Source organism: Aotus nancymaae, unplaced genomic scaffold (genome assembly GCF_030222135.1).
Source record: "Aotus nancymaae isolate 86718 unplaced genomic scaffold, 86718_ANA_hifiasm-v0.15.2.pri h1tg000006l, whole genome shotgun sequence".
In the NCBI taxonomy this organism is placed as follows: domain Eukaryota; kingdom Metazoa; phylum Chordata; class Mammalia; order Primates; family Aotidae; genus Aotus; species Aotus nancymaae.
The window spans coordinates 12,645,988-12,790,166 of NW_026988417.1; the positions used below are offsets into that span (position 1 = coordinate 12,645,988).

General features: G+C 36.5%; 1 protein-coding gene across 2 annotated transcripts; it reads right to left on the reverse strand.

Moving 5' to 3' along the window:
- Positions 1 to 7,944: 7,944 nt before the first annotated feature.
- Positions 7,945 to 115,756, reverse strand: RAB28 (RAB28, member RAS oncogene family). 2 transcript variants are annotated; one of them, XM_012464845.2, is made up of 8 exons: positions 115,490 to 115,756; positions 110,893 to 110,989; positions 105,780 to 105,868; positions 93,580 to 93,709; positions 21,363 to 21,466; positions 16,740 to 16,817; positions 10,083 to 10,177; positions 7,945 to 8,878 (listed from the first exon to the last, which is right to left on the reverse strand). In XM_012464845.2, exons 1-7 carry the CDS (start codon positions 115,562 to 115,564, stop codon positions 10,088 to 10,090), a joined length of 663 nt encoding a protein of 220 aa, XP_012320268.1. In that variant the 5' UTR covers positions 115,565 to 115,756; the 3' UTR covers positions 7,945 to 8,878; positions 10,083 to 10,087. The 2 variants fall into 2 exon arrangements, with proteins under 2 accessions (XP_012320268.1, XP_012320267.1); XM_012464844.2 differs by lacking the exon at positions 10,083 to 10,177.
- Between the last annotated feature and the right edge of the window lie 28,423 nt (positions 115,757 to 144,179).

Sequence of the window (144,179 nt, forward strand, 5' to 3'; positions counted from 1 at the left end):
ATCAACCAGGTTTGGGGACCACTGATATCACTCAACAAACTCACTGCAGAGAAAGAAACAGAGCCTGACAAAGGTGGAGGACTCTGCCCAAGATCACTCCAATTATGAGTGGCTGAGACAAGTTTAGTCCTTCAGCTTACTGTCTCCATGGCAGAGCTCTTGCCAGCTCACTCCATGGGCTGTGGGCTTAGTTACTCATTACAACCTACAATATAGATAGATTTTATTTATTCAATAAACCTTTATTGGGGACATCTTTGGTGCCAGACACCAGATTCTTGGCCTTAGAGAGTTCACAGTCTAAAAGAGAATGGGACAAGTAGCCTCATGGCTGCAGGATGTGGCATAGCGGTGCTACCAGAGGAGGTATGATATACAAGCCAGGCGGTGTACTAGGAGTCAGTAACTTCTGCCCGGCAGGCTTCAGAGGAAGGGAGAAAAAAAACAGGAAAACAAAGGCTCCTTATATGGAAGGTTGGTTACCTTTGTTTTAATAAGCCACTTGTGTGCTGTGACTTTATACAACTCAAGTTAGAATAAACGATTTTGAGTGAAAGGTTTCCAAGGATATTTACTGGGTGTAAAAGAAACAATCTGACACTACTAAAATATGTTCAGACCAAAATAGAGGCACCAGGAAAACGTCCCTCTAGGCATGGATCTTCACTACTGTGTGGAGATCATGTCTGCCTCTGCTCACAATTATTGATGAAAGTCAGTTCTCATCAATGCTGTGTAGGAGATTAGACAGGCCAGCGCACTCACTAAACTTACATGCGGGATTTACTGTTTCCAGTGTTGCCAAGGTCACAGGGAAGTGGACACTATCATGTGCAATTAGCAATATAAGTTAGGACAATATTTCTGAAAGGCAGTTTGGCAAAAATTATGAAGATGTAAGAAATTTTCAAAATACTCTTTGAACCATCCATTCTACTTCTAGGAATTTATCCTCAGGGTGAATAAATAAAAGCAAATATGGAAAGATATACATAGGGTATTCAACAAGCATAGTTTATAATAATAGTGAAAGCTTGGGGAAAAGATAGGAGAATGATGAACTAAATCATCATAAAACTTTATACTTGAAAATCATTAAGTCAATAATAATGATGGACATGTATACTTAGGGATGTAGAAAAATGCTTGCATCACTCAGTGAAAAAAGCAAATTTCCCAATTATTTATTTAATATAATGTAACTTGTATGTAAGTATAGCTTCCAGATATGTGTATTTACATAGAGAGAGAAACCTGGCAGATGGCTTTTAACCAAAATGTCAATAATATTGACCAGGAGATGGGGTGATTCTAATTTATTTTTCTGTATATTATTGTACAATATTTATATAATCAGAACAAATAATAGGATTACTTTCATTGGAGACTAAAATTTTTTTGTTCTTTATTTTATTCTTGAGCATAAAGTTTCCATTTTAGGAGACTAAAATTTTTGAAGAAATTAGTCCTAAGCAATAGGAAAATCCAACCTGATTTAATGAGATTGAATATATTCATTCTTTATTTTTATGGGCTCCTTTTCTAAATATAGACTTGTGTCATTGATTTACATATTCAGTCACGAAAACAGTTTGTTGGTTCACTTGAAACTATGTAATAAGCATCTACTCTGAACCTGGCAGGGGGACGCTGCAACATGAGGCATATAACACGATGGGTGAGAAGTCAGGCAGACCTGAATTTGCATCCCTAACCTGTAACTGATGGGTTTACAACCTCAGATGGGCTATTAAACTGCTCTGAGCCTCACTTTTCTCATCTGTCAGAGATAATACAAATACCCATGGTATTAGGGCTATTAAACTGCTCTGAGCCTCACTTTTCTCATCTGTCAGAGATAATACAAATACCCATGGTATTAGTTATCTATTGCTGTGAAGCAAATTACTCCAAGACTTAGGGACCTACAACAACAATGATAACTTATTATCCCATAATTTCTTTGGATCTGAAATTTGGGGGCAGTTCAGCTAGGTGTTTCTAGCTCTGGGTCTTTGGTGAGGCTGTAGTTACATGAAGGCCTAACTAGGGCTGGAGGATTTGCTTCCAAGCTGGCTGTTAACAAAGGGCTGGCAAGTTGGTGCTGCCTGTTGGTGAAAGGTCTTCTCTCCATAGCCGTCTCCACATTGCTGCTTGAGTGTCCTCACAGCATGGTGTCTGGCTTCTACCAGAAGGGGCAATTCAAGGGGCCAAGGAGGAAGCTGACAATGCCTTTTATGACCTTGCCTCAAAAATCACACACCACATCTATAAGTACTCTATGGGTCACGGGTTATCTCTGATTTAACGTGAGAGGGGATTCACAAAGGTGAATACCAGGAGGCAAGGATCATTGGAACCATCTTGAAAGCTGACTACCACATATGTGAAATGAAAAAATGCTTACAAAGAGCTCAGTGTACCTATACTGCACCCATAATAAATAAGCCACGGTGATGAGATATAGTGCATATAACTGCATTCAACAAATAGGCCCCAGATTCCTGCTCTTGTCCAAAGTCCTGTTTTTCTCAGATGAGGAAACTGAGCCCAGAGAGGTTAAGTGGTTTGACTAGTCATACATGGAGTTAGTTTTTGAGCTAGGAGAAAAAGCAGGTTTTCCACCTTGCCCCATTCAGGGTCTTTCTTCCCCTAGAGGAAATCTCCACAAAGATGCAGACTGAGGAATCACTTGCTACAACGAAGTGCTCACTAGAGTTGAAGATGAACAGATGTTTTAGAAAGAAGGGTAGGGCAGCTGTTAGAGCTGATTCTGAATGTCAGGCTCAGGAATTTGTCTTCCTTTGATGGGAAAGACAATAGGGAGTCATTGAGGGGGTTTAAATGAAAAAGGGACTTAAACACAGCTGTGCATTCAGCAGATTGTGGAGGTCTCTAAAGAGAAAGCCTGTTGGAGCAGTCCAGGCATCTGAGGACACAAACAGCAGTAGTGGGAAAGGAGAAGGGGCTGGAGAGTCACAGCATCTAGGAATCATATCCCTGTGCAACCTGTGGATTCCAGATTAAATAAGGATTAGGGGACTAAGTCAAAAGGCTTAGGTGAGGGCAGCTAAAGAGGTGGTGTACAGGCTGCACCAGGGATGTCTGCTCCCCTCTGCCCAGCCTATAGCCCTGAGTCAGCCTTAATCTACCATGTAGGAGGCCTAAGGACATTCAATATGACTTGGAAAAGGGGCACTAAAACAAATAGTCTGCACTTCTCTTGTTTCCAGCTCTCCAGCATGGAAAACTGATGCTACAAAGAGCTAGGCAAAATGGAATGTATGTAGCTCTGAGCTCAGTTCAAAGGGCCCTCCTCTACTGAAAGGCTCACTTCCCATAGGAGAGGATGCTATGATGTGAGGGTTGTCACACTCAAGGTTTTCCGTCCAAGCCTCACCTCCTCTATTAAATCTGCCCCCCAACTCCCCTTTAGGTAGAACAGACCTGCTGTCTGCCCTGCATACACGTACTGCAGATGGATTCTCTCTTGAAACCTGGAGTGCCACAATGCCCTGCTAACTAACCTGCTTCCTTCTCCATCCCCAAACCTCCCCAAGAGTAGTAGATGCTGTGGCTCCCATGTTCCTAGGGCCTTCCTAGCCTGAACACTATGATTTTACTCTCTGAAAATGTTAGACAAATACTTTTCTCACCTAATTCATCTGCTTTACATCCAGAAACAGGTTTACGGTCACAAAGGATGTAACCTGGGTTCCAGAGGGCTGAATCCAGTCCATCCATAGGGCCCTACTATCCATGGGGCCACCAGTGCTGTGGATTTATCACCCATTTTACAGGACAGCAAAATGCCTTGTTTTAAAAAGAAAGAGTAAGACAATTTTCTAAAAGAAGGAAATAAAGTGACTTGAGAAAGAAACATATTTTTTCTAACTGGCACAAAAGCTCTGTATAGGCTGTCCTGGTCCTATCCATATATAGTTTTTAGTTGGTCAAAGTAACTTTAAAAACTGAATCAAAGTGGCTTTAGGCAGGGCACATGCTCTCCAGCTTGTCAATCCCCACCACTCGCTATGGTCTTACACTTTTAACCTCTGTTACATTTATTTATTTACCACCTAGCCCCTGAAGGCTTGTAAGTTTGCAACACTGCAACATGATACGAAACTCATAAAGCAATTCCTTCCATCTTTGGGAAGCAAATGTTTTCAAGGTTATTAGGCTGAATGAAAATCTTCCCATAGCCTCTCTCTACCCCTCCTATTTCTGGGGTACTATAGGTCCTATAGTACAAATAGAACCTTTTTCTAAAGCACATTCTCTCACTTATTTGAAGTCTATCAGCAGAGTCTGTGTGAGGCCTTCTCTTTTCCATATTAAACATACTGTCTTCCTTCAACTACTTCCTATGACATTGAAGCCCTTTACTATAATCTGAATGTGACTTATTATCCTCTTTAAAGAGAGGCATCCATACAGGCATGGTCTAATCCTTTGCAATTCAAAGTGTAATGCAAAAGCCAGTAGCATTTGCATCACTTGGGAGCCTGTTATAAATGCATAACCTCAGACCCACCCCACACCTACTGAATCAAGATCCACAATTGATTCATATGCACACACCTAATTAATGTAGGCTAAGATTATGCTAGCTTGTGAGAGCAATTGTGTTACACTGTCAACCCTGCTTCCTATTATTTGAAATTCCTGTTTTTTTTCCCCACACTATTAGTTTGATTGAAGCATGTAACAATCTGATTACATTTTGATGAATTACCCACATGCTTAGACTATGAATTTGTGGGCAAGACATAGATCATATTCATCTCTGTTTTTGGTGCCAAGCAAAGGCCCTAGTACATAATAGGTGCTAATATAAGAAGTAACCAAAAAACAAAATAACACCAAATGATAAAAAGAAAAAAATAACTCTCTGCTAAACAGTTCAAGGCATGGCTGGATCCAGGGCTCAAAGATGGTGACAGGGACTTGGATCATTGCCACTTTCCACCTCTGCTTTCTTGGCATCAGCACCATCCTTGGTCGAGCTCTCCTTCTGTGGCCTCAAGATGGCTGCCAGTGTCACTCAGAGCCACATCCTTTCTCATTCCAGTTCAGCTGGCAAAGAGTCTTCTGAAAACTTTTAGGGGAAAACATTTCTTCTTTCCTTTTTCAGAAAGCTTAGCAAATGTTCCTTCCAGTTTCATTAGCTATGATGGCATTATCAGTTCATTTCAGAGCCAACTACTGAGGCGAGGGGGTTTAATATCCTAATGTGTTTAAGCCAGTGAGAACCCACTCATGAGGAGGTAGAAGCAGTTGAAAATGGAGGGAGGCGCTCTATCAGGAAATTAGGAAACTGTTGGGAGAGGCGACGTGTGTGCTGGGGAGGCGACCCATGGATGTCTACAGTAGTGTTAAACAGGTCTGCATTTCAGTTTCCTTTGAATCTTGCAACTGTTGTTCAGGATATCCAAGATTACAGCAACCACTAGCACAGGTTATGGCCAGAAAACTTTGCTATTTTTAAATGACACACAAACTGTTATGCTCCATCACATTGTTTCAGTGACCAACATTAAAGGACCCTGGTTTACCTCCTCCTGGAATACTAAAGCAGTCACAGGAGTTCTTTGGGCCACTCCAAAAACCACTCCAGAGTGGTTGGCCACACATAATGGATGGTGCACTTGAAAGGCAGCATCCAATGACCAGTTCTGGTTGAAGACTTTTGTGTTTTTCAAAAGCTCAATAAGCAGCAGAAGTGACCACAATGTGTTTGAAACTTTATAGCCTGTGTCTTCAGGAGACAAAGTGCCTAAAACTAGATGGAAAGACTTGTAATTTTTTAAATTAAAAACTGTACACAGGAGAGATAACAAAGTAAAATAAGCATGAATCCTACATTTTTGTTTCAAAAATAAAACCCGAGGTATGGGGAAAATTGTAATATGGAATTCAGAAATCCACTTTGGCCATATGCTGTACTGCATCTGCTTTCCTTGAGCCAAAAGGCTCTCGACAACCAGTCATGCTTAGCTGAGAGAGACATAAAGCCAGAGAGAGTGAAGGCTGGCAGGAGAGTATAGAGGGGCAATTCCTGTTTTATCTGAGGGATCCGAGGGCAAACTTACCACCACCAGCCCCTGTGGACACATGCTACTGCTCAAGGTAGTCACTGTGCGAGGGAAGATGGACCACAGAGGCCCACTGCCACTTCTCAAAAGATCAGCTTACACTAAGATCTATTTAACTCTCAGAAAGGGCATCAGTTATGTGATCTTCACAAATGAAAGGGAGCCTAAAACCAGTACCAGCCTAGTCCATTCTGTCATAGAAATACTTTGTGGAGGCCCTGGCTCTACCCCTTACTGAAGGAAGGCCTTTTGTATAATCACTTAGTCTCAGCTTCAGTTTCCTCTATGAGAGGAGGCAATAATTCTCCTGTCATAGATGGGTGTGAAAATAAACAGTCCATGTAACAAAGGCCTAGAAATGTCCAGGACAAAGAATGCCTACCAATGTCATTTTCTTCCCTGACTCCCTGCGCAGTACCATTCAGTGCTCTAAGTTTAAAAACACACCACTAAAAAAATTTGGTCTCATAGAACTTCTGCAATTTCTCTCTGAAATTGCAACTAAAATTTGTATGTATGTGTTAAGTCATACTTTATTGTACTGTAGTAATTGTATTGGGAGGAAAAAATTTTTTTGAAAACCCTTCAGTTTTCACATAGATGGTGGTAAAATCAACACAAACGGACCAAAAGGAGCATGGCCTCACCTTTTACTAAATGTAAAGCCTTGGGCAAGTTTAGTTTAGTAGAAGTCTTCACTCAATCACAGCTTTTAAAACAGCAGAAACAACAACAAACATCTCTCCCACTAGACTGTAAACTCCTCGAGGGCTGAGACCTCATTTATTCAACTTTGTATTCTATTAACATCCCTAGTCAGCTGGCCTTCACATATCAGGAAGATAAGCTTCAATAGCTTGAAGGGCTTATCAACAGAAGGGCTGACAAGTCTGCTAAATTGTCATAAAATGAAAAACATAAAAATCAAAGGAGAAAGAGGTTGGACCCACTAACAAATAGAGTCACAATTTTGAAAATATTTTAATTTTTTTTTTTAACTTATTGGCCTAGAGACAGATCTAACAAGTCTAGCTCTGTAATTCCATGATCTCTGTCAAGTTACTTTTTCTTTCTACACTTCAGTTTCCTTAGCCACATAAGGATGTGAGAAGTTTTCCAAAACCCCTTACAGCTCTAAAATTAGGTGTCCAAATTTCTACACACACCTGTGCCAAATCTAACACAAAGACACACTGCTAGGCACTGTAAGAGACATGAGAGAGAAGAAACCAGAGCTGCCCTTCAATGAGCTCATGGATTATTAATCAATAAAAACAGGGGCACAAACAGCAGTGATTCAAGGCGGAAAGTTGCAGAGACAAGGACTGGCTTTTGGAGGGGTAATGGTGACTTTTGTTACCGCTTCAATGTAGCAAATATGGAGCACCCGTCATGCCAGTCACTGTGTCTTCGCACAAAAAAAAAAAAACAACTATGACCAAGACAAACAGAGTCCTGCCCTAACAGCGCCCAAAGGTTGGGTAGCAGGTGGTAGATATTTGGAGAAGGGGAAGGAATTCCCAGCAGAGGACCTATTGAGGAAAAACAGGAAAGCAGAGCATCACAAAGCAAATAGGAATGGGTCCATAGCTCTGTTTGCAGATAAGTAATGATGGTACAGTGGAGTGGGATGAGAAAAGGTAGGAAGGTAAGAGGCAGCTGATATGAAGCCCCTGAAATGCCAAGCTATGGAGTCCGGATTTTAATTGTTCCAACAAAATAACCTCACAACTCTTAAGTGACTGACTATACGTTAAACTTAACAGTCACCTATTTTGTATCCAAATTATACACTGCCTTTCTGTAACGAAAAGGAAGATGTTTGAAAGAAAAGTGCCAAAAGAAGTAATTTAAATAAATTTATTTGTGAAAGAGAAACTTCTGAACATCAGGTACAGTCTGATTCACAATGTTATAATTCACTCTTGGGAGTACTCTTACGCAGTTTGGAAGAGAAATTCCATGTGGAGCATCAGCGGAACATTTATCAAACTTCATAAAGCCATGAAACCTGAGTATTACACAATACATAATGACAAGGATACAGTAATAAAAATACAATATCAAATACTACTTTGTGAGTTACAAACTACAATATAAACAATTTAGGCCCCTTTTTAAAAAATGAAAAAATATTTCTATTACAGCCTCATTTCAAGCATTTTCCATTAGATACAGCTTTATATATTTTTACTCACAATAGATAGCAAAAGAATGTTTTCATAAGCATCTGTAGGTAAAATATATTACTTGCTTAGTGTTTGCACTCTGAAGTATACTTTGACACATATGAGTTCAGATAAGAGAACGAAACTGTGCTGTGGCAAAATCCTGGCTGATGATCAAGATTTGGATAGTTTTCCTATTAGGTTAAAAAAATTTACATCACTGAAAAAAAGAAGCAAGGACATATAAAGAAGCAACATCATTCTTTCTCAACAAAGCAGTCTAATTCCAGGGAATGGGTCTTCCATTTTGAATTCAAAGTGTGTGGTCCCAAAGTTGAATTCTTTCAAATTCAAGGAGCTGCCTGCCACTGTGAGGCAACAGCAATGATGAAGCAAGTTGGGAGGAAAGTGTTAACTGAACTACAGAGATGGTCACTGATAAAACAAGTTCCTAGAAATCCTCCGGCCCACCCAGAGGTGAAGGGCAGCCAGAACTATCAACAGAAAAGAAAAATGTGCTCACTGAACTGCACACATAGAGCTTCTAGGAGGGTTAACAGTTCTTGACATAGGTTCCTGGTTGTAGTTTACAATATCTGCCTTCACCACTCTCTGTCATAAAAGAAAACAGAGTTATTATCAGGACATCAGAACATTTAGAAAGAGCTCCTTAAAGTATATTTTTATTTTCTGAACTTTGCTGAACTTCTGATGATGGACACCATAAATGAAGCAGGAGTTGATATAAAATAAACCAGACAAACAAATGAAGAGTGGATTTTTTTTTTCCAAGGAGAGAATGGCAACTCAGCTATTGAGTTGTCCCTGGTTTTATGACATTAACTTGAGGTTATCACAAGTCTGATGAAAACTTGACAAATCAATAATGAAAAATTAAACCCTGATAATAATTTAAAGCAAAAGAATTTAAATGAATCATTAACACATATTTTAAATCATAGAAAAGAACTTGTCATTTCAAAGTAAAAAATATCATTATTGATTAATATTTCCATAAGCCATTATATTTAGCCGTAACTTTTCTTTGTTTACAGCAGTTTGTGAATTTGTAAGAAAACATTTAAATGTTAAAGAGGATTCACATATAAAGCAGAAATGCTCTCAGCAACCCATTTTTAAATCTTTTCCAATTTCTAAAACTTTCCTCCAAAATCCCTAACTTATTTCCAAATGGCTCACTAATGGTTATGAATACAACTTTAAACAAAATACGGTATAATGAAAAATTTAGAAAATTACTTCATGTTTTTAAAATAATTTAAACCAAAAGATACTTTCTTCCCTCCTTCCAATACTTCAAGGAATATCTAAAATGATACATTTAGCAATATGCTTATTATTCATCTCTAAGTAATACTTTAAAACAAATCCTTTACTGTTTTCAACTCTTTTACCAAGTCTGCACACACAAGCAGACAAAGAAGGGCAATTCAAGGCAAATTTTAAAAATATTCTTTCAATTACCAAGCTATTTCAGGAAAAATGGTAAGGAATGAATAATGAAATAACTGCCTCAATTCTCCACTTCACTGCACATGTAATAAACACAACCATAAAGACAAATATGTTTAAAAGTAACTGAAATGTTATTTTAATTTGTTCTCAATTTGTTAATTCACGTCTCTTGGCAGGGGACCAATTTTTTAGTTCTAAATCAAGACTTATGCAATATTAATTTCCAATAATGTACAATAATCATCTGAACTTCCCTATTCATAAGGAATAAAGAACAAGATAGCATTCACTGGTTCTCCCATCCCACCTCCCTTAATTATAATAATTTATCCCTTAATACCTGCACTACTGTACTGAACAGATTCTACTCTGAGCAGAGCTGGTATGTTGATTATCTTCTTCCGGGTACTTCACTATTTCTGCCCTGACAATACGCTGTCAATTCCATACAACATAAATGAGACAAAGAAGAAAGAATTAAAAAAAAAAAAAAAGACAAAATGGAAAGTATGTTCAATGACCGAATAGAGAAGGAAACACCAAAGTAGAAAAATAAAATTAACATATAAATATAAACATGTCACACAGACACACACACACACACACACACAAACAGCAGGATGTACACATACAAAAGGAAAGAAAAGGAAGACCTAAGAAACACTATTCTTAATAACTCTATAATTACTGAAATAGATATGACCACTGAATTTCCCAAACTGTGAGTTCCATTTTTGATAATACAATTATATATAACATATATAATGCCCAGTATTTCAGAGGACTATGAAGAATTATGAGGTTTTTCTATGTTAAAGTACAATAAAAAGATTAATTCCATTTCCATTAACAAGCTTTACCCAAGATCTATGTGCCAGTCACTCTACACAGTGAATATGTGGGCGACTTACACAGAATCTATTCACAAGTTGCTGAGGACCTAATGGACAGAGAAACACAAATACAACTAATTTCCATACAAGTTAAACACTTAACTAGTAGACTTATAATACGCTATGGGAACACAGAGGAAGGAGTAATTAATTATCTTTGAAGGTGGGGAGAGAAATGAAGACATCAGAGGAAGTAATATGCCATTTATAGTGTTTACATTTAATACTATTTATTACTTGTCCAAGACTTCCTTGTGATGCTCACTCCCCCATTCCTCCCAATCCTAACCCCCATACTTCCAAATTCCATACAGAAACAAACAAGTTCAAAATGCAGCTGTAGGTCATGTAAAAAAAAAAAATACATGAGGTACAACATTTAAGTACAACAGCTGTTGCTTTCAAATATCTAATAGTTTTACTAAATACAAAATTATTTGTTATTACATTGTTATATTCTTAATTGCTATTACCCTTAGGATCAAAAAGACCACATGAGACAAATACGTATGATAAAGATAACATGCTACCCAAATTTTTAGATTTAAAACTATCCTCACTATCCATGTGATTGCAAATATCTTATTTCAGGACACTCATCCTTCATAATAGCATCTATTAATTTATTAAGATAGACCGAAAAGCATCTTAATATGAGCTGCTGTCTGTGATTACATTTATAAATAAAGATTCTACAAGAACTGAGAGTAAATGAATAGGATGCTGAAGCATACGATCATATTAGCCTTGAGTGGCTTCTGCTTAAGTTCTCTAGGAACAAGCAGCATTAACATCTGGACAAGACTCATGATTTACTAGGCACTCAGCCTGATGCTATCAACAGAAGCATTACCAACTAACAAATGAGGTATGAGTTTGGGGGGTACATCTGTGAAATATTGTATACCATTATCCAACCTCCCCAAACCTAATTGTTTCATGCCAAACTACGGGTTACAATGAAGAGATGAGGTTTGCTGAATCAGTAAGCAACTCGTTAATCCAACCAAATGTTGGTTTAAGTCTTACCCTATAAATACAACCAGGTTACTATCCTGTGCTTGAGACATTTTGATCCAAGTACTGACTAACGTAAATGACTTGGATTTCATTATTAATTTTAATCAAATTAATGAAGAATTAACAAGACAGCATCTCTCTCAGGGGCTTTGTCTATTTGACATAACGCTTTGTCAAACGTTTCCTAAAAGTAACCCGTAACCAAAGCTCTGCAGATTCCAAATTTCGCTTTCTATGATTAGAAAAACATAATTTCCATGTCATAAACTTCACGGTAGGTGATTTCACTGTAGTCAGCTTATTTAAAAGTCATTTATTGATGTTTTCAGAGAAAATGTTACCTGCAAAACACCAACCTTTATTTTAAGAGCCACAGTGTAAACTCAATTATTCTCTGCTATTAGTTGATGAAATGAAAATAACAAACTGACCCTAAGAGGAAAGGAGTCACATGGGTGAACACAAGTTTAAGCCTGATATTTTCAAAGAGCATTTGCCAAGTGGATACTGGAAATGGAAGTGGTAGCTATGGAGGGCATAAGAAAGAAAGCAACCTATGAGTTGGGGCAAAAAGGTGTAAGGTGTATAGATGGGCTCTTGCAGAGATGCTAAAGATAAATTTGGTCAACTGTGCACCTATACCTTACTCCAGATAATAGTAACATATTTACCACTGCAAAAGTCATAGTTTGTCATGCCCAGGATATGGAGTAAACACACCCTGAAGGCTAAAACATCTGTCACTATCATTCATTCGAAGCCAATCACTATCCCAGGTATTGCAAATATTTAGGTAAATAATGCATAATCTCTGTTTTTTGAGATACATAAGAGTCTATCATAGAAAATAGATGTGTAAACTATTGCAGAATATTCTGAGTGATGTACATTCAAAGTACAACAAGATTATAGAATACAATTTAAAGCATGGCTATAGGATATAATATGTTAAAAAGCATAGTACTTTCCACACAGGAGTTTTAAAAAAGCTACTCTTCTTCTATATAACGAAGGGGCCATTATATGTTGCCAGTAAGAAAACATTGTGCAAGTTATTTACTTCTGTCTTCACAATTTTCTAATCTATAAAAACAAGGTTTACCTACATTATCTCTAAAGTCCCATCTGGTTTTGAAATTTTATATTAAAAAATTAATTTAAAAGATGAATAGGAAAAAGAAAAATGAGATGTGACATGAGAGTCCATTAAGCAATGTTCAACACCTGAGAATTAGAGTAGTATGTACAAAATAAGAAAATATGCTCCTCAAGAAAACAAGTGGTGTTTAGGATAAGAAAGAAATCCCAGTACAGTTTTAATAAACATACTGGGGAAAATGAACATAAAAAATTAACATCTGGGTAAAAAAAAATCTGAGGCAGATCAATACTCAGGTAAAGTTAAAAAGCAGAAAGGGCTCTTAAGACCAAAGGTTAAATGGGTACTTGCACTGTACAATTATATGTCAATTAAGACATCAAAATCTTGAGCATGTCTATCAGATGCCAAGTCCTACGTGAGATACTTTCATATACAGTCTGAAAATAGTTTGAGGTGACAATAAGGAATATATATTTTTAGCCAGTTTAATGAATATCTCAGACATGATATAAATTTTTGTTATTTTAAAAGCTAATACATACCTAGTTCAAACCAGGCAGAAATTCATAGTTTATTAATTGGCAAGTAAAAATGTTGACGCTTAAAAATGTAACTCTTAACACCAAGTACGTATGGCAAAACTTCCTTGCAATTCAGACTGAAGGATGCAAGACAGGACTCAACGGACTAAGCTTTTTCTTTATCAATTATCTAATGCATTCTTAAAGAGCTGATTGCTGGATTTCCTAAATAATAGCAGTTGTAAATTTATATTTTCTCCTAAAGTTCTAAGTACTCTGCAAATAGAAAATCTGAATAACCTGGGAAACTAGAACACTTGTTAACAACAGTATCAATTCTTACACTATCTTAGAGGATTAACGATTGGTCGGGGAGAAAGGGGAAGACTACATAAATGATGCAAATGAAACTATTAATCAAATTGGGAATGGTGAAAATGGATCTATAGTGTTTAAATGTTTGGTTGCCCCACTTATTCTGGGAGCTCCTTGAGGATAGGGACCTTCTCTTATTCATCTCTGTATCCCCAGATTCTAGTGTTGTCCCTGGCATTAAATAGACCCTCAAAGTATGTTTACTGTGCATTCACTTTCTTTTCTCTCTCTTCCTCTTCCTTGCAAACCTTGTAAAATGTGTTGATATCTAATTTTATATATAATTCCCAAATAGGAGCAATCTAGGTTAGAAATAAACTAGTAGAATCTCTTTAAATAATCAGTGAATGGAACTAGGACTAAAATCTCAAAATATTTATGTCACAAACTAAGTTATTGTGGTAGAGCATCAATATCAATGTGACAGCTGAGTCTGCCATTTAACTTCTTCTCTATAAAATAATACAAAGTGCTTTCAAACATTCCCTTGAATCCCTCCAGTAATCTTTCAAATGTTGCAAAAACCACATGCAGTGTGTGTGTGCACGTGCGCATGCGTGTGCTATCTGCACTTCCTTGTCTTTCAGATGAACTTTCAAAAATGTTTCCACTGAGAAATATCAATTGTAAAATCAATAATTTAATTGGCAAAAACACCAAATTCATCAGGATCAAGAAAGGCTAATGAGGCTTCCTGATATACACAAAGAATTTTGACAAACATATAGAAGGCTGCAGTAGCTTGAATTCACCTTCAAATGAATGCATTAAGAGTAGATGTCACTGACAAACCGAAGATAGAATTAAACCTCAAAGCATAATAAACAAGGTAGATGTGCAGGGAGGGTAGAGTGTTAACACATCTAATAGCTCTTTATTTAAAATATACCAGAATGTTAAGCCCATATCTAAAGTCAAAATAGCAACTCTGTTGATCTTACAACAAGAAGGAGCTAATATTAATAAAGCTTTCCAAATTTTGCCTTTCAAAAGTATCCAGTTGTTTCATCTCTCCAGAGGTCTCCTTGTATCTGAGCACCACTGCACAGCTCAGGCAGTACAAGGAATTCTTCAGTGCAGCCTCTCACCTGTAAAGCACCAGCCCATCATTCCCCGTCTCAGAAAGACCACCAATCATTGGGTTTCCCCTTTCTTCATTCCTCCAGGCAAGAAATCTCAGGGTTATCTTGGACTTCTACTACCTCTTATCCAATCATTCCACAAGTCCTATTGGTTCTTCTTTAAAATCTCCCTTATATCCATCCAGCTCTTCCTTTCCACCTTGACTCTGGTCCTTATCACATGGTAGCAGTAACTCAGTCTCCTTACCCCAATCTCCCTCCCATCCAACGACATACAAAAATATCCCATTAGATTACTTCTATCTAAAAACTGCTTTCATTTATTGCCCTACCTCAAAATGATTATGGGTCAAATAAAATTAATCAACTTGGCATTCATAAATCCCCAAAATCTGTTCTCAAACTCTTTATAGTCTGATACAAATGGTCATTTATTTTAAACAAACTGTTCTGTTTGCAAAATACAACCTAAGCTTTTGTACCCAGGTATATTGTTCATACCAGCTCCTCTTTCAGCCATTTTTTTCCTTTCACTCCAAACTGCCCAGTATACTTTCCCCCAGTATGGTACAGCGAAAACAGCAAGGGCACTGGTGTCAGAGAGACCTGGGTGTAAATCGTGGCTCCACCATTGCTCAACTAAGAGTTAGTGATCAAGTTACTTAATCTCTCCATAGTCTCAGCTTCCTGATCATAAAATGATAAAATTTCACCTGATCCAAAGTTATTACGAGGATTAACTGAGATAACGCAATCCCCCTGGCACATAACATATTAATTTTCTTTACTGAAAACAGGGACATTTTAAAGTCTTTTAATTCTTTTTTAGACCCACCACTAAACTGAGTATATAAGGTCTGATCAATAAATCACTTATGATAATCACAGACTCTCTAATTAAGCAGAGACAAACATTATTCAGACAGAGAAACTAAAAAGGAAAGGAATCACTTGACCTCTGGGATCCAAGTTCTGTGTGATCAAGCAAATCATGGTGACTTCTCTTTCTTATATTCTCCTAGGCCCAAACCAAGTAACCACTTTTCATGTGTCTGGGAGCTAAACAGCACAAAGTATCTTAGTACCATATCTGGCCACAGAAAGTGCTAAAACAAATGTCTTTGAATGATGGGAATTAAAAGGAGCAAATGTTTAAAGCCTCAAATATTTTAATCAAGTCCTAGAAACAGCCACATCAGTCTAACAATTTTCAATATTTGCTTTGTTTTGAAACACACACACACACACACACACACACACGCATGGAGGGACTGTGAGAATAAGATACAAACTAACTCGAAAAGAATTAAAGAAAAATTTAAGGATGGGAAAAAGTAATTACACTTTTTAGTTGCACAGGGTGGAAATGGGGTGGAAGAAATTGAGGAAAATTGTAATTAGTTTTTTATTTCTAACCAAACCACTTCTGAAGTGTAACTTTATAGACTCTTGCTCTGATTTTTCATTCTATCAAACATATAAATTAGTGGGATATTACAGTGGTATTTTAAAGTTCTTGGCTGCTGGCTGCATGTCTTTTTCTTAGTGTAAGAGAACTATCTAGGAATAGTGAAAAAATTTAGAGATCCTTACTAATTAATAACACTATTAAACTGACAACAAAATAACATTAAAAACTAATATAATTACAGTCAAGAATGTTTTAAAAATGAATAGAAGCTCTGAAAAGGATTTAAATAAAAAGGTACAAACAATATTGTCAGCACCTTAACTCATTTGTTAACCACTAATAAAATTTTCATTATACTAAGTATCTTTTTCCCAACAAAAGAGACACAATGAGGTTTGAAGGGTATCATAATTTGGCAAAAAGTTAACATTCTCCATCTTCTGCAATCAACACTGACTCATGCATACAATCTATGTCCAAAGCTTTTAGAGATACATACACAGAAAGCATAAATGGGAAATAATTTATGGGTCATAATTAATGCTTTGTAAGAAATTCATTAATTTTTTAAATATAAAGTTCAAGGTAATCACCTGTGACTGCTCTATTTCTGCTTTGTTTAATTTGATCCCAAGGATTTCAGCAGCAACTTTTTGAAAGCACAGGAAGACCTACGTAAAAAAATGGGTTTAAATGATGTCAAAGAGGCATGCTTAAGTTACCTTCAAATAAACAGAATTTTCTTAAAAATGATAAGCAGTAATAATTGTAAAAATATGATGTAGCAAGTGATTCCAAAAATAGCTTTGTCAGATGTAGCAACATTTTAAATATAATAATTTTAAATTATTAATCCATAATTTAAAACTCCATGCAATTCAATGAATTGAAATGATCATTTTCTCTAAACACATACATTAAAGATTTAGCATGATGATTACAGCTACCACTTTAAAAAACAACAAAACAACATACTCACTAGTATAAAAACTCCATAATTCCTGGAGAAAATAAAATAATCTATACTTTACTACCCTAGTTTTTCACTGTCGATTTTATGTTGGTCGTTTTAGCCACCTTTAGCCTATCTTAAAGGGTCTTCTTTTCCAACACTTTAATAATCTCTGTGCCTTTCATATCATTCCAACAAATTCTCCATATATCTTGAATAAAGTAACTTGGTACTCTTTACTATATTTTGTCAGTTCAGAGTAAAGAAAAATTATATTCCATTATGATTAAACAAAAATTGACATATATTTTTCTATATGCCTTTCCACACATAGTTAGCTTACGCCAGGTCTACTATGATTACTAGAGTTCCAACCCTGACATTTACTGTAGTATAACTTATCTTTTCTTTATAAATGACTTACCATATTCTTAACCCTATTCATGACATGATTATTTACAAAATATTTATCAAAACTTTATTAATATTTATTTCTAACAAAAAAAGGGATAAATATTCCTGGTAGCTTTATGCCATTTATGCCCTAAGAAGCATAATATATTTTAGTTCACTGACGGTAAATGTTCAAGGAACAACAGGAAAGGTACTGTGTTGGAGTGGAGAAAAAGTGTGGTTATAAAAGAAGATAAGCAAAGAGATGAAGGCAGTACAAAGTATGTAGAACCTGGTAGGCTACTGGAAGGACTTTGGCATTTAGTCCAAATGAAATGGAAGGCACGGGAGGGTGGCCTAATGTGACTTTTATTTTAACAGCATTAGTCTGGTTGTTTGTATTGAGCATTCACTATAGGAGACTAAGTATACAAAAAAAAGAAATCAATCAAGTAAACTAATGTAAAAGATTATGAAGTCTGAACCAAAATGGTAGAAGTGGACACAGTAAGAAACAGTCAGCAGGTTCTGGATATATTTTCAAAGTACAGCCAAAGGGACTTGTTGACAGATGTGGGGTGTGAGAGAAACAGAGGAGTCAAAATTGGCTCCAAAACTTTTTGGCCTGAGCAACTGGTAGAATAGATCTGCTATTTATAAAAGTGAGGAAGACTGTGAGAGATTTGAGGAGAGAATATCAAAATCTCAGTTCTAAACATGTTAAATTGGGCAGCCTGTTAGACATCTAAGTGGAGATGTTGAGCAGGCAGTTAGATATAAGAGTCTAGAGTTCGGGGGAAAAGTATGGGCAAAACCAGAAGACTAAATAAAGCCACTAAGGGAATAAGTGTAGAAAAAGAGAAATCTAAGGACTGAACCTGAGCTGAGTGGAGAGATGAGAAAATTAGCGAAGGAGACTGACAGAGTAGTGAGTGAGTAGGAAGGAAAATAGGAGGCGTTGTATCCCGGAAGCTAAACGCAGAGAGTATTTCAAAGAGGAGAGAGTGATCAGCAATTATGTATGTTGCTACTTAATCAAATAAGATGAGGGCTGAGTACTGACCACTGGATTCTTCAAAAAGGAGGCCACTGACAACCTGGATAATAGTAGTTTGAATAAAATATTGAGGCAAAAGTCTGCTGGAACTGTTAAAGAGAAATTTGGAAAAGAAGAACTAGAGACAACTTCTTCAAAACATCCCACTGGAAAGTGAAGGAAGGAAATAAGGCAACAGCTAGAAAAAAAATGAGGGATCAAGAGTTCTCTTGTTTTTATGATAAAAGAAGTCATAATATTTTGTATGGTGAAAGAATAAGCCAGTAGATGGGAAAAATAATACACATGAAAGAGAGAGGTGATAAAGCAATATCCTTGATTCAGCAAATTATCTCCTTGCCCTAGCTGGGAGAATAAATCCCATAGTAACCACAGAGAAGACAGAAGGTGTGAGAACACACGGGGTAAGTAGGATGAGGTTAGACCTGGTAGCAGCAGCATGTAGTTGTCTCCTGTTTCTTTCAAATTTCTTATAGGAAACAAGGTTATCAGCTGAGAGAAGAGAAGAGGATGGTTTGAACATTTGAAGAAGAGAAGCTATGAAATAGTCATCTAGGTGAGGGAAGAGGTAACAGAATAGGGATATAGGGCATAATTACTGAGCAGCATTAAGGGCCCACTTGAGATTAGTCATTGTGAACTTAAAGTGAAACCTCCAGCATCCCTCTGTGTTTTTTTCTGGTCATCTTCATGGGTACAGCCATGAAAAGTGGAGGCTTGATTTAAACCAGAATTAACATTTAGCCAAGTGAGTCTGACAAAGTGAAAGAGAAAAAAGGGAATTGAGAGTATACGCATAGCAATGATTTGGACTGGCCATAAGATTTAAGTTCAGAAGAGAGAAAAATGAAGACATGAAAGGAGGTTAAGATTTTGCAAAAGTGTTACGATCAATGTTTGTAGGTCTTGCTAGGGTTGAGAATGGTTGTCTTTGGGCAGTCAAGGGTGTGAAACAGAAGATGGTTGGTGGTGATTAGGATGCCTGATATTGAGATAATAGAAGAGGCACAGTAATTTGTAATGACAAGATCTGTAGTACGCGAGAGTGACTAAGGTGGAGTCAGGGAGAAACAAGGATACTGAAATCACTAAGAATTATGACAGAGGTAATATCAGAGAAAGTGTAGTAAAGCAGGACTCAACTAACTCCTCAAGCAATGAGAGGAAGTTACCTGGAGCTGGAAATGATTACAAGTCTAAAGTATTGTCATACAAACAAACCATTTCAAAGTACTACTTGAAAAAAATAAAGGGGCTTTTTAATAGTGGTTCAACAGAAGTACACAAAAAACACTAAGTGGCCAAAAAATACTAGGTGGTTGAAAACAAGCTAAAATACTACAAGTTAAAATAATTCTGAAATGGCAAAAAGACCCCAGGAAGATTAAGTAAGGGTAGAAGCTCAATGAATCCATGGATGAGTTTATCTAGGGTTATTGATATTATATATTTTTCAAAAGGCATGGGTGGGTGAGTGTGTGCCCATGTTCACATTGTCTGGGAGGAAAGGGTTCTAGGAGGCCAAAATTTTTAATGAGACTGAACAAAAGAAAGATTAAACCCCCGTTATATTATTCAGTATTTATTTTAGGTGTAAAATTATAAATGATATTACAGAGGAAAACATCAAAAAGATTAAGTGACAGAAAAACTTCAAACTTCTTTTAGTTGAAAAATGTCAACTAGAAAATATTCAAATGGGGGTCAGTGAGGATTATTTGAAAAAATTATGACACATGACTATTAGCGCTAATATAAAAATGGTCATAGAAAATTTCTAAATGCAACAGAAAATTATAACAAGTAAAAAGCAGAAAGTGAGTAACTAATAAAACTTTTAAAATTTCAACCTCAATTGCAATCAAAGAAACTCAAATTTAAATAATGAAGTATCTTTTTTCTTTTTTGGGGTCTACTAATTTGACAAATACATAAATAAATACTGAATGTTAAAAGGATGTAGTTATGGCAAACGTACAATGCTGGTGATAGTATGAATTTAGTCTTTCTGGTGGTGATTTGGCAATGTTTCAATCCCTTATCAATGAATCTATCTAAAGAAAATAATCAAAACATCAAAGCTTATGGACAAAGTTTTACATTAGAACATTATGTTCAAAACTTGGAAATGACCTGTATGTTACACAACAGGAATATGATTTAATACATTTCTGAACATTTATTAAATGAACTATTAAATCTATTATTATTAAATGACTTGGGAATGACAAAAATATTAAGTAAAAAGTAAAATATAAAATTATTTCTATATTATAATCTTAATTTTAAAAATAGAGTTGAGGTTAAGACTGTGAGCCCCAGGGTGTCACTATTTGCCTTCACAAATCCTATCTTCTCCACTTATTAACTGTGTAATCTGGACCCTATTACATATTTCTTTGAGACTCATCTATAAAATAGAGATAATCAGAGTAGAACAATGTCTGTAATAAAGTAAATACTCAATAAATACTATCTCCTAGCTGCAAGCAGCAGCACTAGCATTTGTGAGCATCAGGAAGAGAGACTAGATGGAATCATATGAGGTTATGAGTGGCTGTCTCTAGATACTGAGATTATGGGGGGTTTATATTCATTTTAATTCCCTTTTTAAAAATAACCATAAAATTATGTTAAATGAATTATAAAATATAACCAGAATAAACATGGTATAGTTAATCTAAGGAATTTCATATCTTCTATAGGAATTAATTTTCTCCAAAGGTTAAATAATAGAAATATACTTCCTAGGAATGTTAGTAGATAAAAGTAAAACCATCAATTATAATATACAGTATTCATTATTTTACTTACAGAGTCTCCTGTCTTGGCTGAGACAAAGTGGCTACTAAAACCATTTTCCTGGCAAAATCGTAAGTGTTTTTCAGGTTTTATTGTTCGCATATGCTCCAAATCAACTAGAAAGGTGTTAAAGAGAGAAAAGAATTCAATATTAGAGTCTATAAAAACATTTTTAACATGTTTAAATTTGACTTGCTTTCCAGTATTATATTCCAGCTTAGACACTAACTGTGTAATCTTGGGCAATTTATTAAACCTCTTTATGCCTCAGTTTCCACATCTATAAACTGGGAATAATAAATATGCTTATTTTGTACAGAGTGATTTGATAATTAATCTATGTATAATGCACAATGACCAGCATGTAAGTGCTACAAAAAACTGTGAGCTATCATCATGCTCTGTATAAGTTCAGGCACACTGATGATGCTCAACAAAGATCTACTTAATATAGTACATTTAAACATAGTGATTAATTGAAGGCAAGGTGTACTTACCCAACCATATTCAGTTTGAAACAGTTTAATTGCTTCAATAATAATTAGCTCTATAATCTCTATAGGCTTGAATGCTAACACAAATATATAATTTTCTGCTTAACAGATCAATATTACATTGTGTGTTTACATTAATTTATAGCCATAGTCTAATTTCACAAAGACATAGATCAGTTGGTTTTCATCTAGAATATCCATTTTGAGAGTAAGGGACAAGGATATATTTCCTTGAATAGTTGTAGGTGCTTTAAAGCAAAGCACAGAACTCATATCCAATACTGGTTTTATCTGGCACAGTCTATTTTTCCAAATGTGATCTTTTATTTAACAGTTTCTTACAACACTACAGACCCTATAAGGGTGTTGATTCAATGCCATCAAATTATAAGGCAAATATATGCACAGGATTTAAGGACAACTAGGCTCTTTGAGTCAATATAGGAAAAAAAACTTAAACTGATTTCCTGAGGAAGGACCCAAATGACTTGTAAAAACTTGTAAATTTGCAAATCTAGAAGGCCTACATAATAGTGCCAATTGATTATCAACTAAAAAATGCACTCATACTACATAAAAGCCTTTATTTAAAATTATGTTGAAAGTTTAGTTTGTAGGCTCAAGGGTTCTCTCTCTGGGAGATTTTTTTTATCTAATGGGGTATTCCTAAGCCCCATTTATATTGCTCACCTTGGAAAATATGAAGTTTTTATTTATTTTATATTTTTGAGATGGAGTCTCACACTGTTGCCCAGGCTGGAGTGCAATGGTGTGATCTTGGCTCACTGCAACCTCTGCTTCCCAGGTTCAAGCAATTCTCCTGCCTCAGCCTCCTGAGTAGCTGGGATTACAGGCATCCGCCACCAAGCTCCGCTAGTTTTTTTGTATTTTTAGTAGAGATGGGGTTTCACTATGTTGGCCAGGCTGGTCTCAAACTCCTGACCTCGTGATCCTCTCACCTTGGCCTCCCAAAGTGCTGGGATTACAGGTGAGCCACTGTGCTGGCCTTTTTGTTTTCCTTTTCTGGCCACAGTTACTGTTCCTTAAACATCACTGACTCCTTATTTACCAGAACAGGCCATGAAATGTCCAGATACCACAGGCATCAAGTTGTGGAAGACTAAAATACTAAGCAATTAGCACTGACACTTACATATCCCGTTTATCATAATATTGAAGTTAAAATATGTTTCTATTTCAACAAGAGTTAAGAATGAATCATGTCACCAGGAAAAATTCCCATTGAAATCACTATCCATTTAAAAAAACAAATAAAAGTTGTGTCATTTAATATGTGTGTGCATTTGTTTTTTCTAATGGTTTATTGTTTTTTCTTTCTCTTTCTCTCTCTTTCCTTCCAAATCCCCATCTACCATTTATTACTCAAACAAAAGTTTTTCCTAACAAATATAACCATGAAAAAACTAGTAGTACCATTGGTCAATTTTAAAAAAATAAAAGATTTATTCTACAAACATTTATTGAGCATCTATTATATGCCAGGTATTGTGGTAGGTAGTGATATGCTTTGACTGTGTCCCCACTCAAATCGCATCTTGAAATGTAGCTCCCATAATCACTATGGGTCATGGGAGGGACCTGGTGGGAGGTAATTGAATTATGGGGACAGGTTTTCCTGTGCTATTCTCATGATAGTAAATCAGTTTTCATGAAATCTAACAGTTTTATAAAGGGCAGTTCGCCTGCACACACCCTCTTGACTGTTGCCATGTAAGACGTGCCTGTGCTCCCATAGATTTTAGCCCTAAGGGAACTGTCAGAACTGAATGCTGCAGAGCAGTCTTGCCTATCACACAGGGCTAGTCCAACCTGAGTACCTCTTCGTCTGCTGGCCTCTCCTGGAGCCCCAGCCTGGCCACACTTGCTTGCAGTACAGTTTTGGATGTGCTGGAGCCTCACATTATACTCCCACACTGGGGGACTGTACCTGACTGGTGGAGAGTAGTGTCACAGCCACGCACCAGCCTGCCTGCTCCTCACCCCACTGCAGCCTGACAGCCCTGCCACCTCCAGAGCCCCACTCCTGCACCAACACTGCCACAAGAGTGAAACTAGGCAGGGAGAACAATGGACCTCCCCAACCTAAGCAGCCATCCCAGCCTGAGTGATCATGCACAGAGGGTACACATAGACCTGTACCTGGCAGCACTCCACCCCATGCTAACACCACCACCAGCACCACCATGGGCACAGTCACCAGCAGGGGCCCTGTGCCCTTCAAAAGCCATACTACCTCTGCTGCTGCTGTAAATACCTGGAGGGAGGCAGGCACCTGCTGGCACCCTGCTGCAGGTGATGAGTGTGCACTCCACCATGCTGCTGCTGCTGCTGCTAACACATGCAAAGGAGGACAAATCCCACTGCTGCTGCCATAAGAAACACTTTGGCTACTACCACCCATTGAAGTATAGTGACCAGTGGTCCAGGAATACCTTGGTCCCACCAAAGCTGTGGGTTCCTAACCTTGAGGAGTCAGAGAACAAAGTTGAGACTGGATACAACTCCCCCAGATTTAGAGCATGCAGTCCACGAGTTGGGAGCTGAGGCTTGGCCCCCTAAAATATTCCAGAAATTAAGCCAGTTGACAGAACTCACCTTATACCACAATCAAACCCTCAAGGTCATCAAACAGGATAAAAGAAAAAAAAAAAAAACAGAAAGATCCAAGATGGCTGATTAGGAGCAGCTCAGGACTGCACCTCCCAGTGAAAGCGCAGAGGGTGAGTGGACACCGCATTTCCAGACAGATTTTTATTGCCCACAGACCAGGAGATTCTCAGGTGGAGGAGCCCCACGGGTTGCCAGCGCAGCTGTTTTGGCCGGCGTGGCTGTTTTGCCGGCGCCCCGGCGCAGTGGTTCTCCATACAAAATACTCTGGTCTGGGTGCCATTTTAGCTGGCCAGAGGAGCTCTGGGAAGGCACAGTAGCCCATTCAGCTGGTTAAAAAAGGGGACTGAAACAGGGAGCCAGGCCAGGAAATTCCTGGCAAAAAAGCATGAATCTCAGCATTGCTGTTTCAGCCGGTGCAGTGGGTCGCCACATAGGAAATCACACAGATCCCGGCGCCTTTTCAACAGGCAACTGGAACAACTGGGAGAGAGTCAACCATTCAACTAAAAAAAAAAAAAAGGCTCTGAGGCAGGGAGCCAGGTGATCAGGCTTGGCTGGGCCCACCCCAACAACAACAACAAAAAAAAAACAGCAATTGGAAGCGCTCTGGGTTGAGAGTTTCACAGCAAACACAGCTGAACCTGGAACGGTCCAGCTCTGTGGGGGAGGGGCGTTCGCCATTACCGAGGCACTCCACCACTACGGAGGTAGTCCGCCATTGGTGAGGCAGCCTGCTGTTGCCAAGGTAACCCGCCATTACAGAGAGAGTCCGCCATTACAGAGGTGGTCCACCATTGCCAAAGCAGTTCTAACTACACCCATATAAACAGGACTGCAGGGAAGGTCACACGGCAGCTGGGCGGAGCCCACAATAGCTCAGCAAAGCCTCCGCAGGCAGACAGTGACTAGGCTGCCTCCTTGCTGGGCAGGGCAGCCCTGAAAAAAAAAGGTAGCAGCACAATGGAAACTCATAAATAAAGCCCTAACTCCCTGGGACAGAAGACCTGGAAAAAAAAGGGGTTTATGAGTTCTGCTGTAGCAGACATAAACGTACCTGCCCAGCAGTTCTGAATGAACAACAGAGCTCAGAGCTCAGCACTCAAGCTCCTATAAAGGACAGACTGCCTCCTCAAGCAGCTCCCTGACCCCCGTATATCCAAAGAGTCACCTCATAAAGGAGAAATCAGACTGACATCTGGCGAGTATCCTTCTGGGACAAAGATAGCAGAAGAAGAAACTGGTAGCAACCCTTACTGTTCTGCAGCTGCTGCAGGTGATCCCCAGTCAAGCAAAGCCTGGAGTGAACCTCACAGGTCCTACAGCAGAGGGGCCAGACTGTTAGAAGGAAAACTAAGAAACAGAAACAACTTCATGATCAACAAACCAGATGTCCACTCAGAGACCCAATCTGAAAGTCAGCAACTACAAAGACGACAGGTGGATAAATCCACAAAGATGGGAAGAAACCAGTGCAAAAAGGATGAAAACACCCAAAACCAGAACGCCTCTCCTCCTACAAGGGATCACAACCCCTCAGCAGCAAGGGAACAAGGCTGGATGGAGAATGAATGTGATGAAATGACAGAATCAGGCTTCAGAAGGTGGGTAATAAAAAAACTTCCGTGAGCTAAAAGAACACATTCTAACCCAATGCAAAGAAACTAAGAACCTTGAAAAAAGATTTGACGAAATGCTAATGAGAATGGACAACTTAGAGAGGAATATAAGTGAATTGATGGAGCTAAAAAACACAACACGAGAACTTCGTGAAGCATGCACAAGTTTCAACAGCGGAATTGACCAAGCAGAAGAAACGATATCAGAGGTCGAAGATCAACTCAATGAAATAAAACAAGAAGGCAAGATTAGAGAAAAAAGGGTAAAAAGGAATGAACAAAGATTCGAAGATATATGGGACTATGTGAAAAGAACTAATCTACATTTGATAGGTGTACCTGAATGTGACAGAGAGAACAAATCCAAGCTGGAAAACACTCTTCAGGATATTATCCAGGAAAACTTCCCCAACCTAGCAAGGCAGGCCAATATTCAAGTCCAGGAAATACAGAGAACACCACAAAGATAGTCCTCAAGAACAGCAACCCCAAAGCACATAATCGTCAGATTCACCAGAGTTCAAATGAAGGAGAAAATGCTAAGGGCAGCCAGAGAGAAAGGTCGGGTTACCCACAAAGGGAAGCCCGTCAGACTCACAGCAGATCTCTCAGCAGAAATCCTACAAGCCAGAAGAGAGTGGGGACCAATATTCAACATCCTTAAAGAAAAGAACTTTCAACTCAGAATTTCATATCCAGCCAAACTAAGCTTCATAAGTGAAGGAAAAATAAAATCCTTTGTGAACAAGCAAGTACTCAGATGTTTCATCACCACCAGGCCCACTTTACAAGAGCTCCTGAAAGAGGCACTACACATAGAAAGGAACAACCAGTACCAGGCACTCCCAAAACATACCAAAGGGTAAAGAGCATCAACACAATGACGAAACTGCATGAACTAATGGACAAAACAGCCAGCTAGCATCAAAATGGCATGATCAAATTCACACATAACAATAATAACCCTAAATGTAAATGGACTAAATGCCCCAATCAAAAGACACAGACTGGCAATTGGATAAAAAGCCAAAAGCCATCGGTGTGCTGTATCCAGGAAATTCATCTCACATGCAAGGATACACAAAGGCTCAAAATAAAGGGATGGAGAAGAAGATTTACCAAGCAAATGAAGAGGAAACAAAAGCAGGAGTTGCAATTCTCATCTCTGACAAAATAGACTTTAAAGCAACAAAGATCAAAAGAGACAAAGAAGGACATTACATAATGGTAAAAGGATCAATGCAACAAGAAGAGCTAACGATCCTAAATATATACGCACCCAATACAGGCACACCCAGATACATAGGGCAAGTTCTTAATGACTTACAAAGAGACTTAGACTCCCACACAATAATACTGGGAGACTTTAACATCCCATTGTCAATATTAGACAGATCAACCAGACAGAAAATTAACAAGGATATCCAGGACTTGAACTCAGATCTGGAACAAGCAAACCTAATAGACATTTACAGAACTCTCCACCCTAAAAACACAGAATAAACATTCTTCTCAGCACCACATCACACCTACTCTAAAATTGACCACATAATTGGAAGTAAATCACACCTCAGCAAATGCAAAAGAACGGAAATCATAACAAACAGTCTCTCAGACCACAGTGCAATCAAGTTAGAACTCAGAATTGAGAAGCTAACTCAACCACACAGCTTCATGGAAACTGAACAACTTTCTCTTCAATGTTGACTGGATAAACAATGAAATGAAGGCAGAAATAAAGATGTTCTTTGAAACCAACGAGAATAAAGACACAACATACCAGAATCTCTGGGACACATTTAAAGCAGTGTCTAGAGGAAAATATATAGCAATAAATGCCCACATGACAAGCAAGGAAAGATCTCAAATCAAGACCCTATTGTCAAAATGGAAAGAGCTAGAGGAGCAAGATCAAAAAAACTCAAAACCTAGCAGAAGACAAGAAATAACTAAGATCAGAGCAGAATTGAAGGAGATAGGGACACAAAAAATCCTTCAAAAAATCAATAAATCCAGGAGCTGGTTTTTTGAAAAGGTCAACAAAATAGACAGACCATTAGCCAGATTAATAAAAAAGAAAAGAGAGAATAACCAAAAAGATGCAATAAAAAACAATAAAGGGGATATCACTGCAGATTCCACCGAAATTCAAACCATCATCGGAGATTATTACAAACAACTCTATCCACATAAACTAGGAAACCTGGAAGAAATGGATAAATTCCTGGACACTTGCCTCCTCCCAAGCCTAAACCAGGAAGAAGTCAAAACCCTGAATAGACCAATAACAAGGTCGGAAGTCGAGGCAGCAATTAAGAGCCTACCACCCAAAAAAAGCCCAGGTCCAGATGGGTTCACAGCTGAATTCTACCAGACATACAAAGAGGAACTGGTACCACTCCTTCTAAAACTATTCCAAATAATCCAAAAAGAGGGAATCCTTCCCAAATCATTTTATGAGACCAACATCATCCTGATACCAAAAACCCGGTAGAGACTCAACAAGAAAAGAAAACTTCAGGCCAATATCCATGATGAACATAGATGCAAAAATCTTCAATAAAATATTGGTAAGCCGATTGCAACAGCACATAAAAAAGCTTATCCACCATGATCAAGTAGGATTCATCCTGGGCATGCAAGGCTGGTTCAACATATGCAAGTCTATAAGCATAATTCACCACATAAACAGAACCAAAGACAAAACCCACATGATTATCACAATTGATGCAGAGAAGGCCTTTGACAAAATTCAACAGCCCTTTATGCTAAAAACCCTCAATAAACTAGGTATTGACAGAACATAACTCAAAATAATAAAAGCTATTTACAACAAACCAACAGCCAATATCATACTGAATGGACAAAAACTGGAAGCATTCCCTTTGAAATCTGGCACTAGACAAGGATGGCCTCTCTCACCACTCCTATTCAATATAGTACTGGAAGTTCTAGCCAGAGCAATCAGGCAAGGAAAAGAAATAAGGGGTAATCAAATAGGAAAGGAGGAAGTCAAATTGTCTCTATTTGCAGACAACATGGTTGTATATCTAGAAGACCCCATCGTCTCAGCCCAAAATCTCCTGAAACTGATAAGCAACTTCAGCAAAGTCTCAGGATACAAAATCAATGTGCAAAAATCACAAGCATTCCTATACACCAATAACAGACTTAAAGAGAGCCAAATCAAGAACGAAAAGCCATTCACAATTGCTACAAAGAGAATAAAATACCTAGGAATACAACTAACAAGGAATGTCAAGGACCTCTTCAAGGAGAACTACAAACCACTGCTCAAGGAAATAAGAGAGGACACAAACAGATGGAGAAACATTCCATGTTCATGGTTAGGAAGAATCAATATCGTGAAAATGGCCATACTGCCCAAAGTAATTTACAGATTCAACGCTATCCCCATCAAGCTACCAATGAACTTCTTCACAGAACTGGAAAAACACGCCTTAAACTTCATATGGAACCAAAAGAGAGCCTGCATAGCCAAGTCAATTCTAAGCAAAAAGAACAAAGTGGGAGGCTTCACACTACTGGACTTCAACCTATACTACAAGGCTACAGTAATCAAAACAGCATGGTACTGGTATCAAAACAGAGATATAGACCAATGGAACAGAACAGAGGCCTCGGAGGCAACACAACATATCTACAACCATCCGATCTTTGACAAACCTGAAAAAAACAAGCAATGGGGAAAGGATTCCCTGTTTAATAAATGGTATTGGGAAAACTGGCTAGCCATGTGCAGAAAGCAGAAACTGGACCCCTTCCTGACACCTTACACTAAAATTAACTCCAGATGGATTAAAGACTTAAACATAAGACCTAACGCCTTAAAAACCCTAGAAGAAAATCTAGGCAAAACCATTCAGTACATAGGTGCAGGCAAGGACTTCATGACCAAAACACCAAAAGCATTGGCAACAAAAGCCAAAATAGACAAATGGGACCTAATCAAACTCCATAGCTTCTGCACGGCAAAAGAAACAGTCATTAGAGTGAATCGGCAACCAACAGAATGGGAAAAAATTTTTGCAGTTTACCCATCTGACAAAGGGCTGATATCCAGAATTAACAAAGAACTAAAACAGATTTACAAGAAAAAAACAAACAAGCCCATTCAAAAGTGGGTGAAGGATATGAACAGACACTTCACAAAAGAAGACATACTTGAGGCCAACAAACATATGAATAAATGCTCATCATCACTGGTCATTAGAGAAATGCAAATCAAAACCACATTGAGATACCATCTCACGCCAGTCAGAATGGCGATCATTAAAAAATCTGGAGACAACAGATGCTGGAGAGGATGTGGAGAAATAGGAACACTTTTACACTGTTGGTGGGAGTATAAACTAGTTCAACGATTGTGGAAGACAGTGTGGCGATTCCTCAAGGACCTAGAAATAGAAATTCCGTTTGACCCAGCAATCCCATTACTGGGTATATATCCAAAGGATTATAAATCTTTCTACTATAAGGACACATGCACACGAATGTTCATTGAAGCACAGTTTACAATAGCAAAGACCTGGAACCAACCCAAATGCCCATCAATGATAGACTGGACAGGGAATATGTGGCATATATACACCATGGAATATTATGCAGCCATCAAAAACGATGAGTTTGTGTTTTTTGTAGGGACATGGATGAACCTGGAAACCATCATTCTCAGCAAACTGACACAAGAACACAAAATCAAATACCGCATGTTCTCACTCATAGATAGGTGTTGAACAATGAGAACACACGGACACAGGGAGGGGAGCACTACACACTGGGGTCTATTGGGGGGAAATAGGGAAGGGACAGAGGGGGGTGGGGAGGTGGGGAGAGATAGCATGGGAAGAAATACCATATATAGGTGAAGGGGAGGAATGCAGCAAATCACACTGCCATGTGATTACCTATGCAACAATTTTGCATGTTCTCCACATGTACCCCAAAACCTAAAATACAATAAAATAAAAGTTAATATAAAAAAAAAAAGGAAAAAATAATCATAGGTTAGCAACATCAAATATTGAAGGAATATAAGCCCGTAAAGATGAGAAAGAATCAGCATGAGAACTCTGACAACTCAAAAAGCCAGAGTACCTTCTTTCCTCTAAATGACGGCACTACCTCTCCCACAAGGGTTCTGAACTGTGAGATGGCTGAAATGACAGAAATAGAATTCAGAATATGAACAGGAATGAAGGTCACTGAAATGCAGGAATATGTTAAAACCCAATCCAAGGAAGATAAGAATCACAATAAAATGATACAGGAGCTGACAGACAAAATAGACAGCATAGAAACGAATGTAACTGACCTGATAGAGCTGAAAAACACACTACAAGAATTTCATAATACAATTGCAACTATTAATAGCAGAATACATCATGCTGAGGAAAGAATCGCAGAGCAGAGCTTAAAGACTGGCTTCCTGAAATAAGACAGTCAGACAGGAATAGAGAAAAAAAGAATGAAAAGGAATAAACAAAATCTCTGAGAAATATGAGGTTGTGTAAAGAGACCAAATCCATACCTCATTGGTGTCCCTGAAACAGATGGGGAGACTGGAAGCAACTTGAACACATATTTCAAGATATCATCCATGAGAACCTCCCCAACCTAGCTAGAGAGGCCAACATTGAAATTCAGGAAATGCAGAGAACACCAGTAAGATACTTCACAAGAAGATCACCCCCAAGACACATAATCATCAGATTCTCTAAGGTTGAAAAGAAAGAAAAAATGTTAAAGGCAACTAGAGAGAAAGATCAGGTCATATACAAAAGGAAGCCCATAAGACTAACAGCAGACCTCTTACCAGAAACCTCACAAGCCAGAAGAGATTGGAGGTTAATAGTCAATGTTCTTTAAAAAAAAAAAAAAAAAAGAAATTCCAAACCAGAATTTCGTAGCTGGCCAAATTAACCAACTAACTAAATAAATAAGTAAGATCCTTTTCAGACAAGCAAATGCTCAGGGAATTCTTAGCAGACCTGGTTTACAAGAGCTCCTGAAGGAAGCAGAAAATATGGAAAGGAAAGACCACTACAAAAACATATATAAATACACAGACCAGTGATACTATAAAACAACCACACAAAAAAAGTCTGCATAATAGTTAGCTAATGTGATGATGACATCCACATGCAAAAGAATAAAAATAGGCTCTTATCTTTCCCCATAGGCAAAAATCAACTCAAAATGAATTAAAGTCTTCAATTTAACACCTGAAACTGTGAAACTGCTAGAAGAAAACAGGAGAAATGCTTCAAGACACTGGTCTGGGCAAAGATTTTTATGGACGAGACCTCAAAAGCAGACAACAAAAGTAAAAAATGGACAAATGGAATTACATCAAACAAAAACCTTCTACACAGCAAAAGAAACAATCAACAGAGTGAAGGAATAACCTCAATAGGAGAAAATATTTGCAAACTATGACAAAATATTAATATCAAGAATACACAAGGAACTCAAAAAACCCTGCAAGACAACCTAGGCAAAACCCCTCTGGACATAGGAACTGGCAAATATTTCAGGATGAAGATGCCAAAAGCAAAAATTTACAAATGGGATCTAGTTAAACTAAAGAGCTTCTGTACAGCAAAAGAAACTATAGACAGCACAAACAGACAACCTACAGAATGGGAGAAAAGTTTGCAAACTGTGCATCTGACAAAGATCTAATACCAAACATCTACACGGAATTTAAACAAATTTACAAGAAAAAATCAATTCAATTAAAAAGTGGGCAAAGGACATGAAGAGACTCTTCTCAAAAAAGTTGTACATGGAACCAACTAACATATGAAAAAAAAACTCAACATCACTGATTATTAGGGAAATGCAAATCGAAACCACAATGAGATATCATCACACATTAGTTAGAATGGCTTCTAAAAATGCAAAAAGTAACAGATGCTGGCAAGATTGCAGAGAAAAAGGAATGCTTACATACTGTCAGCGGGAGTGAAAATTAATTCAACCATTGTTGAAAATAGTGTGGTGATTTCTCAAATACCTAAAAAGAGAACTACCATTCAACACAGCAATCTCATTACTGGGTATATACCCAAAGGAATATAAATCATTCTATCTTAAAGATATTTGCAAGTATATGTTCCTTGAAGCACTATCACAATAGCAAGGACATGGAGTCAACCTAAATGCTTGTCATCGATAGACTGGAAAAAGGTACATATACATCATAGAATACTATATAGCCATGAAAAAGAAGGAGAGCATGTCCTTTCTGGGAACATGGATGGAGCTGGAGACCATTACCCATAGCAAACTAAAGCAAGAACAGAAAATCAAATGCTACCCCCACACTGAGATATCATCTCATGCCAGTTAGAATGGTGATCATTAAAAAGTCAGAAACAACAGAAGCTGGAGAGGATGTGGAGAAATAGGAATGGTTTTACACTGTTGATGGGAGTGTAAATTAGTTCAACCATTGTGGAAGACAGTGTGGCAATTCCTCAAGGATCTAGAACTAGAAATACCACTTGACCCAGCAATCCCATTACTGGGTATATACCCAAAGGATTATAAATCATTCTACTATAAAGACACATGCACATGTATGTTTACTGCAGCACTGTTCACAATTAGTAAGACTTGGAACCAACCCAAACGCCCATCAATGATAGACTGGATAAAGAAAATGTGGTACATACACACCATAGAATACTATGAAGCCATAAAAAAGGATGAGTTCATGTCCTTTGCAGGGACATGGATGAAGCTGGAAGCCATCATTCTCAGCAAACTAACATAAGAACAGAAAACCAAACACCACATGTACCCACTCATAAGTAGGAGTTGAACAACAGGGACACAGGGAGGGGTATATCACACACTGGGGCCTGTCAGGGGTGGAGGGTTAGGGGAAGGATAGCATTAGGAGAAATACCTAATGTAGATGGTGGGATGATGGATGCAGCAAACCACCATGGCATGTGTAGACCTAAGCAACAAATCTGCACATTCCGTACATGGACCCCACAAAGGGAGGGAGGGAGGAAGGAAGGAAGGAAGGAAAAAAAGAAAGAAAGAAAGAAAGCTGTCTGTAAAGAATTAAAGAAAAAAAATACATGTTTTCAACATGATTGATTCCTCAATTTAAAAAAATTTATTTGTATGGAGTGAATACTTTGACTGGAATGAAAATACAAATCTGAAAAGATAGCATCACCACTTTTTTTTTTTTTTTTAAGACAGAGTCTCACTCTGTCACCAGGGTGGAGTGCAATGGTATAATCTCGGCTCACTGCAACTTCTGCCTCCTGGGTTCAAGTGATTCTCCTGCCTCAGCCTCCCAAGTAGCTGGGAATACAGGTGCGCACCACCACATCCAGCTAATTTTTTTGTATTTTTTAGTAGAGACAGAGTTTCACCATGTTGGCCAGGATGGTCTCGATCTTCTGTCCTCATGATCTGCCCGCCTTGGCCTAGCACCACCAATTTTGAATGCCAGAAAGTATATGTGCTTCTAAAGACACTGTCCACTTAGTACAAAAATTGTTAAGAGATCTGGTCATTTTCCCTCCCTAATTTTCCCCATGTCAAATTATAAACTTGATAACCCAAGAACTCCCATTTTCAATTTTCAACCATCACTATCCTTCAGTATTTTCTAAGATCTTTTAACAAATGTGGTATTATTCTAACATATCTGCTTTCAGACAGAAAGATTTACTTGGAGAGTTGGATATACCATAAAAGAAATGCTAATTAAGAGCAACATTTTGTTGGTTAAAAATGTAGTCTTCCAAATAGAATAGAAAACCCAGAAATAAACCTCATATATATAACCAAATGATCTTCTATAAGGAGGCCAAGACAGATCAATGGGGAAAAGGACAATCTCTTCAACAAATTATGTTGGGAAAACTGGATTTCCACATGCAAAAGAATGAAACTGGATCCTTATCTTACACCACACACAAAAATTAACTCAAAGTGAATTAAAGACCTTAACATATGACCAAAAACTGTAAAACTCTTGGAATAAAATACAGGGAAAAAGCTTCAGGTCATTGGACTTGGTGGTGATTTCTTGGACATGACACCAAAGCAGAGAAACAAAAGATAAAACAGACTAATAGGGCCACATCAAAGCACATAATCAACAGAGTGAAGAGACAACCTACAAAATGGGAGAAGACAGTTGCAAACCATATATGTGACAAAAGGTTAGTACCTAGAATATATAAATAACTCCTAAACTCAACAACAACAACAACAAAACACAATTTACCAAAAAAAAAGCAAAAGGCTTGAATAGATATTTCTTCAGAGATAATATATTATCAGAGAAATGCAAATCAAAACCACAAAGAAATATCACTGTACCATCAAGGTGGCTAAATTTTAAAAAACAAGGATGACAAGGATGTGGAGAATCGGAACACTAGTGTATGTTGGCGGACTGTAAAGTGGTGCTACTGGTACAGAAAACTGTATGGGGGTTTCTGAGAAAGTTAAAAATAGAACTATTGTATGATCCATCAGTCCAACTTCTGGGTATATATCCCAAAGAACTGAATGCAGAGTATTGAAGAGATATTTGTACATCCAAGTTTACAGCAGCACTAGTCATAAGAGGTGGAAGGGATCCAAATGTTCATTGATGAGTGACTAGATAAACGAAATGCTGTGTATATATACAATGGAATATTATCTAGCCTTAAAAAGAAAGGAAATCTTGTCACATGCTACAACATGGATGAACCTTGAGGGCATTACGTTAAGTGAAACAAGCAAGTCACCAAATGCAAATATCATATGATTCCACTGTCATGAGGTAACTAAAGTAGTCAAATTTATAGAGACAGAAAGTAGAATGGTGGTTACCAGGGGATGTGGGGAGAGAAAAAAGGGAAGTTGTTGTTTAATGGCTACAGAGTTTCAGATTTGCAAGATGATAAAGTTCTGAAAATCGGTTGCACACAACAATGTGACTACATCAACACTACTGAACTGTACACTTAAAATGTTGAGACGGTAAATTTTGTTTTTTAACCACAATTTAAAAAAAAAATAGCTTTCCAAAGCTACAGTTTCTGATAATCCATCACTCTGAAATACTTTAATGGAAAATTTCAAATTTATATAAAAGTAAATAGTAGAATGACTCTTGATGTACCCATCACTTAGTCTTAACAATTGTCATGGAGTGACCAATCCAATTTCATCCATACCACCAGTCTCAGATTATTTGAAAGCAAATTGAACATATACATCACTTCATGTATAGATATTTTAGTACCATGTTTATTTTTATTTCATTGAAGTTTACAGCTTTGATTCAGAAGCAACAAGTTAAAATTCTGAATCTAAAGCGGTCACTTTTAGCCTTCATTTGGCCCTGTTGATTCTAGTGGAACACTAACTCCCTAAATTTATGCGATGGTTCAAAATTTTTTCACTTGGATAACTTCCAGGATCAAGTGGCCTATATACTAGGATATAGAGACAGATTTTGATAAGTAACAGGAAATTTATGGTATTAAATAGTAAACAATTCTGATTAAAATTACATTATGTCAAATATCTTTATAAAGAAAATGTCCTAACAGCAAAACTTTTTCATATCCCAAGAGAAGACCTCTGTTATTATTTTACTGATCCAGAGATGACAGATTATAAACAAGATCTTGTCCCATACAATTTCTCGACTTTGCATTAAGGTAAATATAGAAGAAACTTGGGCTGAATATAGTTATAGTTCTTCAGTTATTCACAGATTTATCTGGAAAGAGTACAGCATGGTGATAAAGAACACACTCTCCAACAGTGTGTAAGTGTTATTTTTCCTCCACATCCTGGCCAGCACTTGTAATCTCTTGTTAATAATAAGGTATTATATTCTTGATAGTTGCTAAGAGAATAGATTTAAGTGTTCTCACCACAAAAAAAATAATTATATTCTTGAAAGTTGCTAAAAGAATAGATTTTAAATGCTCTCACCACAAAAAAATGATAAGTATATGATATAATACATATGTTAATTAGCTTAAGCCATTACACAATGTAGACATATTTCAAAACATAATGCTGTACACAATAGATTTATGCAATTTTTGTCCAAATAATTAATTAAAAATAAAGACCAAAAAAAAAAAAAAAGAAGGAAAGAAAAAGAATATACTCTAGAAGCCAAATTGCCTGAATTTGATTTCCTGTTCTGTTAATCTCCACAAGACCTAGGACAAGTCACTTAATCTCTTTTGCTCAGTTTTCTCATCTATAAAATGAGAACAATAATAGTACCTATCTCATAAGCTTGCTATAATGGATATGATGAATACATACACAAAAAGCAATGACTAACACAGCAAGATATACTGTATGTGACTGGCATATACTCAATAAGTATTAGCTAGTATCACTGTGATATGTCCATGCATTCATTTACTCACCAACTATTCATATAGTGCTAAAAGCTGGGAAGGCTAAGAGGGACACAAATAAAAAGATGCTATATAATGAAATTCTGAAATCATGAGAGTAACAAAGATCTATATAAGACAATCTACAACAGTACAGAGAAAGGAAACTTCTACAACTGCTTAGGGATGATAGGTACCATACCACAGAGAAAGTGATGCTTCAGTTACATACTGAAGGAGGAGAAAAAATTAGTCAGATAGCCTTAAGGATAGAGAGGATGTATATTCCTTTCAAAAGAAATATGTACAAAAGCATCTGAAAGAAACTGGCTTCCAAAAGCTAGTGAGGTCAGCAGGGCTTAGGCCTAAGGATTGTGAACGTGTTAAGAAGTTTATATGTAGAGAGGTGGTCATCTACACAGATACACTTTTCTCCTATCTTATCTCACATAATCAGGCCTACCCGAGGGGAAAAAATAAATAAATAATTATATATATATATATATATATATATATATATATATGCACAAAAAGAAAATTCTTGCAAGTGACGTATATTAGCAAACCTTAAATTTTCCCTTGTTGGATTTAAAGTACTTTCATTGACTACACAGATTGAAAACTCTTTGTTCTAAATTTAGAATCTATTCAAAAGAAAATTTAAAATGATAAAAAATGTTAGCCTCCTATAGATTTTCTGATTATGACATTTTCTTCTGTTTAGCCATCCTATATACGTAAATAATTAACTAAATCATAACTTTAAAAATCGAAGACGGCAAGTTTTATACATATTATATACATGCAGCTGATTATTTTTCCTCCTGAAAGTCACTACAGTTCTGCACATTAATCAAAAATTTATTCAGATTAACTGTAGAGCTATAAAATCACAGGCTACAAAAAAAATAGTCCATACACTTCTTTAAAAGAGGTAAAACAATACTCCAAATTTATTCGATAAAATTGACCACCTATTATATGTCAAGTACTTTGCTAATAAGCACCAAGGATAAACGAGGGAGCAATATAGGCATTATCTTTATCCTGACATTAGTGAGGCAGAAAGAATAAGTGAGTAAACATGTAAATAAATGAGTCAATTACTACAATTATCATAAGCTGAAAGTGGAAGAGGTGACCAGATAAGAGAATAACAGAGTGAAAGAGCGGAACAGGAAATCAGGATAGCAATGACAATGTTATATAGGATAGACCTCTTTGATCTGAGATCTAAAGCAGCAGACCCCACCTTTTAGGCACAAGGGACTAGTTTCATGGAAGACAATTTTTCCACAGATGGAGGTAGTGGGGGTGGGGCATAATTTTGGGATAAAACTGTTTCACTTCAGATCATCAGGCATTAGATTCATGTAGGGAACACACAACCTAGATCTCTCACATGTGCTATTCATAATAGGGTTCACGCTCCTATAAGAATCTAATGTTGCTGCTGATCTGACAGGAGGCAGAGTTCAGGCAGTAATGCTCAGTGCCCACTGCTCACCTCCTGCTGTGTGGCTGGGTTCCTAAAAGATCATGGAACAATACCAGTCCATGGCCCACATGGCTGGGAACCCCTAATCTAAAGGGTAAGAATAAAACAAACCAAGTTAAGAGGTAGTTGGAGGAAAAAGTTGTTTTAGTCATTGGGACAGGGACGAAACCTGGAAGAGGAAAAAGACTAAGTACAATTGGGGAAAACAAAGAAGCATAATAAGCAAGAATAGTAGCTATAGCATAATAAGGATATTACTCAAATACGGCAATGGGAAACAATTGTAAGGCTATAACCAACAGCACAATATGACTTTGCATTTTGAAAAAATGACTCTAGCTGCCATGAGGAGAAAGGATGTCTGAGGACAAAAAACAGAAGCAGAGAAACCACTTTAAGTGACTTCTGAACCAACATAACTCTGTTTCAAAATTTACAAAACCCTCTGGAGCCTCACAACAATCTTGGCAAATGGGTTAGCATTATTCTAATTTCACACACATACACACACAAAAACTGAAGTTTAGACTGACTTAGCCAAAGTCTCAAATCTAGTCATCAGTAGCACTAGAATTAGAACTATGCTATCTGATTCAAATCCAGCTGGAGGATCTTAAAGAAGAAAGAACATCAACTTTAGGGACTGAATTAACAGTCACTTAACAGTCTAAATTTTATTTAGATTCTTTATTAGAATGATAAAGACAAATTTTAAATAATCATTACTTTAAAAATGTGCACTGTTATATAGCTGATTTCATATATATTAATACATTAAAAGAATTAGTAACAATAAATCATAAAAACCAGCCCTTAAGCATTATAGAACATAAGATATGCTTTGCCTTATCACTTGATTATACAGTTATTTACAAACAACTTGCAGTCGTACGTACAAGTTGTGAAATTACATAGTTTTAAAATGATCCATAATTAGCCCAAACATAACAAGCAAAATTCCCTTAATAATTTATTAAATTTGATTCACATATGCTTAAAATTATGTATACACTTTGATTTCTAAAACACACACATACACACACACACACACACACACACGAATGCAGATAGCCAAGTATACAATTACTTTTCTTTTTAGGTACTATTTGTTTACTGGCATTCAAGATTCCTTACCCCGGATCTCCTCTGTATCCACCTATATGATTACTGATAACAAGGGAGAAAAAAGTCTTAAAAGATACAGTATTAAATGTAATAATTTTTTTTTTTGAGACGGAGTTCCGCTGTTGTTACCCAGGCTGGAGTGCAATGGCGCGATCTCGGCTCACTGCAACCTCCGCCTCCTGGGTTCAAGCAATTCTCCTGCCTCAGTCGCCCGAGTAGCTGGGACTACAGGCATATGCTACCATGCCCAGCTAATTTTTGTATTTTTAGTAGAGACGGGGTTTCACCATGCTGACCAGGATGGTCTCGATCTCTTGACCTCATGATCCACCCACCTCGGCCTCCCAAAGTGCTGGGATTATAGGCATGAGCCACCGTGCCTGGCCAATAAATATATTTTTAAACTAGACATATCAAATGTATCAGAGCTACTGATACATTTGTATCAGCTCTGCACATTTCACAGATCAGAGCTACTGATCACACTAAATGTTGTAAAGTTTTAAGTACAATTTTAAAATGCTGAAGCACTTTATAAGAGTATCTATATTATACTGGCCTGAGACTTTACAATGTTCCTAGTTTCCCAAGTTATTTATTTTTCAACATGCTGTAAAAACATACTCTATAATGAACAGGACTTTTTCACTAAAACCAGAATGTTACTCTATGTATTTTAAAAAGGGAATATATTATATGCCAATTAATTATATTATTATTGTCTACTTGCTGTCAATGGGAAAAAAATTAAAAATATAAACTATTTTTGCCCCTCAGTCCATACATAATGGCAAGAACAGAGTATTCTCAGTGAAATAATTGCAAAAAATGTGACTAACTTAAAAGAAGTAAAAGCAAAATATAAATATAGCACTTGCACAGATTTTCACAGTAATTTTTAGGTTATCAAGGAAACATCTTGAGTGTTGATCTGGTTATACTCAATTCAAACAAACTGCTTGTCACATTAACTACCTCCAGGAAGTTACTCCAAACACAAAATAAACTGTTTATGCCCCTACTCAGATAGATAACATGACAGATTGTTATTAGTTGAAGACAGATGAAATACATTAATTTGATTGTGAGCATGTGTTTAATTTTACCCTGTCATGTACACTCTCTAATGCTGTCTTTCCATGATGACACAGTAAATCATGCCGTATTAGAAGAACTGCTAATGCAAGAAAATAAGAAATTACCAGAACTTGACTTTGACTGTGTAGATTCTCAAACCAACCTTCTTACAAATATTACTGCCTGGAAAATCCATGTGTTCCACAAACAGATGAAGAAAGAAGGTGTCATCAAAGGAACTACTTTTGTTTCTAATATAAATGTAAAGACCTCAATGCAGTTTAACAATTTTCCCGTATACTAGTTTCTATATTTCTTTATAAGATGTCTCTTCTTTCCCACTTTGTAAACTGGGTTTTAAGTGTTTACTTTATCAATTTGTATAAGCACTTTGTATATTAAGGACATCTGCCATATTCATTCCAAACACTCACCTTAGGTTAGGATTCTCCTTTTAAACATTTCATGAGGGTTTTGAGATACAGAAATTAAGACTTTATGAAATCAAATATTCCGAAATAATAAGCTTGCTACTGTTAGCCTATGCTTATTTGGTTCTTTTGTTACATGCAGCTAAAAATAAAAATGAACAAATTAACAACCAAAAAAGCGCATAATAAAACCACCACTCACAAAGTATTCGTTATGTGAAGAGAAATCTTTTTAGGCTCTTGAAATAAATACAAATTATCAACTGTGTCTAAAATATATGTATCCGTACATTTTACAGGAACACTACACAGGACTGAAAATTAATCAACTAGATTTTCACACCACAATAAGAATGAATCTCACAAAGGTTGGTGAAGGCAACATGCAAAGGACTACATATATATAATTGCATATGTAAAAACTTTAAATGGCAAAACAACATTATTTGATGATGTCTACACATACTATGAAAATAAAAAGAAAACCAAGAAAAAGATCAAGACTATGGATAACAGTTACTTCTGAGGGTAGAAGGAGATGGATAAAGGCACGTGCTTGGCTCTGGGGTGCTAGCAGTGGTCTATTGTGACCTGGAAATAGTTATGCTTTAAACTATATACATACTATATACATATTGTATAAAAGTTTCTATTAAAATTTAAATTTAAATCTACTAATATATATTCCTACTAATTATAAGTCCTACTAAAATTATAATAACAATATGACATTCTTCAAATCTAATTTCTTATATGATCATAAAGAAAGGTCACTGTGGCAATATTTATTCATGGTTTTATTATTTCTTCCAATTACTGCTATTAATCCTTTAAATCATCAAATCATTCTCTTGTGACCTATCTAAACATGTCATGAAACTTGTGGATTTTCTCTTTAATTATTCTCACCTGACTCTGCCGGATCTTCATTTGTTAATTTCTTTGTTTCTAGCAATTTTCCAGCACTTCCATAGATTTTACATATTGCTGCAAGATTTTCCTACTCAAATTGCATTATGTTTATATTGTACAATCACATACATATCCACAAACCAACCTATAAGGATTCTAACGGCATAATAATCTTTGTAACACCAAGGAGTCACCAAAACAACACCAATAGCAGCCAGTATCAAGAAGACAGAGGAAGGAGTAAGAAAGAATTCACATTATTTCCTCCATTTCATCACTTAGGTTACCTAAATCCTTTCTAGTAATAGATAATGCATAACTATTTCTCCTCTTGCCTCAGGTTAGACGAAATAATAGCTCTAAAAGCACTATTTAGTAAGTAAATCTATATTTGTGGCTGTCTACAACTTTTGTTACTTGTATAACATCTGTGCATATTTCAATCATGAAGATCAGCATTTGCCAATATATCAAAAGCCTAAAGGAACTGGAAAATTAATAAACTTTTTATTTTATTCATGTTTTGGGCATTTACAACAGGAACTCCTATAGGACAATTTCAGACTGGCACAGTGCTATAGAGGTTCATCTGCAAACTTCTACATACTAGGTAGATAAAATCAGGCCCAAATTCACTTATACCATTCATACATACAATTGCATTTTTTTTAAAAAAGTGTATTTGTCTTTCCTAGACACTAGTACACCCTGGCATCTCACAAAGTACACAAGCCACAGTAAGACTGCCTCAATTAGGTAGTTATATTTATGGTTATTAAATTCTTCTTTAGATTTTCTATTATCAACAATGACCATATATTATAATTAGCCCTATCGGGAGATGGGAATGATAGAACATTAACTGAAGTAACAACAAAGTAAAGAGTAAACAGAAAACTGCCCAATCACAACAGAATTCAGAGTAATAAAAATTGCAATTGTACACCATCACACTGTTCTACAGGCACTTAACACGTATTAAATCACTTAATCTTCACTACAAACATAATCTAACAGATGAGAAAAGTGAGGTGCAGAGAAAGGGATAAAATACTTTATATACAGGCACATATCTAGGAAGTGGTGGAGCCACAACTCACCTGCAAGGCAGTCTAGCTCCAGAGTCTGTATTATGAGCTACCACGCTGCTTTCTCTTCATATGTGTAGTCATCTACCTCCAGCATTTTTCATGTATATTGGTTCATCCATGTCATCTCAATAAGTATATATAGTTCATTCATTTTTACTGCCATGTAACACACCTTTGTATAAATCTACTACAATCTACAAATATTTCCTCCGATTGATGAACACAAGTTGTTCCTAACTGTTAGATACTAACAACAAAGCCACAAATATTCTTACTTAGCACATGTCAGCTGATAATATGCCTAGCTGTCTAAGATACATAGCAGAGTAGAACTGCTAAATCAAAATCTATGCATGTTCAAATTTATAGAATGTCAAATTGTTTTCAAAGTAGCTGTACCAATTTATAATCCATCTAGTAGTGAATATGAGTTCCTGTAGATCGGCATTATCTACCACTCATTATTCTTAGGCCTCTAGGTTTGTGCCAATCTAGAAAGCATAAGCATCTCCTGTTTTTATTTTGCATTCCTTGATTAGTGATGAGACTGCACTTATTTTTATATGTCTTTCTTCTTCCATGCATTTCTATTTATGTTTTATGTCCTTTTTTTTAATGAATGGCCTTTTTCTTGTAGATTTTAAAAAGTATACCAGTCTTTTTCAGTTATTTGTGTTATGCATACCTTCTCCCAGTTTACAGCTTGTCTTTAATTCTTTACTGCATCATTTCATAGAAACAAATGTTTATCTTCTGTAGTTAATATATCCAATATTTAAATTTAGCAATTATGTCTTGTTTAAGAAACTCTTCCACACTCTAAAATAGGAAAGATATTCTTTTTTGTTTTATTCTGTAAAGTTGTACCATTAACACTGTAGCCCTTAATCTATTTGGAACTGATTTTTGTGCATAGTAACAGCCATTTTCTTTTTCTCTATAAAAATAAACAGCTATCCTAGGACTACTTATTAACCATTCTCTTTTTGTTTTTTGTTTTTTTTTTTCAAAGATCTTCTATACCACCTCCACTATAATATCCAAGTTCCACTCACGTGAAGATTTGTTTCCAGTGTCTCAATCCTGTTTACTTGGATGAATTCCCTATTGTCTTTACAAGAGCTGTTGCTAGTAAATCTTGATAACTGGCATGGTAAACGCTTCTCAGAAGCATATTCTTATTCTTGGATTTTTAATCTTCTCTATACATTTTAGATGCAGTTTGCTTACATACCAGACACAAATACCATTTAGAGTTTTGATTGAAATTATGCTGAATGGATAAATCAATCTGAACAGAACTGACATCTTTATAGTACCGAGTCTTTGTATCCTTGAAAATGGTATTTGCTGTCTTTCATTTAGGTCTTGTTTTACCATTTGATAATTTTGTAGTTTTATTTCTTCCTTTTCAATTTGTATGTTTTATATACCTTTTTCTTGCAGTTTTATAATACCTAGGACCTTAAGAATAGTGTTGACTAGTAGTGGAAATGGATTTCCTTACCTTGTACCTAATCTTAGGTGGAAAGCAAATTCACTATTTCATCATTAAGTGTAGGGTTTTCACAGATGCCATTTATGAAGCTGAAGAAGTTTCTTGTCATTTTCTCATTTCCAGTTTCCTGAGATTTTTATTAATTACAAATGGATGCTTAATTTTATCAAACGTTCTTTACGTTTCTATTGAGATCACCATATATTTAGCTTACTGATATGGTAAGTTACATTAAATAATTTCAGATATTACACTAGCACTGCATTTCTAGGATAAACTCCACTTGGTCATAATATAGTATCCTTTGTAAATATTTATTACTTGATTCAATTTGTTAACATTTTGTAATGTTAACAAATATAATGACCATATATTATAATTAGCCCTATCGGGAGATGGGAATGATAGAACATTAACTGAAGTAACAACAAAGTAAAGAGTAAACAGAAAACTGCCCAATCACAACAGAATTCAGAGTATCTATGTTCATAAACAATACTGGTCTGTAGTTTTCTTACAGTGTCTTTATCTGATTTTAATAGATTATTATATTGGTGTCATAAATAAGTTGGGAGGTAGTGCAACACCTTTGGTTTTCTGGAAATGTTTAAATACAATTAGTATAATTTATTCCATACATGTTTGGTAGAATTCACAAGTAAAACCACCTGGATCCACAGTATTATTTGTAGAATTCTTTGTGGAAACATTTCAAATTATGAATTCAATTTTTTTACATAAATGCAGAAGCATTCAGATTATCTATTTCTAGAGTGAAATTAGTTTCTGTCTTTAAAGGAATTTGTTCATTTAATCTAAATAAGCAATGGAAGTAAATATTTTCATAATATTCACTTACACTCCCTTTAACACCTAAGAATTTGTAGTGATTTCTTCTCTTTAATTCCTGACAGTGTAATTTGTATCATCTCTCTTTTTTACTGTCATTTTGACTAGAGGTTTATCAGCTTCATTGATCTTTTCAAAGAATCAGCTTTTGATTTCACTAATTTCTCTATTTTTTAAATTTCGACTCTTACCTTTACTTTTTTCTTTTTCTGCTCATTTTGGGCTTAATTTTCCTTTCATCTTCTCTGTTCTTAAGATGGAAACTTAGGTCACTGATTTTGAAAATTTTTTTTCAAATATAAGCATTTAATAATGAATGCTAAACATATTACTCTAAATACTGCATTAGCAGCATTCCATCAATTTTTTAATGCAGTATTTTTATTTTTGTTCAATTCATTGTATTTCCTCTTTGACCCACAGGCTATTTAGGAGTTGTTCAAATTCTTAATATTTGAGAATATTACAAATATTTTTTTCTGTTACTGATTTATAGTTTAATTCCATTATTGTCAATGAACATATTAAATTTTTTTAAATTTGTTAATGTTCATTTTATAGGCAAAAATATGGTCTATCATGATAAATACTTCATTTACACATGAAAGCATGTATTCTTCTGTTGTCAGATGGAACATTCTATACCTATTAGGTCTAGCTGATTGGTGGTGTTCAAGCCTTCTATATTCCTACTGATTCTCTACATGTTCCACTAGTTACTGATAAAATATGTGTCTATTCAACATTTCTCTTCTATCAGTTTTTGCTTTGTGCAAGTTCTGCTGGGTTTAGAATTGTTACACCTTTTTGTGAATTGACCCTTTGATCGTCATTTAATGTCCTCCCTTATCTCTACTAAATTTCTTTTCTCATGTTAATATAGTTACTTCAACTTTTTTTTTATTAGTCTTTGCAAATTATGCCTTTTCCCATCATTCTACTTCTAAGCTATCTATATCTTCATATTTAAAGTAGATTTTTATAGACAGTAAATAGTGGTCAGGTCTTGCTTTTCTATCCAACGACATTATTTATATTTTTTAATTGACATATTTAGACCAGATATCAGCAAACATTTTCTGTAAGGGGCCAGATAGTAAATATTTTAGACTTTCTGGGTCTTATATTATTATTATTTTTGAAACAGGGTCTCATGCTGTCTCGCAGGCAGAAGTGCAATGGCATGATCACCGCTCACTGCAGCCTTTGCCTCCCAGTCCCAAGACATTCTCTCGCCTCAGCCTCTCCAGTAGCTGGGAACACAGGTGCATGCCACTGTACCAGGCTAATTTTTGTATTTTTTTGTAGAAAAGGGGTTTTGCCATGTGGCCCTGGCTGGTTTTGAACTCCTGAGCTCTGGTGATCCACGCCCCTCAGCCTGCCAAAGTGCTGGGATTACAGGCATGAGCCACTGCGCCCAGCCTGTGGCTCATACAGTCTTTGAAGCAACTACTGAATTCTGCTTTTGTAGTGAAAAAGCAGTCCTAGGAAAGATAGAAACAGGTAAGTGTGGCTCTATTCCTATAAAACTATTTATGGACATTTAATTTTGATTTTCATATAATTTTCAGGTGTCATAAATTATCATACTTTTTAACTTTTTTTCCAACGATTAAAAAATGTAAAAACCATTCTTAGATAGTGGGTCATACAAAAACAGGTTGTGAGCCATAGTTTGCTGACTTGTGTCTATACCTCTGGCTCAAAAACCTTTAGTGGCTTTCTACAGATCTTGTGAGAAAATCCAAACTCCTTAAACTATTTTGTCTATTTCTGAACACTTCCTGCTTTGCACTCTGTTCCAGCTGTCACAAAATGCTGTGAAGTCCCCTTATATTCCAGACTATTTGCTAACTTCCACAGTTTTATTCATTCTTTTACTTCTTAGACTGTCCTTTCTCACCCTTTTCTTTCTGGTATATTTCTGCATATTGCTTAAGATTCTGTTTCAGTATTATCTATGCTGTAAAATCTTTCCTGCCCACTTCTTCCTGTAAAGTACCCTGTGTACCAAGTACATCACTTTAAGTTAAAGCTATCATACTCTCTCTCCTACTATTGTGCTTGGTATATAAAACATCATCAAGAATGAGTAAATAAATGAATGAATACTTTAAAATCCTAGAAAAATTAAGATGTGCAAATGTTTATAATACATAAGAATAAAATAATATTCCAACATATAGTTATACATGTATAATCATCAAAATGCATTTAGCCAAATTGATTTTTTGGAAAGTTTTTAAATTCCCATAAAAATGAAACTATTGTCTCAATTATAAACTATTCCTTAGATTTTAATATTAAACTGTAATGTAACAAACTCTCAGATGGTGCTAGTTCAATATGACAATAAACAAAGAAATAAATAATAAGACAACTGTGCAAGAAAATGCTTCCTCTAAAAAATAATGGATCAAGTTGGATGGGCACAGTGGTTCTTGCCTGTAATCCCAGCACTCTGGGGGGCCGAGTCAGGCAGATTGCCTGAGGTTGGGAGTTCAAGACCAGCCTGACCAACACAGAGCAACCCTGTCTCTACTAAAAATACAAAATTAGCTATCCGTGGTGGTGCATGCCTATAATCCCAGCTACTCGGGAGGCCGAGGAAGGAGAATCGCTTGAACCTGGGAGGCGGAGGTTGCGGTGAGCCAAGATTGCACCATTGCACTCTAGACTGGGCAAAAAGAGTGAAACTCCATCTCAAAAAAAAAAAAAAAAAAAAGATCTACTTAAGGAAAAGTTACAAGTAAAGATATTCCTAACAGAAAATCACTTCTGAAAGAGGAATAAGTCATTCCTCAATCTAAGATTAAATACAACATTTAATCAATTTTCACAAATTCTTTTCAAAATATAGAAAAGTGATCAGTAAACTACAGTGCATAAAAAGAAAAAAATCTTGAAGAATGAGCTTATTTCAAACCTAGAAATACTCTAGGCTTGAAACATCTCCACTGCAAAGAATTCAGTTCATTTTCTCAATATATTAGCATATCAAATTATAACTTATGGATACATAAATGGCAGTGGTAGGGAGGAATTTGGAATAAGGAAGAAAAAATTATACCAATCAACTGTGATGTCCATTTTTAAACCAAAGAATACTTTTCTTACAGAAACTAAAATGGACAAATTCAGTTAATACATTTTAACAATACTAACCAGTTTTTTTGTTGGTTTTCAGATACCCATCATTTTGTTTTGTTTTAGTAAAGAATAAACTGGTCACTATGTACTTATTTATTTATTTATTTTGGTTATTCCCAAATTACAGAAAATTCTAAAACAAAATTTAATAATCACTCTCAAAGATTTTTAAACTCCACATTCAGGTATTTATTTTTAAAAGATCCAACATTTTTGTATACACTATCTTTGTCTCCTAATGAGAATTTAAACACATACTTGAGAAATAAATGACTTGTGCTAGAAGATCAACTGCAAATTTTCTCAATTGGGAGGAGACAAACATAGCCAAAATTCCTATCTAAGAATATCTGATTTAAAATTAGCAGTTTTTCTTTTGCTGGGGTACATTACTAAATGATACACTTTAACTCTGAAACATAAATAGCACATTGTGCTTCTTATTTAAAATTAAACCCCAGAAACTAAATCTCATGAGTGCAGTATGTTCCATGAAGCTGAAACAATAAACACATGAATTTATACCAAAAAGAAGTAAAAGAAAGCTGTCAGCATATAAGAAATATACAGTAAATGAAAGAAACTATAGACATACAATTGAAAACTACAGTTCTTTGGATAGGTAACTGTTCTTACGTTAATGAATCATCTAGTCCTAACTGAAGATCATAATATAGACTCCTTTCACTGACTACAAGATAAAAACTTTAAAGCAGAAAAGTGGACAAGCTTCCTTGCCAATATTTGTCAGAAATATAATCAACATTTATGAATAAAATTCATAAATTTCTTAATAAATATTATAATCATGGGAGAGCAATAAAAGAGGAACTACTGAACTCTCATTTCATTTTTCAGAATAGTCACTATTTGAAGAACAGAGGAAGATTACACTGTGAAAATTTAGAACAAATAAACATTATAGGTTTTCAGTTGAGAGCATTAACAAGAATTTTCTATTCCTCAACAGTCAATTCTTTCATTTTCTCAGTTTACTGAGATCTATTATTTACTTAAGTGTGCCTTCTGATTCATTTTCACCTTTATAATATATTGTAAAGTTGTTTTTTTCAAAAATAATTACAAATAGAATTTGAATTCAAAAATAATTGCAAATAGAAAAATGAGAAAACTATGGGAAATCCAATCAACGGAATTTCTACATAGCTCTACAAAACAGAGCCTTTTATTAATATTATTATTATTATTATATTTTAAGTTTTGAGATACATGTGCAGAATCTGTAGGTTTGTTACACAGGCATACACATGCCATAGTAGTTTGCTGCAGCCATCAACCCATCATTTACATTAGGTATTTCTCCTAATGCTATCCTTCCCCTAGTCCCCGACCCCCCAACAGGCCTTGGTGTATGATGTTCCCCTCCCTGTGTCCATGTGTTCCCATTGTTCAACTTCCACTTATGAGTAAGAACATGCAGTGTCTGATTCTCTGTTCTTGTGTCAGTTTGCTGAGAATGATAGCTTCCAGCTTCATCTATGTCCCTGCAAAGACATGAACTCATCCTTTTTTTATGGCTTCATGGTATTCCACAGTATATATGTGCCACATTTTCTTAATCCAGTCTATCATTGATAGACATTTGGGTTTGTTCCAAGTCTTTGTGATTGTGAACAGTGCCACAATAAATATACGTGTGCACGTGTCTTTATAACAGAATGATTTATAATCCTTTGGGTATACACCCAGTAATGGAATTGCTGGGTCAAATGGTATTTCTAGTTCTAGATCCTTGAATCATCACAGTCTTCCACAATGGTTGAAACTAATTACACTCCCACCAAAAGTGTAAAAGCATTCCTATTTCTCCATATCCTCTCCAGCATCTGCTGTCTCCTGATTTTTTTATGATCACCATTCTAACCGGCATGAGATGGTATCTCAATGTGGTTTTGATTTGCATTTCTCTAATAACCAATGATGATGAGCTTTTTTCATGTTTCTTGGCCACATAAATGTCTTCTTTTGAGAAGTGTCTGTTCATATCCTTTGCCCGCTTTTTGATGTTTTTTCTTATAAATTTGTTTAAGTTCCTTGTAGATTATGAATATTAGCCCTTTATCAGATGAATAGATCGCAAAAATTTTCTCCCATTCTGTAGGCTGCCTATTCACTCTGATGATAGTTTATTTTGCTGTGCAGAAGTTCTTTAGTTTAATTAGATCCTATTTGTCAATTTTGGCTTTTGTTGCCATTGCTTTTGGTGTTTTAGTCATAAAGTCTTTGCCCATGCCTATGTCCTGAATGGTACTGCCTAGGTATTCTTCTGGGGTTTTATGGTTTTAGGTCTTACGTTTAAGTCTTTAATACATCTTGAGTTAATTTTTGCATAAGGTGTAAGGAAGAGGTCCAGTTTCAGTCTTCTGCATATGGCTAGCCAGTTTTCTCAACACCATTTATTAAATAGGGAATCCTTTCCCCATTGCTTGTTTTTGTCAGGTTTGTCAAAGAAAAGATGGTTGTAGATATGTGACATTATTTCCGAGGCCTCTGTTCTGGTCCATTGGTCTACATACCTGTTTTGGTACCAGTACCATGTTGTTTTGGTTTCTGTAGCCTTGTAGTATAGTTTGAAGTCAGGTAGTATGATGCCTCCAGATTTGTTCTTTTTGCTTAGGATTGTCTTGGCTATATGGGCTCTTTTTTGGTTCCATATGAAATTGAAAGTCATTTTTTTCTAATTCTGTGAAGAAAGTCAATGGTAGCTTGATGGAGATAGCATTGAATCTATAAATTACTTTGGGCACTATAGCCATTTTCACAATACTGATTCTTCCTAACCATGGGGATAGAATGTTTTTCCATCTGTTTGTGCCCTCTCTTATTTCTTGGAGCAGTGGTTTGCAGTTGTCCTTGAAGAGGTCATTCAGATCCCTTGTAAGTTGTATTCCTAGGTATTTCATTCTCTTTGTAACAATTGTGAATAGAGTTCACTCATGATTTGGTTCTCTATTATTGGTGTATAGATATGCTTCTGATTTTTGCACACTGACTTTGTATCCTGAGACTTTGCTGAAGCTGCTTATCAGCTTAAGGAGATTTTGGGCTGAGATGATGGGGTTTTCTAAATATACAATCATGTCATCTACAAACAGAGACAATTTGATTTCCTCTCTTCCTATTTGAATATCCTTTGTTTCTTTCTCTTGCCTGATTGCGCTGGCCAGAACTTCCAATACTATGTTGAATAGGAGTGGTGAGAGAGGGCATCCTTGTCTTATGCCAGTTTTCTTTTTTTTTTCTTTTTTCTTTTTTTTTTTTTTTTTTCGTATTTTTAGTAGAGACGGGGTTTCACCATGTTGGCCATCTTGAACTGACCTTGTGATCCGCCCACCTTGGCCTCACAAAATGCTGAGATTATAGGCATGAGCCACCTCGCCTGCCCAGTTTTCAAAGGGAATGCTTGCAGCTTTTGCCCATTCAGTATGATATTGGCTGTAGGTTTGTCATAAATAGCTCTTATTATTTTGAAATATGTTCTACCAATACCTAGTTTATTGAGAGTTTTTAGCATGAAGCGGTGTTGAATTTTATTGAAGGCCTTTTCTGCATTTATTGAGATAATCATGTGGTTTTTGTCATTGGTTCTGTTTATGTGATGGATTACCTTTATTGATTTGCATATGTTGAACCAGTGCTGCATTCCAGGGATGAAGCCGACTTGATCATGGTGGATAAGCTTTTTGATGTGCTGCTGGATTCAGTTTGCCAGTATTTTATCGAGGATTTTCGCATTGATGATCATCAAGGATACTGGTCTAAAATTTTCTTTTTTTGTTGTGTCTCTGCCAGGTTTTGGTATAAGGATGATGCTGGCCTCATAAAATGAGTTAGGGAGGAGTCCGTCTTTTTCTATTGTTTAGAATAGCAAAACAGAGCTTTTTAAAACTCTGTATAACAAAACAAAATTACACATACAAAAAGACTGGAAAAAAATGCAAGCATTAACAAGTGATTGGCTTAGTTAGATACAACTATGACTGATTTTTTTTCTTCATAGGTTTCTGCATCTTCTAAATTTACAAATTGACTATATACTGATCATTCTCTACTTTAAAATCCTAAAAAGGTATTACAAAATAACTAAATAATAATTGCACTGTATCAATATTTTAGAATGCATTATACAAATAACATATTTTAAATTATTTGCCATGCTAACATTTTAATGATATAAATATATGTTAATAAGTTTATTTAAAAGCTTATCAATAATAATCTTGCATGCTAAGAAGTTATAAAGTTATTCTACAAATATTTAATAGTAATTCTAATTAAAATTTAGTATTTTCAGACCTCCCCATTTGCTTTCAACAACTATTTATTATAATGTATTTTAGACATAAGCACCTCATAAGAAAATAATGCATTATAATAAAATCTCGTATGGGGTCAAAAGTGACACTAATTAACCAGTATGGCTACAAACAATTCTGCCTACTTCCAACAAATAACAAGTCACCCCCAAAAAGAAAAATACATTACATTACTTTTGATAGTAAATAATCATGAAAAAAAGAACTGAAATCAATTCCAATGAAGAACCACATGTCACTGAAACAGGTGCTCAAACTTTACACTTGCCCAAAAAATAAGTCTTAGGCATTACGTTATAATCGATTACATCAGATTACATTATATGTCTGTAGCATAATGTAAAAATATGTGTCAATGTTAGTTGTTAAGAACTAGCAATGCCAAATCTGAACTCACATCTGGCTCTAACCAACTCCAAACCTGATGCCAAGGGTGACCTATGGGAGAAGCTTGCACCAATCACTGGAGAGCTGCACAAGCAGGGCAAGTACTCAGAGAAGCTGATGGGAGAGATGTGGCAGGAGCTGGAGGAAGTGGAAGAACTGCTGGTCCACATGATTTCTCACACCTACAAGGTCAGCTAGCAAATCAGTTACAAGGAGTGAGAGCTACTATCATACCTGTTACTTAGCACTGACTCTCAAAGGGTCAAAAAGTATGCCTAACACTTCACTTCCTCCTTATAAATCATGCAAAATGTCTCTTGTAGCCAATGCTTACCAGAACAATACAGATGAAGAAAATTTGGAAACATATTTCTACTTTAGTCAAGTTAACCAAATACAATGCCACTACAGAAAGAAACAGGTCCCTGCCTGCTGTAATTTGGCTTCCTGTCTCTACCCAAATCTCATGTTGAATGAACTGTGATCCTGAGTGTTAGAGGTGGGGCCTGGTAGGAGGTGACTGGATCATGGAGGTGGTTTCTAATGGCTTAGCACCATCCACCTAGTGCTATCTCATGATGGAATTCTCATGAGATCTGCTTGTTTTAAAAGTGTGTAGCACCTTCCCCCACCCCCACTGCCATGTGAAGACATGCGTGCTTCCCCTTTGCCTTCCACCATGATTTTAAGTTTTGAACAAAAAATCAGGCCAAACTATTGCTCAAATGTTGGCAAAATAATAAAGTTTCAGAAAACAAAGATGCAAGAAACATCAATTAATACAAGTTTTGTGAATTAATAACTGATGTACTCAGGCAAAACAAAATGTTGGTCCATTAAAGAGTTCATTGAGTGCAAGCAAAGCTGATGAAAAAGGAAGTCAAGGAAACCCAGGGATGTGTGATATGATATGAAGCACACTGTAAAATTAATGTAAATTTAATAACAATCTGACAAGAAAAATTAAGATTAACAAAAATCTAAATATAAAGTAGAAGGTAAAAAGCAAAAGTACAAAGACACGTGTTATTTTGGCTAAAGGCTATAGACACTAATTGTTTATGTTGCTAGGGAAATTCCAAATTACATATTAAATGTAATAATTTAACACAAATATTAAATGTTATTTAACTAAGAGTAATTACTGTTAAAACATATTTTAAAAATAAAATCAGATTGATTCTAATTGGAAAATAAAGAATATAATTTAAAAGAAAAACTTCCAAATCTCTGGGGGAAAAACAGTTTTTAAAATGTCAATTGATTTACAAAAACAAGGGAGGAGAAAAAGGAAAATATATTAAACAAATAGCCTGAAAAATAAGATCAAATATACTATGATCTAATTAATGAAATGAATTCAATAGCCCATTTAATAGGCAAAGACAAAAGACAAGGCTTTTATGTATATAAATTATGAGAGACAAATGATACTAAATTGTTTTAAGGGTTTTACAGTGTCAGGGCCAGAGAGTTTAGCTTTCCATTTAAAAGTCAAAAAAGGAAATGATAAATGGAAGTTCCTCCTTTGCTGAACCTAAGAAACATCTACAGCCCCTACACCACAATTTGTTGGAGAAGGGAGCAAATTCAGTCAAGGTAAATAAAAAGGGTTTACACCTGTAAAATCAAGAAAGGATGCCTATGGTTAAGAGCTCAAAAGCTAACAAAGGAAAGCGATCCAGACTGCAAAACACACAAGACTCTCCTTTAGAACATCTAGAACTTCTAAGATTCAGGTGGCAGGAAGAGTTTCCCTAGATCACAACATACCAAAGCATCAGAATGCTCAGACTGCTAGTAAGCAATCTGTTCATATATTCAAGAGAGCTGGGAGTGAGAGTAGAAGTGGGGATCTATACACTGCAAGCAACTATCTAATGTCAATCTGTGGCTGAGGGAAAAAACAATTAAAATATATATTCTCACACAAACAACTCTGTATCATAAGAAAAATTATTCTTAGCCAAGAACATGGACTTCACCTCTCTATTCTAAGAGCCTCCTAAAAAAGACTGGCAAAAAAAGAGACATAAGGGAGATTTGTGGGAGGAGGAGGAGGGTGAGTTACTGCAGGAAACATTTACCTCACTAAAAAGTGAATAATAAAAGAATCAGCACAGATTTTATACAAAGGCAAAAGAAGAAAACAAAAAGAATAAGAAAAAAACTAAAGACAAATAAAGAGACTTAAAGGAAATAAGTAGCTATGGAGCAAATGAAAGTTGTGACCAAATACTTCCATATATTTTTAAAACTTAATTACACAACTACTTCTATACAAGAAGTCAGAGAAGTTATGGTAAGACAATAGGAAGTGATAAAACCTGACCAAATAGCTTAAAAAGACATTGATGAAATCAAAGCTAAATTAGAAGCAGCAAAAAAAAAAAAAAAAAAAAAAAAAAGACACTACTGAAAACATAAGGGACATGAAAGACAAGATTGAGAAATGCAACTACAGGGAAATAAAAATTTATCGAGGGTGAAAAGAATGGAGAGAAAAATGATATGGAAGACAAGCAAAAATCTAATATGCACATAATTAGCATCCCAGAAAAAATAATGGAACAGAAAAAAATAATTTCACAAAAAAAATGGAAGGATTTAAATCTACGTGTTTGAAAGATATATTTTATCCATCAATCTGTCCACCCCAAAAAACAGATGCAGAATAATCAATACATATCAATTTATCTTGTCTTGAAATCTAAGAAAGACTCTTTGGGGCATCCTGACAAAAAGTTTTAGTCATTAATTATAATATTAAAAAATCAAACTTTCCTTAGACTTTTTAACATTTAGTACTGAAAGATTGTATGGTGATACAGACTTCTCAAGGAAATAAAGTGTGGCAAACTTATTTGCTGTCCAGCCAGTATGTCATTTAAACTTAAAACCAAGAATATTTCTGTACATGCAGTAACTCAAGAATAAAGACCTTAGCAGCCCTTCTTTGTAAAAAAGAAGACTACTCTTTACTGCACTTCTGTCATACTTTAATAGTCCCCAAAATTAATGAACCAGTAGAGAGAAAAGCAGAAAGTTTTAAGAGAAAAAAATCAATGTTGGAAATGGGAGGAACCTTTTATTTATTCTTATTTACTACAATCACTGTTTTAAAAATTATGCATGATGAATAAAAACAAAAGACAGTAATAAATAAGAAAACAAGAGATAGTTTTTTATAAATTAGGAATGGGAAAAGGGGGCTATAATCCCAGATGTGGAAGGAATTTTTAAAGAGAGAGAATGCCAAGTATAACTTCATTCCAATAAATTTGTGCTAAAAAGTTCAGACCCATAAAAGTGACCACAGGCCACACTTGGCTTAAGTCTGTTCCACAAGATAGAAGGCAAGAACTATAGCTTGCCAGCTGGGCAGCATCCAGTATTTCTCAAAAGGAAACTACAGATTATGCAGCAGTCTAGGAGCTATTTTCTCTTCAAGTGACAGCACAGATATGAGCATATGAGACTGACACACAAGTAAAGGGCTAGCTCAGAAGCTCCCTATCCCAAAAGAGCCAATATCTCTTGTACCATTCCATATGCAAAGCTTCCAGATTCCTTCCAAATGACAAGCCACATACCTGAGTCTCCACACTCAGAAAAGCCCAAAAGCTATGGTTTCTATCAGTATTTATAGTTCATCTCTGTTCTCTCCTAGTCCAGCTGTTATTTGCTAATCAGGTTTCATTTTTTTCATAAAAATTTTTGCAGTAATGTTATTGACACATACTATCTTATCAAGTTATCAAGGGAACAGAGCTATATTGTTTAACTGAACATCAGATACTTAAGCCGTTAGAGAAAGTTGTTAGGCCATTCATTCACAATTCAAAAATCTAGATAAAATCATCCATGAAAATATAAATAACCAAAATTGACTGGGAATAATTAAGTTATACCATACCTTCCAAAAATATAGTTCTTATGGCATTTCAACCAACTGCAGTACACAGAGACATACGGGGTATTTCCCAATTCATTTATGAAGCTGATGTAATCTTGGTACTAAAACCAGATAAGCTGGTACAAACTTCAGGCCAATCTCATTTAAAAGCAAAAATTGTAAATAAAACATTAAATGGAATCTAGCAGTATATAAAAAGAGAATATGTTGTAAGAAAAAAAGTTTAATTCAGGAATTACAATGCTGGTTTAAAATTAGATCTTTTTATATATAATCTATTATGAATAAGCAAAATGAAGAAAACATCATATATGCCTTCATTAAATAAAATTCAACTCACGTTCTTAATATGAAGATGAATAGTCTAGAATGAAAACCAACTTCCTTAATTTGATCAAGAATATCAATTAGAAGCCAAAAACAAAATTTCTACTTAATGATAAAATACTAACTAAAGGCAATTCTAATAAAGTCAGTATTAAGGCCTCTTGGTATCACAGTAGTTATTCAAAACTGTTCAAGAATTTTAGACAATTCAGTAAGATAAGAAAAATAAGAGGTAAGCTACAGGTAAGGAAGAAGAATCATTAATTGCAGATATAATCATATAATCAACAGAACTATCAGAGACTGGCTTTTTAAAATATGCTGACTCAATTCACAATCACATATAAATGCTGAAAGATATGTAAGTAGTATGTTTAACAACACAGCCAAGCTTAAAAGGTAAATTCTAAAAGAATAGAAATACAGACAAAAATTAAAGCCAGAGCAATGTAATGTATGATTCTATTTATATGAAATTCTAGAACAGGCAAAACCAATCTATGAAGTAAACAATTAAGAATGGGGGTGGGGATGAAGACTGAATGCAAACTTTCTGAAGTAATGGTAATATTCTATATTTTGATAAGGACTTAGGTTATGTAAGCACATGACTTGTCAAAAGTCATCAAATACACACAAAATTTTTTCATTTCAGTGTATGTAAATTTTACCTCATAAAAAATTAAAGTCTAAATAATGATACATAAGATTAAGTATTTAAAGTATAGTGTCTGCAACTTATTTTGAAATGCATCAAAGAGAGGGTGAACTACTAGACTGATAGAAGGATGTTTAGATGGATACATATGATAAAGCAAACACAGCAGCCTTTTTTTTTTTTGAGACGGAGTTTCGCTCTTGTTACCCAGGCTGGAGTACAATGGCGCGATCTCGGCTCACCGCAACCTCCGCCTCCTGGGTTCAGGCAATTCTCCTGCCTCAGCCTCCTGAGTAGCTGGGATTACAGGCACCACCACCATGCCCAGCTAATTTTTTGTATTTTTTTAGTAGAGACAGGGTTTCACCATGTTGACCAGGATGGTCTCGATCTCTTGACCTCGTGATCCACCCGCCTCGGCCTCCCAAAGCGCTGGGATTAGAGGCGTGAGCCACAGCACCCGGCCCCAATTTAAACACTCTTGATCCCCATCGTCCCCACTTCAATTTTTCAGACTTCTTTAAACCAAACTCCTCAGAAGAATCATCTATACTTACTGCTTCTAATCTGGATTTCATTCTCACCACATTACCAAAATTGCTCTTATATAGATAAGAAATGAGTTGTTGCTAAATCCAATAGTAAATTATTGATCTTCTTTTATTCACCGATCAGCAGCGTCTGACATACTGATTCCTTCCTTCTTGGAACATTTTCTTCATCTGGATTCTAGAGTACAATTTTATTATCAAAGTTTTTGACACCAACACTCCTGGTATCAAAACTAGACAAGAAACATTTTCTGATGTTTTAGAAGTGCATCAAAATATGGTACTTTTAAGAAATTATTTGATGTTACAATATAAATTTTATCAAGAAGATCAGCAAGCAGGCAACTGATTCTAGAATCAAAGAAGTTCCCTTAAACTAATACTAAAATTAAGGACTGAATTCCATATAAAACTATTTAAACAAACCCTGTTTCCTAGAATTCCTTCACAATAATTTAACATATTATTTCTGCTTTAGAAAACCCAACATTGGCATATTCAATCTCTAGCATCATGAAAAGGACTCAAGATTCCACATTAAAGCTGTGGGTCTGTGCATGCATGCACATACATATGTACATAGGCAACTGAGAAGGAGAAATTCTTAGAAAATGGCAAATTTGGTCCATATGCATTTCTTCAAGATCTTGAAGATACTGTCATTATAGGGGGATTAATTTAACCTCTGGCAAAGTTCTTGGCTTTTCTAGGCCCTAGCAGTCTTGTTGTTTTGCTTTAGATGTATTGCTGCCTTGGTTGCTTATAGTTGCTTTAGTTATATTGTTTGTTTGTTTGTTTTGTTTTGGTTGTAACACATGTATACAAAGTTCTGTACCAACAGAAATATGACAGTACAGCAATCGCAGTTTGGAACTGCATCAATTCTAAACAATACACGAATGATTGTCTTCATAGGATTAGCACTTTGAGGTACTACTTCCTACAACCATTCCTGCTTAACACCTGCATGTTTCATAGCAGTGAAATATAAAAGAAAAAGAAATTAAAGTTTAGGTTAAAAGCAAAATAAGGTTTTAAATGTCACGTTGATAACTTTAAGTTTTATGACTATATTCTCATCAAATTTATCTCTGGAGATTTAAACTCGAGATAAGTCAATGCAAAAGCCTTACTGAGGAAGGCAGGGCAGAAAGGAATTCATCCTTTTCTTAGTCTCAGGTTACCACCTAGTCTCATCCAATTTTATAGGATTCACATACTACTGATACAACATCAAAAAAGAAACTCTGAGGAGGGGACCATGAAGGGAGAACTTGAAACCATGAAAATTATGAGTAAACAAAATAGATGCTTTCAAAAGACCTCAAAGCATGCTATATCTATGTCTATGGCTCCAAAATATTTACATGGTACTAATCCTTTATCCTGATTCCCATTTAATATCCCACCTTCCCTTACATGTCCATAAACTGGCAACTGTCCATTTTTAAAACTACAAATCCAACCTTCCTCATACTTTTATGGCTATACCCTAAAAACTATCAGGTCCTTAAAAATAGAAACCATGCCTTATTCATTTTTAATTTCTAGTATTTAGCATGAATCCTAGACATAACAGGCCCTCAACAGGTATTTGCTAAATAAATATATTATCTTATTATGTTAATGAGATTATACTCATGTTATTCAATAGGGTTAATAAAAACATTTGGTTGACTTTCAAAATATTTTACTATTAGTTTTAGTGTCAGTAACCTTTACTCTCAAGATAATGACTAATGAGAATATTTTCACCCCTACAACTAGTTTAACTTGATTCAGAGGATATAACATGTATTTTAGAGGTCTGAGTTTTCAAGGCCACTATCTAATAAAAATTTGGTTTGTGTGGGTTTTTATCATCATTAACATCCTCCTCAGCCCCCTTATTTTGTCTGATATCGGGATGTGTATAGTTTAAGTGAGGAAGGAGACCCTTAATCAGCCTTAAGCATCTAGGACCACCTCTCCCTTGACTTCCACGCTGCATTTCAGTAGAAGTAAAGGCTGGCAGACCGGGCAGCCGCCTTTAATCACGCTCCTATAGATAGCAGGCATGGTATGGAGGAATCTTTCCAGAAGGCATTGTTTTTACTTAAAGAGATCAACCCCCCACGTAAGTCACTGTATCCCACCCTACTCCTTGGCCCAAGACCCGTTCACATGTAAATTCTACAGTTGTAAGCCCAAGACCAGTTCACATGTAATTTCTAGAGTTGTAAGCCTTTACAAGGGCAAGGACTTTCTTTGTGAGCTCAGCTTGGCTGTTAGGCAACTATGCCATCTTGCTCCCAGCCAAATAAATACCCCTTCCTTCTCTCTTCGGTGTTCCGGGGTTTGTTTCTTGGAGCCTTTCCTGCTTTATAAGAAAATGGCTCAGTATCAAGATCCAAATGATCAGAATTCCCCATAGACCTGATATATATATTTTTAATTGCATTTCAGGTTTTGGGGTACATGTGAAAAACATGCAAGATTGTTGCATAGGTGCATAGGTGGCAGCGTGATTTCCTGCCTTCCTCCCCTTCACCTATATGTGGCATTTCTCCCCATGCTATCTCTCCTCAACACCCGCTGTCCCCCCCACTCCCCCTCAACAGACCCCAGTGTATAGTGTTCCCCTCCCTGTGTTCGTGTGTTCCCATTGTTCAACATCTGACTATCAGTGAGAACATGAGGTGTTTAATTTTGTATTCTTGTATCAGTTTGCTGAGAATGATGGTTTCCAGGTTCATCCATGTCCCTACAAAAAACACAAACTCATCGTTTTTCATGGCTGCATAATTTTCCATGGTGTATATGTGCCACATTTTCCCTGTCCAGTCTATCGTCGATGGGCATTTGGGTTTGTTCTAGGTCTTTGCTATTGTAAACTGTGCTGCAATGAACATTCGTGTGCATGTGTCCTTATAGTAGAAAGATTTATAATTTTTTGGATATATACCCAGTAATGGGATTGCTAGGTCAAATGGAATTTCTATTTCTAGGTCCTTGAGGAATTGCCACACTGTCTTCCACAATGGTTGAACTAATTGGAGAGATCCAAGATGGCCGCTTAGGAGGAACTCGGGAATGCAGCTCCGAGAGAAAGCACAGAGGGTGAGTGGACGCCGTATTTCCAGACTGATTTTTACTGCCCACAGACCAGGAGATTCACACGCAGAGAAGCCACACGGGTCGCCAGCGCTGCTGGCGCCGCTGGCTTGAACGGCGCAGCCGCTGGGCCGGCACCCTGAGGCAACGGCTCACTGTACAAAGTGAGAGAGTCTAAGTCCCCTATAAGCCAGCAAGAGGAGCTGAAACGGGGAGCCAGGCCAGCGCCACGAATCTCAGAGCCGCGGCTTTAGCCAACGCAGCGGCTCCGGAGGCAGATCAGATGAGACGGTGTCCCCTCTTACCCAGCAAGAAGACCTGAAACACAACTGAAACCGGGACGGTCCAGCTCTGTGGAGGAGGGGCGTTCTCCATAGGCACCCTGCTGTTCCCAGGGCAATCTAACAAGGCAATCCACCACTACAGAGACTCCGTCACTACAGGGGCGGGCCAACATCGCGGAAGCAGTTCTAACTACACCCAGAAGTTCACACGGAAGCTGGGTGGAGCCCACAGCAGCTTAGCGAAGCCTCTGCAAACTGAGTGTGACTAGGCTGCCACCTTGTGGGCAGGGAAAACAGCAACCGCACAGGGGAACATCATAAAACCGTAACTCCCTAGGACAGAACACCTGGGGGGAAGAGCAGGGGGTTTATGAGTTCTGCCACAGCAGACTTAAAATTACCAAAATCAGAAAGACAACAACTACAAAATCAACAGGTGGATAAATCCACAAAGATGGGAAGAAACCAGCGCAAAAAGGATGAAAACACCCAAAACCAGAACACTTCTCCTCCTACAAGGGATCACAACCCCTCACCAGCAAGGGAACAAGACTGGATGGAGAATGAGTGTGATGAAATGACAGAATCAGCTTTCAGAAAGTGGATAATAAGAAACTTCCGTGAGCTAAAAGAACATGTTCTAACCCAATGCAAAGAAACTAAGAACCTTGAAAAAAGACTTGACGAAATGCTAACAAGAATGGACAACTTAGAGAGGAATATGAGCGAATTGATGGAGCTGAAAAACACAACACGAGAACTTCGTGAAGCATGCACAAGTTTCAACAGCCGAATTGAACAAGCAGAAGAAAGGATATCAGAGGTCGAAGATCAACTCAATGAAATAAAACGAGAAGGCAAGATTAGAGAAAACAGGGTAAAAAGGAATGAACAAAGTCAACAAGAAATATGGGACTATGTGAAAAGACCTAATCTACGTTTGATAGGTGTACCTGAATGTGACGAAGAGAATGCATCCAAGCTGGAAAATACTCTTCAGGATATTATCCAGGAAAACTTCCCCAACCTAACAAGGCAGGCCAAGATTCAAGTCCAGGAAATACAGAGAACACCACAAAGATACTCCTCTAGAAGAGCAACCCCAAGACACATAATCGTCAGATTCACCAGGGTTGAAATGAAGGAGAAAATACTAAGGGCAGCCAGAGAGAAAGGTCGGGTTACCCACAAAGGGAAGCCCATCAGACTCACTGCAGATCTCTCAGCAGAAACCCTACAGGCCAGAAGAGAGTGGGGGCCGATATTCAACATCCTTAAGGAAAAGAACTTTCAACCCAGAATTTCATATCCAGCCAAACTAAGCTTCATAAGTGAAGGAAAAATAAAATCCTTTGTGAACAAGCAAGAACTCAGAGAGTTCATCACCACCAGACCAGCTCTACAAGAGCTCCTGAAGGAGGCACTACACATAGAAAAGAACAACCAGAACCAGCCACTCCAAAAACACACGAAAAGGTAAAGAGCATCAACACAATGAAGAATCTGCATCAACCAAAGGGCAAAACAGCCACCTAGCACCAAAATGACAGGATCGAATTCACACATAACAATATTAACCCTAAATGTAAACGGACTAAATGCCCCAATCAAAAGACACAGACTGGCAAATTGGATAAAAAGCCAAAACCCATCAGTGTGCTGTATCCAGGAAACCCATCTCGCATGCAAGGATACACAAAGGCTCAAAATAAAGGGATGGAGGAAGATTTACCAAGCAAATGGAGAGCAAAAAAAAGCAGGAGTTGCAATTCTCATCTCTGATAAAATAGACTTTAAAGCAACAAAGATCAAAAGAGACAAAGAAGGACATTACATAATGGTAAAAGGATCAATGCAGCAAGAAGAGCTAACGATCCTAAATATATATGCACCTAATACAGGAGCACCCAGATACATAAGGCAAGTTCTTAAAGACTTACAAAGAGACTTAGACTCCCACACAATAATAGTGGGAGACTTCAACACACCATTGTCAATATTAGACAGATCAACGAGACAGAAAATTAACAAGGATATCCAGGACTTGAACTCAGACCTGGAACAAGCAAACCTAATAGACATTTACAGAACTCTCCAGCCCAAATCCACAGAATATACATTCTTCTCAGCACCACATCACACCTACTCTAAAATTGACCACATAATTGGAAGTAAATCACTCCTCAGCAAATGCAAAAGAACGGAAACCATAACAAACAGTCTCTCAGACCACAGTGCAATCAAGTTAGAACTCAGAATTCAGAAACCAACCCAGAACCGCACAGCCTCATGGAAAATGAACAACTTTCTCCTGAATGTTGACTGGATAAACAATGAAATGAAGGCAGAAATAAAGACGTTCTTCGAAACCAACGAGAATGAAGACACCACATACCAGAATCTCTGGGACACATTTAAAGCAGTCTCTAGAGGAAAATATATAGCAATAAGTGCCCACATGAGAAGAAAGGAGAGATCTAAAATTGACACCCTATCGTCAAAATTGAAAGAGCTAGAGGAGCAAGATCAAAAAAACTCAAAACCTAGCAGAAGACAAGAAATAACTAAGATCAAAGCAGAATTGAAGGAGATAGAGACACAAAAAACCCTTCAAAAAATCAATAAATCCAGGAGCTGGTTTTTTGAAAAGATCAACAAAATAGACAGACCACTAGCCAGACTAATAAAAAAGAAAAGAGAGAATAATCAAATAGATGCAATAAAAAATGACAAAGGGGATATCACCACAGATTCCACAGAAATTCAAACCATCATCAGAGATTATTACAAACAACTCTATGCACATAAATTAGAAAACCTGGAGGAAATGGATAAATTCCTGGACAGCTGCCTCCTCCCAAGCCTAAACCAGGAAGAAGCCGAAACCCTGAATAGACCAATAACAAGGTCTGAAGTCGAGGCAGCAATTAAGAGCCTACCACCCAAAAAAAGCCCAGGTCCAGATGGGTTCACAGCCGAATTCTACCAGACATACAAAGAGGAACTGATACCATTCATACTGAAACTATTCCAAATAATCCAAAAAGAGGGAATCCTTCCCAAATCATTTTATGAGACCAACATCATCCTAATTCCAAAACCTGGCAGAGACTCAACAAGAAAAGAAAACTACAGGCCAATATCCATGATGAACATAGATGCAAAAATCTTCAATAAAATAATGGCAAGCCGATTACAACAGCACATCAAAAAGCTTATCCACCATGATCAAGTAGGATTCATCCCGGGGATGCAAGGCTGGTTCAATATACGCAAGTCTATAAATGTAATTCACCACATAAACAGAACCAAAGACAAAAACCACATGATTATCTCAATCGATGCAGAGAAGGCCTTCGACAAAATTCAACAGCCCTTTATGCTAAAAACCCTCAATAAACTAGGTATCGATGGAACGTATCTCAAAATAATAAAAGCTATTTACGACAAACCGACAGCCAATATCATACTGAACGGGCAAAAACTGGAAGCATTCCCTTTGAAATCTGGCACTAGACAAGGATGCCCTCTCTCACCACTCCTATTCAATATAGTACTGGAAGTTCTAGCCAGAGCAATCAGGCAAGAAAAAGAAATAAGGGGTATTCAATTAGGAAAGGAGGAAGTCAAATTGTCTCTATTTGCAGACGACATGATTGTATATCTAGAAGACCCCCTCATCTCAGCCCAAAAGCTCCTGAAACTGATAAGCAACTTCAGCAAAGTCTCAGGATACAGAATCAATGTGCAAAAATCACAAGCATTCCTATACACCAATAACAGACTTAAAGAGAGCCAAATCAAGAACGAACTGCCATTCACAATTGCTACAAAGAGAATAAAATACCTAGGAATACAACTAACAAGGAACGTAAAGGACCTCTTCAAGGAGAACTACAAATCACTGCTCAACGAAATAAGAGAGGACACAAACAGATGGAGAAACATTCCATGTTCATGGTTAGGAAGAATTAATATCGTGAAAATGGCCATACTGCCCAAAGTAATATACAGATTCAATGCTATCCCCATCAAGCTACCAATGACCTTCTTCACAGAACTGGAAAAAACCACCTTAAACTTCATATGGAACCAAAAGAGAGCCCGCATAGCCAAGTCAATTCTAAGCAAAAAGAACAAAGCAGGAGGCATCACACTACCAGACATCAAACTATACTACAAGGCTACAGTAATCAAAACAGCATGGTACTGGTACCAAAACAGAGATATAGACCAATGGAACAGAACAGAGGCGTCGGAGGCAACACAACATGTCTACAACCACCTGATCTTTGACAAACCTGATAAAAACAAGCAATGGGGAAAGGATTCCCTGTTCAATAAGTGGTGTTGGGAAAACTGGCTAGCCATATGCAGAAAGCAGAAACTCGACCCCTTCCTGACACCTTACACTAAAATTGACTCCAGATGGATTAAAGACTTAAACATAAGACCTAACACCATAAAATCACTAGAAGGAAACCTAGGCAAAACCATTCAGGACATAGGCGTAGGCAAGGACTTCATGACCAAAACACCAAAAGCATTGGCAACAAAAGCCAAAATAGACAAATGGGACCTAATCAAACTCCACAGCTTCTGCACAGCAAAAGAAACAGTCAATAGAGTGAATCGGCAACCAACAGAATGGGAAAAAATTTTTGCAGCCTACCCATCTGACAAAGGGCTGATATCCAGAATTTACAACGAGCTAAAAAAGATTTACAAGAAAAAAACAAACAAGCCCATTCAAAAGTGGGCGAAGGATATGAACAGATACTTTACAAAAGAAGACACACATGAGGCCAACAAGCATATGAAAAAATGCTCATCATCACTGGCCATTAGAGAAATGCAAATCAAAACTACATTGAGATACCATCTCACACCAGTTAGAATGGCAATCATTAAAAAATCTGGAGACAACAGATGCTGGAGAGGATGTGGAGAAATAGGAACACTTTTACACTGTTGGTGGGAGTGTAAATTAGTTCAACCATTGTGGAAAACAGTGTGGCGATTCCTCAAGGAACTAGAAATAGAAATTCCATTTGACCCAGCAATCCCATTACTGGGCATATATCCAAAGGATTATAAATCGTTCTACTATAAGGACACATGCACACGAATGTTCATTGCAGCACAGTTTACAATAGCAAAGACCTGGAACCAACCCAAATGCCCATCGATGATAGACTGGACAGAAAAAATGTGGCACATATACACCATGGAATATTATGCAGCCATTAAAAACGAGGAGTTCGCGTCCTTTGTAGGGACATGGATGAACCTGGAAACCATCATTCTCAGCAAACTGACACAAGAACACAAAATCAAACACCACATGTTCTCACTCATAGGCGGGTGTTGAACAAGGAGAACACATGGACACAGGGAGGGGAGCACTATACATGGGGGTCTGTTGTGGGGGAGTGGGGGGGACAGCGGGGGGGTGGGGAATTGGGGAGGGATAGCATGGGGAGAAATGCCAAATATGGGTGAAGGGGAGGAAGGCAGCAAATCACACTGCCACGTATGCACCTATGCAACAACCTTGCATGTTTTTCACATGTACCCCAAAACCTAAAATGCAATAAATAAATATAAAAAAAAAAAAAAAAAAAAAAAAAAAAAAACCACATGATTATCTCAATCGATGCAGAGAAGGCCTTCGACAAAATTCAACAGCCCTTTATGCTAAAAACCCTCAATAAACTAGGTATCGATGGAACGTATCTCAAAATAATAAAAGCTATTTACGACAAACCGACAGCCAATATCATACTGAACGGGCAAAAACTGGAAGCATTCCCTTTGAAATCTGGCACTAGACAAGGATGCCCTCTCTCACCACTCCTATTCAATATAGTACTGGAAGTTCTAGCCAGAGCAATCAGGCAAGAAAAAGAAATAAAGGGTATTCAATTAGGAAAGGAGGAAGTCAAATTGTCTCTATTTGCAGACGACATGATTGTATATCTAGAAGACCCCATCATCTCAGCCCAAAAGCTCCTGAAACTGATAAGCAACTTCAGCAAAGTCTCAGGATACAGAATCAATGTGCAAAAATCACAAGCATTCCTATACACCAATAACAGACTTAAAGAGAGCCAAATCAAGAACGAACTGCCATTCACAATTGCTACAAAGAGAATAAAATACCTAGGAATACAACTAACAAGGAATGTAAAGGACCTCTTCAAGGAGAACTACAAATCACTGCTCAACGAAATAAGAGAGGACACAAACAGATGGAGAAACATTCCATGTTCATGGTTAGGAAGAATTAATATCGTGAAAATGGCCATACTGCCCAAAGTAATATACAGATTCAATGCTATCCCCATCAAGCTACCAATGACCTTCTTCACAGAACTGGAAAAAACCACCTTAAACTTCATATGGAACCAAAAGAGAGCCCGCATAGCCAAGTCAATTCTAAGCAAAAAGAACAAAGCAGGAGGCATCACGCTACCAGACATCAAACTCTACTACAAGGCTACAGTAATCAAAACAGCATGGTACTGGTACCAAAACAGAGATATAGACCAATGGAACAGAACAGAGGCGTCGGAGGCGACACAACATATCTACAACCACCCGATCTTTGACAAACCTGATAAAAACAAGCAATGGGGAAAGGATTCCCTGTTCAATAAGTGGTGTTGGGAAAACTGGCTAGCCATACGCAGAAAGCAGAAACTGGACCCCTTCCTGACACCTTACACTAAAATTGACTCCAGATGGATTAAAGACTTAAACATAAGACCTAACACCATAAAATCACTAGAAGGAAACCTAGGCAAAACCATTCAGGACATAGGCGTAGGCAAGGACTTCATGACCAAAACACCAAAAGCATTGGCAACAAAAGCCAAAATAGACAAATGGGACCTAATCAAACTCCACAGCTTCTGCACAGCAAAAGAAACAGTCAATAGAGTGAATCGGCAACCAACAGAATGGGAAAAAATTTTTGCAGCCTACCCATCTGACAAAGGGCTGATATCCAGAATTTACAACGAGCTAAAAAAGATTTACAAGAAAAAAACAAACAAGCCCATTCAAAAGTGGGCGAAGGATATGAACAGATACTTTACAAAAGAAGACATACATGAGGCCAACAAGCATATGAAAAAATGCTCATCATCACTGGCCATTAGAGAAATGCAAATCAAAACTACATTGAGATATCATCTCACACCAGTTAGAATGGCAATCATTAAAAAATCTGGAGACAACAGATGCTGGAGAGGATGTGGAGAAATAGGAACACTTTTACACTGTTGGTGGGAGTGTAAATTAGTTCAACCATTGTGGAAAACAGTGTGGCGATTCCTCAAGGACCTAGAAATAGAAATTCCATTTGACCCAGCAATCCCATTACTGGGCATATATCCAAAGGATTATAAATCGTTCTACTATAAGGACACATGCACACGAATGTTCATTGCAGCACAGTTTACAATAGCAAAGACCTGGAACCAACCCAAATGCCCATCGATGATAGACTGGACAGGAAAAATGTGGCACATATACACCATGGAATATTATGCAGCCATTAAAAACGAGGAGTTCGCGTCCTTTGTAGGGACATGGATGAACCTGGAAACCATCATTCTCAGCAAACTGACACAAGAACACAAAATCAAACACCACATGTTCTCACTCATAGGCGGGTGTTGAACAAGGAGAACATATGGACACAGGGAGGGGAGCACTATACATGGGGGTCTGTTGTGGGGGAGTGGGGGGGACAGCGGGGGGGTGGGGAATTGGGGAGGGATAGCATGGGGAGAAATGCCAGATATGGGTGAAGGGGAGGAAGGCAGCAAATCACACTGCCACGTATGCACCTATGCAACAACCTTGCATGTTTTTCACATGTACCCCAAAACCTAAAATGCAATAAATAAATTAAAAAAAAAAAAAGACAAAAACCACATGATTATCTCAACATATGGAGAGAAGACCTTTGACAAAATTCAACACTGCTTTATGCTGAAAACTCTGAATAAACTAGGTATCGACGGAACGTATCTCAAAATAATAAAAGCTATTTACGAGAAACCCACAGCCAATATCATACTGAATGGGCAAAAACTGGAAGCATTCCCTTTGAAATCTGACAATAGACAAGGATGACCCTCTCTCACCACTCCTATTTAATATAGTATTAGAAGTTCTAGCCAGAACAATCAGGCAAGTAAAAGAAATAAAGGGTATTCAATTAGGATAAGAGGAAGTCAAACTATCTCTATTTGCAGATGACATGATTGTATATTTAGAAGACCCCATCGTCTCAGCCCAAAATCTCCTGAAACTGATAAGCAACTTCAGCAAAGTCTCAGGATACAAAATCAATGTGCAGAAATCACAAGCATTCCTATACACCAATTACACACTTAAAGATAGCCAAATGAAGAACGAACTGCCATTCACAATTGCTACAAAGAGAATAAAATACCTAGGAATACAACTAACAAAGGATGTAAAGGATCTCTTCACGGATAACTACAAACCACTTCTCAAAGAAATAAGAGAGGACATAAATGAATGGAGAAACATTCCATACTCATAGTTAGGAAGAATGAATATCATGAAAATGGCCACACTGCCCAAAGTAATTTACAGATTCAATGCTATCCCCATCAAGCTACCTATATGACCCTCTTCACAGAACTGGAAAAAACCACCTTAAACTTCATATAGAACAAAAAGAGAGCCCACATAGCCAAGACAATTCTAAGCAAAAAGAACAAAGCTGGAGGCATCATGCTACCTGATTTCATACTATACTAAAAGGCTACCGTAATCAAAACAGCATCATACTGGTACCAAAACAGAGATATAGACCAATGGAATAAAACAGAGGCCTTGGAGGCAATGCCACACATCTACAACCATCTGATCTTTGACAAACCTGACAAAAACAAGCAATGGGGAAAGGATTCCCTGTTTAATAAATGGTGTTGGGAAAACTGGCTAGCCATGTGCAGAAAGCAGAAACGGATCCCTTCCTGACACCTTCCACTAAAATTAACTCCAGGTGGATGAAAGATCTAAACATAGGACCTAACACCATAAAAACCCTAAAAGAAAACCTAGGCAAAACCATTCAAGACATAGGCATAGGCAAGGACTTCATGACTAAAACACCAAAAGCACTGGCAACAAAAGCCAAAATAGACAAATGGGATCTAATTAAACTCCAGAGCTTCTGTACAGCAAAAGAAACAATCATTAGAGTGAACCAGCAACCAACAGAATGGGAAAAAATTTTTGCAGTCTACCCATCTGACAAAGGGCTAATATCCAGAATCTACAAAGAGCTAAAACAGATTTACAAGAAAAAAAATAAACAAAGCCATTCAAGAGTTGGCAAAGAACATGAACAGACACTTTTCAAAAGAAGATATATATGAGGCCAACAAACATGAAAAAATGCTCATCATCACTGGTCATTAGAGAAATGCAAATCAAAACCACACTGAGTTACCATTTCATGCCAGTTAGAATGGCGATCATTTAAAAATCTGGAGACAACAGATGCTGGAGAGGATGTGGAGAAATAGGAACACTTTTACACTGTTGGTGGGAGTGTAAATTAGTTCAACCATTGTGGAAGACGGTGTGGTGATTCCTCAAGGACCTAGAAATAGAAATTCCATTTGACCCAGCAATCCCATTATTGGTTATATATCCAAAGGATTACAAATCGCTCTATTATAAAGACACAAGCACACGTATATTCACTGCGGCACTGTTTACAATAGTAAAGTCCTGGGACCAACCCAAATGCCCATCAATGATAGACTGGACAAGGACAATGTGGCACATATACACCATGAAATACTATGCAGCCATAAAAAGCGATGAGTTCGTGCCCTTTCTAGGGACATGGATCAATCTGGAAACCATCATTCTCAGCAAACTGACATAAGAACAGAAAATGAAACACCGCATGTTCTCACTCATAGGTGGGTGCTGAACAATGAGAACACCTGGACACAGGGAGGGGAGTATCACAAACTGGGGTCTGTTGGTGGGGAACTGGGGAGGGACAGTGAGGGGTAGGGAGATTGGGGAGGGTTAACATGGAGAGAAATGCTAAATGTAGGTGACGGGGGGATGGAGGCAGCAAACCATATTGCCATGTGTGTACCTATGCCACAATCCTGCATGTTCTGCACGTGTACCCCAGAACCTAAAATGCAATAAAATATATATATATTAAAAATAAAAATAAAAAAAGAGAAACACAGGAAAGAAAAAGATCAGCAGTCAGGTACTCACAAAGGAAATCAGTATGCATTAACTACATTAAATAGTTACATAAAGTTTGTTAATGTCTTGCTATACTGCTTAATTTAAAGACAGTCAAAGCAGGGAAAACTCAAAACATGACTTTACATATATGTATATGTGCGTGTATATATATGTATATGTATGTGTGTGTATATATATGTATATATATTCAATCATACACAAAGTTGCAAGCATCCTAAAAAATCACTTCATTTAGCCTAATTACCTAAAAATCATTTAAATGTAATTAGATAAAATATGGACCACAATATTTATTTTATATTTTCCACTGTAATCAACATATCTTTGTTACAGTCTACATCAATTAATCTCTATCATTCCTTAAATGATAATGAGAATATATTTTCAAAGTAGCCATTGGTGACAATTCTATAAATCAATGTGCTACACTGATACCTAAATAAAAGCTTATTTCACTATAATGATGCTTCCAGGCTTCCCTCAAGTCAGGTGGTTACTTGCAGTTAATGATCTGTGACATACCACACAAGTAATCCTAAAAAGACTTATTATCCATTGCATGTGCAACAATATTTGCTTTATGGATGGCTAAATGAATGAAGACATTCAATGTAACTGTAAAAGTAAAATCAAAAGAAAACTTACAAGTAACATGTTTTCTTTAGGTAAAAGGGCTGTGACCATTTTCCATTAATACTTAACCTTTAGCTGGAGCAGTGCAACCACATATAACACTCAAATCCATAAAGCCCAAGAGCTGTTCTGGGTTAATGCTAATTAACTGCCCTCAATCAAAAGAGCAGTAACGTTCCAAAAATGTGAGCTCATCAGCCTCTATTGTTGACATCAAAGTCACATCATGAACTCAATGAACAGTAAAAAAGATAAATATGTTTTATATACAACTTTAGAGCATATTTTAAAATCAAATTTATAATACATATACCACACAAACTCACCAAAAAACTGGCTAATCTGAAATAGTGACTCCTACATGGTTGCCAGACTTTGTAGGCATTCATGTTTACCATTTATAATTTTATTTCATTTAATAGACTCAGCTTTTGTCCACCATATGTCCACTGTGGATTAAGTATTCCCTCAGGTACAATTAAGGACTTTCCATTTGTTGTAAGAAGAGCTAAGTATGAAGGACACAGCCAGAAATAACATTTATACCTCAACCAAAAACAGAAGCACATTCAAACTCAAACGATGGTTTATGCAGCATCTTTTTTTTATTAGACACATGTCTACATAGCAAAATAAACTTGAGATAAAAATTCATGGCAACAGCACAAGAGCTTTCACCATTCAGATTAGATATTAAATTATATCACCTCCATCAGCAGAATGTATGCAAATTTCCAAAAATATATATACTTCTAAACTATAATTTAAATGAAGGTTTGGCTTCTAAATATTAATTATAACCAAAATTTTAAGCATTATTTATGTATTTCACAGATATTTCACAATATTTGTAAAGTTTTTGATTTTTAAATCCTTATATTAGAAAAATACATATATTTAGCAGGACCTCCAATTATCCATAAGTAGAAGACAGGATGAAGTAAGAATGGGAAAGACAGTAACAACTAACACATATAGCACTATTATATAACAGACATGATTCCAGAAGGTTTCTATAGTTTTAATTCTCACAATCACTTCCTTATAAGGTAGGTGCTATTATTAATCCCACTTTACAGATGAGAAAACCAAGGTATAAAAAGGGTAGGGACCTTACCATAGCCACACAGTTAAGTGAACCCCTAACAGAATTTATGTGGTCTTGATTAAAAGTCTGTGTCCTTAACCACTATCCACTCTATGTCTCTCTATTAGAGATATTAAAGTGGCTGAACATAGTATAAAATAAATACCCTTATGGGAAATTACAATTTCTCATCTTTTAGACTTGAAATTGTTAATGAAAGTTAAGATTAGCTAGAGCTAAGAATTTAATTATCAAAACAACAATGTGTTGAGCTTCAAGTTAGGGCTATGAAAGAGAAAAAAGAAAAAAAGTAAAAATTTTAAAACAAAATATATGTGTAATACAAAATGCTTTTTATATAATCTTGTGTGCTACTAAATCAAATACACTAAGTGAGGTGCGTATTTTTCCTTAGCTTTATTAAGGTACAATTGACATAAAAATGGTATATATTTACGTTGGAAAACGTGATGTTTGGCATATGTATGCTCGTAAATAATTAAATCAAGCTAATTAACACACCAATAACCTTACTTATCATACCATTTTTTGTGGTGAGAACATTTAAGATCTACAAAGAACTACTCTCTTTGCAATTTTCATGTCCATATTATTATTAACTATAGTTACCATGCTGTACAATAGATCCCCAGAGCTTATTCTTCCTAAGTGATAGCCTGTAACCTTTGACCAACATCTACTCACTGTTTCCTGCTGGCCCAGCCACTGACAACCACTATTCTATTCTTTGCTTTTAAGAGTTCAACTTAATTAGATTCCACATAAAAGGCACATCATGCAGTGTTTGTCTTTCTGTGCCTGGCTTATTTTACTTAACATAGTGTTCTCCAAGTTCATCCATGTTGTCACAAATGACAGGATTTCCTTCTTTTTTAAGGCTGAATAGTATTTGTGTGTGTCTGTCTGTGTGTGTGTGTGTGCACGCATGCGCACGCGCGCGTCACATTTTCTTATTTATCCACTGATACCACTTAGGCAAACTCCATATCTTGGCTATAGTGAATAATGCTGCAATGAACTTGGGAGGGAAGATTCTCTCCAACATACTGATTTTATTTCCTTTAAATATATAACCAGAAGTAGAATTGCTGGATATTTTTTGAGGAACCTCCACAATGTTTTCCATAATGCCTGTACTAATTTGCATTTCCAACAGGATACTAGGGTTCCTTTTTCTTCAGATTCTTGCCAATACTTACCTTTTGTCTTTTTGATAATAGCCATCTAAGAAGTGTGTGGTGATATTTAATTGTGGTTTTAATAAGACATGGGTGTAACCCAAAGCTTAATCTTTAAACCTAGTCTCTTTTTAAACTCACTCCTTTAGTTAAAGTTCATCCAGTCCCATTGGCTCTAAATATCATCAACATGCTGTTGATTCCCCAACTTTTATTTCTAGACCACATCTTATGTGTCTTGGGGTTGATCTTCTAGTCGGGTATCTTAGTGGTGTTCTCTGTATTTCCTGAATTTGAATGTCAGCCTGTATTGCGAGGTTGGGGAAGTTCTCCGGGATAACATCCTGAAGGGTGTTTTCCAACTTGGTTCCGTTCTCCCTATCTCTTTCAGGTACTCCTATCAATTGTAGGTTCAGTCTTTTTACACAGTACCATATTTCTTGGAGGTTTTGTTTATTCCTTTTCATTCTTTTTTCTCTCATCTTGTCTGCATGCCTTATTTCCACAAGATGGTCTTCAAACTCTGATATCCTTTCTTCTGCTTGATCGATTCGGCTATTGATACTTGCGCATACTTCATGAAGTTCTTATGCTGTGTTTTTCAACTCCATCAGGTCATTTAGGTTCCTCTCTAAATTGGTTATTCTAGTTAGCAGCTCCTGTAGCCTTTTATCAAGGTTCTCAGCTTTTTTGCATTGGGGTTAGAACATGCTCCTTTAGCTCAGCAAAGTTCATTATTACCCATTTTCTGAAGCTTACTTCTGTCAGTTCATTCATCTCAGCTTTAGCCCCATAGCTCAGCAAAGTTCATTATTACCCATTTTCTGAAGCTTACTTCTGTCAGTTCATCCATCTCAGCTTTAGCCCCATTCTGTGCCCTGAAGAAGTGTTTCGATCATTTGGAGTAAAAGAGGCATTCTGGCTTTTGGAATTTTCAGCATTTCTGTGTTGTTTTTTCCTCATCTTCGTGGATTTATCCACCTTTGCTCTTTGGTGCTGCTGACCTTTGGATGAGGTTTTTCTGGGGTCTTTTTGTTGATGTTGTTATTGTTGCTTTCTATTTGCTTGTTTTTCTTCTAACAGACCCCTCTTCTGCATGTCTGCTGCAGTTTGCCGGGGCTCCACTCCAGACTCTGTTCTCCAGGGTATCACCACTGGAGGATGCACAACAGCAAAGATTGCTGCCTGTTCCTTCCTCCAAAAGCTTTGTCCCAGAGGGCCATTGACCTGACGCCAGCCAGAGCTCTCCTGTATGAAATATCTGTCAACCCCTGTGGGAGGTCTCTCCCAGTCAGGAGACACAGGGTCAGGGACCAGCTTGAGGAAGCAGTCTGTCCCTTAGCAGAGCTGGTGTGCTGTGCTAGGAGAATCCCTCTTGTCAGGATCAGCCACTCTCTTCAGAACCAGCAGGAAGGAAAGATTAAGTTCCCTGAACCTGAGTCCGCAGCCGCCATTCCCCCAAGGTGCTCCATCCCAGGGAGATGAAAGTTCTATCTGTAAGCCCCTGAATAAAGCTGCTAGATTTCCTGCAGAGATGCCTTGCCCATCGAGGAGGAATTCAGAGAAGCAGTCTGGCCACAGCCACTTTGCTGGGCTGTGGTGAATTCTTCCCAGTCCAAACCTCCCAGGCTCCTTAGAACTGTCTGTAAAACTGACTGCTAAACCCACAGTACTGGCGGCAGCCCCTCCCCCAACCAAACTCGGTCCTCCCAGGCAGACTCCAGACTGCTGCGCTGGCACTGGAAATTTCAAGCCAGTGGTTTCTCAGCTTGCCGGGGTCTGTGGGAGTAGGACCCACTGAGCAAGATCATTTGGTTCCCTGGCTTCAGCCCCCTTTCCAGGGCAATGGACGGTTCTGTATCGCTGTCTCACTGGAGTTACAGGCGCCACAAGAGTATGAAAAAACTCCTGCAGTTCAGTGCCTGCCCAGTCACTCAGTTTTGTGCTTGAAACCCGGGGCCCTGGTGGTGTAGTCTCACAAGGTAATCTCCTGATCCGCAGACTGCAAAAATTCTTGGGAAAAGCGTAGTAGCCGGGGTAGGTAGCACAGGGCCTCACTGCTTCCCGTGCCTGGGGATGGGAGATCCCCTGGCTCTGCGCACTTCCCACGTGAAGTGATGCCCTACCCTGCTTCTGCTCGCTCTCCGTTGGTTGTGCCCACTAACTAGTCCCAGTGAGATGAACTGGGTACCTCAGTTGGATATGCAGAAATCACCTGCCATCTGTGTTGGTCTCACTAGGAGCTGCAGACAGGAGCCTGTTTTTTCCTCTTTTTTTTTTTTTTTTTATTTTTTGAGACGGAGATTCGCTCTTAGAGTCTGTTTCTATTTCGTCATCCTGGCCCCTCCCCTCTATACCACATCTTACCCCCGGAATTACAGATACATATATCCACTGCCTACTACACATCTCCACATATATGCTTAATAAGCACCTCACATTTAATATGTTCAAAACCAAACTTTCAATCCTTACCCAAAACCTATTCTTTCTGCAGTTTTGCTCATCTCAGTAAATACAACTTTGGTCTCCCAGATGCTTCGGCCCCAAATCTTTGCATTATGTTACTTCTTCTCCCCTCTACTCCACAACCAATCTGTGAGAAAATCTATTAGTCCTACCTTTAAAATCTATCTAGAAGTCAACCACTTCTCACTACTTCCACTGCTATCACTCTGGTCTATGCCATCATTATTTCTCATCTGGATTACATAAAAAGCCTCCTATCCGGTCTCCCTGCTTCCACTCTTATCCACTATAGTATACTCTCAAAACGAGCTGTAGTGATCCTTTCTAAATACAAGTTAAATCACTGCACACTGTTCAAAACTTTGGTGGCTTTCCATCTCACTCACAGTAAAAGCCAAAAGCCCATACAATGGCCCACAAAATCTTTCTTGATCTGTCCTTTTCCTAGATTCTTCCCTTTTTATATCTTAAATGTCATCTTCTTTAATTTGATACATACAGGAAGAAGGCCATATTATAAAAATGGAGGCAGAGATTGCAATTATGTTGTCAAAAACCAAGGAAAGCAGTAGCCACCATAATCGGAAACAGGGTGAGGAGGGATTCTCCCTAGAGCCATCAGGGAAAGCAGAGGCCTGTGCCTTAGTTTCACATTTCTGAACTTGGTTTGTACTTCTGAACCTCGGGATAATAAATTTTTGAAATTAAAAAAAAAAAAAAAGAAGAGAAAAAGACCATATCTGTTGAATTGCTTTATTTACACAGCAAAACTAAACAATCATTTGAAATTTTAGAAGACAATGTCACATAATGTGGAAAATACTTAAATTCTAACTTTGGGAACAATTTTTAAAAAAATTTTTTAGAGCAATTTTTAGAGCCCCAACATACCTTAAAGTTGCCCATATGTCCAGAATTTGTCTGGTAAATAGTAAGCATTCAATATATTCAGATTTATTATTATTAATTAATAGCTATATTTATTATGATGATATATATGTACCTATCTATCATATACCATATATGCGAACAGGATCTTAATAATGTAACAAATGAATGATAAAATACAGCCAAAAAGTCATCTCTGTAAAAATAGGAAGAGAAGGTTTAAGCTACAAATGAAGTTAAACTCTCTTAAAACTGCCTGGAAATAGCCATATTCAATCAAGCAACCTTAAAACTAAACATAGTTTGGGTTATCAAATTTTAGGAGTCAAAGGTGCTTAGGTATTACCTAGTAGTAGCCCCTCATCTTATACAAGACAATGACCCTAAGTGGTTAAGGGAATTGTCTAAGCTCATGTAACTAGATAAAATTTCAGCACCTAGAAAAATATCTAGTTTTCTGATACCTAGTCTAGTGTTTCTTTAAATTATTTTGGCTTTGTTCCACAACTAATGCAAATACAGACTAAAATACATTATTAAAGGGGCTTAAATTATGTAATAAAATTTTCCAAATTTTTTTCACAAAGAAATCTGTTTCTGTAGCTTTGTGTTCTTTATTTGATATTAATATTTACTAATTTCTTCTAAAATTTAAAATCAAAGATTTATCCTAAAAGAAAACAAACAAGATGAATTATGCTTTCTTTAGCATTTAATAAATCTTCTCTTTTGTGACAAAAACAAGGTGGAGAGATATCATATAAACAAATTATGATCAAAATGCTTATACAACTCCTCCAAAACCAAAGAAAACATAACCACAAAAACCATAATACTGCTTAGGCTAAGTAAATTATAGTACTGTCAAAATGGTTTGGGGTAGGCTATCCAAAAAAGTAACTATGAAATAACAAAATAACATCACTACAACAACTGTCAGATGAAAAACAGTTTTTGATTGATATTAAGAAAGAGCACTCATTTGATATGTTATTCCCCAGTAGTTGTCAGTGACAACAACAGTCTGAAGACAAGCTTATGCATCTGATTTGGAGATACTACTCAACCAATTAAACTCGAAATGCTATCAACATGTCCTTAAAATACAACAGGAGTGTGAAGTATCATATGAGAAAACAGTTTTAAGTATATGTAATAAAATGCTTTCTCTCTCAATGTCTAGAATGTTCTCAGTATGTTCCAGTAAGTAAACGATCACAGTTCTGCTTGAAAAATTTATATATGAAGTTTAAAAAAAGAAAAAAGCAGGAGCAGCAGTACCAGCAGCAATAGAGACAGAAATATTAGCTCCATCTGAAAAAGACACTTGGGTCTGGGTCTGATACTTTGCGATTAGTATTATCTGAAACAAAAAGGAAGCGAAGTAGTAAAAGAAATGGTGAAAGGGGCAGAATGCTTTAGTTTAAAATGTATAAAGAGAATGAACAAATCCCCTAAAGAGTTTTTGTTTATGCTTCATAAATTATAAGCTCTCTTAAACAAATTGGTAACAATGACTTGCTCACTTTGGTATAATATTGTATGTGATAAATTTTATACAAGTTGATATGAATCCTTCAAAATAAATATTACCAATTTAATTGTTGCACATGCCTGTTATACAGATAAAGAATTTTTAAAGACTCAAGAGTCACAACATAGGCAAGTAATTTCATATAAATTCCAACGGTTTTCAAACTGGACACAGAGCCATTTCTTTTACTCCTCTATTACTGAGAAAAAAATATCTCTTTTAAAAGCCTGGTGAGAATGGTGTTGAGACCATAAGTAAAATTTTCAACTTGAAGTTTACTTAATTTACTAATACATTTTCATTGAGTTCAGGGAACACAACTTATAGGGTACATTAAAATGTAACCTTTAAACTTTCCAATGTAAAACATCACTTCTTGGGCAGAGATAGTACTCCAAGAGCTATCAATCACTGTTAAGAAGAATATACACTCAACATTCTTAATTGGTGTTGATGCACTCTTCTCTATGCCCTCATCTGTCATGAAGATTGTTTAAAAATCTGAGTTATTAGTCTTTATTTGCAAAAGGATCTGGTTAACATCTTTAAGAGTAGAAATCATTCATCCATCTACTCTATACTGGAGCATGATAATTCCCACCCTCAATGCAAGTTACCGATAACCACCACCCTTCCACTAACTAAGAAGCTATAAATCAAGAGGAGGGCAGCTTCTATGCAACCCCTGTTAATTCTGTTTATAATCTATCCAACTAAGAATGTTTGCCAGTCAGAGGAGAAACTAGCTGATGGATCAGATAATATAAAGGCATAACAGATTAAAAATAGAAAATAACAAAACGACAAATTAAAATGCCATGCAGTTACAAAACACTGATTGAACTTAAAATTAATCTTTTTAAAAAGGTAATCTTTTTAAAAATTAATCTTTTAAAAAAGTTAATATTCCTGAATTCTCATTTCATTGCAGTTATTCCCTTGCCTGAAACACCCAAAAAAAAATTAAAATTGTAATTCAGTACAAATTATGATTTTTTTAATTAAACACAAAAAAACTGTAAATAAAAAGTCAAAAATTTAGATTTCTAACATTATGTAAAAGTCACAAGTTAGGATAAAAAAGTAAACTTCCTAAATCCTTTATATTGATTTAATCTAAAATTATAATGTAAGCTCTATGAAATTTTATTTCAAACATAATCTAGTATAAAATTATGATGTGTTTCCCAAGAAACTCCCTCTGACATTATTCATCAGAGTGGAATTCAATAGGCCACTTGGCCCTGAATGTCATCTAATGGATTCCCTACATCTACATATGTATTTTCCCTTATTAAAAAAAAAAAATCACTTTCCCTGAATAACACATCCAGGGCTGTAAATACTTATAATTCCAACAGTCTTCATGAAAAAGCTTTTATTCATTCATTCGCTATTAGTTCAAGCACTATTGTAAATGATGAAGTCCTTAGCTTTCAGAGTTTAGAGTTTAGTAGGGAAATACAGACAAGAATCAGTATCAGATGACAATAAGAATATGCAGATAACTGAAACTTAATAGCTTGACAAAAAGCAAGACTGGGTGGCTCCTTTAGAAGGAAGCTTTAAAAAGATGCATGTTGATGGTAAGATGTCAATGACAAAACAGAGCTAGCCAAAAGCAAAGACAAAAGGGAAAATCATTCCAAGCATAAGAAATTCTACGTATAATACAAATGAACTTGGAATGTTTTGGAAACAGAATAAAATAAACATGCCTTGCACTTATAGTGGGCAAAGAAAGAAGTCTGAGTAGTAGGTAAGAGCTCAATCCCCTAATGTTGGTAAATTTGGATAAGAAGTTTGGATTTGATGTATGATGAAAAACCACCAAAGAGTTTTAAGCAGAAAAGTCACATAATACAATCTGCAATTTGGGAAGAGAATTGTACGAAAGCAAACCTAGGAGCAGGAAGACTTAGGAAGCTACCGTTGTAGTTTATATGAGAGGTGATAGTGGTAAATTAGGCCATGGCCAGGTTCACCTATGAAAAGCCCTTTGCCTAATATGGCAATATAACTGTTTCAAGGTTTTGTTTTTTGTTTTTTTTTTGAGGTGGACTTTCGCTCTTGTTACCCAGGCTGGAGTGCAATGGCGCAATCTCGGCTCACAGCAATCTCCGCCTCCTGGGTTCAGGCAATTCTCCTGCCTCAGCCTCCTGAGTAGCTGGGATTACAGGCACATGCCACCATGCCCAGCTAATTTTTTGTATTTTTAGTAGAGACGGGGTATCACCATGTTGACCAGGATGGTCTCGATCTCTTGACCTCGTGATCCACCCACCTTGGCCTCCCAAAGTGCTGGGATTACAGGCGTGAGCCACTGCGGCCGGCCCTGTTTTTTAAGGTTTTTACATAGCTGAATCTGTGGCCTTTCAGTCATCTCACGCCACATAGGGTGGAAGAGACTGTTAAATTTCAGCCAAACTTCTGTGATATGCACAGAATAGATCACTGACTAACTCTCTTACCCATTTTGAAATTTACCTACCGAGATTTTTCTTACTCACTAAAATAAAAGCATAGCCTTCGATGAACATTTGAACATAACTGTATTTATTTTTTCCAACATTTTAAATTGATGTATAATAATTGTACATATTAATGATGTTTATCTAAATATATAATGTATATTGATTAGATCAGGGTAATCAGCATATCCATCATCGCAAACATTTATCATTTGTGTTAGAAACAATTGGTATCTTCCTCCTAACTACTTGAAATCATACAATAGATTATTGTTAAGTATAGTCTTCCTACAGTGGTCTAAAACACTAGAACTTATTACTAGTATCAAGCTGCAATTTTGTGTCCTTTAACAAACCTCTCCCTAACCCTTACTTTCCCCTACCTTTCCCAGACTCTAGTATAATCTATTTATGACTTCTATAAAATCAACTATTTTTAGCTTCAATATGTAAATGAGAACATGTGGTATTTAACATTCTGTGCCTGGCTTATTTCACTTACCATAATGTCCTCCAGTTACATTCCTGTTGCCACAGTTGACAGGTCCATATTCTTTTTTACGGTTGAATAGTATTCCACTATGCAAATACACCACGTTTTCTTTATCCATTCATCTGTTGAAAACTAGGTTGATTTCATATCTTGGCTATTATTAATAGTGTTGCAATAAAAATGGATGTGCAGATGTCTCTTCAACACACTGATTTCCTTTACTTTGGATAAATAATCAGCAGTGGGATTGCTGGATCATATGGTAGTTCTATTTGTGGTTTTTTGAAGAACATCCATACTGTTTACATTCCCACTAACAGTGTATAAGAGTTCTTTTCCTTCACATTCTCATCAGCATTTGTTATTTTTTTGTATTTTTGATAATAGCCATCCTATCCAGGGTGAAATGATACCTCATTGTGATTTTGATTTGCATTTCCCTGATAATTAGTGATGTTGAAACATTTTTTTCATATATTTCTTGACCATTTGTATGTCTTCTTTGGAGAAATGTCTGTTCAGATCATTTGCCCATTTTTAAAATTGGATTGGTTTTGGGGGTGGGTGTTTTTGGTTTGTCTTTGTTTTGTTTTGTTTTGTTTTTTTTGCTGTTGAGATGTTTATGTCCCCTGTATAATTTGGTTATTAATCCCCTGTTGGGTGAATTGTTTACAAATATTTTTTCCCATTCTGTAGACTAGTTTTTCAATCTGTTGGTTGTTTCCTTTGTCATTCAGAAGTTTTTAAATTTGATATAATCCCATTTCTTTTTATTTCGTGGCCTATGCTTGTGAGGTGTTATTCATAAAATACTTTGCCAGACAAATGTCTTGAAGTGTGTTCTCTACGTTTTCCTCTAGTAGTTTTAAAGTTTCATTTCATCTTGCATTTAGGTCTTTGGTCCATTTTTAGTTGATTTTATTTTATATTTATTATATTTGTATAGGGTGAGAGGTGAAGGTCTAGTCTTGTTATTTTGCATATGGATATCCAATTTTCCCAGCACCATTTGTTGAAGAGTGTCCTTTCCCCACTGAGTGTTCTTGAACATTTGTTAAAAGTCAATTCACTGTAAATATGCAAATTTATTTCTGTATTCTTTATTCCATTCCATTGGTCTATGTATCTGCTTTTATGCCAGTACTGTGCTGCTTGGCTTAATACTGCTTTGTAGTATGTTTTGAACTCTAGCAGTAAGATCTTCAGCTTGCCTGCTTGCTTGCTTGATTTATTTATCTAGCTCAAAACTGGGTGTAGTTGTTCACTGTAATTTCTAATGATCCTTTATATTCTTACAGTACCTCTTGTGACATCTTTTCATTTGTGATTTTATTTATTTGAGTCTTCCCTTTTCTCTTAGTCTAATGGCTTGTTGGTTTTATCTTTAAAAAACAACTTTTGTTTTGTTGAACATTTTGTTTTTCATAGTATCAATTTCATTTATTTCTGATCTTTATTATTTCTGCTCTGCTCTTTATTATTCTGCTCTGATCTTAATTTCTTTCCTTCTAATTTTGGGTTTGGTTTGTCTTTGCAGTCTAGTTCCTTGAATTCATTACAGTTTATTCAAAATCCTTCCAGCCTTTTGACGTAGGTATTTATTGATATACACTTGCTTCTTAGTATTGCTTTTGCTGTGTCCCATAACTTTTTGTATGTTGTGCTTCTACTTTCATTTCTGTCAAGAATTTTTTCAATTTCCTTTTTAATTTATTCCTTCACCCATTGGTCATTCAGAATAATGTTCAATTCCCATTTGTTGTATAGTTTTGAATGTTCATCTTACTATTGGTTTCTAGTTTTATTCCTTGTAGTCAGATAAGAGATTTGATATGATTTCAACTTTTTTTTCATTTTTTGACACTTATTTTGTATCCTAGCATATGGGTCAATCTTTGAGAAAGTTCCAGATGCTGATGAAAAGAAGGTATATTATGTAGCTGTTGGGTAGGTGAAATGTTCTGTAAATGTCTGTTAGGTGCAGTATGGTCTATTGTGCAGTTTAAATCCAATATTTCTTTGCTGATTTTCTGTTTAGGCAATCTCTCCAATGCTAAGGAGTAGGGTGCTGAAGTCAACAACTATTATTGTATTAAAGTCTATCTCTACCTTTTGATTTAATAATATTTGCTTTATATATTTGAGTTTTCTAATATCAGGTATGTATATATTTACAATTGTTATGTTCTCTTGCTGAATTGATCCCTTTATTACATAACGTCCTCCTTTGTCTCTTGGTACAGCTTTTGACTTGAAGTCTATTTTGTCTGATATATGTACAGCTTACTCCTGCTTGCTTTTGGTTTCTGTTTGCATGGAATATCTTTTTCTATCTTTTCACTTTCAATCTATGTGTGTCTTTACAAGTAAAGAGTTTCTGGTAGGCAGCATATACTTGGGTCTTCTTTTGTTTTAATATATTAAATGGTCTGTATCTTTTAAATGAGAAATGTAACGAGTTTAAATATTCAATTCAAAGTTATTATTAGTAGGTGAAGACTTATACGTGTCATGTTATTGACTGTTTTCTGGTTGTTCTATATATCCTTTGTTCCTTACTTCCTTATTGCTTATTCTTATAGTTGAATGGCTTTCTGTTGTGATAAGATTTCTTTCTTTCTCCTTTGTGTATTAGCTCTAGCAATAAGTTTTACATTTTCACATGTTCTCATGATAGCGGTTACTGTCTTTGCACTTCCAGATGTAAGAGTATCTTGAACATTTGTTGTAAGGACAGTCCAGTGATGATGAATTCTCTTGGTTCTTGCCTGTCTGGAAAGGACAGCTTTGCTGGGTATAATATTCTAATATTCCTAGCTGACAGGTTTCTTTTTTTCTTTCAGTACTTTCAATATATAATTCCATTCTCTCCTAGCCTGTAAGGTTTCTGCTGAAAAACTCACAATTAGTCCACTGGCAATTCCCTTATATGTGACTTCACACTATTCTCTTGCTGTTTTTAGAATCCTCTTTTAATTTTGACAATTTGACTATAATATTCCTTGAAAAGGACCTTTTTGGGTTAAATCTACTTCAGGTTCTTTGAGCTTCCTGGATGTGTATGTTCATCTGTCTTTCAAGATTAAGATGTTTTCAGCTATTATTTCAATAAATAAGTTTTCTACAACTTTTCGCTTCTCTTTTCTTCTGGAACTTCCATATATGTATGTTCGCTTAATGTTGCACCATTAGTCTTGTAGCTTTTCTTCATTCTTTTTTGTTATTATTATTTATTTTTGTCTGTGTTATTTCAAAAGACTTGTCTTCAAGTTGCAGAATTCTTTCTTCTGCTTGGTTTAAATCTGTTGTTGGAGCTCGATAGTATTTTTTACTTCACTCATTAAATTCTTCTGCTCTAATATTTCTGATTGGTTCTTGGTTATATCTATCTCTTTGTTGAATTCCTCATTCATAGCACGAATTACTTTCCTGATTTTGTTGAATTTTCTATATATATTCTCCTGTATCTCACTGACTTTCCTTAAGATTATTATTTTGAATTCCACTTCTGGCATTTTATATATTTTCTTATGATTAAAATCTGTTACTAGAGTATTATTACATTCCTTTAAAGGTGTCATGTTTCTTTGCTTTTTCATGTTTGATGTGTCACTATGTTGATTTCTATGCATCTGGTAGAAGAGTCACCTCTTCTAATTTTATGGAGTAGGATCCATAAGAAAAGACTTATTAATACAGATGGCCCTGGGGTGTCAGTTCAGTGGGGATGCATTGGGATTGTTTCTAGTTGGATGCAGTACTGTTTCTCTATGCAGTTTCTTCAGTTGTAATCCACACTAATGACATTTGTGAGTGTCTCAGTGGCCAAGGCTAAGAGAGTTTGTGGCAGCAATGGTGTAACTTTGCCAAGGGTGGGCCTGCTGGGCTGTTTCTCAGGTCAGGGGTACATGCGTGCACATGGTAGGTTGGTCAACTTAGGGTCTGGTTTGAAGTCTGTTATTACTGGCTGGAGTCACAGGTGCACAGCTGCTTGGCCAGCCTGTGGGAGTGCCTGCCAGGGGCTGTTTCTAAGGTCCAGTACATGGCCACACAGCTTCTCAGCTGGCCTGGTCATATGTCTGCTGGAGGTAGCCCACAGAACTATTTCTCAGGCCTGGGATGGGTGCACACGGCTGCTCAGCTGGCCTAGGAGCATTTCTGCCAGAGGTGGTCTGCAGGGTTTTCTCGGACCCAGAACATGGATGCTTAGCTTCCTGGCTAGCCTAGGAGAGTATTTGGTAGGGGCAGCCTATGGGGCTGTTTCTCAGACCTAAGACAAGGATACACAGCTGCTAAATCAGCCTGGGGATGTATTTGCCAGGAGCAGCCTATGGGACTGTTTCTCAGGCCCTGGGCACAGACACATAGCCACTCTACCAGCCTGGGTGTGTCAGCTCCTCAATGGTTCAGGGATCGCTCCTGCTCAAGGGAGGGTACACAGCAGTTTGGCTGGCTCAAGGGCAGGTCTGCCCTGTGAAAGACTGTCAGAATTTTCCTCCAGCTTGAGTGTGGGCAGTGGGGATTGGTTTCCCTGCTGCGCAGGTCAGAGTCACAGCCAATCATGAGCCCAGACTCTAAGCAGCTGAAGCTGTGGTGTTCAGTCACCCATTTGGGCTTGGTGGAATGAAGATGGAATCCCAGTGCTGCAGAGGTCCAAAAGCTACTGACCCCCAGAAGAGTGCACACTCCAGAGGTGGCTCTGGTCTCAAGATGGCACCATGCTGCAGCAGCTTCACTCACAAGGGGTGGGTGGAGGGTGAGGAATACACACCTTGTGCTCCTAACCCAGAGCAAGGCAGCTGTGTGAATTCCTAGGAGCTCTCCAAACTAGAGTCAGGGCTTATGAGAATTGCAGGATTCTCCTACAGTAAGGAATGTAGATGTCTGTGGTGGCAATGGGGACTAGTAGGAATCTTCTCTTACCTTTTCCCTACAAGTCTCTCCTGTCTCTAGACCGATCTGTTATGGGAAGGGGAGATGGGGCTGCAGAGGCTGGGTGTCTCCGTAATGCCCTCGTGGGCTCTCAATCACCAAGTGCCACGTGTCTCTAGTCAATCATCGTGCTAAAGCCATCTTGCTAAAGTTAAGTGTATTTATTAATCCAACAACCAGACAGAGCAAAACAAAGAAATTTCTTTTTTTTAATTTGAAGATGACAATGAAAAAGAATAAGACTAAGATCTAGATTGGCAGGTTCCCATCACTACTTAAAGACTCTTTGTCTCAACCTTTCAGCAAATTAACAATGACTAGCTTAATACACACAGCAGACTCTCAAAAATGTTCAGTGAAAGAATGGCCCTACCCAACACATAATATAAGAACTATCAATCTCTGGCAGGCGGTGGGGGGAGGAGGAGGACAGAAAAAAGATGGTAATAAGGAAGTTCTCTAATAAACATTTTCTCCAGGAAAGTTGCACAGAGCATGAATTTTAGCTCTACTGATTTGCAATTTGTGATAAATCAAGTTGAAGCTATCTATGCTCAGTACTTGTAAAAGGCCATTATGATTAATAAACTAATTTATAGTTACTGGGCAAAAGACCACAAGCACAGTGCTTTTCACACAATATCTCATTTAATCTTTAAATCAACTTTATCCAACATAAACTATAACTCTCATTTCCAGATGGGGGAAACTCAGGCTTAAAAACGTAAAGTAACTTGTATGATATCACACTGCCCTAGAATGAAGCAATTGGGCTTGTAAGCAAAGTTTGTATAAATCCAAAGCTCTATGACCTCAATATTTCATTTAGTACTTAAACAGTAAAACAAAATAACACTAATTAGCATCTGATACTCTTTCAAAATAGAACACAGAATATTTCATTTTAATAATTGTACATTTTTAAGAATTATATATTGAAATAGTTAATGTACTAATGTACCAATCATTCTTTCCATTTCATTAAAAGAAGTCTCTTCTTCTATTAGCCATTTCATTAACCTACTCTCATTACTCTGTATATTTAAGCATAAAATTTAACTTTTCATAAAAATAAGTCCATAATTCATCTTTATATCAGAATATCCTCTATCCTCAGCCCAAATTTCTGAAGTGTTCACTATATTTTAATAAAAAGCAAATAATCTTATAACTTACTGTTATAAGCTCTTAGCATGAAATAAGTTCACACACTCTCTCTTTTTTTATGGAAATGTGTGTTCACCCTCTCTTTTTCTCTCCCTCCTTCTGCTAACTTTAACTAAAAGCTGACTACTGCTACCAAATTTCCATAGCCTACACATTTCTTTTCAACATAAGCTTTCTACTTAAGTCATAAAAAAAGGGACACAAAGATAAATTTTTAAACCACATTTAGGAAGAAGATGACTATGTTTAGGTAAAGAGCGTAATAATCCAGCTTCATATGCCTTTCCATCACAACTCTTGCTTTGCCTTTAACCAGTGTGAAAAGTCTCTTTGTAAATTTTATTGCTTTTTAATATAATTATATCCCCCCAAAAGAAAGTAAGTACATACTACAATACCATAAGAAATATAACATCAGTTTGGACATAGAAATCAAAATATATTCAGGAGACTCAGAGTTAAAGCCCTAATAGGCTTAGCTGCAGAAGGATCTTTCATTATGTGATTACATGAAATTGGGCCAGTGACAGATTATGTAGTAAATAATATTCAGGAAAATATTCATCTATAATATCTTTATCTTACATATATAACATTCTATGTGACTGCATACACTGTTATATAATCTCATTCTGAAAGGCGTATTATAAATACATACAAGAAAGGGGTTATAGCTAAGCCAAAAGTAAAAAAGAAAAACTCTTGACTTTTATGCTATTAAATCTCAAACATAACATTGTATTAATTTCTTACATACATTCAAATAACTTATATGAATATCTGTTTTTAAAACCTGGGAATGCCATCACCAGTCCAGTCCAAGAGCCCATCTAACTCTAACAGCCTGTCTTTGACAATGACCAATGGTGGATACCTCACAAGATAGCATACACATAACATAATGTATATAATTATGCACCACTACACCATTATCCCAAATGGCAGTTAGATTATATCCTGAAAGAAATTAAAATAAATCGTAACTCCTCTCCCTCAGAGACGCTATAATTTCTCATAAGGTAATGGGAAGCCTCCAATAAAGCACACACTTAACCATAATATAAGCCAATGCTTTGAATGACAACTAAAGTGAGAAGCTGAACCCAGAAATAGAACTTAAGCTCATCAAAACATGATTTGCAAAGGGGGATTTTCAATGAACCGAAAAGCATCTGATTCACTCAACTAAAAAGAATTGTTTGCAAAACAGATGAGCAAAATTTAAAGCTTTTAAAAAAGCAAACTACAATTTCTATCCAAGCCATAACATTTTATGATATGTAACACAGTTTTCCAGAGTGTATGATAATGTCTGTATTTTTCACACTTGTGTCATCATGGTTTTAAATTAAACTTGAACTTATGAAATGCTCATCTAGTGTGCAAAGCCACATAATGCAGAAATCTTGGTTTGGTCTTTCAGGAAGCACTGCTTCCTAAACAATTACAGAGAAAAAAAAGGTACTACATTTTTTAAGACCTTTGGAAAAGATAATTCTCTTGGTAATATATGTACGTATTGATTTAACAACCCTTGCAGTCAGGAAATAATACCTGATCTAAATCCTCCATGGTAAAATCTGAAGTCATTTTCTCTTTTTCTGACATCAAATAACTTGGAAAACACTGAGTCAGTCATGTGTTGCATAACAATGTTTCCATCAACGATGGGCCACATATATGATAGTGGTCCCATAAGATTATAATGGAGCTTTTATAACATACTTTTACTCTACCTTTTCTAGGCTTAGACACATAAATACTCACCATTGTGTTATAACTGCCTACAGTATTCGATATGTTAACATACAAGTTTGTAGCCTAGGAGCAACAGGATACCATATAGCTTAGGTATGTAGTAGGCCATACCATATAGATTTGTGTAAATACACTCTCTATGTAATGGTAAATATTAAGTGTCAACCTGATTGAAGGATACAAAGTATTGTTCCTGGGTGTGTCTGTGAGGGTATTGCCAAAGGAGATTAACATTTGAGTCAGTGGACTGGGAGAGGCAGACCTATAATCTGAGTGGGCACTCTCTAATCAACTGTCATCATGGCTAGAATAAAGCAGATTTGCTGAGTCTTCTGGTCTCCATCTTTCTCCTGTGCTGGATGCTTCCTGCCCGTAAACATGAAACTCCAAGTTCTTTGGCTTTTGGACTCTTGGACTTACACTAGTGGTTTGCCAGGGGCTCTCAGAATTTCAGTCACAGACCGAAGGCTGCACTGTCAGCTTCCCTGCTTTTGAGGTTTTGGGACTCAGAATGATCCACTTCCAGCTTCCTTGCACCTTAACTTGCAGACGGCCTATCATGGGACTTTATCTTGTGATTGTGTGAGTCAATTCTCCTTAATAAACTCCCTTTCACATATACCTATATCCTATTAGTTCTGTCCTTCTAGAGAACCCTAATATATACTCTATAATGTTCACACAATGTAACTGCCTAACAATACATTTCTTAAAACATATCCTGTTGTTAAGCAGCACATGACTATATTTGAAAACCTTTACTAATGTCTCTTTTTCTAAGTTACTGCATTGCAGGACTAGGAATCAAAATACAGTCATGTACTGAGTTCAGTTTTATAACTTTTCTCTATCTATCATAGCCCAAGAGACAGGTCTTGAAATTACTTACAAATCTTAATTTTTACCAAGAACTGCTCTTCTCCCTAATACACTCTTTCTCAGGAAAAAAAAAAAAAAAATCTATTTCAAAACAAACCCAAAAATTTAGAAAACGAAATTTATATGAGACACGAGCAAGAAACAATGCCTATAAAATTCCAATATAGACACTTCTTCCTTCCCTAAAATAGGGGATCATGTAATGAAATTTATCACTCAAAACCTCTGGGACAGAGCTGAAACTGCAATGTAATATCATAAAATCTGCAGCTGTGTTGCTGTTCTTAATAGTCCATGCTGCTTTCTTAGACCACAGGAAGCCAAAACACACAAGAACTAAACTTACCTTCACAGGAATTGACTGAAGCAGTGAAGCAGTTATGATAGACCATGCATCAAAACAATTATTGAAAAGATTGTATACACTCTTAGGAATTTTCTACTCAAATAATTTGCTCACTCTAGAAAAGCTGTTTCCAAATATCAACTTTTTCTTTGTAGCAATTAAAACTACAGGATAGGCAAATGTGTTGGTAAGTCCTCAATTGGGCTGCCATAACAAAATGGCATAGACTAATGGCCTAAACCACAAATATTATTTCTCAAACTTCTGGTAACTAAAGTCCAAGATCAAGGTATTGACACTGACAGATTCAGCATCTAGTGAGGGCATTCTTACTGGTTTGCAGACAGCCACCTTCTTGTTGTATTCTCACATGGCAGAGAAAATTATTATCTCTCATGTCTCTTATAAAGATATTAATCCATTCTTTTTTTAATTAAATAGAGACAAGGGTCTCACTATGTTGGCCAACCTTGTCTCAAACTCCTGGACTCAAGCAATCGCCCTGCCTTGGCCTTCCAAAATGCTGGGACTACAGGCATTAGCCACTGTGTCCTGCCAGATGTAATTCTTAAGGGCTCCACTCTGATGACCTAATTACCTCTCAAAAACCCCACCTCCAGATACCATCATTTTGGGGATTAGGTCTTCAACATATAAATTGGGGGTGGTGAGGGGACACAAACATTCTGTCCACAACAGCAAGTAAACTTTACCATACATAAATAAGCAGTAATAACTTACGTTTATTGCCTACCAAGGCAACCAGTGGCTGAGTTTCTGACTCCTCGCTCACTTTCTTCACCACAGTATACCAATCTTCTAAATTCTCAAAGCTTTGATAATTTGTAATATCATAGACCAAGAGGATTCCCTGTCACAAAAGAGTTACAAAATATTTGTAATGCATTACTTGGGGTAAAAATCTTATTGAATACTAGAGTAATCCTTCAGATATGTCAAAATGGGTGTAAAAATACAAATGTTGAGTGTTTCATAGTTACAACTTTCATTTAAATTGCTTACTAGATTGATAATACTAAATGTTTTCGTTCAAGATAAATCCAGCAATTAAGATGCAATGCGAGCTAAAATATAATTCTATCAAAACTGTGGTCTTCCAATAAGATAGCTGGAATATGTTTGGTAAATTACAGAAAATATAAGAAAATCATATCAATATCAAAGAAGCAGAAAAGGCTACAACATCTACAATTCTACCTCTCACTTTCATGAGGTCAAACATTTAAACCTTTCAATAAATAACCATCTGCTGCTACTCTTTTTAAATATTTTCAAAAACAGAGATTCCACGATACCCCTCAATAGGCAATATAAATGTTTAACACAATTTTCTTTAAATGAAATGTCTATTTCCTCTTTTAGTCCACTGTGCATTTGAAGAACTTGAGAGTATCTTTCTTAAACTAACCCTTTATATACTTGAAGACAGTTAGGTAACTCCGTTACCTTCTCCTTTCCAAAGTAAACAAACTCAGTTCCTTAAACTTGCCTCAAAGGGCCTTTTTTTCTATCCCTTTAATCATAGCTGTTGATTCTTCCCAGGACACACTACATATAGATTTTTGACATCCTCTTTAAAATGAGCAATGTAAAACTGGACATAATACTGTAATATGAGTCTGAGCAATGCCAAATATAACAGAAGGATTGCTTCCTGCCTCTTATGTATCATATTCCTTTTAATTTGTCTCATTATTTTGTGTAGGAAGGAGAATTACATATGCACACAAAAATAACAGTACCGCATTCTTGATTCTCATCCAGTTTGTGGTCAAACACTTAATACAAAGCTGTACATACAATATAAGCCTGGACTCTAATGGCATTTATGTCCACTTCTTAGGTTATAACAGTAGTAATCAACTACTTTTGTGCACCTACTGTATACCAGACACATTTCTAGGTCTTCTCATTAATCCTTACAACAATCCCAAAAGGCTGGTATTATCATTCCCATTTTAAATAATAAATAGAGGTTAAAATAACCAAGGTCATACTGATAGGTAAGTGATGGAACCAGGATTTGAATCAAAGACTAAATAATTAAAAACATTCATCTGTCGATTAAACTCTAAGCATTGTGCTGGATTCTACAGATGTAAGTTCCAAATCATAAGGAACTCACAGTCTTGCAGCAAAACTAAACACATAAACAAGTATATAACACAATAGTCATGACCAATGAGACACTGGTAAATATTAATCAACTGACTTGGGGTTCAGGGCCCAGCAGGGCTGACAGTTTGCTATAATGTTTGCCAATTTCCATGATGCTCGCCTATGGTCATTTTTAAGCTATCAATGTGACATCACTGAACACAGAGTTGGAGAGGGCACCATTATATAACATGTCCACTATATAAATGCAGCAGATGTAAACAACCTCGAGAACACAGATAACAGAAATACACAGTAAAATAATTAGTGATAGAGATTAAGTATATAATACCTTTGTTTTAATACAAAAATGTGAGTTTATATATAATTTTTAATTGTGAAAGTATTTAATAACTGGCTCATGAAAACTGCTAAAAAATTAACAATTAACTCTCTGAAGCTAGAGCCAGCCAGCCCTGGCATACTTCTGTTATGACCTTCCAGGACTACTATTCTCTTTTATTAAACCATACTGGCCCCAAGTCACCTAGCTTCTTCAGGTCTCAGGTTTCATATCTCTAAAATTAGATATTTGAGTTAGATGGTCTCTAAGACACCTTTCACTTTAAATGTTCTATAATTTTTATGCAAAATCACTCATCTGGTTCATTTCGGCAACTTGAACATCTATTTCTGTCTGTCTTCCAAGATGCTTTGAAATAATGCCCAACATAGAATTAACTAAAACAAAGAGTATCTCACTTTCCTTATTAAGAATAAAGCCCCAGAACTGATCTCTGAAGGTTAATTTTCAATCTACTGACCCCACCTCCAACTGCCATGGGTGATATTGTATATTACTTGTTGCAAAGAGCTCTACCGTGGAACTCAGGTTGCTGGTGAATTCCAGTCCTGGCCCCAACTATTGATCTTGGGCAAAACTTGTAATCTCACTTTTAAAATATCTAATATGCCTACATTATAAAGTGAAATAATAAAAAAGTACTTATTTTAAAATTAACATACTACATGTAATTGCAGATTTTTTTGTTATCATACTAAGTGAACAAGAATCACATTTTCATGGCAACTTTGAAGTAGGTTTTAAACTTACAAATAAAGCCTAAACCTAGGACTCTTAAGACTTTTTGAACCCTTCCAATTAATATATGAAACCCTTCATCCCAACATGGGACAATACCTGAATATGGTAAAACATATGCAAATGATCTACTGATACTACCATGCAAATGATCTACCATCTACTGACACTCATTACAGGATGAGAGATAGGGAACAAACATTAAAAACCGTTGTTCTAGACCACAAATTGGTAAACTATGGCCCATGGGTCAAATCTGGCCTATACCCTGTATTTATAGATAAACTTTACTGAAATATATAGTCATGCTCATTTGTTTAAGTATTATCAATGGCTCCTTTTGTGCTACACTTGCAAAGCTGAGTAGCTACAACAAAGACAACATGGCCTGCAAAGCATAAAATATTTACTATCTAGCTCTTTTCAGGAAAAAATTGCCAATCTCTGATCTAGACAAATGTATCCCAACATTTTTCAGTTGGTGATTCTTAGAAATTGGTCAGGATTCACAAAAAATATAGAAGGATAAGCTCCTATTCACTCACATAGCTATCTAGCAACATAAACGTCTCCATTTAATGTAAAAACTATTATTATTTTTCCTTGTTCTTGTCATCATAATTAGTGCCAATTTTGACCCTCACCACTGTGGTGAAATTCTGAAATGAAAAAATGGGAAAACAAAAAATATTAAAATATAAAAGGAATTATAGGACTTTCACTTTCAACTCTGACATGTAAAAAAACTTGAAAGTCATCACTCCTGTCCTTACATAAGAAAAAGACAGAACAAACTGAAAAATCAGTGACTTTTCTTGGACTCATCAGAAAGTTGATATTGCAAAGCAAATCATCACCCTGAAATCTGGAGGGACAAACAAATCCAAAAAGTAACAGCCAAGCTCTGCTAATCTGCAGAAGCAGCCAGTAGAAACAGTAACTGGTAGGAAGATCTAAATGGTAATTTTGACAAACTGCTGGAGGCTGACGGGGGTCTAGCTTAAGAGTGAGGAACTCCTAGGGGCCCCCACAGTCTTAAGGCCTACCTCCACACTTTGATGGATGTGCCACCAGATTCCAAATGTCTCACTAGATTATCAGTAAAGAGTCAAGAAAGATCCCCTCAAGGCTCTGGGATGAAGAGAGGAAAAAAGTAACCATTGTTTAACATACCCAGAGCATTATCCATAAAAAAATCATACTCTCCAGAAGAAAAGATTTAATCAGAACATTGTATTCCATCCAGAAAGGGAAGTTCCCAACTTCAGGCCCCTGTAGCTGTTCTGTCTCATCTAACTGGGAGGAGCAAAGAAACACTTGTGAAGTCCACAGTCCAGAAATACAAGCCCCCTGAAGACTAAAACTTTATCATAAGAACATAGAATGCTTCTCCTCCCCCATACTTTACCACAACACCAACAGGGCACCAACATCTGAAAGAGCTGCCAGACAGATTTCACCTAACAAGTTGTTAGAGATACCAAAAAAGACTCGGAGGCAAAAACAAGGATGCTAGAGGAATCGATGCCTCTGGCACCCACAGCTAAAGTAAACATTAAATGAAGCACAAAGTAAAACTTCACACGAAAGTCTACTTACCTGAATCTTATTAATGTATCATGTCCAGCTTTTGATATAAAATTACTAGGAATTTCAAAAGGTAATTTGAAGAGAAAAAGCAAGCATCAGAACCAGACTCAGATATGAAACAGATTTTATAATTACTAGACAGGCAATTTTAAGTAACTATGACTAATATATTGAGGGTTCTAGAGGAAAAGGAAAACATGTAAGCACAGATAGGGATAATAAAACAAGAGATAATTAAAACAAAATACTAGATATCAAAAACATGTAACAGAAATAAAGAATGCCATTGTTGGGTACATTGTTGGTCAAAGCATAGGAAAAAAATCAGTGAGCCTGAAGATAGGATAATAGAAACTTCTAAAACAGAAATGCAAAAAGAAAAAAACAATGAATAAAACAGAACATCAAAGAACAGCGGGATAGTCCCAAGTGGTGCACCATACACATAACTGAAATATCAGAAGAAGAGAGAATCAAGCTTAGGAAGTATCTGAAATTGACAAAATTAATTAGACACCAAACCCAATAGTTAGGAATCTCGGCCAGGTGTGGTGGCTCACGCCTGTAATCCCAGCATTTTGGGAAGCCGAGGCAGGCAGATCACCTGAGGTCGGGAGTTCAATACCAGCCAGACCAACATTGAGAAACCCCATCTCTACTAAAAATCCAAAATTAGCCAGGTGTGGTGGTGCATGCCTGTAATCCCAGCTACATGGGAGACTGAGGCAGCAGAATCGCTCAAACCCAGGAGGTGGAGGTTGCAGTGAGTCGAGATCACGCCACTGCACTCCAGCCTAGGCAACAAGAGTGAAAACTCCGTCTCAAAAAAAAGAGAGAGTGAGTGGACCAGTGGTTGCAGAGGCTAGGGGTTGGGGAAAATAGTCAAAGGGTACAGATTCTCAGACAGTAGATTTTTTTTTTTTGAGAACTAATGCACAATGTGGTTAAAAGTTAATAATTACATATCATACATTTCAAAATTGCTAAGAGTAAATTTCAAATGTTCTCAACTTAAAAATTATAAGTACTTGAGATAATAGATATGTTAATTGGCTTGAATTAATTATTCCACATTGTATTCATAAATACATCACTCTACTCCATATATATAAACAATTATAAATTGTCAGTTTACAGTAAAATTTAAATTTTTTAATAAAATCATACTAAATGTAAAAAAAGAGTGAGTGAATATCAGAAAAGGAAAAAATGAAGATAACACATATCAATTATTTTTCTTATTGTTAGTTAATATAAAATACAACTGTTTAAAGTAATAATAATGTACTGGATGATTATATCATATAGATAAGTGAGATGAATGACAGCCATGCCATAAGGGACAAAAAGGATAAATCGAGATATTCTGAGGTACCTGCACTACACATGAAGCAATATAGCATCATTTAACACTGAACTTAGTTTAAAATGTATATTGCAAACTCTAGAACAATCACTAAGAAAAAATTTTAAGTATGTTGATATGCTAAAACAGGACAGAAAATATTCAAATAAAACCAGAGAAAGTAGAGAAAGGGGATAAGAAACAAAGAACATGTGCAAAGAACAGAAAATAAACATGACAGATGTTAACCCAACTGTATCAATAATGTCAGTGGTCTAAATACACAAATTAAAAGATTGTCAAAGGAGATGAGAATATAAGACTCGACTATATGTTGCCTACAGAAAATTCACCTTACATACCTTTATATGTTAACACAGACAGGTTAACAGTAAAGGGACAGAAAAGCACCATGAAAACATTAATGAAAAAAAAGCTGAAATAGTTATATAATTTGAGAAAAAGCAGACTTCAAATATGGAAAATCATCAAATTTAAAGACTGACATAATGAAAAAGTCGGTCCTCCAAGAAGACATAACAATCCTCTCTATATATGCACCTAATAACAGGGCATCAAAATATATGAGGCCAAAACTGATAGAACTAAAAGGAGTTCCAAATCTGCACATCCACTATTACAGCTAATACCCTTTTTTCATTATTTGATACATCAAGCAAACAGAAAATCAGTAAAGATATAGTTAATCTGAACAACACTGACAATCAACTTCATCTAATTGACATTTATAGAATACTGTATTCATTAGAACACACACTATTCCCTAGCTCTGATAAAACATTCACCAAGATAAACTATATTCTGGGCCATAAAACATACCTTAACATGTTTGTAAAAATAGAAATCACATAATGCATGCTTTCAAACTATAACCAGAAATCAGTAACAGTAAAATGGCTTCATATACTCAAAGTATATGAAGATTAAACAATATATCCTAAATAACACATACATCAAAGAAGTCTCAAAATTAATTTTAATATAGTTTGAACCAAAAAAAAAAAAATGCAACCTACCAAAATTTGTGGAATACAGCAAAAGCAGTGCTTAGGGAAAGTGTTTCGCATTGAATGCATGTATTAGTAAAGAAGAAAAATCAGTAATCTAAGCTTCTGCTATAGGAAACTAGAGGAAAAAGAGTAATTTCAGTCTAAAGCAAGCAGAACAAAGTAATTAAAAATTAGGGAAGAAATCATTGAAATTGAAGAGGAAAACAACAGAGAAAAATCAACAAAGCCAAAAGCTATTTTTTAAAAAAGATCAAGAAAACTGACAAGCCTCTAGCCAGGCTAACCAAAAACAAAGGGAGGGAGAGAAAAGACACATATTATCAAGGTAAACAAATTAAGGATCATCACTACTGATCCCATAGACATTAAAAAGATGGTATGAACAACTTTGTGACCACAAACTTGATAATATAAATTAAATGGACCAAATCTGTAAAAGACACACATTACCAAAACTATTGACTCTCAGGGCCTCTACTCACCAGCCTCAAATCCAGACCTCTAAGTACTCACCTCTTCAGGAGCCGTAACACAGGTACCCTCAAATCCATAAGTCTCTCACCACATCAATCAATCCAGAACTCTTCTGACCCCTTCCAGAAAACTGAAAACTATCAGAATCTTCCAAGCTACAAGAAAGTACAACTCCCTCAGACACGCAATACATTTTACAATCTACTTGGGAACTTCTGGATCTAATTTTCTTGGCAATCTTATGGTCATCTAAATCTATCTCCATGTCTCATGTCCCAAATAACTTTTGTTATCAACCACATAGCTGATATTTATCTCTCTACTATGTCATCATCCCCATACCACCCTTTCCTTTCACTTCCCAATTTACCCTTCAGTTGCTGTTCTTCTTCCGAAACCTTTTACATGACCTTTGGAAATCAGATTTCAAGTTTAATAAATCCCTCTTCAACAACAGTTTCCTTCATTTTATGCCTTAACTGCCTTCCCCCAACTTCAATTGCAAGAAGATACTACCATCCTCCTTTCTGTAAACTTCAAAAGTTTTAGGAAATATTATGTTAGTTTATATAGTACTTTGTTTTCATCTATTTCACTTACAACCATATCTAATAAACATGATGACTGAGTAAATCAAACGGATACCATTTTCAAGGTAATAATCAATAGAAATTTTTTTTATTTAGAGATGGGGTCTTGCTCTGTCACCCAGGCTGGAATGCAGTGACGGCTCACTGCAGCTTCGAACTCCTGGGCTCAAATAATCCTTCCATCTCAGTCCCTGGTAGCTAGGACTACAGGCTTATACTACAGGGCCCAGCTGATTTTTTTAATTGTTTGTGGAGACCAGGGTCTCACTATGTTGCTCAGGCTGGTCTCCTGATCCTGAACTCGAGCAATTGTGCTCCCTTAGCCCCCTAAAGCACTGGGATTACAGGAATGAGCCACTGGCCCAGCCTTGACAGAAGTTTTGAAAGAACAAACACTGATGCCAACACGTAACAGTCTTGTAAAGTATTGCATAGATTTAGTTCTTCAATGTAACACATGCTAAACACAATACACATACTATTTAACCTTCTCCAAAATGAAAGGTTCTCCCATTCCCAAAATGCAGGTTATTTTTTTTCTCATTGATATGCAAGACAAATAATCTATTTTAGTTTTTTAATTACATATAGAAATGAATTAAATCATACAGATTATACAATAGCCAGAACAACATATATTTTGTTTTGTAAGTACAACCTGTAAGAAACACTTACAAATGCAAAAACAAGTCAGTTATAAGTGGCAAATATTCAACTAAAAAACTTACAATAAAAGAGAGCAGAAGGTCTTGGAGAGTCCAGTTTTAAGATGTGCTCTGTCACTAACTGTCAGGTAGGCACCAAATCCTTTTGTTAGTATTTAAAAGGTAGGCTCATCTGTGTGGGGTCACTGGTATACAACAGAAGTTACGTTCTACCTCACAAGTGACTACACTTCATTGAGTTTATGCTCAGTGGGTCAGTGTTTGCAAACCACTTAGATTCCAGCACAGAAAGAGCTACAAAAATGAAACATCCAGTCCTTCTCTGAGGTTTGTTATTAGCCTCTGTTAGTCACAGGTTACAGGGCACTAAACACTACATACTGTGTGTTTGCTCCTAACCACTATGAAAAATTGCCTATAACATCTTTCAAATGACTCCTAGAAATTTTTAAGTTAACTTAAAATCTGGAAATTTAACTGGGACATATTTCAATTCTTAGAACTAGTTCTCGTCAAAATACCTCACTAATTCTTTTTTGGGTGTCAATTCAATTTGATTTTCGCCAACACTTTCAATAGACTATTGCTAACATTTAATACTGCTGGGGAAAAGGGGGCTGAAGAGGGCAAGATAATCAGTTTTATTTGGACCCAAGTTAACTCCCAGCCTACAAATAAGCTTCTTCACAGATGTTGAGAAATGCTTTAAAGAAACAGATTGACTAGTTTAATGGCACAGACTATATATAATTCTTTCTATATACAATACAGAAGTTAGAGAACCTAAAACAAAACCCTAAATAACACATTAAACTGATATCCTGAAAAGGCTTGTGTCAACATATCTGTGAAAGTTTTCTGTCCTGTAGCATATGTACCAAAATCCAAAGTATTTACGAGATAGGCAATATAAAGCATCTGTAACTCTAGAAGCAATATAAATCTACTTTGAAGAATAATTATATGATACAAAGTTATTGAGCTTATTAAAATGCTAATAGAATGTTTTTGAAAGCACTGTTTTTGAAAAGTAACATTTTCTCCAATTTACAGTACTAAGTAATGAGTCACAGCTTCTCTGGCCTGGATATAGAATTTAAAAATCATTTAACAAAATAGACCACTGGTCAAAGTACTTTATGTACTTAACACAGCATTTATTCGGAATTTCTAGGAAGCAGAAAAAAGTTATTACATTATCATCCTTTTTTTTTTTCTTTATAAACTGGTTCTGGCTCTTTCACCCAGGCTGGAGTAGAGTGCCGTGATCATAGCTCACTCTAGCCCCAAACTTCTGGGCTCACATGATCCTCCCATGTCAGTCTTTCAAGTAGGTGGGACTATAGGTTGCCTGCCACCACTCCCTATAATCAATTTTTGACAATTCATTTCATCAACTCAGAATTCCTAGTTTTATCAGACAATTTCATAGAAACATTCATTAATTTCTCAATGTAGTACAGAAATACTGTACTACATTGTTGTTTAAGAAAAAGACAGTACATGCTTGTAACAGTCACGGCCATTGTAAAGTGTAAATGATATAACGCACCACCAAAAGAGAAAAAGGTCAATATGTACCTTCAAGATAGAAACCTTATATGACAAGTCCTAAGAAATATAACATTCACTTTCTCCCAAGAAATAAAGTAGCTTAAAAAATAATGAAGATATTTTACTAAACTTACAGACTTTCAAAAAGATGGAAATTATTAAAATTTCTACAAATGTTCCCATTAATGTCTTCTGATTATAGGCAGCTTTATAATAATCTAAAATATATACTGTCAAAAACTGACTTAAAAAAATGGTCACAAAATAATGTGAGTGTACTAAATGATACTGTTTATATAATTTATTTTTTATTTATTTTGTTTTTTAGAGATGGAGTGTCAATTGTCACCTGGACTGAAGTGCAGTGGTATGATCACAGCTCACTGCAACCTCAAAATCCTGGGATCAAGTGATCCTCCCACCTGTGCCTACCAATTAGCTGAGATTACAGGCAAGCCACTGCACCTAGCTGATTATACACTTCAGAATGATTAACTTTATAATACACAAATTTTAAATCAATATTAATTTTTATATAATAGTAATAAATTTTAAATAATTTAAATAGATAATAAATTTTTAAATGATTTTAAGTAAGGTAGAATTAACAGAATCCAACACATGGGCATTATATTCCCCTAATTTTTAAGTGAAGAAAAATATATTAATTGAATTATATTATATTATTTATCCTGAAATGCATAAAGTCCTCCTGTTCTCCGCTAACTCTAGTTATACCTATAAATCATAAAAGTCTATTCTATTTGACACCAAGAGTCAAATATCATTAGAAGTTAAGACCTAATCTTCATTTTTTTAAAAAATCCTATATGTGGCCTTGAAGGTAGATTTTATAGAACAAAGATAAAAGAGTGTTATTTTCCCATTTTATCAACTACATGAATGAAACAAGAACTGTGGCTTCCCACAAATCTTTGTCCAGCAAGTTTTCTCTATCTTAGTATCCACTTTAATCAGTTTAAAACAGAAAAAAAAATTAAACAACAAAAAAGCCAGACACAAAATTCTGAGATGTACTTTTTAAGAGAAAAATGAACATGCATAAAATATCAAGTCATTTGACCACAGAAGAAAATGTTATAAATACGGACAGAAAAAGTTTGCAGGCAACAAAGAACAATGTATAAAAGATAAGAAATTAAGTATTAAGAGCCAAATCTCTCTATCAGCAATGCAAAAATCAAAACTCTAGGGCCTTTATATGTAATTCAGAACCATATTGGCCTCTATAGCCATATTCTCCTTCTCTGAGTATTTTACAAAATAAATCAGAATCTATTTTTCATCCAAAAGTAAGGCAATGGTATTTGACAAGAACCAAACTTTGTACAGCAGAGTGCTTAACATACTATATCTCCATCCTATATATAGTCATTTATTATGAGCAACATGGTTCCACATAACCAAGTTATATTTGTTCCACTTAAAATACCAAACTGCAATAAAGAACTAACTAAAAATTTGAGTATTATCTCTATGTCTCCAGATGATGTAGAAGATACACACTAATTAAAAGTAGAGGAAAAAAACAAAAATAATAGCATATCAAATGTTACATACAGAGCTCAGTAAGCACCATGTACTTAATATTCAGCTATATAGCATATTCTCCACTTCATCAGATGATTACTTTCAATGGCATTACTGCATTTCTAAAGTCTGTCACTTAATCAAAAGCAATCTGCCAAATATTAAAAAGAATTCTTCACTGAACATGCTCAGAGAGAAATGATTAACTTTTTAAAGTATATAACTACCCTGCATATTTTCTATTTGTATAACAACTTTATTTAAAATCTTATAAATTATATTAATATAAGCTCATGGTGAATATAAGCTCATGTTGCCAAAGAATTTTTATGTAATTATTAGGTCATTTTTCTTGCTCTACATGGATTTTCTTCTGAAAATAAAGCACTATCATAGTAAATTATTGTACATGCACCACATATACACTGTCATATTTAGTTATCTGATAGAAAATATCGACATGTCTATTAAATCTGAAAAATTATCAGTATTTAGACCAATTCATTGCACAAAAATACAGACACAGATTTGCCTTTTAGTCCTTGCAACTTAAATGAAGTTAAATTTTCACCCCTGTATTTTTCAGTTTATTTGAAAGTAGTCACTATAAACAAAACAGTTAATAAATATCAAAATATCATTTATCATTGCATTTACTGAACTGCTAACAATAACATCTAGTAATATAAATAACATACGAAAGCTGTTAAGAGTTCTCCTCTTCCCTCACCCAAATCATTCCAAACATAATTTCAAGAGAATGCAACCAAAGGACTACACAAATATAAACTCAGTCTCTCTACATATCAGGTAAAAGATTAGAAAGAATGTATGTGTGTGCGTGCATTTGGGTGTAGATCTGCATGTGTGCTTGTAAGGGGTATACTTCCAATAATGGAATAATCAGAATTTATATCATACCTGTGCTCCATAGATATATTTATCCAACATTTTGCCTCCTATTGTCTGCCCTCCTATATCCCAAATTTGAAGGGTAACATTCAAGTTTCCTAAAATATAAAAAATGAATATAAAAATAAGAACACCAAAAAAATTAAGTAACAATACAACAACTAACACAGTATCACAGAACACTAAGTCACAATAAGAAACTCTGAGCCCAATTTGTCTTTATATGCAGGCCTCAAATGATATTTGGAATTGTGAAAATAATGTAAAAAAAATCATAGTGGAGAATCCAGTTTTATCCTTTTACACGATTTCCATGGAACCACATTTACAATCACCTTCAAAACAAAAGAAAATAAAGTAAGCTTTAATTTATAAATTTAAGCCTTAGAAGAATGTTTTTCTTAGAGAATAGAATAAAGCACATGTCATGAATCAAGAAATGTACTTTGAAAATAAAAACTGAAGCTTATATTCTCAACCATCCAATCACAAATATGAATTTTGCTGTAGGTTCTAAACTCTATGGGTTCTAAAGCTCATAGACTAATAGCGAACTACAAAAATGAACACATTATTTCAGCTCAAATGAATGAATCTTTTTATAATGTGATTGACAGCTACTATACGATATGGCAAACATAGTCCAAAAATTACATTTCCATATTTAACCTACAAAATAAACACATTTGATAGCCCTATTCAGAACAAATGTAGGCTACATACCATGTATATAAATATTACAATGCATTTAAACCTGTTCAAAGCAATTCCATTTAAACAAACGATGCATACTTCCAAGCCTTCATAAAATAGTGTAACTAATCATCTTTCCCATACAAGCATTATTAAAGCATTCTAAAAGGCAATTTTTAAAATCCTTTATGCACTTTGTAAAATATTTGGTTGATACAAAAATTTATGAGATAAGCTATTCTCTCTTCTCAATGCAACTGATGAGTATGCTACAAAAGCCAAACTATGTTTTTTAGTTTAACGTTGTAAACTATTCACCTCATAAAATTAATGCAGTTTTCTCCAGAGTATCAATTAGCACTTTCTGAATGATTTGCAAATCAAAAGAAAATAAAATAAAAGCTTAGAAACTAGAAAATGATCTCACTTCAAAAAAAAAGATTATAAAGATATAAATGTATATGCCAACATAAAACACTAAAATCAGAGAATGTTAGTCATACCACTTAAATGTGCAACTGAAAAGAAAAATACATTGGATTAACCAGCACAGTTTTTTAAATTTTGGTGGGTTTGTATAAATCTTTCTATTATTTAAACTTAGGTTGTTCTATCTGCCATTGTGCAGAAGATTTCCATGAGGAACTTCCATTAGCATTAATGAGAGCTACTGTTTTATCACCATCATCATTCCCACAGACTCACACTTTCAACACAGAGTAATGACCAAAATGTTCTTAAAGCCCTATGAAATCAAAAACCAAAATATCAGACTAAGATTTGTCCAAAAATTTGTGCAAATCGATTTCTTAAAAATCTATTTTTTTAGATTCAAGGCTGCAATAATTCTTCTATAATGTTGTCTCAAATTGAGCATATGAGAAAGAAGTAAGAAGTACACATCACTAAGAAGTATGTAAAATAGTTTCAGAAACCCCTAGATAAACAGGCAGTAGTCTATTCATTTTACTTGCACAACTCTTTAGAGTTATTTATTTACTTCAAAAGACAGTGCTTAACAATACTAACTTTTGCAGAGTAAGATTTTAGGCAATACTTAGTAAGTACTAAAAGGTATTCAATCCTATTTTTTCAAAGCCAATAATCCCTATTGCTTAACTTCACATCAAGAAATATAAAGCTTTTTTCTTTCCTTTAAGTTCTGGTATTCAGATCCTATCTGAATTGGGTGTTGTGAACACTCTGACTATAATATTAGGAACGTGATCTTCATTACATGTTTTCAAATTCTGACTACAATCATATCAAGACCCTAAGTCATCTATCCACCCACCTGTCTCTCAACTAAGAGGTTGATATTCATGTGTTGAGAATACTTTTTAAAGGCATGTCTTTCCAAATAAACACTGTTGTTGTGTTTGTCTGGCTTTTTAAAATATAAATTCTAATGACTCGGAAATAGAAATAGCTGTGAATTACTGATAGTCCACTAATATAGAATGCTAACAAAAAATTACTATATTTACAGCTTCAACAAATGATATTACTTCATATATATCTAGAAATATATTTTTAACTCCACATTTGAATTTTAGGATTATTAACACATAAAACTAAAAATAAAATGTGGAGTCTGCATTTGAGGAGCAAAATCACATGAGGGTATGATTCAAATAAATACTCATTTTTGTCTTTGCAGGCATAAACATATGAATTCTCCTAGTATATTTTCAAGATGACATACCTAAAAAGCTATATAAGAATATTCAAATAATATAATTTTGTTTAAATCAAGAATCTAATACAAATTTCTAACTAGTAAAGAACATTAAGGAAATTGTCAGAAATTTAATCCCACACACAAAATGCTACAAAATTCCTGTTCCTCTGTAAGAAATAACATGTAACTAGGAGAAAAATAAAATAAATGAGGTGACAAAACACAGGTAAGTTGCTTTTGGTATGAATTAAAGCCACCAAGAGGATTCAAGAGTGACCTTGTAAAAGTACACTTGGTGCCTTGGTTAACCTTACTTAAAGTGCTGCATAGTCAAGATGGAACTAAAAACACAAGTCTGCCCACTTCTTGTACTAAAGACTTAGAAATATTTTTCACAGTAGAACGCTGTTTACTGGACTGTACCCACAAGCTTCCTGAAAGTATTTTGACTAAGGCTCTTAAGAAGCTCTATCAGCAGAATCTCTGACGAACAGATACACTATTTTAAGCAGTAAAATCTGCACAGTGGTTGCATCCAGACTATACAGCATACCGGATCATGAAATATACTAAAATGGATGAGTATTTGCAAAGTAATGATCTTGAAAACTTGCATGAAGAGAATGTAAATAGATGGACAGGAGGTTTACGCCCCTAACAATCTAACTGGTCAAAGGACTTAGCAGACTACTAACAAATATTAGATTCACCTACTATGCTATAAATTCAATAAAGCTACCTGTAATGTTTTATTCAGAAAATGACATATTAATCTTCCTACATTTGACACTAAAATGAATTTAAATTAAAGTATATAAAGGATAATTACAAACCTCATAATTTATTCACTTTATTTCTTAATAAACCTATTAATTATATGAAAACAAAATATATTAAAAAAATTTTTCCTACTGAAATTTCTACTGTAAGTTTTGGTTTATTAAGTAGCATAAAACCAACTGCTTTAAAAACATATAGAACTTTTTTTCTGGAACTTTGCCATCAAAATAAAACTTAATTAGGAAAATTATACATTCATTAAAAGTATACATGCCTTAATGTCATTTTTTAACCTAAGTACTGTCTAAGTCCAAAATATTATACTATAAATCTGGATTTCAAGAATATCAAATATTTTTTACAAAGTATTCAAAATTTGTAAATTGGTAGTTCTGTGCCACAGGTCAGAAATCATCACATATATCGCCTATATAAAATGTCTAAAACCAGGCTTTGTTTTTAATATTTGAGTAGGTATTTGTTTATTTAAGCTTTTCAACTAAAAAATGAGAAATATTAGAAGTATGAGACAAAAAGTTGGTGGTTTTTCAAATTAGGCATCAAAACAAAATAGCTATTAACAAAATACTGTATTGAGGTTCTCTGTGTACAACTGGCATTTGTGAAAAAAAACTGCTGCAAAAAATAAGCTTCCAGTATCTATATTATGTGATTTGTGTATGTATTTGGCTAGTGACTGCTGTTAAGTATTCTGAATGCAGCATAGATTATCCGTAAGAGCGAGAATAATAAAATTAAAATGACATTTTCCATTTTGGAGACATTTAAAGAAAATACAAATGAAACAAAGTACACATAAGTTTCTCCTTAAACCTCTTGCTGAACAATAACTCAGTAATGGAAAAATTGGAATTCTTTTTTTTCCTCATGGGATATCTCCCAATCTATTTGTCATTGGTAGCCAAATACAAACCATCACAAAGTATAACTGAGGATATTACTAAGAAGATAAGAATACCTCCATTACCAAGAGTTTTCATTAGCTACTCTAAAACTTTCATGGGGAGTTGTCTGATAGATGGAGTGTTTGAGAGGTTAACATATTTCAATAATAATTGGAATTTACTAAACCCCTTCCCACTATATCACTCACATTTCAGTACATTAATCGGACATTACATGTGCAACCATTTTCTCCAAATGTGCTTCCTTACAGAAGAGAGGGATGGATGGTTTATAAAGTCAATCAAGATAAACTGCTTTTAATAAAACACTTTAAACATATAATTTAACCACTGAAATTGAAAGGACAGCATTTTAAAGCCCCAATTGTTCAGAAGCTAACTTAAAACATAAACCACTCTTTCTTTGTATTATTTCACCGTATTTCCCACAAAATGTGCTGTAACTGGCATCTAAATAGTTTCTTTGCATGGCGAAGTGAAACATCTTGAATGCTCAAACTGTATTTTTATGAGTGCCTAGGGACCCTAAATTTTAGTGGTCTATTAAATGCCAGCAATTTCATGCTGCCTTGCATAAAACAGCATTCACATATTAGAGCACAGAAGTTCCATAGCTACATTATACTTCTGTTCCAACTTTCAAACAAAAAACTAAAGCAGAGGCAAATCAAAATAATATTTTAAAAAATAATCCTTCCCAATCTTTTCATATTTTGTTAATACAATATCTGTTGACAAATGTATAGCACTTAATTTTTTAAAAGCTTTTCAGAATTTTATAAGCAACGATTGTTTATCCTCAAAAAGTATACAGTAGCCAAAAACAGGGAAGGAGTGGGAGAGTATATAAACTTTTTTTCACACCCATGGACAGTATGCCTATATGATAGATTGTGATGAAAGTTAACCTCCCTAAGATAAATTTACTGATTACATATATTTTCATGTAGAAGCAGTTCCAACATCTTACACATTTCTGCCTTATGCCACTTATTGTAAGATTTTTTATAATCTTCTACATTAAGACTTTTTAGTCTCTTACCTGGCAATGTTATCCTTCTCAAAAAGAAGTCCAGTCCTATAGTTTGTTTGTACCGTTTCCCAAAAGTTTCTTGAGCAAAACACGTAGCTAAGGAGGTCTAAAAAATGGATGCACAGAATATCCAAATTAATTCATTAAAGAAATATAAACATAAGACCACTTTAAATCTCATTGAGCAGTCTTAACATGTATACTCCAATTAATTCAACAAGCAACTTTAAGCACTTCTAATCAGTTACAAGAGGAGGAGCGACTTAGTATCACCAGGTAAATTTCACTTGCCAGGAGCTATCAGTAGGGACAACAAACTAATGAGTTAGATCCCTTTAAATCCCCTGCTTGTCAAGATCCTTTTCCTTACTGAAAATCAGAATTTGAGAATTATCAACAGAAAAAACTTAAAAAATAATAATAGTAATTAAATATTTGAATTATTTTAAAACATAATTAAAGATCTTATCTAACTTAGATCAGTTTCTGAGGTTAAATATTCAGCTAATAAAAAGAAGCATTAATTAATGAGGAAGAAATCTGCTTATAGAATTTTTCTTTTTCCACAAGAAAAGCATAGTGTCTAATTTTTCTCTATTTTTAAAGATGTTAAGTGAAAATGACCCTAAAGAATGACTGTGACAATATGTATATTTTAAATAAAGAAGCTGGTATTTTTAAGATTAATATAAAGGAGGCAAAAAGAGTATTTTCCATCCAAGAACCATAATGCCAAGAAGTCACGAGCTATTATAACCAGAACAGATATACTCTTATTTTTTTAATAAAAACTCAAAGTTTTATTTAAAAACGCTGTAGTTTTTCTTTTTAGAGTAGCATTTCTTATCAAAGCAAAAGAATAATTATTCTAGTAACAACTGAATAACAATAACTCAACAAGTTCTTAAACGTTTTAAATGCACTACTTTTATTTATAAACTTCCTCCAAAACAAAGAGAAAGGTAACTTCACTAAGCTTTATGCTCTTCAAGACAGACTCCCTACATTAAGAAAAAATAGCTTTTTTAATTTTAAAAGTTAAAATTACATGTCAACTCCAATAATGAAAATTAAGATAAAATTTCCAAGATAGTTCATTACAGTTTGTTATGGCATAGGTAGTATAACAGCGCAAAAGAAAATTTGGCCAAACTTCAATTCCTTTTAGCAAGATAATCTAAAATTCCTTTTACACAGAACCATATTTTTCACACAAATGGCAATTTGGACACTGTAACTCCAAATATTTTTGTGTTTAAATACCCAGCATTTGTAATAGATTTCTAAGATAATTGGCCAAGTATTTACTGAGCACTGCCATATGAAGGGAATTCTGCTAGACATCTAGAAATAAACACAGTTGTTATATTTTTGACACATGTAACAATATCAAAATTGAAAGATCAGAATTGAAAAGAGAGGTATTTCCTTTTACAGATTTTTGTTTCTCATTTACACTATATTATTCTACTGAGCTTACCTAACTTAGACCACAAACCATCTTTGAAGAGGTTCAGAATTCTAGAAAAAAATAACTATCACTACTTATACTATTACAGGTATTTTCGAATATTTAATATACTGATGGTTGAAGTACTCAAAGGTCAAACAGAAATTGAAGGCATGTGTAACATCCACGTAATGCTGAGATAATTTTTCACTTTAATTAAAGAATGTCCAAGTTAAATATTTTCATATTAAGGAATATTCAGAAAAATTCTAAGTTTCTTTTCCTGAAAAAGTGACTTCCAGATTTTGAAAGCCCTTTCTTTCATACTTTTGAGGCAAACATAAAGCTAAGATTTTCAATTGGAATCAAGTATAATCTCTCAAAAATACGGGTTATTGGGAACGTACAGAATATTAAAATAAGTTCTAACTATATCATCTCCTGATATCTTGCTATAAAAATTGAACAGAGAATCAACTGAATCAGTGGGGGACACTTTCTCTTCAATTATCTAGACTTCATGCCTTCTTTCATATTCAATAATTTCGCAAGTCACTGTATAAATACCCTTTTTAATTACAGGTATGAAGTGAACAACTACCTCCCATATAAGAAATATTTTTATCTGAATCTTTACATTTTTTTATTTGGAAAATTTATACTAACAATTTTTTAACCATGCCACATTTACTAACACTGAAAAGACAGAAAAAGGAATATTTTGCCTCAAAAAGCTCTTAAGAGATTATGTAATAAAGAAAAAAATATGAATCAGAAAAAGAAAGAAATAGAAACACGTGAATTGGAGGGAGGAGCTAAATTTCTCTTGGAGAAACTGGTAAGTCGTCATCTCAATACTCTACTGCATCTGTCAGTGTGTTAAAAAAAAATGCTCAGAGTTAGAATGAGCAGGAAAAACAAATGTCAGAAAAAATATCCAAGAGTTAAATCAGTATACAAATAAGAATGAAAGAGAGGCTGAGTTCACAAAAGAAAAGGACAATAAAGGAAAAAGAATGGGAATGTTGGTGGCTGCCAATTATTTGAGAACTGAATAGGGTATGGAGAAAAAAATTCTTGATTTAAGAATAATGAAAGGAGGTTAGGTGTCAGACATCTGTGTCAGGAAATTCCTGGCAGAAAAAGCTGTTACTGTTTTAAAATAAGTTATTTAGTCAAGGTGATGAAGATTAAGTCAGAGTATCATAAAAAATATTACTGTTAACTTTTGAAGCAGAATGATAATACTAATTGAAACACATGGAAGTGAAAAAATTATGCTGTCCTATACTAGAAAAAATTTTAAACAGAGATGAAAAACCATAATTATTCATACTAAGTAAGCAACAAAGGAAAAACATGTATAGTAGGCTAAATAAAAACCTTAGACACAAAATTATGAACAAATTTTAACTGAGTAATATATGTACAATACTGCTAGAAAAATGAACAAAAGTTTAAAGCATTATGATAGCATATAGGATAACTAGTAATTTTTTTTTGTCTTTTTACACATGTATTATGTTAGGGGTTGTCATTATCATTTTAAGTGGGAAATAAGATCAGTTATGAATTGAATGCAGTAAAATTTAAGAGGCAAAACAGACAGTCTTCAAAAGAAAATCTAAATGAGAAAACTATAAACATCTAACCAACTTTTTATTGAATAAAGGTGTCAGAAACAATGCTGATTTATAAAAATTCATTTTCATTCAAAAAGTTTACTAAGTATACAAAAATTCATATACTTCATAAAGAAAAGTTACCCCCTTTCTTTCTTCCCTCAACGTTTAAAGGCAATCATAGCATATTGTTTTCCTCAGCTTTAAAAATCTATAACAAAGGATCCAAGACGACAAGAAAGAAATAACAGAATACTCCCAAGTTTTGTATGAAACTTTACATCTTTCCCAGGGGACCTCGAGACTGAAATATCAGAACCAAAGGCTGAAATAGGCTAGTAGTGCAGTGCCAACTGCCAGGGAGGATGCAAAGAGAAGTCGTCACCAGAGAAACTAGGGTCTAAACTGCGACCAGCAGCAGAGAAATGTGAAGCCTTTAACAGGAAATAAGAACCTGGGTTTCTTTATAGACTATGATTGGGATAACGGAGGGGAGTAGAGGGGAAATAAACTTTAGCAATATTCCCAGAAAGTGTTGGCGCCTTTGACAAAAGCATGGGTAAGAAGGCATCAGGGTAGAGGCTCTTCACTTTATTTGTTGGAGGAGGGATCACAGACCCCTCTGAGATCTTATGGACCCTCTCCCTAGAGCAAGCACCGGGCAGTGTTTACTCCATTTCAGGAGTTCCACAACCTTGGGGTAAGAACCGCTGCCTAGGAGATAAGACTGACGCTGCCTGATATTCTCACGCTCGCACTCATTCATTTGACCAGGGACCCCTTTTGTCACGCGGGCACCTCTACCCTCAGCATCATGCCCATAACAGGAGCTCCATAAACACTTGTTGACTGACTGCTTGTACCGAGTGCTGAGCTGGAAACAGAAGTGATGAACAGGTATGATACTGAAATAGCAACTAACGTGGATTCAGTGGACACTGTGCTCTAAAAGGTTTTATGTGCATTTTCACATTTAATACGTATTTTCACGTCTCCCTTTGCGGCGGCCCCTTTCAATACCCATCTTACAGATGAAGCGCAAAGTGATTAGCCATTTACCCTCCAATGACCCGACGACTAAGTGGCGGAGCCCCAATTCTCACCCGGGGAATGCTGATTCCAGAGCCACCCTCCTGGGAGCTCACGGTGCAGTGGAAGCATCAGAAACAGTAAAGGGAGTGGGAGGGGAGGAGCAAGTGTGACCCGGGCTACAAGTCAGAGGAGCTAAGATGCCTTGGCAGATCCCTGCCAGTCCGGAGAGGCGGGAAGGTGAAAGGCTGGCCCGAGTCTTGCAGGAGTTCGCAATCCAGGCGGGGAGTTAGGAAGTGACTTTTTTTTAAGGGGGAGCTGGACAGCTCTCGTCGGCCTTCACCAACCGCCCACTTCGTGTCCAGCCACAGGCCACGACCAGACGGGCCCGGGCCTAGAAGCCCGGGGACTCGGGGTAATGAGGCGACGCCGGGCGGCGGGGAGGAGGCCGGGGGGCGCCGGGGTTCCTGCAGGCCTGAGACGGCGGGCCCGCTCGAGGACTGACCTTCCCGGAGGCGCCGTCCCCCAGCAAGACGATTTTCAGTTGCCGGTCCTGGCTCTCCTCCTCAGAGTCCGACATGGTGTTCCAGGAACCAGGCCCGCCCCTCGAGGTGGAGGGGGGTAAGGGAAGGAGGAAGGCTCCGGGGGCGGGGGAGAGGAAGAAGGGAGGTAGTGGCGACAGGACCCCCGCCCCGGTGTCTCCGAGCCCGCAGGAGGGATCCGAGGAGAATCACTCGCCAGACGCCATCTTGCCCGCCTCCCCTCCCGCTGCGCTCGCCCCCGCCCCCCCGCGCGCGCCTGTCGGGAGCGCGCCCCGCCTCAGCGCCAACCCGCGCCGACCAGCGGCCTCCCTGCCGAGCCGAACCACTTGCGGGCCTGGACTTGGGGGGGATATTCCGGCAGGAGAGGCGAATCACTGCGCTGCCCTTGAGGTGGTAGTTGGTTAGAAGAAGAAGAGAAATGTTCTTTCAAATTAAGGAGAGAAAACGGAAGCAGAGAAACTTTCAGGCGTTCCATCACATTCCCTTTTCTCCTCCCTCTTGAGATAGTCCCTGAAGGGAATGGTTCAGCCTGACGGGGGTGGGGCAGTGACGCCTGGGCAGCGCGCCAGGGTTGCCTGGCAGCCGGGAGTTCGCGGACCGGCGGCGGGGCGGGGCCTGTCTCCGGGCACCCGGGACGCCAGTAGGCGGGCGGAGGGCTCCAGGGAGGACCTCTGAAAAAGCGGAGCAGAGAAGAGGGTCGGAGAAGGGGACAACTGCCAAGGGCCGAAGCTGCGGGGAAGCCACAGTAGCGTCCGTGGGTACAGTGGAGCTCTCGCGCTGCTTATTTCGGCCTAATTCTCGTTTCCTCATCTGAACCCCAGGCTCCCATGGTTCGTTCCTCAAAAGCTACTGAGCACCAACCTCCTGGCACCCCATCTTTGCCCTAGGGCAGCAGTTCTCATAAAGTGTGGTCTAGGGACCGCTGGGAGTCTCGATGACCTCAGAACAATTTTCATAATAATACACCTCGTCTGCCTTTCTCAGGTTCCTTCTCTCACTAGTCTGCCGTTTCTGGAGGATACGCTTTGTGTACGACGTCGTCACTGGCAGCTAAGGGAGCTTATGTTTGTTGTTTTTAAACATTTCTCAGTTTTAATTTCAATGCAGTAATGATAGGTGTAACCTAATAAACATAAACTCTTTGAAGGTCACAGTCATTCTTTAACAGTATAGAGAGGTCCTGAGTCCGGATAATTTAAGACCTGCTACCCTGAATGATCTCAGTCTGGGAATGCAGGTAAATGGCGTAAATGAAAATTACAATATAGTGAAAGAAATTCAAAAATCATCTGTCCTGCTATGTTTGTTTTATTGTTAATCACTTTAAATTTATTAATACTTTTACTCCTTATAGGAATTACAAAGTGTAATTATCCCCATTTTGCAGATGAAAAATCTTAAGTTACAAAATGCTGAGCCCAGAGGCAGTAGTCTTGGAGAGCATATGAACATTAGAACAGGAAAGCAGAGCAGTGTAAAGAAATGCCCAGACCTGGAGGCAGCACTGGAATTTAATCACAGGTTTACTAGATATGTGTCCTTGAGCCTCAGTTTGTTCATCTGTAAAACGGACTACTGCCTTTGTAGGGTTGAAAATTAAATGATCGGTATAAAGCAGCATAGAGAGCACAATGCCTGGTGTGTAGTAAGCACTCAGTATTTACCAGTGTAATTATCGCCTCATCGTCATCATCATTAGATGATGGTTCATGTTGGAAGCATTACTACTTTCTAGCTAATTTACCTTACGCAAGTGTCTTATGTAGAGTCTCAGTCTCTTCATCTGCAGATAGGGCTGGTCCACAATTATAGATAACCAGTTAAGTATTAGTACCCAATTCTTTCCCCAGTCCCCCACCACCACTGCCACCACCAATTTTCTATTCACCAGATTTGTTCATGAGAAATAGAAGAAAGAGGATATGTACTTGTTAGTGTGAAGAATCTTCTACCAGTGAGGACAGACTTAACCCCTTCTTGTCCATGAGGGCAGTTAAAATGCAAGAAAATTGCTTTTCCACTCTTCCTTACGTGGCTATGTGATCCACCCAAAAAATGAGACAGAATACAGTATCCTTTGGAAGACATTTGTAGAAGAACCCTACCCCTATCGTTGAAAGAAAAAAAAGGAAAAGAAAAAAGGAGAGACACAGGAGAGCCCTCCTCCTCCCTTCCTTTGCTGTCATTATTGGGTAAGAACAGGATTTTCAGAACTACTACACTTTCTCCAGCCTATCTTCTAGGTTTCTTGATATGGGAAATAATAAGGTACTTTGGTGATATATTCTGTTACTTACAAACAAAGAAATTCCAACTGACATAACTACTTTGGCCAAAAACTACGTGTAGCTGAACTTATAGGCCTGATTTTCACGTGTGGTTTAATAGGGAGGGAAATCTAGAAGAAAACTTCTCATTTTCCACTCATCAATTTCTGAGATGACTGCTTTGATTGAGAGATGACAACATTCATTTGGATATGGGTATATCAATATGATGGTGGTGGTATATAAAACAAAAAGTCAGTTGCATTATTTTAGTGATCATATTTTACACATATGGCAAGTTTCCGGGTTTAAAGTTAGAATTTGAAGATGTAGAGCCGTTTTTGTAAAGAAAAAAAAAACTGTGAGGAAGACTATGTTAGCATTGAGAGCTTACAGTATGATACTCTGACATGCTAAAGAAAAATAGAGCCGATCCACCAAAAAGAAAATATCTTTGTGGATTCTCTTGTACAATGCCCTTAACAAGGTCAAAAATTAGAGGAATGGTCTTCAGTGGTTTTAAAACTAATAGACAAAAGGTTTATAAAAGAATTCTAGAGTTCTTTAAATATCTTTTATAGCATCTCTAAGATAATTATTCAAACATTATTTGAATACATCCACATTCAAATAGTTTGTTGCTTTATGAAACAACCCCGACTGTAGATGGATAGGCCTGTTTATTAAAATATTATCTCTGATGATGAGCCAAAGCTTATCACTATAAATTACAGCTAATGGTAATAGGTATATCTTTCTCAATGAAACAAAAACTCCCCATTCCACAGGAAGAAGATCAAAGTGATTCCTTAATACTTAGTGACTGCTAGACATGGTGGCTCATACCTGTGATTCCAGAACTTTGGGAGGCCGAGACGAGAGGGTTACTTGAGCCCAGGAGTTCATGACCAGCCTGGGCAACATTGGGAGATCCTGTCTCTACAAAAACTTTAAAAAACAACGATTAGCCTGGCATAGTGTTGGGCACCTGTGGTCTCAGCCGCTCGGGAGGGTGAGGTAGGAAGATCACTGGAGACTGAGAGGTCAAGGCTGCAGTGAGCAAGCGGTGATCATGCCACTGCACTCCAGCATGGATAACAGGGTGAGATCCTGTCTCAAAAAAAATTTAAAAAGTAATTAAATTTACAGATATTTAGTGACTGCTTACGGTTTACCAGGCATTCTTGTTCACAACTCATCTAAGCACTGAAGACACAGAAGTGAAAAAAACATACAAAGGCTCTGTTCCCATGGAATTTAGATTCTAGTAGAGGGATGTAGTAGGCTGAATAATAGCCACATAAAGATATCAGGTCCTAATCCTTGGAACCTGTAAATGTTACCTTATTTGGAAAAGCATCTTTCAGATGTGATTAAGTTAAGGATTTTGAGATGGGAAGATTATCTGGGATTATTTGGTGGGCCCTCAAGGCAATCACATGTATCCTTGTAAGAGAGAAGTGGAAGATTTGGCCCAGACATAAAAGGAGAAGGCAATATAACCACGGAAACAGAAACTAGAATGATGCAGCCACTAGCCAAGGAATGTGAGCAGTCACTAGTAGCTGGAAGAGGCAAAAAACAAATTCTCCTGGAGCTTGTAGAGGTAGCCTAACCCTGCTGACACTTTGATTTTAGTGCAGTGACACTGATTTAGGACTTCTGGCCTCGAGAACTGTCAGAGAATAAATTTATGTTGTTTTAAGTTACCAAGTTAATGGAAATTTTTTACAATAGGTACAGATAACTAATAATAAGGACAAACACAGATATTTAGTAAATCAAGACAGTTTCAGATTCTGGTACATTTAAAAAGATAGTAAAACAGGTAACAAATGAAATAGAGTAAAAATACCTTAACATTATTATTCATCACTGTTAAAGGTGGGAAAATGGTAAATGAATCAGGGAATAAACTGATTTCAGAAACTACCATTCTCTGACATCTGCTTAACAAATCCAATGTCATCCATCAGTTTTCTTCATCTTTTTTGCAATATTTCACAATTTTGAAGATGTAGATCCTAGAACTAATGTCTGAGTAAGGCTAAATAGTGGTCATGCTCCCAGGTAGTCCACTTGGTATTTCTGTATTTCTATGCTTCTCCTGAAAAATTAAGAAAAGTATAGAAGTGATCCCTAGAATTAATTGGTTTGTTAAACTCCTTGAGGAAAATATTTTTAAAAATAAGGCTTCTTCCTAAAATTCTCTTCTCTCATGGGTTGTATGTACATCTACATAGATATACATGTGTATGTTGTATGTTTAATCACCATCTAAATCAAGATATAGAACAATTCAGAATCCCAGCAGACTCTCTCTTGCCATCTCTAACTTATTACCTCCTCAAAGATTACTATTATGATCTCTACCCCTGTAAATTAGTTTTACCTGTTGTGAACTTCGTACAAATAGATTACATGTAGTATGTTCTCTTTGGCATCCAGCTACTTTCCCTCAAAAGTATCCTATGGAAGTCATCCATATTATGTGCATCAGAAGTATATATTTTCTATTGCCACATACTATTCCATTGTATGAATCCACCACAATTTATCCACTCTACTGTTGATGGACACATAGGTTGTTTCCAATTTGGGAATACTATGATGAGTGCTCCTCAGCGCAGCCTACCACTCTGCCAGAGGAAATCTCTGTCCACAATTAGCACTCTCCTCTCAGAAAAAAAACCCAGAATCCCCCATCTACATTTTATTCTCTTGAGATGGGTGAGGTGTGCAACAGTCATGGAACTAGTTCTTGGATATAACTTTTGACATATGCATTTGATGATTTAATCTAGGAGTAGCTCATCTACTATATCTCATGCTCTCTACTTTATATTTCAATTTTCACATATTTCACCACCATTATAAAACTGTCAATTCCGTGTATAAAAATATATTAAGCCCACTTTCTATCAGAACCTTCCTGACTTTTTTTTTGGTTGACAGAATGATGCTAAACTTCATGCATAAGAATAAACAACATGACAATAGCCAGGAGAAGTGAGAGGAGGGACAAGAAATGAAGGGGTAATTGCCCAGGAGCAGGGGCTTACACCTGTAATCACAGCACTTTGGGAAGCCAAGGCAGGAAGATCACAAGATTAGGAATTTGAGATCAGCCTGGCCAATATGGTGAAACCCCATCTCTACTAAAAATACAAAAGTTAGCTGGGCGTGGTGGTAGGCGCCTGTAGTCCCAGCTACTCAGGAGGCTGAGGGAGGAGAATTGCTTGAACCTGGGAGGTGGAAGCTGCAGTGAGCTGAGATCGCACCATTACACTCCAACCTGGGTGACAGAGCAAGACTCCGTCTCAAAAGAAAAAAAAAAAGAAATGAAATGAAGTCATTAATAGGCAACATTTTTTAAAAAGACTATTTACAATTGCAACTGTATTGTGTAATACCTGGAATTAATCTCAAAGCAAATACTGTATTTTGTGGGGAACTGCCTTTCTTATCTTGGGATAGAAAAGAATTTTGTAGTGGTTGCACAAAGAGTTCCTTATAAAAGAAAATATCAAGAAAATTTTATTAAAATTTAAAACTACTGTGTTATACAATAAAGTGAAAGTATAAACCACAAACTAGGAGGAGATACATTCAACATATAAAACTTACACCAATTGGTATCCAGAACTTCCAAAGAACTACAAACCAGTAAGAAAAAAATAGTAGAAAAATGAGCAAATAACATGAGAAGACATTTTACAGAAGAAGAAGCACATAGGGTCAATAAACATATACAAAAATATTCAATCCTTCTTGATGTAACCAGAAGCACAAAACAAAAAAAGGGGTTTAATGGGATACCATTTCATACTCGTAGATCAGCAAAAACTAAGAAGTCAAACAACATATTCATCAGTCAAAAAAATGAAAAACAACGTATGTTAACAGAATTTAATATGGGGAATTTGTTACATGGTGTTGAAGTACAGAAAAAACAAAAAGGGAATACAGGGGAGTAGCACAAAGTTACTTCAGGAAGGAGTTACTATCTCTTAGACTGGAAGAACAAAAGAAATTGGTGGGGGTTATCATGACTTCGACACTGAAAGAGACAAACTGGAGAGTTAGGAACCAGACTTTAGCTTTGCTGCTGCTGTTTTTCAGGAGTATAGAGGAAGGACTCAAGAAGCAAGACACAGAATTCTGAGGAGAGTATTCCATTGGCTGCTACTGGCCATACTTTGGAAGATCAGAGGAGGGTTCCCACAGAGCTGGAACTCACCTCTGAGGAGAGGATATTGCACAACCGCTTCTCTTGCCTTCAGGTGAGTACAATGATGCTGATTCGTGAAGTTAGAAAGCAGGTGAAACTAGAAAACCACAGCTATAACCTACTGCTGCTGCTGAGGTAAAATGCCATATTTGGAATTACATTGACAAGAATGTCAAACAAACAAAAAAGAAAGAAAGTCCCTTATGCCTCCTACTTTCCAAACTTCCTCATGTACCCAACTTTTGCAAGCCAAAAGGAAGCAAACTGACAAAAAAAAAAATGTAGTTTTGAGAGTACTAGCTCCATCAATAAGTCAATACAAATCTTTACAATCTGCATGATACCAGTTGTTGCAGAGGATGTGACTCAGTGGGAACTCTGACGTGTTCCTTGTAGAGAATACATGAAACCAGCTGGGACTCCTGGCTCATGCCTGTAATTCCAGCACTTTGGGAAGCCAAAGTGGGTGGATCACCCAGAGGTCAGAAGTTCAAGACCAGCCTGGCCAACATGGGGAAACCTGTCTCTAATAAAAATACAAAAATTAGCCAGGCGTGGTGGCACACACCTGTAATCCCAGCTACTTGGGAGGCTGAGGCAGGAGAATCTCTTGATCCTGGGAAGCAGAGGTTGCAGACAGCCAAGATCATGTGACTGCGCTCTAGCCTGGGCAACAGAGCAAGACACCATCTCAAGAAAAAAAAAAAAAGAATACATGAAACCACTTTAGAAAACAATTTGTCTTAGGCCAGGCCTAGTGGCTCATACCTCTAATCCCAGCACTTTGGGAAGCCAAAGCAGGTGGATCACTCAAGGTCAGGAGTTAAAGACAGGTGAAACCCCATCGCTACTAAAAATACAAAATAATTAGCCAGCATGATGATGGGTGCCTGTAATCCCAGCTACTCTGGAGGCTGAGGCGGGAGGCAGAGGTTGCAGTGAGCTGATATCGTGCCACTGCACTCCAGCCTGGGCAACAGAAAGAGACTCCCTCTCAAAAAAAAGAAGAAAGAAGAAGAAAACAATTTGTCATGACTTTGTAAAGTTAAAGATTTGCATAGCCTCATGACCCAGCTATTCCTCTCCTAAGTATGTACCCTGAAATCTCATGTAAAAATGCAGCAGGTGAAATGTGCAAAAATTGTCATAGGCTCATTTTCATTAGAGAAATAATCCAAAGGCCATTCAACAATAAAGAGGATAGATTTTGGCATATGCACACAAGGAAATACTATATAGCAGGGGAGAATGAATAAACTCCAGCTATGGAAATTTATCTTAGAAATAACAATATTGGGGGAGGGGGCGGAAAAAGCCAATCCCAAAAGGCTATGTATGATACCATATTTATAAAGCTCTAAAACAAGAGCACAAAAGTAAATGTATATACATATATACATGTCCATGTATAAGTAATAAAACTCTCCATAAAGAGGAAGATAAAAAGATGGAAAAGAAGAAACAAGATATATGGGTTGTAATTTTTTATTTTTAGGTTGTGTGTTGTCTTAATTCATTTTCTGTTGCTTATGACAGAATACCTGAAACTGGATAATATATAAAGAAAAAAATTAATTGTTAGAGCTATGGAGACTGGGAAGTCCAAGATGGAGGGGCTGAATTTCATAAGAGCCTTCTTGCAGCACAGAGTACCACAAGGAGAAAGGGCTGAGTGTGTTCATGTGTTTATGTGCTCACGTACTAGGTCAGGGCCCTGTTCCTCTTCTTATAAAGCCACCAATTCCCTCCCATGATAACCCATTAATCTACTAACACATTAATCCATGAGCGGATTAGTCCATTTATGAAGGCAAAGCCCTCATGATCCAATCACCTCTTAAAGGTCCCACTTTTCGATACTGCCACATTGGGGATTAAGTTTCAACAAGTTTTGGAGGGCACATTCAAACCATAGCAGATGGTGATTTCACAAGTATTCATTATATTATTATGTCATGTAACTTATTCATATCTGTATTAAATTATTTGCTATATATCTAAAAGAAAAATAAGTGAAGCTTCCTTAAGTTTTCAAATATTAAAATGTGCTGAGAACTTCCAGATACTTTTTAAAGTATTATTAAATTACCATTAAAACTGTGTGGAATAGGCATTGAAATAGATAGATGGATTCTTTGAATAGAAAACATTAGAAAGGTGTCAATATATGAAGAAATTAACTGGTTAGTAAAGATAGTATTTCTAATCAGTGGGGAAAACATGGGGGTAATTTTTTAAACAATATTTTCTCATTTCTTCAAAATGAATTCCACAAGAAGATAAATCATATTTCTTTTTTTTTTTTTTTTTTTTTTTTGAGACAGAGTTTCACTCTTGTTACCCAGGCTGGAGTGCAATGGCGCGATCTCGGCTCACTGCAACCTCCGCCTCCTGGGTTCAAGCAATTCTCCTGCCTCAGCCTCCTGAGTAGCTGGGATTACAGGCACGCACCACTATGCCCAGCTAATTTTTTGTATATTTAGTAGAGACGGGGTTTCACCATGTTGACCAGGATGGTCTCAATCTCTTGACCTCGTGATCCACCCGCCTCGGCCTCCCAAAGTGCTGGGATTACAGGCTTGAGCCACCGCGCCCGGCCGATAAATCATATTTCTTAAATGAAGTCATAGCGAATGAGAGAAAAGTGGATAGATACCTATAATCTGAAGTGGAAATAGCTCCTCTAAGCATGGTATGAAGGTCGTCACTAAATTAAAGACTGATAATATGTGTACATAAAACTTTAAATATTCACATGTCCAAAAGCAGTATTAGGATAATACAATGTTACAGCCAAGACAGAGGATTTGTACCAGTGTTCTTGCTGAGGAAACGCAGAAAATCTAGACTTAGGCCGGGTGCAGTGGCTCATGTTTGTAATCCCAGCACTTTAGGAGGCTGAGGTGGGCGGATCACGAAGTCAGGGGTTTGAGACCAGCCTGGCCAACACAGTGAGACCCCATCTCTACTAAAAGTACAAAAATTAACTGGGCATGGTGGAGGGCACCTGTAACCCCAGCTACTTGGGAGGCTGATGCAGGAAAATCTCTGGAACCCAGGAGGCAGAGGTTTTAGTAACCTGAGATCATGCCACTGTACTCCACCCTGGGCGACAGAGCTAGACTCCATCTCAAAAAAAAAAATAAAGAAAGAAAATCTAGACATAATATTTTTTAATCTTTGAAATTATGAAATACTTAACTCTTTGAAATTATCAAAGAGTTACCAAATTATGATATGAGAATTTATAGGGCTAAAATTTAGGTGAGGAAAAAAGCCCAAAAAAAAAGCAGAAGCCAGCTTTGGGGCAACTCTTCCCAGATAGTATATGCTGATTCAAAAAGTGGAATTGAGACATAGGATAAGTAGCATTTTTAACAGCCTCATAAAACTGAGAGGGGAAGGGGTAAACATAGTAGTTCAGGCCATGTCAAGGAGGAAGGGCCTTTGTAAACCAGCCCACATTCTTTGGGTTGGGACCCTGAAAAGCTACATCTTAGGAGAAAAAGTGAGTGAACCAGAAATAGGCAGTCTCCATAGGAAGTGAAGCCAAATTTTTGGTTATCTCAATTCTCCATTAAACTAAAATTATCTCAGGTTGCTAGTTTCTAAGTGAATCACATACAAGAAGTAAAAATGTATTCTCTCTGGAAGAAGATATTATCAAATTATCTCTAAAATTTTCCGTAATTAATATCTGGCACTCAATCAAAAACTTTGCATTGAAGAACAAGACTTTGTGACTGAAATCAAAAGAAATTGTGAACAAGAGAAGTAGAGCACAGGGATCCAAATAATGGAGATATAAACCATGAACTTTAAACAGCTAATTATGGGATTAAATGACAAGATTGAGAATTTGTCCTGGGAAGCTGAAATTATAAAAAAAGAACCAAATGGAAATTAGCAATAAAAATATAATAACCAAAATTAACCCAATAAATAAGTGTTATGCCTGGTTACACATAGCCAAAGAGAGAGATAATAAGGTAGAAGTCAATAAAATATTCAGACTAAAAGACACAGAGTCAATGGAATAGGAAACACAGACTATACAATAAGAAACATATGGAGTATGGTCAAAATGTATAATTGGAGTTCCAAGAAATAATTTTTTTTCTTGATTCATAACAAAGTTGGCATTTCAGAGCAGTGAAAAAGGGACCTCTTTCAATAAATTGTCTTGGGCCAATTGGATAGTTATTCAGAACAAAAGTGAATCTTGAATCATACATTTTACCATATTCAAAAATCAGTTCTGGTCATTTCATAAAGCTAAGTCTGAAAGTGAGAAACTTCTTAAAATATTACACAGAAAAATATTTTTGTGATCTTGCAGTGGGTGAAGATTTTTTAAAGAAGATACAAAGAAACCAACCTTTAAAGTAAAAATTGAGTTAATAAGTTGCATTAAAATTTTGAAATTCGTCTCATCAAAAGATATCTTTAAGCACATTAAAAAGAAAGCCACAGAGCAGAAGAAAATCTTTTCAATACATATAATTCAGACACTTGCATCTAGAATTAAAAAGTTTACCTGCAGCTATAAGAAATTGACACAACCCAATAGAATGTTTGACATGAGGTTTGAATAGGCACTTCATGAAATGACCAATAACATGAAAAGGTTCTTAACTTCATTAGTAATCAGTTAAATGCAAATGCAAACTGTAATAAGTTACCACTACACATACACCAGAATGGTTAAATTACAAAGGCTGATATTGCCAAGTATTGGAGATGTGAAACCATTAAATTTTCCATGCACTGCTGTTAGGAATATATATTTCTGTAACCACTTTGTAAACCTGGTTTGCATCATCTAGTAAAGCTGAATATACATCCTATAGTTCAGCAGTTTGATTTCTTAGTATCTACCCAAATAAAATGCAACCAAAAGTATGTACAAGAATGTTTATAGCAGTATTATGCATAATACCCCAAACCTGGAACCAGTATAAATGTTCAACAATTGAGATGTTGCATATTCACACAATGGAATATTATACATTGTGTGAATTGTATAATAGTCAACTATACAATTGAATATTGAATGAAAATGAATGAGTTGCTATATGTTACAATATGAAAAAAATCAATATAATGTTAAGTGAAAGAAGCTAAACACAAGTGAGACTGTCCTCTGTGATTCTGTTTTCATAAGGTAAAAACAAACAAACAAACAAAATACTGGTATTAGAAGTAAAGTAATGGCTACCTATGAGTGAACTACCAGTACTCCTGAATTACTGATTGAGAACATTCTCTGTGATTCTGTTTTCATAAGGCAAAAACAAAACAAAAACAAACAAAAAATAAAACAAGCAAAATACCGGTATTAGAAGTAAAGTAATACCTATGAGTGAAATACCAATACTTTTTAATTACTGATAATATTCTATTTCTTGACTTGGCTGGTGGTCACATAGGTGTGTGTTCTTTCTTATAATTCACTAGGCTGTGAACTTAAGATGTGTACAATCTTCTGTATGTTTTGCTTATATAGTTATATGCATATATAATTTATAGCAAATGCATATAAAAAATCTAGAATAATACAAACCAAATTATGAATAGCTATTAATACTAGTGAGATTACAGAGAACTATCCCTTTCCATTTGTACATTTTGAAATTATATGAAATTTGTTACAGTGAACATAAATTTGATTTAAAATTGGAAAAGAAAGGATAAAAAAGTAGGTCAACAATAACAAGAGACTAATAATAAACAACAGTCTTTTTCACAGTAGGCAGATGAGAACTTTGTCATGTGATTAGTATATTCTGCTAATACATACAAAGCCTGCTAGTTTAATAATCATCTAAAAGCCTTTGTTTGACAAGAAAAAACTCTCGCTTGTAACAGAACCCCAAACTGGTTTGTGAGCTGCAGTTTTCCAGCTGTCCACAGTTCTGCCTCATTGCATGGGGATGTGCTTCATTGATTCCTAAAGCATAGCTCCAGACAAAACCAAAAATCTGTAGAGCAGAAGAGTTCTCAAATCACCTCTACAGCTGTGAAAACCAGACCTATCACAATCACCATGGTGGGCATGGTTAGATAAGGTAATATGTGTAGAAGTGTTTTGAAAAATAGGAGTTGTGGTACAAACACGAAACATTATTCGAAGTCTGATCGTGGAAACTGTGAAGGTGTGAATTTCACTCACCATCAAAAGCCAGGATAAAGATTCCAATGATACTAGGGAAATGGTATTTCCAGAGTCAATGGGATGGCAGCGCTGCAAATGTTCTCTAACTCATAATATCCTTTACTTTGATCTCTTCTGAAACCCTGTTTTATACAGCCCTCCTTCATTGCATAACTGCTTTACCTGTGATGGTCCTTAGCTGTGTCATCTGGGTTTTCAGTTTATCTATGTTGTAAAATTTGCGACATTCAGACAAGTGAGATAGTGCTATAAAATGTTATCTTAATCTTGGGAGGGCGGTTTCCCAAAAGTGAGTTCTTTGGGACATTAGTCCTATGAATTGCTGTTTAAGTAGTTTGAAAACAGCTATAGCTACTGTACTTTTGGAAGGTGACAGTGCACTTGAACAGATTACATTGGGAGGAATACTGCAATAGACAATCTCTGTTGACCTTGACCTTTTACAACCCAAAAAATACTTAGAAAAAGGGTTATTTGGTCAAATACATTCATGGAAATTCCCCAAACTTATATGACCAAAGAACCCATTTTCCAAGTAATATTTACAAATATCATATAGAACTGATATAAAAATATTGCATATAACATTATTTCAGAAGCCCTACTTTTAAAAACTCCAGAAAAGAAATAAATCATATGCATAGTTAAGAAATTTAACTCCAGTACTTAAGCCATCATTATAGAAGGGCTCATATGCAAAAGGTTTCAATTTCTCCTTAAATATATGGGGAGCTCAGTATTATGACATACAAATGTGTTGATTCAGAAATTTAAAGCTTTCTCAGTGCCTTAGTCGTTATTACCAAAATAAATTAGTATCTTAAGAACACGAAGAGAAACCCAAGCATGGTGGTTAAAGAAGTAGCATAGATTTGAATAGATCCGATTTACATTTGTAGTCATGTTTATGATATTGGACAACTAATCTAAATTTTGTGAATTTTGGTTTTCTCATCTATAAAATAGAGATAATAGTAATAGCATTTACATCATAGGATTATTAAAAAGCTTATTAACAGTGCATCTACAGTGTTAAGTATAAGGCTAAATCTATATTAGAACCTTCTATTAACGTGTCTCATTTTCATATCAAGTAAGCATGTTAGTACATAAATATTCAAATGAATTTTATCTATAAAGGATTCACCATGGCAGGCTGTCCAGTTAAGCATATGATGCTAATATTTTCAAATGTCTTTTTTGCAAGGTGAGTAAAGGGAGAAAGAGTATGCTTTCTGACTAAATATGGATAAATTAAAGTTTGTTGTGATATGAGAGAGTCATTTTCCTAAAGAAATTTAACTGAATTCAGTAAAAACACTAGATATACCCCCTGTACACACAAAGCCATAGATTAATTCTACATGCTGTATGATAGTTAATTTTCAAAAATGAGTTTCCTGGAGAAGAAGAAATTCTACCTTAAAACTGTAACAGTCTAGAAATCCTGCCTGAGTTTCCAGACAGCGGCTTGCCCTACAAATTTCAGACTTGCCAGTACCCACAATCATATGAACCAATTCTTTAAAATCCTTCTCTCTCTTGCTCACTCTCTCGCTCACTCTCACTATACACACACACACACACACACAAACACATTTATTTGATTAGTATTTATGCCGCCTTTGCAAATAAAGGAATTTTCCAATTCCTCTTTTTTTTGAGCACCCATTATAAACCAGACACCTCATGAAATAGGTAGGCATACATTATCTAACTGCATCATTATAATGATCCAATAAAAGTAAGAAGTAAATCTTCAATATTAGAAACTTCAATTTGTGAATTACTTTTCAGAACATAAGACCCCAAAAGAAAGGATACAAATATAGAAAAAATAAAGCAGGAAGTGAGGAAATTCATAGACATGAACAAAATAAGTAGGAAAAAAATTACTTTGAAATTTCATTGTGATTTACTCAGGAAATATTTTGAGTTATCCTGGGCTAAGCCTACTTAGCTGATTCCAAAAAAAAAGCTTTATTTCTATATAATGGATTAAGCACATCTTTCCCTAATTATATAATCCTCCACTACTCCATGGTATATATTGTTACTTGGAGTACCCTCCACTATTCCAAGTATATATTGTTAAATGAAAATTATTTAACAATATATACTTAAGAAAAAAATATGGCTATAAGGAGAGAAATAAAACATGAATTTAATTTTAGCTCTACTTATTAGTAACTTATAGGCCTTGGATAGGCCTCTTAGTCTCAGTTTTGTTACCCATAAAATGGAAATAAGGGTAAACACCTTACAAGGGTATTATGAAGATCAAAATACTAGTGTTTTAAAGAAATGTAAGGGAGAGGACAGCACGATGCCCTCAATAAAAGCTAAATTTCTGAAGTTTTTGCAATTCTGAAAACTATAAACTCTAAATTCTTCTCAACACTAAACTTTTTAAAACTAAGCCTCTGTTCCTTTTTTAAATGAAACTTTTAGAAATGAAAATTACAATCATTGAAATTAAAATGTTAGTGACTGGATTAAGTAGTACATTTGAAACAGGTCAGTAACTGGAAGATAAATATAATGAAATTGCCCAGAATATAACACAGATGTGTCAGGATTTTTTTTAAATGAGAGAGAGATTGAAAAACATGGAGAATAACATGGGAAGGTGTAACATACAACTAGAGTTGAAGAAAGAGAAGAGAGAAAGGATATGGAAGAGGTAATATGCTGAAAGGTGAAGACTGAGAGTTTTCTAAAATTAATGAAAGACATTAAAATGCACATAAACAAAACACAATATACTAAGCAGAATAATAGAAAGTGTCACCTAAACTTATTGTATTAACATTCCATAACCTACCAAAATGTGAAAAAAAAAAGTTTTTTTGGTTATATCCTTTATCTGCTAATCACAGATTAAATCCTGTATATGCTAATCACAAATTAATCTATTTTTCTTGTAACCAGGAAAATGCAAAATAATAAAATGTATCATAATGATACACTTAATTGCAATTTTAAAGCATTTGGTGTTTTTCTTGTAGGTGTATACTTGCGTGTGTGTGTGTGTGTGTGTGTGTATGTGTGTGTATGTGTCTGTATCAGGCCAATTCATTACTTGCTGGAAGTCATACCACAAAGCATTTTTGCCAGCTATTTATGTTCTTTCCTTACTTAGGTAAAGTAAATCCCATACTTTTTCAGTGGGGTTAAGGTCAAGACTCTGAGGGGAGCCACTCCTTCCTAATTAGTTCCCCAGACTCCTCTTTTTTTCCCCCCTTTAAATGGCAACAACAGTCTAGAAAAATGTTTGGAGTCATAATCCCCCTGATAAATGAATCCCTGATCAAGCAGCTGGTTTCCAGAAGGGACTCCTTGCTGTGCTGCAATTATGTTGAAGCTGAACTCCAGTAGTTCAGGTCACAGCTGAAGTACTGAAGGGAAAAATACCTATCTCAGAGCTCCACTGTATGACACACTAAGCTACAACACTCCTGCTTCTCTTCTCCAAAGCCCTCACCCAAAGATCAATATTCTTGTTAGTTAATAAGAAAAATACTTAATGATGTGAATGCACGTGCAGGTCCTTGACTGGTGACCCAAGCAGGGGAGACCCATGCCTTCAGAGTGTACTGGCAATTTAAAACTCATCCAAGAAATCTTGAAAATGATTTTCTATTTATTAGGTAATACGCTTGACTTTTCAGTTACTAAATAGTTATCTATTAACAGTGGAGCCGTATTATTTGAGATTTTGCAGGTAAAATCATTATAAAGAACAATATTTATAAATGCAAAGTTATATATTATACTAAGAGTTAGGAAAGGCCACATCTTAAATACTAGAAATGACGGCTCTTTAAAACTCACACACACAGGAACATGTACAGAATTTTTCACCTGAGCACTACCTGATTGTATAGATTTTTCAGATACCTTTTCATAATTCTTTTTTTTTTTTTTTGAAAAGTGGGGTGAGGGGGTAGGGATGACTTCAGAGGGCCCCACGGCTCCCCTGGGATTTTGTAGTGAGGATGGTTGTGCTGCACCCTCAGCTTCTTTTTTTTTTTTTTAGAAAGAAAGAAAGAAAAAAAAAGAATGAAGAGGAAGAAAAAGGAAGAGAAAGAAAGAGAGAATGGGAGTATTGCTTTCTTGCCCAGGCTAGAATGCAATTTAGTAATGGGTATTGAAAACCTCTTTTATACCGATAATTATACTTAATGATGTAGACAGGAAGGAATAAGGGAAGAAAATAACAAACAAGCAGCCAACCAATATTTCATTTAAACCTATGAAATGCTATGCAATTACTGAGGAGTGATTTACTTCCAATTATGTAGTCACTTTTGGAATAGGTGTGAGGTGGTAATGTATGTTTTGTGTATTTGAAGTGGAGAGTTCTATAAATGTTTATTAAGTTTACTTGTTCCGGGTCTGAGTTCAAGTCCTGGATGTCTTTGTTAATTTTCTGTCTGGTTGATCTATAGAATCGTTAGCTCTTCTTGTTACATTGATCCTTTTGCCATTATGTAATGTCCTTCTTTGCCTCCTTTGATCTTTGTTGCTTTAAAGTCTACTTTATCAGAGGCGAGAATTGCATCTCCTGCTTTTTGTTTATTTGTTTATTTTTACTCTCTGTTTGGTAGGTAAATCTTCCTCCTTCTCTTTGTTTTGAGTCTTTGTGTATCGTTGCATGTGAGATGGGTCTGGATGCAGCATACAGATGGGTTTGGCTTTTTATCCAATTAGAATATATATAAGTTTAATACTGGCATTTGATGCTAGCTGGCTGTTTTGCCCATTAGTTGGTGTACATTTTTCATTGTGTTAATGCTCTTTGCTTTTTGATATATTTTTGGAAAGGCTGATATTGGTTGTTCCTTTATATGTATAGTGCTTCTTTCAGAAGCTCTTGTAAAGCAGGCCTGGTGGTGGTGAACTCTCTAAGTACTTGTTTGTTCGCAAAGGATTTAATTTTTCCTTCACTCATAAAGCTTACTTTGGCTGGATAGGAAATTCTGGGTTGAAAGTTCTTTTCTTTAAGGATATTAAATATTGGTCCCCACTCTTCTGGCTTGCAGGGTTTCTGCTGAGAGATCTGCTGTAAGTCTGATAGGTTTCCCTTTATGGGTAACCTGACCTTTATCTCTGGCTGCCCTTAGTATTTTCTCCTTCATTTCACCCCTAATAAATCTGGCAATTATGTGCCTTGGGGTTGGTCTTCTTGAAGAATATCTTTGTGGTGTTCTCTGTATTACCTGGAGTTGAATATTACCCTGCCTTGCTAGATTGGGAAAGTTTTCCTGAATGATATCCTGAAGAGTATTTTCCAACTTGGATTCATTCTCTTCGTCACTTTCAGGTACATCTATCAAACGTAAATTAACTCTTTTCACATAGTCCCATATTTCCTGGAGACTTTGCTCATTCCTTTTTATCCTTTTTTCTCCAATCTTGTCTTCTCGTTTCATTTCACTGAGCTGGTCCTCGACTTCTGATATCCTTTCTTCTGCTTGATCAATTCGACTGTTTAAACTTGTGCATGCTTCGCGAAGTTCTCGTGTTGTGTTTTTCAGCTCCATCAATTCACTTATATTCCTCTCTAAATTGTCCGTTCTCGTTAGCATTTTGTCAAACCTTTTTTCAAGGTTCTTAGTTTCTTTGCATTGGGTTAGAACAAGTTCTTTTAATTCACAGAAGTTTCTTATCACCCACATTTTGACACCTGCTTCTGTTATTGGAATACACTCGTTCTCCATTAAGCCTTGTTCCGTTACTGATGAGGAATTGCGATCCCCTGTAGAGGGAGAGGCATTCTGATTTTGAGTATTCTCTGCCTTTTTAGGCTGGTTTCTTCTCTTCATTATATATTTATCCCTCTGTCGTCTTTGTAATTACTGACTTTCTAACTAGGTCTCTGAGTGGATGTCCAACTTTTGATTCCCAGCACCGAAATCTGAGCAATCCACTGCACAGGCCAAAACAGCGGTGTTAAGATTGATGGTGCTTTTCTGCCCGGGAATCTCCGGACTCTGCACCAAGAACTGCTGCGCTAAGGTGCCAGCAAAACCGCCGCGCCGGCCACAAGAGTCGCTCTGGCAACCCGTGGGGCTCCTCCACTGGGAATCTCCTGGTCCGTGAGCAACAAATATTCGTCTGAAAGTGTGGCGTCCTCTCGTTCTCTGCGCTTTCACTGGGATCTACGTGCCCGAGCTGCTAGTGAACAGCCATCTTGGATCTCTCTTCCTCATAATTCTTATATATTTATTTTCACTCCCTGATTATGCTAGGATAACAAAAATATTTGGTTCATGTTCCATGTGAAGGCTCTGTCCTTCATCATTTAATACTGTCAGTAATATTATGTCAAATATGAAGCTGATTTGTGTGAATGCCAAGACAATGTTAACTTCTCTACTCTCAGTATTTCTAACTAAACATACCCTTCCATGAGATCACTATGCATCCTCCTTTATCTTTTTTTTTTTTTTTTGAGACAGAATTTCCCTCTGTCACCCAGGTTACAGTTCAGTGGCGCCATCTCAGCTCACTGCAACCTCTGCCTCCTGGGTTCAAGTGATTCTCCTGCCTCAGCCTCCTGAATAGCTGGGACTACAGGCACGGGCCACCACTCCTGGCTAATTTTTTGTATTTTAAGTAGAGATGGGTTTTCACCTGTTAGCCAGGATGGTCTCAATCTCCTGAGCTCGTGATCTGCCCATCTCGTCCTCTCAAAGTGCTGGGATTATTATTAAGCTGCTGAGGCAGGAGGTTTATTTGAACCCAGGAGTTCAAGGTTGCAGTGAACTACGATTGCACCACTGCACTCCAGCCTGAGCAACAGGGCAAGACCTCATCATAAAAACAAAACAAAAAACAAACAAACCTTTATGGAGAAACTATAACATATCATTGAAGAAATAGATCAAGAGATATATTTGTAAATGAAAAGACTCAATATGTCTTAAAAGTTATTATGGTAAAATAGTCCCAATTTATATAAAATCACATAAATTCAATTGCAATTAAGACTGTTATCTTGTTTTAACGTGATACTGACAGGATGATCCCTAAACTTTGGTTGTCAAATAATTTTGAAAATGATGAAGAAGGCCTGCAGACAGTGTAGAGGTGAAGGCACCAGTAAAACAGAGTATAAACCCAGACAGACTCAGACAAACATGATAATTTAGTATTTCAATTCAGTGAGGAAAGGATAAAGTATTTAGTAAATGGTGCTTGGACTAATGGATATCTACAGGGAGAAACAAATAAATTTTCTATCTCACAGTATAAATACAAATAGTTTACAATCCCAGCTACTTGGGAGGCTGAGGCAGGAGAATCACTTGAACTCAGGAGGCAGAGGTTGCTGTGGGCCTAGATCATGCAACTGCACTCCAGCCTGGGCAACAAGAGTGAAACTCTGTTTCAGAAAAAAAGAAAAGAAAAATGGGCAGTTCACAGACACAGATATCTTCAATCAACACATGGAGATAAAGCACTGTAAATGACAATTAGCTGAAACCATAAACAGATCTAAAATGACAAATATAATGAAATTATTAACACAGGCAATAAAGAAATCATGCTTATTGTGTTTTTAAATAAAAGACAAGCTTGAATATATTTGTAAGGAAGAAGAATTTATTAAAAAGCAAATAGCAGATTTTTAAAATCAAATAGTATTTCTTAACATGAAAATTAAAATAATTGAGATTAGAAACACAAGCCCAGGCAATAAAGCAAGACATTGTCTCTACAAAAATTTTGAAAATTATCCAGGTGAGGTGGTACACACTTGTAATCTCAGCTACTCATGAGGCTGAAATGGAAGGATCACTTGAGTCCAGAAGTTTGAATTTACAGTGAGCCATGATCACACTACCGCACTTCAGCTTGAGTAACAGAGCGCAGAGCGAGACCTTCTCTTAAAAAAAAAAAAAGCGCGCGCGCACACACACACACACACACACACCAGAATTAACACAAATGAAAAAAGAATTTGTGAATTAGAAGATGGTCTGTATAACAGTATCCAGAATGGATCACAAAAAATAAAAGAGAAGAAAAACATGAAATAAATGTTGAAAGACATGTAGAATAAAGTGACTAACAAATACTCAGTCTTAGTTACATAACACAGTGAAAGAAAAAATAGGGGCGATGCAATATTTGTAGTGATAAGGGGTGAGAGTTTTTCAACAATTAATGAAAGATATTCATTCACTTATTCAATAATCACAATGAATCTCAAACAAGCAAAATTTTTAAAAATTCAGGTAGGGCGCCATGGCTCATGTCAGTAAACCGAACACTTTGGGAAGCTGAAGCAAGGGGATCCCTTGAAGTCAGGAGATAGGAGGATCATATAAGACCAGGAAGTTGAGGCTGAAGCTAGCCATGATTGCACCACTGCACATCAGACTGGGCGACCCTGTCTCTGAAGAAAAAAATTAAATTAAAAAAATCTACACCCAAACACATCCTATGAAAATGCAGAAACTCAAAGTCAGAGAGGCCCTCAAAGTTGGATTATTATTATAGATGTGGCATACTAACCCTTTACTTCTCAACAGCTGCAGTGAAATTCAGACTCAGAAATGGGATCTATAATATTCTAGATTTCTGTAAACAGAGAAAACGTTATGCAAGAATGGAGATAAATATGTTTTCAGGCTGCTAAAAAATTATTAACCACCATTAGACTCACTCAAATATTTGTAGTTCAAATAGAATTTTTACATCTATATAAGAAACTAAAAAAAAAACTCACTTGTACCCAGAACATATGACATATATCCATAAGCAAATAAGCAATAGATTTGGAATAGGTACTTCAAAACAGGAGAAATTCAAATCATCAGTAAACATACACAATTTATTAATCTTCTTCTAAATCAAGGCAATGTGATTTAAAACAGCAGTTACCACTTTATACCTAGCAGATGGGAAAAAATTTAAGTCTAACAATACCAAATCATGAAGAGGATGTAGAGTAACAGGAGCTATCATATACTACTGATGGGAATGCAAACCAATACAACTAACTCAGATAATAGTTCAGCATTTTATAATAATGTTAAAAACCCATTTATATTCTTCTCCAAATTACAAATTACAAAGGACATGGTCACTCTTTTCCAAAGATCCTATCAGTTATAAAACACAACTGTGTTAGTTTTCTTTCAACACGCAACAAGTGACCACAAACTTTATGCTCACTTTTCTGTTGGCCAGAAGTCTTTGCACAATATAACTGGATTCTCCACTCAGGGTGTCACAAGACTAAAATCAAGGTGATAGCTAGGCTACCTTCCCATCTGGAGCCCAGTGTCCTTTTTCAAGTTCCCGTGACTGTGGCAAGGTTCAGTTCCTTGCACATGTAGAACTGAAGTCTTCATTCTCTTGCTGGCTGGCAGCCAGGGGCAACTTACCCTTCTGCTTCCTTAACCTTGTGGCTCTCTCCATCTTTAAAGCCAACAAGAGAGTCTTCTTTGTGTTGAATCGCTCTCATATTTCTAATATCTTTCACTAGGAAAAGCACAGTCCCTTTTAAGGACTCAGCTGATTAGGTTACGTCTACACAGAATAATCTGTTCTTAAAGTCAACTGTACCTTAGAACAGAGTCTAATCCTGGGAGTGACTATCTCATCATAGTCATATGCAAGGTGTATAAACTAGGGTGTGGGGATATTGAGAGCTCTCTCAAAATTTTAGTTTCACACTAATTTTCCCAATTGTTTAGAATTAAAATAGAGTATTGAGTTTTCTACTCTTTTAAATTTTTATTTGACCTTATTTTGTGGACTAGATACTTTGCTAGGTGATACACATAGCTTATTTAATGTCTTAACAACTTTATGAAGTAAGTATTATCTTCATTTTATAGCAGAGAATAGTGAATTTAAGGTTGATGATGAGACTTGTCTAAGGTTACCCAGATAAAAACGGCAGAGCAAAGATTCAAACCAAGTCCTATCTATCTTCAGAGTCCTCCTTAACCACCCTGCTAAAATCTCTCTGGCCAGTTTTCCTGTATGTAGTCTATCAAGAACAAATTCTCTTAGCCTCCAGCTGGCTGTGCAAACTGGAATCTGCTCTCACAACAAACACTTATTTTTCTTTCTCTTTCATTGTCAAAAATTCTCTTTTTGTCATTTGTCCTTGAGTTTGTAGACTTCCCTTCACATCTCTCCTATTGACCATTTTAATTAAACAATTACATCTCTGAATCACAGCCTTCTAATCTGCAGTGTCTAAGTGTGATGATTTTTAATAGCAAATTGACATTATTTATATTTTTATGCAAAATCCCAAAATATAGATGATATGGTTTGAATGTGTCCCCAAAAAGCATATGTTGGAAGCTTAATCCCCAGTGCAACAGTGTTGGGAGGTGGAGCTTAATAGGAGTGTTTAGGTCATGAGGGCTGTACTCTCATGAAAGGATTAATGCCTGATATAGTTTGCATATTTGTCCCCATTCAAATCTCATGTTAAATTGTAATCCCCAGTTTTGGAGGTGGGGCCTGGTGGTAGGAGTTTGGATCATGGGAGGGGATCTCTCATGAATGACTTGGGCCATCCCCTTGGTGATAAGTGAGCTCTCGCTCAGTTCACACAAGACCTGGTCATTTAAAAAGGTGCGGCAACTCTGATCCAACTCTCTCTCTTGCTCCTGCTTTTGCCATGTGAACTGCAAGCTTCTCTTCACCTTCTGCCATGAGTAAAAGCTTCCTGAGGGCTCCCCAGAAGCAGACTCCAGCACTGTGCTTCCTGTATACCCTGCAGAACTGTAAGCCAATTAAACCACATTTCTTTGTTTTGTTTTGTTTTGTTTTGTTTTGTTTTGAGATGGAGTCTTGTCCTGTTGCCCAGGCTGGAGTGCAATGGTGTGATCTCAGGTCACTGCAACCTCTGCCTCTGGGGTTCAAATGATTCTCCTGCTTCAGCGTCCAGAGTAGCTTGGATTACAGGCACCCACCACCAAACCCAGCTATTTTTTGCATGTTCAGTAGAGATGGGGTTTCACCATGTTGGCCAGGCTGGTCTTGAATTCCTGACCTTGTGATCTGCCCACCTCAGCCTCCCAAAGTGCTGGGATTATCAAGCATGAACCATCACGCCTGGCCTAAACCACGTTTCTTATAAATTACCTACTCTCAGGTATTACTTTATAGCAATGCAAGAACAGCCTAATACAGGAAATTAGTACCAGGAGTGGGGCATTGCTATAAAAATACCTGAAAACGTTGAAGTAGCTTTGGAAATGGGTAGTGGGTAGACATTAGAAGAGCTTGGAGGGTGCAGAAGAAGACAGGAAGATGAGGGAAAATTTGAAAGTTCTTAGAGACTGATTAAGTGGTTGTGACCAAAATACTGGTAGTGATATGAACAGTGAAGGCCAGGCTGATGAGGCCTCATATGGAAATGTGGAACTTATTGGGAACTGGAACAAAGGTCACTCACATTATGCCTTAGCAAATAACTTGGCTGCATTGTGCCGGGGCCCTAAGGTTCTGTGGAAGTTTGAACTTCAGAGTGATGATTTAGGGTATCTTGCAGAAAAAAAAATTCAAAGTAGAAAAGCATTCAAGATGTGTCCTGGCTCTTTCTAACAACCTATGCTCAGATGCAGGAGCAAAGAAATGACTTAAAGTGAGAACTTACACAACGGGAAGCGAGCATAAAAGTTTGCAGAATTTGCAGCCTAGCCTTGTGGCAAAGAAAGTAAAAGCTTCCTTGGGAGAGAAATTCAAGCAGGATGTGGAGCAACCATTGGCTAGAAATATTCACATAACTAAAAAGGAGCCAAGTGCTAATGGCCAAGACAATGGGAAAAAGGCCTCAAAAGCATTTCAGAAATCTTTTCAGCAGCCCCTCTCATTACAGGCCCTGAGGCCTATGAGGACGGAATGATTTCCTGGGCCAGGCCTAGGGCCCCCTGCCCTATCCAGGCTTGAGACAACGTTCCCTACATCCTGGCTGCTCCAGCTCCAGCTCCAAAAGTTTGAGACCAGCCTGGGCAACATAGTGAGACTCCTATCTCTTAAAAAAAATTCAAAAAAAAAATTAGCTGTACATACCTGTAGGCCCAGCTACTTGGGAGGCTAATGCAGGAGGATCAAGTGGGAGGATTGCTTGAGCCCAGGAATTTGAGGCTGCAACAAGCTATGATCATGCCACTGCATTCCACCCTGGGAGACAGAGCAAGACCTTGTCTCTAAAATAAATAATAAAAAAGATAAACATTTGTCTACTTAATAATGAAACACATATTTACATGCAATTTGTGATAAGTTGAATTGCATCCTCCACAAAGATATGTTGATGCCCTAATCTCTAGTACCTGTGCATATTTGAAAATGAGATCCTTGCTGACGATGGAGTTAAGATGAAGTCATGAGGGTGGGCATTTCATTTTAGATAACCAGTGTCTTTATGAAAAGAGGAGAGAGAAGAACACCATGTGAAAGAAAACACAGACACACAGAAAGAGAACAGTCATTAGAATCACAGGGAGAGACTGGAGTTATGCTGCCACATGACAAGGAATGCTGGGAGGTATTAGAAGCTGGAAGAGGCAAGGCAGGATTCTCTCCTATAGCTTTCAGAAGGATTATGGCTCTGTTAACAACTTGATTTTGCATTTCTCACCTCCAGACCTGTGAGACAACAAATTTCCATTGGTTTAAGTCACTTAGTTTGTACTACTTTGTTAAAGCAACCCAAGGAAACTAAAACACCATCCCTTCATTTTTTAATATAAGTATTGTATACACCATTCTATACTTTATTTTTTCACTTATATGTCCTCATATTTAATTACAATAAAATATAAATTTTGCTTTACTTCTTTTTATTCTTTTCATTTGTTTGTTTTAGAGTCTCACTCTGTCACCAGGCTGGAGTGCAGTGAGTGATCTTGGCTCACTGCAATCTCTGCCTTGCAGGCTCAAGCGATTCTCCTGCCTCAGCCTCCCAAGTAGCTGGGACTACAGGCGTGCACCACCGTGCCAACTAATTTTTGTATTTTTAGTAGAGATGAGGCTTCATCATGTTGGCCAGGATGGTCTCAATCTCCTGACCCTATGATCTGCCCATTCTCAGTCTCTCAAAGTTGCTGGGATTACAGGCATGAGCCACCACGCCAGACACTGAAGTGAATGCATGCTTTACTTCTTACACTTTCTTCACCTGAAGACATTAATATTTTTATCAACTCATTTTCTGAACACTTTTGATCTGAAATACACTGGATTTTTGTTTTCATATCCAGTTATTTTCTTTACTGGTCTCTATAAGATTATGCTAAATGGTTTTCTCTTGGCATTTTTCTTCTTCCTATTTTGATCACCATTAGTGAAATTTGTATGGTAGCAAGTAACAAAATCAAGTTATTTCCCTGGCCCACCCTGGATAATCTTCATTATGCATTTCCATTGCATACATTTCAACTAAGCCAATTCTACATTTTCTTTACATGGTATCCATACCCTTAGTTTAAGATCCTTTTTAAACTAATAGTATGTGCTGTGCTCAGTGGCTCACACCTGTAATCCCAGCACTTTAGAGATACCAAGGTGGGAGGATCACTTGAGCCCAGGAGTTTGAGACCAGCCTGGACAACATAGCAAGACCCCATCTCTACAAAAATTTTTAAAATTAGGCTTGGTTGTACACATCTGTAGTCCCAGCTACTCAGGAGACAGAGGCAGAAGGATCACTTGATCACAGGAGTTTGAGGTTACAGGGAGTCATTATCATGTAACAGCACTCTAGCCTGGACAACAGAGTGAGACCCTGTCTCTTAAAAAAAAAATAGACTTAGTAATTTGTCACCAGGCTACAGGAGTGTCCTACAAAACCGAAGGACAAGAATAGAGCTAAGCCTCATAAGAGACTTTAAGGAGGACCCAGATATCCATAAGGAAGCCTGAGAGTATTTTATCTCTCATATTAATTTTTCTTCATGTAATTTATTCCACTCTCTCTATTCAGCTTGGTATCCCGAGCCATGCCTCAGCTCCCAGATTTACAACACTTTAACTCCAATTGCTGCTTTAATGAATTGTCTGTCTCTGAGTGAATCCCAATTCCAGATTACTGACGGAAAGAATCTGACTGACTCAGTTTGGCTCAGGGGTTCATTCAGGGTCAAATCAACTTGATCTGGGGGCAGGGTTACTAGATAAGGTTCTGTGTAGGGAAGAACAATGGTCTTAGAAGGAGTGATGGCAATATGGTTTAAATTGCACACTTCATGAGGAACAAATCTTTTTTATTTTTTTGAAAGAGAGAGTCTTGCTCTGACACCCAGGCTGGAGCGCAGTGGCATGATCTCGGCTCACTAAAAACTCTGCCTCCTGGATTCAAGCGATTCTCCTGCCTCAGCCCCCACCAAATAGCTGGGACTACAGGCACCCACCATTGTACCTGGCTAGTTTTTGTATTTTTAGTAGAGATGGGCTTTCACCACATTGGCCAGGCTGGTCTCGAACTCCTGACCTCAGGTGATCCCCCACCTCGGCCTTCCAAAGTGTTGGGATTACAGGTGTAAGCCACCACACCTGGCCACAAATCTTCTTTTAACCTATCTCATCCTTCAAAAATTGTTTGAGCTTCCCTTCTAACATGGGTCTCTCTGTTTGGTCTTGTTCTTCCATGCAGCAGCCAATTACCCTCTCTTCCTTTTCTTTCTTTCTCATTTCTCCTAAAACTTTAGTTTCCTCTATCTCTATCCTAAACGTTCTCCCTCTCTATGTTTTGGTGCCAGCTTACATCTACATATTAGGATTCAGTGTGTGTGTATGGGGTGGGGGTGGAGGATGGGATAGCATCACATTTATTACTGTATTGTTCCTAAATATAGTACTAAGCCTAAAAGGTATGCTGGTGAACAAAATTTCTCCATCTCTTCACTTATTCATCTTTGATGTTTATCCTCTCTCTTCTTAAAAGTGATTTGGTCCCAGCGCGGTGGCTCATGCCTGCAATTCCAGCACTTTGGGAGGCCAAGGTGGGTGGGTCACCTTGAGATCAGGAGTTCAAGACCAGCCTGAGCAACATGGTGAACCCCATCTCTACTAAAAATACAAAAATTAGCCGGGTGTAGTGGCGTGCACCTATAGTCCCAGCTACTCAGGAGGCTGAGTCAGGAGAATCGCTTGAACCCAGGAGGCAGATGTTGCAGTGAGCTGAGATCACACCACTGCACTCCAACCTGGGCAACAGGTGAGACTCTATCTCAAAAAATAAATAAATAAAAGTGATTTGAAGCAGCTTCCCTCATCTCTACATATCCTTTTCATTCTTTCTTACCTTTCTGCACCTTTTCTCCCAATATTGGCTAAGTCAATGCTTAGCCTTAATCATGGCTCTAAAATCTACAGGAATTATTCATTCCATTAACATCACCAATTCTAAACATCATTTCTTTTTTTGTCTCTGAACTTCCAATTCTCATTCAGAAACGTCTATGGGAAGCCATCTCGTGTCTTGAATTGGGTTCTCTTGTTTAAGAGACCAAAATATGCCACCCCAAACATGCATCTTTAGCACAATTATTTTGAGTTGATTATTTTGACAACAGCATAGACAGGAAAAGCTTTGAAAACAGAGTGTAAGTTACCTTTTTGTAAAGGAAATGATCATTTGTAAGGGTGTCTCCCTCTGTACCAGGAAGAGAAGGATTACTCTAAATCCATAAGAGATTCTTATCCATTAGAAAAGGCACCGATTTAAATCTGCATTACAAACCACAACCGAGTTTAACATAGTTTTCCTGGTCACCTTCCCATAACTTGCCTACCCACACCCTTCTTCCTTTGGTTTAGCTGAAGATAGTAGTATATAAGCTCAAATTTTAGCTACCTCTTTTAGTTTCTCATCCCTGAGTTTCTCCCATGTACATCTGGAATATACATGTTAATATACTTCTGCTTGTTTTTCTCTTGTTACTCTGTCTTTTGTTGTAGAGGGCCCAGCCAATAACCTAGAAAGGTAGAAAAAA

What these genes read in the sequence shown, in the direction of transcription:
- RAB28 (XM_012464844.2), bottom strand. Translation starts at nt 115,564, where the DNA reads ATGTCGGACTCTGAGGAGGAGAGCCAGGACCGGCAACTGAAAATCGTC. An exon ending in GAGAAGGATAACATTGCCAG is followed by an intron (nt 105,869 to 110,892) that starts GTAAGAGACTAA and finishes TTTATATTTTAG; the next exon opens with GAAACTTGAATGTTACCCTT. An exon ending in TGCCTTGGTAGGCAATAAAC is followed by an intron (nt 21,467 to 93,579) that starts GTAAGTTATTAC and finishes ACACCTTTCTAG; the next exon opens with TTGATTTGGAGCATATGCGA.